Below are 144,179 nucleotides of genomic sequence, written 5' to 3'. Positions count from 1 at the left end.
TTTCTCTCACTTTGCAGCCAAGATCCCACATGCCATGGAGCAACTAAGCTCGTGTGCCACAACCACTGAGCCTGTGCTCTAGGGCCCACATGCCACAACTACTGAAGCCCATGCATCTAGAGTCTGTGTTCTGCGACAAGAGAAGCCACCACAATGAGAAGCCCACACACCCCAACAAAGAGTAGCCCTCGTTCATTGCAACTAGAGAAAGTCCGCATGCAGCAACAAAGACCCAACACAGCCAAAAATAAATAAAATAAATAAATAAGTAAAATTGCATTTAAAAAATCCTTTAAAAAAATCACAAGAATGGTGAGCAAGAGATACACATCTAGGCACTTCAAACTTAAAGTGGAAAACACTAAAGATAAAGAAAATATTTTAAAATATAAAAAAGAGTAAGAAAAAATATATTTCCACTATTTCCACAAAGGAACCAGAAACTGACAATAGAACTATCGATGGCAAGTATAGAAGACAATGGAACAAGATATACAAAATGCTAAGAAAAATAACTGTCATCCAAGAAGTGTAATCTCAGCTAAAATATCACTTACGAAGTGAAGCATAATACAGTCATTTTTCAGGCAAACAAAAAATTTACCATCATTAAAGGCAGCTCTAAAAATGTACATTGGAATGAAGAAATATCAGAGTAGCTGGGTCTGAGATACAAAAGGGAATACTGATTTTCTAACAGTAAATTTGTGGTCATATATAAATAATATGACTGTGTAATATTATAGGAATAATGTTTGAATTGTGGAGGTGTTATTTTAATGAAGAACACACTAAATTTGGCATTCTGATTCAAATAGTTCAAATGTATTTGGTTGAGGAGGAGGGAAGTTGAGTTACAGTATCGCTGTATACATTTTTATCTTAAATATGAATAAGATATTTATAAAGTAACCACTCGGTTATTAAAAATTGATCTTATAACAAATAGAGGGATAAAAGCTTAACAAGACAGTCCTAAAGAAAAAAAGAACTGAAAGAAACCAATAGGAAGAAAGAAATATGGGGCATGCGGAGGATAAGTGGGAGAAATATGTGAGAGAGAAAATGTAAAAATAGGATGAAACAAATCCAGATATATTCACCAGCATGCCTTTAATAAAATGTCTTCAATAGAGACTAAAGAAGGAGCATAAATTGAGAAATTTGCATATTGGGGGTTGACGTAATTTCTCTTAGTCAAATATCAAGCAGGACAAGTGTCAATACATCAGATTTGATATGCATAGTGTCTCTCTCCCCCTCTCTCTCTCACTCTCTCTCTCTGTCTCTCTGTCTCTGTCTCTGTCTCTGTCTCTCTCTCTCTCTCTCTCTCTCTCTCTCTCACACACACACACACACACACACACACACACAGGCCAATACACATTACTTTTGGTACCATAGTACATTTAAGAAAATTGATCACATACTAGGACACAAAGCAAGTAACAATACACTCTAAGGAACTGGTAGCAGACTTACTGTATTTACTGACCACAACACTGTTAGATATCATAAATAAGAAAAAGAGAAAAGCAGCTTGTACATTTTATATTTTCATAAAATAAAATATGCATCTAAATAATTTATGGCTCAAGTTATAATAGAAATAAAAAATACTTTTAATTGATAGATTAAAAACACTACACACCAAAATGTATGCTTTGCAGTTATAGAGATATTTATAAATGAGTATAGCCTTCATTAGGAAGGAAGAGCAATTAGAAGTGAATGAGCTAATATCCAACTTAGAATTCCCCAATTAAGGTAAGAAGTAAAGAAAGAGATAACTCACATATATGGAAGAAAGGAAATAAGAACAGAAATTAGTGAAGCAAAAATGGTATATTAAAGAAAATCAACAACATAAAAATTTGGTTCTCCGGAAAGAAAATTAACACTGAGAAAATTCTCATATAAATAATCACTTTAAAAGATACAAGGCAGGGCTTCCCTGGTGGCGCAGAGGTTGAGAATCCACCTGCTGATGCAGGGGACATGGTTTCGTGTCCCGGTCCGGGAAGATCCCACATGATGCGGAGCAGCTGGGCCTGTGAGCCATGGCCACTGAACCTGCACGTCCGGAGCCTGTGCTCCACAACGGGAGAGGCCACAACACTGAGAGGCCCATGTACTGCAAAAAAAAAAAAAAAAAGATATAAGGCAGAAGATAAATATTGTAAAAATTGTAAAAAGCTTAAAGCACACTTCTATCAAAGAAAAATGATAGAAATATTGTGAATAGTTTCATGTCAATACATTACAAAATTAGGTGAAATGAGACAGCTTTGAGAAAATGTAAATCATCAAAATATACTCAAAAAAGTATAATATCTAAATTGTTCTATTACTCTCAAAGATACAGACTCTGTAGCCTGGATGAGCTTTAATGCAAATTCTTTAAAATTTTCAAGAAGCAAGTATTTTCAGTCTTACATAAAACAAGGTAAATACTCTCCAACTTATATTCTGTTACTAACATAACCTTGGTACCTAAATCAGACAAGGACACTCATAAATATAGATGAAAATACTTAATCAAATATTAACTTGAATAATATAACCCATATGTATATAACAGTGCATAGTGATCAAGTGTTTTATTTCAGATAAGCAAGGTTTAACATTAGAAAATTTGTTCAGGCTTCCCCGGTGGCGCAGTGGTTGAGAATCTGCCTGCCGATGCAGGAAACACGGGTTCGTGCCCTGGTCCGGGAAAATCTCACATGCCGCGGAGCGGCTGGGCCTGTGAGCCATGGCTGCTGAGCCTGAGCGTCTGGAGCCTGTGCTCCACAACTGGAGAGGCCACAACAGTGAGAGGCCTGCGTACCGCAAAAAAAAAAAAAAAAAAAAAAAAAAAAAAATTCGTTCATGACAATGAAATGGAGTGACATGTTACAAATTTAAAATAGAATTAAAAAACAAATGCTAAGAGAGAAGATATTATAAAAATTAACTGAAAAAGATTTATATTCTTTATGTATTCTCATCTATGAAAAAATAGACAAACCAATAGAAAATGTCTCAAAATGCATAAAAATAATTTTCACCAAAAAGAAACAAAAATGTTCCATAAACATATATACAGTTGTTTAAATATATTATTATATAAGAAAATTCAAAATAAGGTGAAATACCATTTCATATTCACCACACTGGCAATATTAAAATAAGTGCCTTTTAAGGGAATGTGGGTGAGGAGAAAAACCAATTCTCTGTATTATCTTTGAAATTTTTCCCTAAATCTAAAATTATTCCAATATAAAAATTTATTTTTAAAATTAATATCTAAAACAATTCCTGGTACACAGAAACATTTGATAAAAGATAACCTGAGGCACATTAATATTTTTCAAGAGTTTATTTGAGCATACATCAAATGGAATCAGGCAGAATCAGACCAAAGCTGGTTAGGAGCCCTCCACCAACAGGAGCTGGGGAAGCAATTTTTATAGAGAAGACCAGAAGCAAAGTAAGGAAATTATTTGGTTGACAATAGCTTAAGCAGTTGCTTTATTTGGGAAAGCCTAGGTGTCTCTTGTGATTGGCTGCTCTTAAGTTTCCTTTTCTCAGATTCACGTGCATTGAATTTGAGTTAGGATTTGGTTGGCTTAGGTACACTATGGAGGCATTAGGGCCACCTTAGCCTCCTTGTTTAATTACTTTAACACATTCAATAAATATTATTTCAACAAGAAATGTGCTACTGAGGAGGTGGCATAACATTCACTAACATAAGTCTACATGTAGTATAAATTGATGCAATCACTCTTAAAAAATATTATCTAATACTGGCAGACCTTGTTTTATTACTCTTTGCTTTATTGCAGTTCACAGGTACTGCATTCTTTTATACAAATTGAAGGTTTGTGGCACCTCTGTGACGAGCAAGTCTATGGGCACCATTTTTCCAATAACATCTGCTCACTTGTCTCTGTGTCACATTTTGCCATTTCTTGAAACCCTTAAAACTTTTCATTATTATTTTATTTGTTATGGTGATCTGGGATTAGCGATCTTTGATGTTACTACTAAGACTTGCTGAAGGCTCAGATGATGGTAAGCATTTTTTAGCAATAAAGTATTTTTAAGGCATGTACACTGTTATTTTAGACATAATGTTATTACACACTTAATAGACTATAGCTTATACATAACTTTTATATGCACTAGAAAACTAGAAATTCATGTGACTTGCTTTATTGGGATGTTAGCTTTATCACAGTGGTCTGGAACAGAACCTGCAAAATCTCCATGGTATACCTATAAATTTAAACATGTACATACCTTAAAGAGATTACAGTTTCAACTTGTGTGTTTCTTGAAAGTGTGTGTATATGCATACCTCGTATTTTATACTTACTCATGTACCTTGAATATATAATATACATGGAATATTATATATTAAATACATCAGAATTCATAAGAATATATTATAAATCACATATTGTCTTATAAGCGGTAGAATCTACTAATAATTTTTGGTACATTCAAATCAACTATTTTATTACATTGAATAATGAACTCCAGGTGCATGTTTTTGCATGCACAAATACCCCAACATTACTCTTGTGAAAAATAAATAAAGGATATAGCCAGTATGAAACCATTATGATAATATTTTTGAAACAGGCAAACTGAACCATGCATTACATAGGGATACATAAAAAGTTGGTAAGCTTATATGAGAAAAACATGGGCATAAATATTTCAGGATATTGGTTATCTAGAGGTGGAGGGTTGGGGTTATACAATCAGCAGAGGCACAGAGTGAAATTTAAAATATCTGGTAATGTCCTATTTCTTAAGCTGTGTGATGGGCACAGAGCACAAGTATTTATTTTGATATAATATGCATATACATTCATAAGTATGTATGATATTTTGCGCAATAAAATCATCATATTTAGCAACAATGAGTAATTTTTTGGTCCCATGCCATATTTGGGATATACTTATATAAAAGATATATTCATAAGTTATCTGAAATTTGAATTTAACTGAGCATCCTGTATTATATATGGTAACCCTATTCACAATGACTATTATGTAAAAATCAACTAGCTGTGATATATTGCTCTTATATCTGGCAACCTGATAAAGTTTTGCATTATTTCTGTTTGTTCCTAAGGTGATTCATTTGACTCCCTTTTGTTTTCCATTTAGATTTATATCATGAATATCTACCTATTCTTTTCCAAAATTGTTTCTAATTTTATTGTTTTTAATACATTGATTATTTCAACAAGTACAAAATTAGTAGTAATGCTAGTTTGGATCATATTCTTTGTTCTTCACTTGAATAGAATTATTTAATTAGTTAATGTTTCACCAACAAGGTAATGTTTCCTTGGTGTATAGTGATTAAAGGAAAAGAAGCTGGAAGTAAATGAACTAGGTCAAAATCCTACATCATCGCATATTGTGATGACATAAGCACAGAAGTGGACAGCATTTTGGAAATATCCTGGAGGTTATACTGGTTAACCTTTTAGAGGTGCTGGTTTGAAACTTAGTAGACTTCAAAAGAGGAAACAGAATATGAAAAACAAAGGAAGGAACAAAAAAGGAAACATTTGTGGGTTTGATAACTATAACTTCAAACCAACAGTTTAAAAAAATTGTGGTTCAGTTGACCTGTTGTTTTTCCCAGTGACCCTGTAACAAGTGTAAATAAATGGCTCTAACTTCAGAGATTCCTTGTTTGTTTTTTCTATTTATGTCTATTATAAAGACTGGCACACATACTTTGAAAGATAAGGGAATCTCTTCTCTTGACAGCTTGTTACTTGACTTGGGATTGTTGTGATTCCAACAGCCATGGACAACTGAACCATTCTCCCTGTTACTTTTGGCCACTAAGGAGTAATGTGCAACAGTCCTGGTTATGTGTAGGAATGTGCAGTATTTGTATATAATACATTATTCTTTTAATAGGCAGCTGGCTTTAATTTACTTTATTTAGAATTTTATTTGCATTGAGGCTTATAAATGGGATTGATTTAGAGTTTCCTTTTCCTTTTCTCTTCTTGTTTAGTTTAGTATCAGAGTTTTAGAAAAATATTTTTAAAATTATATTATTTTCCCAGAAGGTACTATGCTATGCATAGTGTAAAAGTTGGAAATATTCTCTTCTTTGGGGGGATGGTTGCGGGGAAGTTCATGTATGTGTTCGTCCAATATTACAGAGCTCCAAACTATTCAATACTGTTGGGTATTTCTTATTTCAGTTATTTAAAATTGAATGAACCTACAGAAAATAGACATATACACATACCAAACTTTTTTTTCAATTATTATCTGCAAATGTCATTTTAAATTTGGCATTCTGCTACACTAGGGATATATTAGTAATTCAGAAGCTCCAAGAAAATAAATTCTGTAACTACCCTAAGAACAAACATATTTGAAGTTAGCTGTTACTTCTTAATGTTATCTTCTCTATGTGTTATACAAATCTCAGTGGACCACTAAACATTTGAGAAGTCGGGTTTTTCTGTTTATTCTATCTTACTGAAACTAAAAGAAAAAAAAGTGACTTTGTGGACTACATTGGGAACTGAAGTTTTAAAAACAAATCTTTCAAAGATTTTATTTAAACTGAATGAATTTTTCTTTTTCTCCTCCCTTCTATCTTTTTCTCTCCAAGCCCATTCCCCAGAATTCTAAAGGACTCATTTTTAAAGTTGTAATAGAATATCCCTGGGGTAGTGAAAACTTTTGAAAGCTTCTAAATAAAGAAACAAACCTTTTGGACTGCAAAAGAGAGAATGTTTAAATTCTTTCTCTCACTTATATGACCCTTGAAAGGTTCCCTTTGGAAAAAACAGCAGGATTTGCAAGCTGCAAGAAACAACATTGTGCCCTAAGGGTCAGTAACTTTATTCCATGGATAGAATGTTTCAATTTAATGGGGATTCATTGGCTAGGGGCCTTGCCCATTGATAGCCAGCTTGGTGTTCAGTGGCAGATCCTTGGAGTACAAAAAAAAAAAAAAAAAAACACTCTAAAGAATCATAAACATATGGAATCATTACATCAGGGTTCACTTAAATGTATTTATTTTTCAACTTGGCAGTGTCCGGTTACCATTGTTACAAATATCAACATTAAATAAAACATCTTTTGTTTTATTTTAAATTTTATCATGGCTTATTCCTTATTTGTATTCTTCCATTTACTTTTATTTTCCATCTACATCATGAACTGTTTCCACTTTTTAAGCCAGTTTTTTACTTTGCTTCTTTATTTTGGCTAAAATATTATTTCTTTAAGGTTTTCTGTAATTTCCTTCCTTCCCCTTCTTATGTCTTGCCATGTAAGTTTTATTTGCTCATTTTCTACAACTTAGGTATATGTTTGGAAGATTTTAATTGGCTGATTTAAATTTCATTGCAAAGCTGTATCTTCTAAACTATCAAATTTTACTTTCTAGTTCAAATTATACAAGATAATGATATACGACATAATTTTAGTAAGGACCAATCTGTTTCATGATTGGCCTAAAACCACACTTGCTTTTAATTAAAACATTGCAGAAGCTGTTGGAGAATTTATTTTAAAAAATGTTTCTTAAACACATTATTTTCACAGAATTAAAATTTATATTATTCCAATTTCTGTAACATTCAGGACTCCAGTTACAAAAACGGTAAAAGAATTCACTGGCTTATTTTTTCCCAGAATTTCTTCACAGGAAAAAAAAAGAAAACACATTATTTTTACAGAAATAAAGTTTATATTATTCCAGTTTCTGTATCATTCAGGACTCCACTTACAAAAATGGTAAAAGAATTTATTGGCTTATTTTTTCCTAGCATTTCTTCACAGGAAAAAAGAAAAAGAAAAAAAAACCTAAAAACTCACATTTCCCTTGATATTTAATTTCCCTTCATATGGATTACCAGTAAAAAAGTTCATAAAGACTTATATAAAGAATTATCAACTCATGTAACCAGCATGTTTTAGGTAGCCTAGACATTTTAGCATTTTTAAATATTAAAAGAATGATACCGGTGGGTGCTTTACAATGTAAATGTGGGTGCTTTACAATAATTTACAATGCAATTATTTGAAATTTAGACCTCAAAGAATGCCATTACAATAAGACAGAATGCAATGATTTCCAGTCATGATGTGTTTCTAAAATCTTTCCAATTTGATTTAATAAACAGTGGCTGGAATGTTTTTAAAAAGATGTTAGTTTTAAAAATCAATTATAAAAATGACCACTTAAAAATTAATCTAGAAGGTGGTAGAATAGGAGGCCCCAGATCCTCCTTTCCCTAAAGGAGACACCAACTCAACAGCAATGCATGGACCAAATCCTTTTGTGAGAAATTCAGAAACCAGGTAAGAGGCTCCTGTAGCCAAGGCAAGCATGAAACTAGTATTGCCGAAGCCAGCAGGAAAATGTGTGGCACTCATTTGCCATAGCTCCTCCTCCCAGCACAGCACAATCTAGAGGAAACTCCCAGCTCCTGGCTTCTTCCTGGGGAGGGAAAGGCAAGACTGAAACATATGCTCAATGTTCAGACGTTTCAGGCGACAGCCTGAGGGACTGATTTCTGTCTTGCCTGAATCTAAACAATGATAAGAAAGGGTGGTAGGTTAGAGGCTACTGAGAACAAAGGCAATACTTTGGACTAGCATATACTCAGTCACCAAAGTTCCTCCCCCCAGCTTAGCATATAATAAGTGGGAGAAAGTCCCCAACTCCAAGTGTCTCCCTGGGGTGGGAAAGTTTGAGCACATGTTCAAGATGCTGACCAAGAGACTGGTTTCTGCTTCACTGATTTAGAGCAATGATGTGACCCAGCATACTATGGAATCCTGGGGCCACTGAGAACAAAGAAAGCTGGGCAACTTGTTGCAACTCCAGAGAACCTGTGGTACCACAGACACTAGAGGGAACAACAGATTATGAGCTCCTAGAAAAAAAAATAAACCAGTAAATCTCTAATTGGGAATTTGCACACACAAGTGCAGAGAAGCTACTCCATTCAAAGAAAAGCTTTGAGAGGCCCTCCCCAAGGATCTCTAGCTGTGCTGATTGATGAAAGCCTTTCTTTGTATAAAGCTAGTTTGTGAAGACTGGGAGAGGTGACTTTTTTTCAAATGCACAGATCTCAACACAAAGTTACAAGGCACATGAAGAAACAGGGAAATATGGCCCAATCAAAGGAACAAAATAAATCTCCAGAAATTGACTCCAAAGAAAGGGAGGTACTGAATTACCTGATAAAGAATTAAAAATAGCTATCATCATAAAGATGCTCACTGAACTCAGGAAATCTATGATCAAAATGATAGTCACAACCAAAATACAGAAAATGTAAAAAGAACAAAATAGAAATTTTGGAGCTAAAGAATTGAAAAATCCACTAGAGGGTTTCTAGAGCAGATTTGATCAAGCAGACAAAGGAAATAGTGAAATTGAAGACACGTCATTTGAAATTATCCTGTGGAGGAACAACAACAACAAGAATGAATGAAGAAAGCCTAAAGAACTTATGGGACACTCCTTAGCTGACAAATTATGGGAGTCCCAGAGGGAGAAGAGAAAGCGTAAAGGGCTAAAAGCTTATGTGAAACAATAATGTCAGAAAACTTTCCAAATCTAGGGGAGGAATGGACATTTGGATATAAGAAGCCCAATGGAATCCAACTAAGAAGAACCCAAAGAAATCCACACCAAGACACATTATAATTAAACTGTCAAATATTAAGACAAAGAACGAATTTTGAAGGAAGCAAGAGAAAAATGACTCATCCCATACGGAATTCCCATAAGACTATAAGCGGGTTTCTCAGGAGAAAACTTGGAGGTCAAAAGGGAGTGGGATGATATATTCAAAGTGCTGAAAGATAAAAATTACCAACCAAGATACTATATCTGTCAAAATTGTTCTTCAAATATGAAGAAATGAAGACTTTCCTAGAAAAACAAAAGCTGAGGACATTCATCACCAGTAGACCAACACTATAAGAAATGCTAAAGAGAGTCCTCCAAGTTGAAACAAAAGGTGCTAGACAACAACATGAAAGCATATGAAAGTGTAAAGCTTGCTGATAAGATAAATACATAGAGAAATACAGAACACTGTGATACTGTAATGGTAGTGTGTTAACCACTTCTAATTCTGGTATAGAAGCTAAAATACAAAAGTATAACTATAACTCTAAAAAAAATTAATGGATACACAATGTAAAAAGATGAAATAAGTGACTAATAATATGGAGCACATGTGGGTTGGGGAAGAAGTAAACCAGTATATTTTTGTATGAAGTTGAAGTTAAATTGTTATAAGGTTAAAACAGATTATTATAACTATGAGATGTTTTATGTAAGCCACATGGTAGTATGTTGAAAAATATACCTATAGATGATATTTTTTAAAATAAGGAAGGAATCAAAGCATTACTACTACAAAAATATCAACAAAACACAACGCATGAGAGCAAGTAGGAAAATAGGGACAAAGAGCTATAGGACAGATAGAAAACAATTAACAAAATGGCAATAAGCTTGTCCCTCTTAGTAACAATTTTAGTGTAAATGGATTGAACTCCTCAGTCATAAGACATAGAGCCACTGACTAGATGGAAAAAAAAAAAGATTCAACTAATTGCTATATACAAAAGACTCGTTTTAAATTTAAGAACATACAGAGGCTGAAATTGAACAGATAAATATCTAAAATCAAAGTGTCAGCAGAACCATGCTCCCTTTGAAATCAGTAGGGGGAGAATCCTTCCTTACCTCTTTTTAAAATCTGGTGGTTTGTCAGCAGTTTTTGGCATTCTCTGGCTTTTAGATGCATCACTCCAGTCAAATGGCCATCTTCTCCCTCTTTGTATTCACATTGTCTTCCCTCTGTGCCTATCTCTGTGTCCAAAATTCCTTCTCTATAAGGACACTTGTCATACTTAATTAGGGCCCATAATAATGACCTCATTTTTACTTTGTAAGCAATGTTTTTAAATATGAATCTGTTCCCACTGCTACAAAGACAATGATATCAATAAAGAATTGTCAGGTTCCCTTACTAATCAGCCAAAGCCCAATCAATCATTAATATCTGAATTTCTCACAAGTATCTATATTTTTATTTTCTAATATTTCTTTAGAAAAAGTATTCTCTAAAAATATTGCTTATGAATTTAATAAGAACAAATTATGTTTTACTAATTTTGTTTTTCCTAACATTGCCTCCCTCAGTGATTATGCCCTAGGGTTATGATTCTAAAATTTATTAATCAGGCCCCTCCATATTCAATTATCCATCATTCCTGAATTAATTTGTCATATCTTTCCTCAGCCTTCATCTTCTATACTGAGGTTCTAGTATACACTTCTTCAATTTTGATTTTTAAAAGTTTAAGATTTAAAATGTGAAATCAGAGGATAACCTCCATACTGAAAGCAATTATAAAAGACATTGTTTTCCACTCTTCATAAACATGATATTGCATTTCAGAGTCTTCATCAATGACTAGATTTTGCTTTAGGAATATTTCACAAAATGTGAAATGTACAAAATCAGGCATATGTTATTTTTATCTAAATATTAATTTTTATCCTACTATTTAATTGATAGGCTTTCTTGCCTACTCTCGCATTGTACAGTATAAAAATATTCTTTATCAGTTTCCAGTAAAATGTTTTAATAACTTTACTAATTACTGCATCACTGAAATGTACATTTTGAAATATTTCTATCCTATTGTATGTTTAGTTTTGTTTCAGGTCAAAATATCTATGATTTAGAGATGGAAAGATGATTAATTAATTTTCCATTTGTTTGGGGACAGGCTACCATTTATAAAGCAAACAGACAAATCACTTCAAACAGAGAAGACACTCAAAAGCAAAGTGGTGTACTTCTTCAATTGATACCCAATGACCTTTCAAGATGAAAGGATAATAATAGTCATTCACTAAGAGAAGAAAGAGAAAAGTTCTGTGTGCTATTTACGGGGTTTAGAGGTCACTTGGTTATGCAGAAAACAAAATACAATGGAAACTGCAGAAAGCAGTAGAGAGAGGATTCATGGCTACATATTTTTCTAAGCTTCCTATTCACCACAAGTTTTCATCTTTTAATAAACCCCTCTGTTCCCCAAACTAAAGCCACATTCTGTTTATTGTGTGGCTGGGGCCCCCCTTACGTTCAGCTGTCTATCTGTGCCCTCTTTAGAGCACAAGTAATTGGCCTAAATCAAGAGCCAAATGGTATGTCTAACTCATTCAGCATTCTGGTGATCATATGACAGAGCTTAGAGAATTTGAGGGAGGTCTCAAACAACAAAGCAGGATATTATTTTCAGTGAAGTCTTGTGGCTATGTGTACCTCTCTTGCAAGAACAATTAGAGTCTTTGTTTCTCCTATGATCCTAAGAGTCAGCTTGACTGTCTCATTGAAAAAATTCAAAGACTCTGCCATAGCCTTTCCAAAGCATCATGGATTATATAGAGACCATTCTGTATTCAACCCTTCAAAACATATGTTTAGGAAAAATGAGAGATTTCTCCACTTTACTAGTCAGAATTTATTATATTCACAAATGAAGTATAACTATGATGGCAAAATCCTTGTTTAAAAGGCCTGAAATAGCTAAAATTTAACGAATGTAAGTTTTATCTTAAATCATTCAAAATGCTAACTTTGGAATTGTGAGTTAAGATTTTAATTCATGATTTTATTTGTTCTTAATATGTCCATTGTACATTTTCTCTACTAGTTTACCTGCCCACATTTTGAAAATAAATCTGATTTGTATTCAAAGACTTTTTGAAACTACTCAGAACATACTGTTGGGTTTTTCTCAGAGCTGGTGGAACCATATTGTAAAATATAACAGTAAAACTTTAAAGCTACAGTTGGTTGTGGCATATATAAAGGTATTGATTTCTTTTGTAAAAAGGTTAAATTTAACATATCATATTTAGTAAGTATCAGGGTTAGAAAGAACCTGTGATTGTCACCAAGTACTGCTAACTTATGTTACAGATAAATTTTGACAACTTGTTCAAAGTCACAATTGAGGGATCTAGAATCCAATACTTCTGATTTTTAGCTCAGTACTTTCCCTCATACTTATCCTTTCTCTTGAGCCGGAGAAACATGGTGCTAATTCAGAGTAGAAATTCTTATATTTTCCAGGATTTTATGAAGAGGTTACACATTTCTACCTCCAAGTTAGGTAATCTACCACCATATTCTTGAACCATGGGGAAAAATCACTTCAATTTGCACAAAACCATGAATCAGCAGAGATGGCAAAAGTCAAAGCTTCAGAGTCTCCAGGGCACAGCCTACATAACCACTTCAAAACTATTCATCACAGGCTTGATGATGGCATTGTAAATTCATGAGACTATTTTTTGTATCATGTCTTTAATTTTGAAACTATAACCACTTCACTTCCTCAGAAACATTGATCAAAAATTGACTACTTTAATAAAATATCCCACAGTTAGATTTTAAAACTTCATTAGTGCATACATTTAATAAACTTGGGAACAAACACTGTGTTTTGTCCTAATGTTCATGACCCCAGATCTCCAGGACAAAGAGTAGAAAAGGGAAAGCAGACTTTTTATTTTTAACTGTAGATCGACACTAACTCAGGGCTGTTCATGTATGTATTAATGAAAATTAGATGTAATATTATTGTAATTGGCTAGAGTTGTAAGAACTTTATGATTGTACATGGAAATCCCTTTTTCTTTCCTTTTTTTATTCAGTTTATAAAGAAACAAAAATAACAGTCACTGGATCCTGAAATCTTGCATAAATGATAACCTAATAAAATGTATTATTAAATGTAAAATCTAGAAAAATATAGAATAATCTTTTCAAATGCCTTGAATAAGTATATTAACAATACCTTCCCTGGGCTGAGTTCACTTTTTTATAAAATGAAAGGACTAGATTAAATCATCTCTGAGAATTAATCCATTCACCTGATCAAACATTATTATTCTATTAAAAATTTGTAAAGTCTATAAAATTACCACCATTGTGAAAACTGCTTTGGTTTGTTGTCAAAATATTTAATATAAATGTTAAAAAGTGTTACTGGTTTTTCAGCAGGGTCTGATAAAAGTTTTGAATTCTCTACATCCCAGACTCAGACTTTTCTCTGTAAACACATTTTGTGCAATAAGTATTCAAAAATTAAAGACTATACATTTCAAAATCATGTGTTTAGAGTCCATATATTTATTAGTATGAGACTTTAAAGAAATAATACTTTTTTAAGAGAACTAAAAATATTTAATATTTGAGGTAAGAGAATCAAATATTTATTCTGTATATCAGGAGTCAGCAAACCGCAGCCTGCAGGCCAAATCAAGCCTGCCATGTGTTTCTTGAAATAAAACTTTATTGGAACACAATAACACTTATGTGTTCACATATTGTCTGTGGTTACTTTTAAGCTGTAATATCAGAGTTAAATATTTGCAACAGACACTGTATAGCCGGCAAAATGTGAAATATTTACTATCTGAAATATTTACTATCTGGCCCTTTACAGAAAAAATTGCTGAACTTTACCAGATATTATAAACAAACGGGAAAAAAGACGGTGCAATTCAGGTTAGTACTGGAAAATAATGTGAAAAATTATCTATGTTTTAACATCCACTGGAAAAACCAGAACTTGTACATAAAAGAATTAATAATAGTAATTTAGCTGGAAATTAGCTTTAAGGGACTTGTTTTGAAGTTGTACTTAAACAGCCAGAACAGCCCCTTGGAATTAATGCTCAGTTTTAGGTTTACAGAATTATTGTAAAGATAGTACAGATGGTTCCTGTATACCTCATACCCAGTTTTCTCTATTATTAACATTAATATGGTACACTTGTTATTTAATGTAATACATTAATGAACCAGTATTAATAGATACTTAATATCTAAATTCCCTACTTTATTTAGATTTCTTTAGTTTTTACTCAATGTCCCTTTTCTGTTCTAGGATCCCATTTAGGAAACACATATAAGAGCCAGATCTCCCCCCTACCCCCTTGGTTATAACTGTTTCTTCCCTTAGTTTTAGACTCCCTTTAGTTGTGACTGTTTATCAAAGTTTCCTTGCTTTTGATCATCTTGACACTTTTGAGGATCAGTGTCCAGGTCTTTTGTAGAATGTCTTTATATTGGGATTTGTCTTATGTTTCTCCTATGATGAAATTAGTCAAATGTGTTTTGGGGAGGAAGATCACAAAGGTAAAAGTATCATATCAAGGATGCCTACCATCAGCAGGACATTATTATTAATGTTAACCTTGATCACCTGACTTGAAATAGTTTTTCAGGTTTCTCTACTGTAAAGTTACTCTTTTTCTCTCTTTTCTTACTGAACTTCATGGAAGAAATAATTATGCAGTGCCCATATTTAAGAAGTATGAGATTATGCTTCAGCTCTTTGGTAGTAGAATATCTATATAAATTATTTGGTATTCTTCTGCATGGGTTATTTGACTATTCTCCCTCATTTGTTTACTTATTCAATAATTGACTTATATGAGTGTAGACTCATAGTCATTTATTTTGTACTTTGGTTTATAAATCAATACTACTTTCTGGACACACTTTGACTATTTTGACATACTTTGGCACACTTGCGTTATTCTATGTATGTTTGTGTGTGTGTGTGTGTGTGTGTGTGTGTGTTGAGCACCTTCTAACTCTCTGATACTACAAGATGTTCCAGATTCATCTTGTACATTTCCTTCTCCTGTTCTATCAGGTGTTTCTCCAAATAGCTCTGGTTCCTTTTACTGGAGAGTGGTATTAGAAACAAGATATGTATGTTAGGCATACTTCTTACAACTGAAGTGTCATTGCTTCTAGGCCCTCTAAACTGACAGAGCACGGTTGATATGTGTACACTAATCTGTGTGTATATACCTATTTATAAGTACTTCTATATGTAACCATCAGTATCTTCAGTAAGCTAAACATGAGTTCATACTGATACTCTCATCCATTAACACAAGGATCCTTCTCACCTATACTCCTTACTTCTCTGTAAATTCCCTCTGCAGAAGTGAGAAACCTGACTCCCTCTATTCACCATCTATTTATTTAATTATTCAATTTGGTACACATGTATATTGGTTTCAGAAACATAAATCTCCATCCCCATTGGAAGAAACTTTACCAACTAGAGTATAGGGCTTAAGAACATTTTCTTTTGCATTTAGCCTTACAGATTCCACTTATATCCACAGTTATTTAGGACAGCACCTCAATCACCAAACACCCTTGGTAAGACTATTTCATACATTTGTAATGTATGTGGAGTGTTTTGTCACATTCTGCATTCTATCCTGGGATCCTCAGACTGCATCAATTATTTTTTTAAATTGCATACATTAAGGTTTATTTTGTATGCTATTAAGTTCTGTTGTTTAAAAAATACTTGTGACTTGTATTCACCATTATATTATCATACACAATAGTATCATCACCCTAAAACTTTCCCCTGTGCTTGACCTATTCAGCCCTCCCCTCTTTCATTCTGTTTTAATGAATAATGCAATGTGATCCAGTAGGTTTATTTTTTGTTCTCTTTCAAATGCAAGATCTTTCATCAATAGACAAATCTATCATTGTAATAAAGTTTGATACATAAAGGAAGAAAAGAAAAACAGAATTGCATTATCATTGATGCCCTAAAAACACTGACAAACTATGCCAGCCATTCCTGTTACAGTACTAAGAAGGATAGACATAGAGGGAAAACTCCCAGATAGCATAAAGATTAATCATCAGTAACTAAATTGTTATGGAAAAGCAAATATATACAGATATCAAAAAATCATGAGAATCTTGAATAGACAAAATGGACTACTGAGTATTGTTTTAGCAGAGTATTGGAATCGATATGGTATTGTCTTGGCTAATTCACTAATCTACAGGAACAGAGGTGAAATTGTAGGTTTTTGTCTGATGGAGAAGTTAGTAATTTCCATTTGGTAGAAGAGATAGACTAGTGGTTGCTGTTTATAGCCCTGCTAGCCATCATAGTTATACCTCATTTGGGATGCAACCATTTTTGCATCTTACCCAGCAATAATTATAATCCTAATATTTCTTTGTTAACTGTTCTTTGAACATATTGTAATGTCTTACGGGTTCCTTCATTAATTAATGAATAAGACAATTCTTTTATGAGTTTATTTTATATTTGTTTGAGAGTCTTGATTTTATCTTTTTTGAAAATTCTCCTTTCATGGGGTTAAACTGACTATAAATAAAATATATCATATTTTTTAATGAATAGAATTAATAATATGAAAAAGAATGTTTTTTTAAAAAAACCTGGAGGGCTTCCCTGGTGGCACAGTGGTTGAGAGTCTGCCTGCCAATGCAGGGGACATGGGTTCGAGCCCTGGTCTGGGAGGATCCCACATGCCGCGGAGCAACTGGGCCCGTGAGCCACAACTACTGAGCCTGCACATCTGGAGCCTGTGCTCCGCAACAAGAGAGCCCACGGTGTTGAGAGGCCCGCGCACTGCGATGAAGAGTGGCCCCCGCTTACTGCAACTAGGGAAAGCCCTCACACAGAAGACCCAACACAGCCAAAAGTAAATAAATAAATATTTTTTTTAAAAACCTGGAAAATTGTTTTTAAAAATAGCACAGAGCCTTCCTCTCAATTTTGATGTGAACCTAAAAATATTCTAAAAAATTAAGCTCTTTAAAAAATGGTACAAATAATATGCATTTTGAAAATTCCCTTTAATCCAATAGTATAACAACAGCTTAACAAACATAAGGAGAAAACCAAAAATCAAACCAAAACAAAAGTAAGCTAACTAATAAGTAAAGACATAGCAGAATGTGTTTGTGGATGAGAAATGAGACAGAAACACAAAACACTAATGAGGACTGAAGCTACAGACTTCCTGAGCACGGGGAGCAAGAGGATCGGCTCCTGCATGGTGAAGGGAGATTGGAGGGGGAGCCAGGTTCAAACACTGAGGCTGACGGTTTGAGTGGGGCTACTCTGCTGGTGAAAGGGGACCAAACAAAAGATGTGCAACCTACTGCCAGCTACTGTGTGTGCCATTATCAGAAACTCTGGGCCTCGCTTATTCCTACCATAGCCCTAGTAACCCAGGTGACAATAATTCCTAATCAATCTTAAATTCCTGTTTACACTTAGAAACCCAAAACAAGTAGAGAGGGAAGAGATATACCTGAGGAAACATGTAGCAGAGCAAGAACAAGAGAAAAAAGCAAGGTACAGGAAAAGGGAGACGTATCATAAAATCTTTCCATCTTTTCACCTCCAAATCAAAATTCCAAAATGCACAAAGAAATGTAAGGCTGAGAGAGTCAACAAAATAAAAATAATACATATTGTCACATCTAAGTTAAATTTCTTTTACAGAAAAAAATTGACAAAGAGTTAGTAAAAATATGAGGCCTTAGATTTATTTTAAAAATAAATAAATATGAAACAAAACATCAGAAATGAAACAAAATGGAATTTAAAAAAAAACCTTTAGAAATCTCAAAATGAAAAATGTAGTCATTGAAATGAAACATAGAATAGATGATATTGTACACAAAGGTAAATTAGTGATCTCAGAAGATTGAACTAAGAGTGGTTGAGACATGAATTAGAAGAAGAATTAAAAGTACAGAGAATGTAGATTAATAGAAAACCACATTCATTTAAGAGGTGTTCTAGAAGACATCAGAGAGAATGGGCTAGAAGTGATATTTGATTAAATAGTTGTTGAAAATTCTGCAAAGGCAAGAGATAGATCAATGTCTAGATACAGCACTTTGAATGATTATTGTGACAAATAAAAGTAAATCCACATTTAGAATGAATACAATGAAGCTATATAACATCAACAATAAAAAGATTTTCTTAAAAGATAGCACTAAAAAAATCCCACCTCCCCTTCAAAGAAGGAAAATTACCCATATCACTAGTAATATTTTCAAAATACTGAAGGAAAATAACTCTGTTGGCAATCAGCAACCAAATATTTATTCCCAGTAAAACTTTCATTCAAGAGTGAGGACAAGGTGAGTGAGGATGTTTTCAGACAAAAGCTAAGAAAGTTTATCACCCAAATATCATTAACATCACCAGAAAAGCCTGTGCACCAGTAGCAAGATACAATGATAGAAGGTATGGATTATAGGCAAAATACTGGCAATAATACTTGATGAAATGTTTTCAGAAATTAATGATAGACTGTAAATATATTTAATAATTACACATATGTATATTCGATGAAGGCTAAAGTTAAAATATAAACAACAATAGTATGATGGAGAAAGTTGTTAAGCATGCAAAATTACCTCTAAATAATTATATTAGACCTAAGTATATAATTAAGGAAATATACAAATAAATAGAAATAAAATCTTGTTCACAAAGCAGTCAAGGAAAATAAAGGGTTATAGTGTATTTAATCAATCGTATGGAACATGGGGAAAGAAAAAGAGAAGAACAAAAACAGGATAATAAATATTAAATACAAAATAATAAGGTAGACATATGTAAAAATATCAATAAAAATATTTTAAATGCATCCGTTAAAACTTTAATCATATTAGTTTTAGAAAATCAGTTCTATACTACTTCTAAGAGTCATATATAAAGTAAAAGTGAAAAAGAGTATTAAAAATAATAAGTACTGGGCTTCCCTGGTGGCACAGTGGTTGAGAGTTGGCCTGCCGATTCAGGGGACACAGGTTCGTGCACCGGTCCGGGAAGATCCCACATGCCGCGGAGCGGCTGAGCCCGTGAGCCATGGCCGCTGGGCCTGCGCGTCTGGAGCCTGTGCTCCTCAACGGAGTAGGCCACAACAGTGAGAGGCCTGCGTACCGCAAAAAAGGAAAAATAAATAAATAAATAATAGGTACCAAATAATAGATATCACATGGAGTAAGGTATCTGTTTCTCATAGAAATAGGTTAGTCAAGGAGACAAGCATATTTTGCTCCCAATAGACAATATACATTCTTTTGGGTGAATATTAAACTAAGTACTAGGTCACAAAAATTTCAAAAAATCAGTGTCATACAAAATATGTTTTATGACAACAACACAATTAAATAGGGAATGCCATACAAACATAGCCTCCCCTGCCAATCACATGTGTCTGGAAATTTTTAAATGTACACTTAAATAACTCAGTGGATAGAGATGAAATCAACATGAAGAGTTTGAAGCTTTCGTTAAGCAATTACTTTAAGATAATTGAATGTGTACTCAAAAATTTCAAAATTTCTTGCCTCAAATGCATACAAATACAAATATTCAGGCCTATTTTTCTTAAAAATTCCAACAGATATTCTAGATTTTTTTCCTATCTCATTCTGGGAAATAAACAAAGCTATCTGATCCACTTTACAAGACTAACCTTATAACTAAAACCAAAGACAGTACAGAAAAATAAAATCACAAATCAAACTAACTTACAACTCTCAGATGAAAAATCTGAGATTAAGCAGAAGTAGGTTGAATAACACATCAGGACCAATTACAGTTCATCCAGGAATGTTTGGATGTTCAACATTTTAAAAATCTATTAAAATAATATATCATATTGATACAATAAAGAACATTTTAATGATCATCTTAAAAGATACAATTTCACTTTTGATATTTTTTAAATTTTACAAAAAATAAAAAGAATTTCCTTAATCTAATAAAAGGTATCTTTTAAATTCTACAGCAAATGAAATACTAATTATGAGAGTAGAAACATTCTCACTAAAATCTGGGATAAGAGAATTATGTATATTATGCATACAACTATTCATCATTCCTGCACAAGTGAAGAAAATATATAAAGAAACACTAAAAATGAAAAGAAGAATAAAGTCAGGTTTTTTTTCACATCATAATGGTCCACTTAGAAAATGCAAGAGAATGTAAATATATACTATTAGAACTAATGAAAGAGTTTAGTGATGTACAAGAATTTTTGAAGAAAATTTAAAAAGGATACTGAAGGATAAATGAAGATCTAAATAGAGAGTTGTACTGAATTCAGACTGGAAGAATTGTTAGTGTGACACATTCTCTCTAAGGTAAACTAGAAATCCAATCCCATTTCAAAACTCATTGCGGCAAACTAAGTGCCAGTTGTGATCAAGACAGTTTTGAAGAACAAGGATGAAATGGGGCAATTGCCTGACTTACGGAAAACTATAATAATTACAGTGTTGCTACAGGTGTGGACAAAGTGACTAACAGTGTTGCATAGAGCACCTAGCATATACTAATGTGCCTTTATAAATCAGCAAAGACAGTATGTGACTATTCAGTACATGGACAATTGGCTAATCAGGAAAAACAAATAAGTTTAGATGCTTACCATACATATTTCTTCTATACTTTCTACAGTGAAATTAAAGACATAACTGTCTTTGGAATAAAATAGGAGAATTTATACATGAACCTGGAGTATGAAAATATTTCATATTTATGACAGTTTCAACTGCTGTAGATAAATATTAATAAAAGCTTCTAATTAGCAGTTTTTAATGAAAAAAATTCAGGAGGATAAAAACTGATGTGTGAAGTTGAGACATGACAATGCGAAGTATTGTCATTTATAGATTATTTGATATGATTTAAAACTGGACATCTTTGGAAGATAGTTGATTTAATATCAAGAAGAGTGTTTATGTCAGATTTATACCTGCTCACTATACGGTAACATTTCTATATAGAATTATCATTAAAATGACTCATAATTTGACCATAAAAAGTACTACGTGCAACATATTAATAAAGTGTTGAAGCTATCCCCTTTGCAACATTAATCTTGATGCTATGTATACTATTACTTCTCAAGGAGAAGACTGTAATTCATCCCTATCATTTTAAATCATATATGACGTCTTTGATAGAAAGCCTCTTAAAGTCCATGTTAGTTTAACTTCTGCATACTTCATAGTGTGGTATTCTTTTGTCAATTTTTGTCCTTAAAAAAATGTAAAAGCAGCACTGTACTCAACTACAAAAAATAAATACTACTGGTCAACATAACACTATAAATAAGTTTTATAGACAAATTACAATTGGTGGAAGATAGTGTAACTGTCAAATTATGTTTATTATGAAACATTTATGAAGAATTCCTACAGATCTATAAAAGAAGAGCTGCTACAACTCAATAATATTTCCAAAAAATCAAAAGGAGAAACAACCTAATTGAAAATATGGGAAATATATGAAAATGAGTTTTAATAAAATTGGGAATTGAAAAAATTATAGAGAAAATGTTTGATATCACTAATACTCTAGAATATGCAAATTAGAAAATTAAGATTTTATTTCACATATATCAAATTGGTAAAATTTTAAATCTTTATAATATCAAGGGTTAACATAGAGAGTAACAAGAACTGTTGTGTCCTTAGGAGTATAAATGGACAAAAACATTTTGAGCAAATAATTTCTAAAAAGAATAAAGCTGATGCATTCCTGTTAAGTAAAGATGGTTCAAAATAGAAACAAAAAAGCTAAAGCAGACTAAATTCTCATCTGCAAGAAATGGACAAGTAAATTATGCTGTAGAAATCATGATAGAAAATACTATGTAGAAGTTATGGAATCTGGAGCTACACATATAAAAAAGGATACATTTCAAAAATATTTTAAAAAGCAAGTTGCTGAATGATATGTGCAGGCATTTTTAAAGTTCAAAAATTTGCAAAATTACCATATTTTGTTTGTGAATACATACATTTACAGCAGTCCATAAAATTATACAAATACATCCCAATGATCCAAATTCTATTCATAAAAGTGGTTGCTTAAGAGGAGGGATGTATAAGACAATTAAACAAGAAATATACTTTAAAAATTTGAGTACAATTCGAAAAGAAATATAGCAAAACGTTACTATTTTGATGACAAGGAATGTGGATGTGGATGCTTATTTTTAATAACTTTCTGATTATTTGAAAGAAGAAATATTAAAGTAAATCCCATTGAAGAATACCCTTAAGTATTTATTTAACATTTATGGCAAATAATAAATGGATAACAATGCAGAAAACAATTTTGAAAATTAAAATAATGATTTGACAGTTGCCTAGAAGATGTTAATATTTAACATAAACCTACTGTAATGGAAATGATATAAATGATCTTGACCAAGGAATATACAAATAATTTAAAGGAAGGGGGGAATAATCGGAAAGAAATATAACAATATGTGGTAGTTAAGAAATGAGCAAGAGGGCATTTCATAACAATGGGTGAAAGAATAGATTATTGATTATTCTTTATATGTTTTTTAAACACTTAACTAGCTAATGGAAAGAAAAAGTAATAGAGCTATTTTGTATCATATTTAATATGCATTATATATCTTATGCATTAAATGTATATGTGTTTCATTATATATTGCCAAGAAAATATTCATAGAAAATCCTCAGATTATATTTTAAATCTATTTAACTATCTATAACTTTAAAAATAGTTATCTTAATTTTATTTTAAAACACCAAAAATACTAGAAGGAATATCTCAATCTGGAGATGGTAACACAAAGTTGTACATCTATGTGGGGCTTGTGTCTGAGATCTGTATACATTACACACCACATTATTCATTTTACACTGGAAAAACATGGTTACCTCTAAGTAGAGGGTGGCAATCAGGTAGAGAAATTACATAGAATGCTTAGATTTTGAATATACCTTGTTCTTGGTATTTGATTTTGAAAGCACATGAGTACTTTATATATGTAAATTAAAGATTAAAAAAATCAAAAACAAGATTGTAAGAAATAAAATGAAATAAATGAACTAAAAGGATTGGCCAATGAAATGTACGTGAGCTTAGCCTTTTTTTTTTTGCGGTACTCGGGCCTCTCACTGCTGTGGCCTCTCCCGTTGCGGAGCACAGGCTCCGGACGCACAGGCTCAGTGGCCATGGCTCACGGGCCCAGCAGCTCCGCGGCAAGTGGGATCTTCCCGGACGGGGGCATGAAGCCGTGTCCCCCACATCAGCAGGCGGACTCTCAACCACTGCGCCACCATGGAAGCCCGAGCTTAGCCTTTATTTACTGAAAAAAGTAAAAAACTGAAACAAAATAAAGGAGAATGCATGAATGATTTGGTACTGTGCTTCATCAGTTCAAGAATAAGAGAAAACCTGAACCCGTAAGTGAAAATATCAAAATACTTATGTAAATATTTAAAATATATATAGGATAGGAGATATAAAATCAAAGGAAAAGAATAAAAATGGGAGAAAATATTAAACATTCTGTCACATATAAAAGCCTAAAAACTCCAGTAAATATTGATAAAGTAGAGATGATTCCCATGATAAGAAATATAAATGGTCAATACGCATATCAGAAGATCTCAAATTTAAAGGAGATACTATTGTTAACACATCAGATTGATATAAGAGGGGGAAAAATATATATATATATACATATATCTCCAATGTTGCTAAATGTTTCCAGAAACTGGACATTTTACAAATTGTTCATTATTATTTAGTTAAAAAAATATTTGAGGCAACCTGGAAATTTCTATAAATGTTTTTAAAATGACTTTTGACCTCCAAATATTATACTGGGTACTTATCATGTAGAAATATACATATTTATAGTCAACTATATTCAACATATCCTGTGTCTAATATCAAATATTTAGAAATAACTAAATGTTTAGCATAATAAATGTGGCAATATATAAAATAAACTGAAGCAATTTTTTAAATTGGGGTAAAACTGTAATGTCTATTAGGAGATTATAGTTGAAATGTTACACCTTGCTGCCATACACATAGTTGAAAAAAATGTTGCAGAGCAGTCTGACGGGCATTGCTTAGCAAGAGTACTAGGAGTCTGTAACTGCAAGAGACCAAAAATAACTTTGATGAGTTATTCCAGAGACATTTTCACAGTCTTATTCCAGCCCAAAGAAATGAAAAAAGAATTGCAAATTCAAGTCTCACAAAAGGCAAAGACTCCTGGTAACAGTTACTGTGGGACCATCATGAATCTTATTTTTAATCTGGTCCCTGCTTCTCTCCAAGTATTGGGGTCATTCTCTCAAAGTTTTCACCATGTCCACCAAGAACTCCAGGGTTGTATGCTTTATACTTTGAAATTAAAGAGGATAATATTATTCTTCTACCAAATCCAGCTCAAACTTTTGGGAAACAAGCAAACAAAACAAAACAAACAAAACCCCCCAAAACTGGCCAAGTTGCTTCTATCAATGTAATCAGAGAACTGGAGTGTGCAATGCTTTCATCTCTCGGTTTAACTAATCTCAGCGGTGAAAGAGACACAACAAAAATGTAGAGGATTCTGACTCTGTGGCTAGAGTGCAGGGTTTTCTGTTTGTATAGTAAGTATAGTGAGATACTAAAAAGGTAACCCTAGTAACTTACTATTTACTCAGGGGATATAATTGGCTTACACTGCAGAGCAGTCTTGATTTAGGATGGGATTCACTGTTAATCTGATTCACTAGCTCAACAGCATTATTAAAGACCCATCTCATACCATTTCTTCCTTCTGCTGTGTCAGTTTTGCCCTAAGCTGGTTGCAGGATGACCGTCAATATTTTTGAACCTGCATTCATTCTCATCCTCATCTAGAGAGAAAGACATCTTCTGGAAGCTCTGGCCAGAGAATGAGAAAGCCTCTTTCCCAGACACCCCCATTTTGTTGCCTTTGCATCTCAGGGACAAGTTTGATCACATAACTTGGCTTGAACCAATGCATGTGACGGAGAAATGGGATTGTGTACAATATTTAGGGCCAGGGATGGTGCCATCTTCTCCTGAAAGCTTTTGTGTTACATATGGAGGGAGAGAAACCAGGTAAAAATGACTAGAGAGAGAGAGAAAAGAGAATGGGTTCTTAGAAAACAAGCCCAACAACAAATCCTTTAAACCTAATTTGACTTCAGAAAATATAAAGGGCTTTTAAATGGAAAGAACTCAGTGACTATAATGAGGAGACTTTATTTTCTTTTTAATGCCCTTAAACACATTCTGTTGGATTTCCTTTCCCCAAGTCTGGAAGATATGTGAGGCAGTTTTTAAAGTTTTTCCAGTCACTTTGTCTTTTGGAATAATATTTCAGGTATTTAAAAGCCAAATACAAGCAAACTCAAAATCAATCTCCCATTATATACAAAATTGTTCCCTTTCTTTTCCCTAATCTCCCATTCTCATCCCTGTTTCTACCACCATGATTCTAGTTTGTGGCATGTAAATTTCTTACTCTTCTTGATATATCTTCTCTCCTTTTTGCTTCTAGAAGGGGAAAAGCATTCAAGAGCAAGGAGAAAGATCTTTTTATTTACCAGATTTTGCTTTTTGGGTTTGTTGATTTTCATTGTTTGTTTGTTTTTAGCTCCCCAAATCATTGTTGTGATATGTCTGTCATCCCTGGCTCTTTATTTATCTTCTGAGGCATTTTGTTGAATTTTTGGAAAATAACCCTGCCAACATGAAGAAGGTCCCTATGCTCCTCTCTGAATAACTCTCATCATGAGCTGCTTTGGTCCAAGGAGGATGCCAGTAAAAATTTTATATACCTGTTAATCTCCATCGGTAGTGAGATGCTTACTGTCAGTTACGTATCTCAACTCTCCATACTATAATATTGTTTGTGTTGTAAGCTCCCCTCTCTTGGATTTTTTTTGGGAGAAAAAAAACCACAAATCTCATCCTTTTAGTACTTTCTTCCCCTACAATTGCTTTGAATTGTGTTAATTTTGGCATAATTCTAGTCTCACCAGCATAAATGCTGTTGGCTAAAGTTTGTGGATGAGGCTTACAGTCATTACATAAGTTAGACCTGCATGTACTCTTCTAGACTCACTGTTTAGATTGTTTGGGCTTTTTATTACTAATATCCTCAACTTTGACTCCTGTCTCCAACTCCCATGCAAAATCAGGATTCTATTTTTTGTTTAAAAAATCTATGTAGCAGGGTTTCCCTGGTGGCGCAGTGGTTGAGAGTCCGCCTGCCGATGCAGGGAACACGGGTTCGTGCCCCGGTCCGGGAGGATCCCACATGCCCCGGAGCGGCTGGGCCCGTGAGCCATGGCCGCTGAGCCTGCGCGTCCGGAGCCTATGATCCGCAACGGGAGAGGCCACAACGGTGAGAGGCCCGCATAGCACACACACACACACACAAAGAAATCTGTGTAGCACCTTGAATTAGAAGAGAGGGATCCCATGTTTTAATTAAAACTTTAAAAAATAATTGAAAAACGGTTTACTTAAAAATATGTTTAAAATAATCTTTTTATAAGTTCCATGATGAGAATGTGTTATCAAACAGAAGAAATGTAGAATGTGTGTTTTGAAATTATTCTATCTTAAATAACTATTTGTTCTCTTGGGTTTCACAGGAGAATTCACAAAGAGCATTTTTAAAGTTGCCTTTGTGCTCTGAATGATATCTATAGCCCATCAGCATGCTTTTGTGGAATATATAGATAAGGAACTGACAATACATTTCAACAAGCTTAATTTTGAATTGAGAGTTCCAAAGAAAGTGTATATTTAGGCTATTCTGTTTATTTCTGAGAAAATTCAAATTATATCTTTCTCTGAAAAGAAATTAATTTCTAAATAAAAAGTTAAAAAGAAGTAATTAAAGTTTAAACAAGTCCTTAAATACCCCAACTAGACCATCTAAACAGAGCTTTTGTTTAAGGAAATATAGATATTATAATTGCTGATTTATACCTGTGCCAAAATGATAATTATATCTGATATTGGTATTGATAGGGTTGAGAATTAACAGGCTGTACTTGTTAAATAATAGTATTTCTATAATTCAGCGGATTCTATTTCTGAATATAACCTTGAACCTATTTATTTGTCTAATCAAAAAAATCACTTTCTTTAATATGTAAGAATACAGATATTCCTATAGAAGGCATTCTTTGTATAATTTATAAAATCTAAATTATCCAATGAAATAAAAAAATAAAACTTCATATTTGCACTTGAATGATTACAAATTGGAGACTATTTTAATTGCTGTTGGACAGGCTTCAGTCTCAGGAGCTCACCTAGACTCCTCTAATGTTTTGTTTTTCTTTTTTTTTTTCCTTGTGCTGCTGTACAATTCTGGATATAGTGAACATGAAATAGCTCTCTTTATTCTTAAGCCTCACTCTATTTTCAGAAAATATTAGGGTTTCTCATAAACTCAAACTTAATTCTGTGATTATCAAAAGTCAAAACATGTATACATATGGACATATGAATTTATCTACAGACATGTATCTGTAGAGAAGCATCTTTCCTTTCAAGAAATTATTTAAAGTTTATTCTAATGATAAATCTCTATAAATCTGTATATGCTTCTTATTATCTTGATTCTAATGACACATATGTGAGAGATATATAAGTACTAATTTTAATGTATGGTGATAATTTCCTATGATTTCAGTAGTTCATGTAAATATGGACACTTTCTGTGACTAGCTTCTAATCTCTGTAATGAATGCAACAATCTAAGAAATACATGTAAAATTTCATAGCTTCTGTATGATTTATTGGATGCAAATGTATATATTTAATTGGTTTATGTTGATATACAATAATTTAAAATTAAACAAATAAAAGAATAAGGAGAGAAAGAGGCAGACACAGAGTGAGACGGGGAGGAAGGAAAAGAAAAAAAGTAAGTTTCAGGTTCCCTAAAGCCATACAATTGTGTGTTAACGATATATCAAATTCTAATTACTGAATTACGTATCCAGAAATTAGAAGCAATACAGTTTTTATCTGAATTAATAAGGGAGATTCCATATAAACCTCTTCCACTTTTTCCTCTTATATATTATTATTATGGAAAAATAAAATAAATGGTAATTTGTCCTGTATCTGTATACACGAGTGGGTGTATGTGTACATATAGTCATTGTGCAGTATAGTAATTTTCACAATGTTTTATCTAAAACCAAGAATCATAAGAGTAGCATTTATTAAGAACACATGAAGGGTTATTTTGGTCATCATGACTTGTTTGCTTTCCGCTGGTAATCAGATAAGTGCTGTCACATGGCAGGAAACATTAAACAAATGGTCTGGGTAAGGTTACATACATTTGTGCAGTAACCTTCTGTCTAAGTGAATAGTTAATTGGACACCTATGTGAAACCCTATTGAAAAGTGGCAGTTCCATTAAGCCCTAAGTCAATAAAAACAACATGAGCCTAATTTGTTTTTATTACTACACAAAAGAAAATTATAGAAACATTTAAAATCTGCAGGAATTCATTGTAGGATATAAATATGCTTACTTGTCTCTCCTTTTTATTTCTTGGGCTGTAGTCTATGCTCTTCAGAGAGGCTTTTTAATATTCAGGATTGGTATTTTTGCAAAGTGAGAGTTAAGGCAAAATATTTGGAAAGCTGAATTCCCAATCTAGTGACTGCTGGGACCAAAGAAACTGTTCTTTTCATAATTTCAGTCGTAAATCTTTCACTCACTGAATATTGCTGAGGGCATAGCACCCAGTAGAAGAACCCAGGGCAAAAGGAGTTCAAGAACCTCGAGTTTTCTGTTGCCCTTTCTCTCCTAACCTCTGCCCGCTCCATTTCCATATTTGGAATCTTTGAAAATGGAGCTAAATTGAAGCTTACTTAAAATGCTAGAATATAAATAGGATGCTGCTATTTATTCCAACTTGGACTTCTATAGCAATAGGCAAAATAATTTTATCATTTTAAGAGAAGACATGTTATGAAGAAGATCATAGCCTATTAACCTGGACACATGGATTCAAACTTGCCACCAGAGAGCTGGCTTTTTCATCTACGAAATGGGGATAATAATAATATCTACCTCATGAAGTTGTCCTGAAGATTAAATGAATTCATTTATGAAAAGTGCTTAAAAGAGTACCTGGCCATTATAAGCTCTATTTAATAGTTTGCTATTTATTATTACTTGAATTGATTAAACTCTCTGATTATAAGTTCAACCATTTATCAGTATATACAAATGTTTTTTCTAATATGAACATTTTAGTGAGGCTAAGATAAAGGACTGTAAAATTAGCTATTTAGATCAACAATATTCTTCTCAATAGAAAGATTTTAAAATTATTTTAACTTATCAAGCTATTCCAAATAAAGTAGCAACTTTGTGGTTAGAGATACTGCCTAATATATAAGTATTCTAAAATTCATGTATGAAAATAGAAAAAATATCCAAGAATGCTAAACAGTCCCATCATGTCTTCTTGTCTTATTGCAGCTAAAGCCAGTAAATACTGAGTATGTGTAGGAAAATTCATTAGAAATTGTGGGGGATTAAAAATATCAGACGTGGTCCTTGTCTTAATAGGTTCACAGAAGGATGGAGGGAGAGACTAGAGAACAAAAGAATGCAAATCTAGTTCAGAAAAGTGAGAAATGGTTTACTAGTGGCTAAAGGTTTTAATGGGTGAATAGAGGAAAGAGAAATGAATTCTGACTTACTATCTAGAGCAGAGATTTCACATTTATTGAGTATTTGGCCCTCTGCCTATTAGGACCATGATCTGTGATTCATGGCTGCTACATCGCATGGTGCTTTAAAATATCAGGAACAGCTCAACACTGTATATTTGTAAGATTCAATAAGTTAATGCATTTAGTAAGCATTTGTAGGTTAATCATAACCTATAGCCCTTCTACATAGCACAGAGAAAACGGAAAATGAATACAAAGCAAATATACAGTTTAGATGTATAATATGTATTATTTAGCACAGTTCAGACAAATAGCACATACATAAACACATGCACACTAAGAAATTATTCTCCATTTTGTTTTAAAATCTTATTTGCTGGTCAAGAACTGTTGTAAATGGAAAAAAAAGTAGACCAGCAATAGCTAGGTTAAGTAAAGTGAAAAGATGTCGAAGTCATTGCTAATAAACTACTACATAACATACATAAATTAAAATGTTTATTGCTGTGGTTTTAGTTTTAATTAAACTATTAAGGAAACCTGCACTCAGTATCTGATAGAAGGTATGTGGCTTCCTCTCCATGAAAACAGGAAGAGATTTATTTTTGGCTAGGGAAAGAATTATCAATTGTTTTATGTACATTAGCAGCATTATGGTGATTTAAATGTCCTTGTCTCTCTGCTTTTCCACAAGATAAGAGATATATTAGCAAGTAGGAGTAAATGGGAGGGAAATTCTTATAGGAAAATAGCTACTTGAAAGTGCTAAGAAAGCAATTAAACACCTGCCTGATTGAGTGGGAAGCAAATGGGTCTCTCCCACTAGGATTACAGAGGAGTGAGGAGATGCAAGAGAGACTTGGAATAAAAGTGATTATGCAGAAGACTGGAAGACACAAAATGGGAAATTCTGAAGTCCTGGGAAGTGGCATGGAAGAGAAGAATCCTCTAAGTACCATAAGGGTAGGAAGGCAGTATTCAAACACAGGGAAACAAGCTGAGCGTGACTGCCAGGGTGTAAGCAAGTGAATACAGAACTTTGAAGGACTGAGTTAATTTGAGTGACACTAATGAAGAGAAGACACCAGTGTCAGTTTTTCTACCAGGGCAGAGTCTATTTTTGCCCTTGATTTTATACTTGGTGATATTTGCAAATAGGTAAAACTTGAGAGTATGCGTTTACTTGCCGGAAAAAATAAAAGAATACTCAGAAAACACAGCATTCGCTTTCAAATTTCCTGGCAAGGAGCCACATTTTTCATCTGTTTTAAGTTAGAAAGAAGATGAACAGATAAGATTTAAAAAAAAAAATAGGTATAATTTAAGAAGCAGCTCCAGAGTAAATTGATGGAAATCTTGAAATAACAAGGGTGACTTAGGAAGATCTCTTTCACTGAAGCCTGAGCAGAAAAACTGCATGCCCTATTACTTTAAACAGTGAATAATAATAGTAATTCAAAGGAATTGGATAAAGTCATAAGCTATTGTCTTTCAGCCCAAATCTATCGTCTGGATTCTACTGTGAGATGTTGGAGAAGGGACTCTGCAAACTAGATTTCTCCTTTACCTCTTGCCTATGTGTCAATAAGAGACCAGAAGGCAAGATGAGGGGGACAGCTTTACTCTCTTCCTGTTTTGAGCTCCTGTAGGCATTGCCCTAACACAAGCACTGCCTCCTGCCGGCAGCATTCATGTCTAACATTTAGTGCTAGAAAACTTTCAGAACCTTTCTCACCATAGACCCTCTGAAGTTCCAGTGGCAGAGAGGCAGCCTCTATTCTCAGCGATCTGGACCTCAAGCCTGAAGGAACCTGTGTTCATGTTCTAGGTTCTTGAAAGAGCAACATTTTCCTTTATATTCCACTCTTAGAGGTTCACCTGCTTCCTGCAGCTATAATCTGTGTTACCTCAGGACCCTCTTCTTGATTTTTTGGTCTTCTTACACTTGTTTAACCAGTTCTTTATATTAAATTCCTTCTGTTAAATTAACTAGTGGAGGTATTTCTGCTTACTTGTGGGAAAAATTGATAAATAACATTAAATTTTTTTGGAAAACTTCAGAGTCAAGATTCTGATATAAGAAAAGTAGAAAATACCTATGAAAAGGTCAGTAAAGTGCCGTATTTTCAAACAATAAAGATTTTAGATGTAGAGTATTAGAAAAAGCTATGTATTTTTTTCATATTCCTTGTTTGTGCTTAATCAGTGGAATGGCATTTCTACACTGAGGAAAGCCAAATTTCCAAAAGCCTGTTAAAGGCTTTCAAGATTCATTTATTTTAGTTATTACACTTCCAAGCTGCAAGCTCATTTCTCAAATAAGAAGACTCAATAGATGTCATTGTTGAGGGGATTTAAAATTCATCCCAAAATTTATGACTCTCACTTCAAGGATGAAAGATGACTTCTAAAGCCAAAGTGACAGAAAAAAAAAATACTTGTTTAGGAAAGAATCAAATCAGATTGAAAAGAGAGCTTACATTCTTCATAACACTTACCTCCACAGAATACAGTATATTTATATATCACTAGGATGTTTCCAACTTGCGTTCACTGTTCTATTTGAACACTGCAAATATTTTTTCTAGTTCTAAAGGCACCTGTATTTTCATACTATCCTTCATTAAGTCTAATAAATATCATTATTAGCTTTTTTAAAGTAACTTTTCTGATAACTAAAATGTTCAACTATGTATTAATTATATCTAAAGAATACAAAGTTGTTACCATACATCCATCTTTTTTTTGTTTTTTAATACAATTTCTCTGAATCATTTAAAGAGTACAATGATTAGGGAATGTAATCAAGGTCATTCATTCTTTTTTAAAATTAATTTTTATTGGAGTATAGTTCCTTCACAATGTTGTGTTAGTTTCTACTGTACAGCAAAATGAATCAGCTATACGTATACATATATCCCCTCTTTTTTGGATTTCTATCCCATTTAGGTCACCACAGAGCACTGAGTAGAGTTCCCTGAGCTATACATTAGGTTCTCATTAGTTATCTGTTTTATACACAGTATCAATAGTGTATATGTGTCAATCCCAATCTCTCAATTTATCCCAAGGAAACCATAAACAAGATAAAAAGACAACCCTCAGAATGGGAGAAAATATTTGCAAATGAAGCAACTGACAAGGGATTAACCTCCAAAATATACAAACAGTTCATGCAGCTCAATATCAAAAAAACAAACAACCCAATCAAAAAATGGGCAGAAGACCTAAACAGACATTTCTCCAAAGAAGACATAAAAATGGCCAACAAACGCATGAAAGGATGCTCAACATCACTAATCATTAGAGAAATGCAAATCAAAACTACAATGAGGTATCAAATCAAACCTTTCAGAATGGCCATCATCAAAAAATCTACGAACAATAAATGCTGGAGAATGTGTGGGAAAAGGGAACCCTCCTGCACTCTTGGTAGGAATGTAAGTTGATACAGGCACTATGGAGACCAGTATGGAGGTTCCTTAAAAACTAAAAATAGAACTACCATATGACCCAGCAATCTCACTCCTGCGCATATACCCAGAGAAAACCCTAATTCAAAAAGACACATGCACCCCAATGTTCATTACAGCACTATTTACAATAAAGTCCATCAACAGACAAATGGATAAAGAAGATGTGGTACATATATACAGTGGAATATTACTCAGCCATAAAAAAGGAATGAAATTGGGTTACTTGTAGAGACATGGATGGACCTAGAGACTGTCATACAGAGTGAAGTACGTCAGAAAGAGAAAAACAAATATCATATATTAACACATATATGTGGAATCTAGAAAAATGGTATAGATGATCTTATTTGCAAAACAGAAATAGAGACACAGAAGTAGAGAACAAATGTATGGACACCAAGGGGAAAAGGAGGTGTGGGATTTTGAAAATGATTATACTACCCATAGCAATCTACAGATTCAATGCAATCCCTATCAAATTACCAATGGCATTTTTCACAGAACTAGAACAGAAAACTTTTATAATTTGTATAGAAACACAAAAGACCCTGAATAGCCAAAGCAATCTTGAGAAAGAAAAATGGAGCTGGAGGAATCAGGCTCCCTGACTTCAGACTATACTACAAAGCTACAGTAATCAAGTCAGTATGATACTGGCACCAAAACAGAAATATACACCAGTAGAATGTGATAGAAAGCACATAGATAAACCCACACACATATGGTCATCTAATCTATGACAAAGGAGGCAAGAATATACAATGGAGAAAAGACAGCCTATTCAATAAGGGGTGTGAGGAAAACTGGACAGCTACATGCAAAAGAATGAAGTTAGAACACTCCCTAACACCATACACAAAAATAAACTCAAAATGGATTAAAGACCTGAATATAAGGCCAGACAGTATAAAACTCTTAGAGGAAAACATAGGCAGAACACACTTCAACATAAATCGCAGAAGGATCTTTTTTGAACCACCTCCTAAAGTAATGGAAATAAAACCAAAAATCAACAAATGGGACCTAATTAAACTTAAAAGCTCATTCATTCTTAAGATAATCATAATATTAGAATTAGAATGACTGCTTTCATTTGAGGAAGTCAATATCAGCATTATCTATAGCATAATTAATAGTCATAGGCTTACTTCAAATGAATCTGTATCCCTAACTATTTAACTATTTCTCAAGCATACCTTTTAGAAACTTTTTTTGTTGTTACTGACAGTACAACATTTTGATACAAATGTCATTATTTTACCCACAGAGCACCAACACTTCTATGATGCATAGTTTTATGAACTTGAATCTATTCGCCTTTGCAGCTGAGTGGAAATAATTTTATTATATATTACAAAGTTATTCCTCAAAGCTCATACAACAAAGGACAGAAGATTTTTCTACCAATCTTTTCTATCTTTCAATTTTCTACATTTCTACTATGATTATGATGATCAAATCTTCCATAAAGAATAAAATGATTCTTAAACCTTCTAAATGAAATCTGAAAAATTAACAATGCCTTAAAAACTCTCACTTCTTGCACATAATTTGTTTTCCCCAATTCATCTTACATGCTTTTTATTGCAGCCTACTCCTGAAACATATTTTCAGTAAAATATATTTTTTGTACTATGAAATTGATTTTAAAAACTGTGCATTTAAAAGAAGACTAATTAAATACACCAAAATGTTAATGATGACTCTTCTTTCTTGTTGATATTTTTGGCCTTTTCTTATTCTTTTGTTTTCTAAGTTCTCTATATTAAATATGTATTACAGTTATTATCATGAAAATTCAATTAGTTAAAATGAATCTATCTCATCACTATAATACTTATCTTGAATAATTGAATTATCTTGAATAATTTTCTATTCCCTACTATTTTAAACATTTTTTTTCTTAAAAGGTTATATTCTACTTATCTCTTTTACTTCTTGTCCTCTGATACAGGCACTAAGAGTGGATTATTGCATACTGTAGTAAGAATTCTGCAAGAGGCATTATCATGGTCACCACATAGTTAACATATTAATAGTTTCTTTCCTTAAGTCTAAGGTCAATTTCATTAATTCAAATTTGGTTGACCCTTTTTATGGTTTTTATTATAGTTTTTTTTCTGTTGATAAAAATAACCTACATTCTCTGTCTTATTCAAATTCAACCTATCTTTATAGGCCAGTTTCAAGGTCCTAGAAGGCTTGCATTCACATGTGATTTAAGAGTTTATACTGCAACACACGTAATGCAACAGAATATTGTGTTGTTTTGTGCTATTATTAACAACAATTAAATTGGTAATAAAAATAATACTTTTACACTGTTTTGTAGTTTATTACTATTTCACATCAAAACAAAAGCCCTAAGAAACTTGAACCAAAAAGGAAACAGCTTGAATTGACCCTATGAAGGAAGTTTGAGCTCATATAGGTTAAGTTGTTTTACAAAGTCCACCAGTTACATAACATCATAATTATGTATTGTTTATTATTATAAAACTCCAGCTCAAGTGCAATTATATTGACTCTTCCTGATTGAAGGAAGGTTTGCCTTCCTTATGGAATGAAAAGGCAACAAATATCCATAATGTTGTGACAGTATCTGAAATTATTTCCCATCATTTCTGTGAACTTTCAGAAAGAAAAAGTAATACCAGCAAAAAGCTGTCATAGTTAATATTGACCTTTCACCACATACACATTACTTTTCCAAGTTCCAAACTTAAGTTAGGCCTAAAATTATAATTTCTATTTTATGTGTTTCCACTGTATCAGGTAAGATAGTATTATTCTATTCTGTAATATGGTATAGGAAAATCTAGACTGATGCCTGGAATACAGTATGTACTTAAAAGTATTTGGTAAACCAATAAATCTATGGAATGATTATGTGGACTAAAGTACAGTTTCTATAGTTTTCCATAATGTTTGATAAGTTGATTTATAGATAGCCCATTACTGCACAATATTGAATATATTTATAAAATATTTTTAAATATGAAATATACAGAAGGATTAGTTTTAATATTTTGTCATTAAATCTTCTTTTTTAAATTAATTAATTAATTTATTTTTGGCTGTGTTGGGTCTTTGTTTCTGTGTGAGGGCTTTCTCTAGTTGCGGCAAGCAGGGGCCACTCTTCATCACAGTGCGCGGGCCTCTCACTGTTGCGGCCTCTCTTGTTGGGAAGCACAGGCTCCAGATGCGCAGGCTCAGTAGCTGTGGCTCATGGGCCTAGTTGCTCTGCAGCATGTGGGATCTTCCCAGACCAGAGCTCGAACCCATGTCCCCTGCATTGGCAGGCAGATTCTCAACCACTGCACCACCAGGGAAGCCCTATCATTAAATCTTACTTGTGATTGATTTGTGGTCAGAAATCTTAGGTGACATACGTGGTATTTCTTTTTGAAAATTACACCTTCTTTGACATTAAATGATCTTTTCCTTTAGTTTATGCATGTAAGTGTACATTCCGCATAGATTATTATTTTAATGTTTCCTGATCTATAAAATTTCCATTTCAGAAACTATTTTGGTATATTTATTTAGTTTTTTAGACACTGTTTCACATTTAACTTAATCTTGAAAGTAAATAGCATCAGTGTTAACCGCAAGCCACTTTATATTATTCTGAAATACAGAATTTCAATTTGTTAAAATGTACATTTTCAAGTATAATTCATTTTTGTTATTACTATTTTCAAAAATAGGTAAGTCTAAGCCTTTACATGCCTGTTGTTGTCATAGAGGAATGACAACTTGGTGAAATATATAATTCTAGAATCACAATTTCCCTTTCAATACTTCTTAAATAATTCTTCATGTTAAGCTTTAAGATAACAGGTTTAAGACCAGACTACTTTTTATCCTCTACTGGTAACTATCCTCCTATCTCCTGTGATTATAACTTGTTTCTTAATATTAGAATTCAAAATTTTACCTTTGGTAAATAAAATGGGCGTCTTTCATTAGTTTTGCCTAAAATATGGTACTTCAAAAAGATTGACCTCTTCTAACTGAAGGAAGACTTGCCTTCCTTTTGGAACAAAAGGTAACAAGTCTGGTAACAAGTCTTTATAATATTGTGACAGTATCTGAAAATATAAAAAATAATTAGAGATGTCTCTTCTAAAGCCTAGAATATTTTATTTAATGTTTCTTTGTTTTCTTTTATGGCCTAGACAGTTTTATTTTCCTTCTCAGTAATAGAAAAATACTTTCTTTAAGTATCAGTTCTCTCTCCCTTGATATCTGTTATTTTTACTTTCATTGTTTTCACCCTAATATCCTTTTGGTCTGCATTTTGAGTGAAATTTAGTTTGATTTTCTAATATACCACTCAGCGTTTTACAACATTATTGTATATGAGGATGATTTTAATTATGTCTCATATTTTAGTGTTTTTGCTGCTTATTTTTCCACTATTTCACTTTTCATGGTAGACTCTTCTTTCTATTTTTTTAAAATTCATAATGGGACAGTATTAATTCTAAGATTGTTTGTTGTGTTTGCTTTGTTTTTCCCCTATTCACTCATTGTTGAAAAGGGAAAAGCTTTATGTGAACTTCAGATTTTCCAAACAAATATTAACTTACATTGATCCTAATCATTTGTCTTCATTGTTGCTGATATATCTCTTTCCTATCAACAACAATAATAACAACAACAAAACCCAGAATATTATAGTGAAGAGGCTACAACCCATTTTAGATCTAATAGCATCATTAAATCTCTTCATCTGTATTGTTCTGTGTTTTTGTTTTCCTATAGCTTCATTTCTACTTAACTTACTAATTTAAGGGTATGTGGAAACTGGAATCAATATCATATAGTTCACCATTCTCCCAGTCTATTTCCTTATGACTAGTTATTTTTGAAGCTTTCCCTCTTTGAATGGAGGGAGAAAGAATGAATGGATACTTACCTTTCACCACATGTGTGTAGGTGAAAAGCAGGAATGAATGGCCAGGGTTTGGTTATTAAAGACTGAAAGTCTTTCAGCCAAAGGAAAAAGCAAGGTAGAATGGATTGAATGCCTTTTGTCTTCTTTCTGTATGACAGGTCTATTTTGTTTCACATGAAAATCCATGAGTAGGTCACAGTTTGTATCGCAAAATTTAATCTCTTGGAATTTAAACCCCCCAGGACAATCCTACTCCATTCTGGTGATGGGCTGTGGCAGTCTTTGTTTGAGTTAAATATGTGGGAACCCAACTCTCTTTTTTTTTTTTTTTATAAGCATTTTGGTTAGAAATTAAGAGAAGTTTTATCAGACTGTCTGCTAGTTATCAATTTAAACTGAGCTCTGAATATTGCTTTTTAAATCTGAAGCCTAATAAAAATAGAAGTTCCATTTTCAATATTAAGGATAAGTATTTAAATGTTAATACAAAAACATTTAGTAGAATTTTCCTCACAAATTACAGGAGTATAATATAGTGAATCCATTGTATTATTTGATCTAGATATCTCTTTTACTTAGATCAGCTTTTCAGAGGTAATGAATAAGCTTATCATTGTGTCTCATCTTCCCTATAATCTTCTATGGGACTGAGTAAGAGGCTTGAGAGAAATATGCTACGGTTGAAGGAATAAATTGACTTTTTGTTGCAATAGTGTTATTAATTAATTCTACATGAAATCCTCTTTGCTTTGCTTTTTAGAATATTTAAATAATAGTACATAGCACATCCAATAGTTTTCCTTTTGTTCAACAAAATTTATAAATAATATTACAGTCTATTTGATTAAGTCCTATATTTGTGTTGTTCTGCTTAGAACTGCCAACAGCAAATGAAACTGACTTCATGCATATCAGAAGTCTCCCTCCTCCCTTTTCTAAGCCAATGACAATTACAAGCCGCTGGTCTGAGACCCTACAAATACAACCTTTTATAAATCCTTTAAGATACATAAATGATTATATGATTTAACTATAATTTTTCAGCCTTTTGGGAAATATAATTAAAACCAAGTCAAACAAAGAAATACAAAACTAAACAAAAAATACAGTTCCTAGGAAATAAAGAGCCACAACCAAGATTTATTTATATCTAACCAACAAGTTTTTATTGCACTCTTACTATTTTATGAATGATTAGAATTTTAAATACAACATAGTGTTACTTGTCCACATAAAGAGATGTGGAACACATAACTAAATTATTAAGAAGAATATTTAATACAGTTCTGAATCTAGAGAATATAACATTTTAAAAATATTTAATCTACATCTTTAGATGAAATGATAATGACAGAACTTTATGCCTGCACAAAATACAAAATAGTGACTTTTCTTCAAACCCCTGGTTAACAGAAATGGCGGTGTACAAAATGAATAGGACTGAAACAGTGATAATCTTCATTTTTGTTCTTTTGTTTTTTTAAAACTGTTGGTAACCAGTCTGGGGAGTGGGTACTTCTCAAGTGAAGAATGAAGTAGGTGACTTATGTTTAGTGTTGCTGTTTTAATTGCCTTTTCTAATTAACCCCTTTTCTACTTACATCTTGCTGTCAGGATGATTGTGTCCCATTCATTGCCATTGACTAGCTCATTACCACCTAGCCACTATTTTTGTCTATGAAGTCTTAGGATCCCTTACTTACTGAAAATTTGTTTTTATAAAAACAGGGAGATTTTGGAATGACCACAAAGGAATGATGGTAACCACCAGAGCTGTAAGGAACAAGGAACTGATTCTCCCCTAGAGCCTCTGGTAGAAGATCATTTTTGCCATTCCCTTGATTTTAGCTCAGTGACACTGATTTGCACTAATGTTACCCATGTCTCTGAAAGTAATTATTCCATATATGTTGAAGTAGGGCTTAGTGTAGAAAAGAGAGATGTGTGACCAATGAGTGGTCTAGTTGTCATTCATGTAATATAAAGGAATCATTTAAAAATCCCAATTATCTTAAAAGAAACATTATAATGATATTAACAGAAAGAGCAATGTCTTTCGAGATTAGATTTTAAATTATTTCTCAGTGAAGTAAATCTAATTTTTATGCTTCTAAGATTCATTTTGGTTGTGTAACTCACTGCAGTGTAAACACAATGAGGACAAGCACATGCTCTGTTTGGTATACTGATGTGTCTACATCAACGCTTGTCACATAGAAGCAAATTTGTAAATACTTGTTAAAGAAACAAATAAGTCATATTTACAAAATTTAATTTTATGTATTTATGACACTTTAAAATACTTTTGAAATAAAATGTTCTCTCTATATTCTAAGTAAGAGAAATCCCTCTTAGCTTTTCCTTTAGATTTTACAACACAAATAAAATTACTTATTGATGCACATACTTATAAAGCATAATTTAACTTTCTGCTAATCTGTGAAATATCAATTCATGAACTATTACCACCTATTTTAGTCCATGAGTGCTTATGTAAATTGCTTTTAAAACAAGCTAGGCTATATAAGTTTGAGTGATATCCATGGTTTTAATATGTATTAACTTTTTGTTAACTCATCACTTTTAATATATGCACACTTTGTAGTTAACTGTAAATGAAGAGGGCTGGTGTTTTTGCTTCTTAGTCTTAAAATTCTTTAATAAGGGGGAAACCTCCAAGATGATGGAGGAGTAAGACGTAGAGATCACCTTCCTCCCCACAATACATCAAAAATACATCTACATATGGAACAACTCCTACAGAACACCTATTGAACACTGGCAGAAGATCACAGACTTCCAAAAAGGCAAGAAACTCCCCACGTACCTGGGTAGGGCAAAAGAAAAAAGAAAAAAACAGAGACAAAAGAATAGGGATGGGAGGAAGCCCCTTCACTGGCGGAGATGGGGGGTGGCAGGGGGGGGAGCTTTGGAGCAAGAGGAAAGGGCAGCAACAGGGGTGCAGAGGGCAAAGCACAGATTCCCGCACAGAGAAGCAGTGCCGACCAGCACTCACCAGCCTGAGAGGCTTGTCTGCTCACCCGTCGGGATGGGTGGGGGCCGGGAGCTGAGGCTTGGGCTTCGGAGGTCAGATCCCAGGGAGAGGACTGGGGTTGTTGCATGAGCACAGCCTGAAAGGGGTTAATGCACCACAGCTAGCTGGGAGGGAGGCTGGGAAAACGTCTGGAGCTGCCGGAGAGGCAAGAGACCATTGTCTTGGGGTACATGAGGAGAGGGGATTCCTGCTGTGTACCACAGATGACAGAGCACTGCCTAAGTGAGCTCCAGAGACAGACGCGAGCCACGACTATCATCTCAGACCCCATAGGCGGGCACGGACTGCTACCACTGCCACTGCTGCCACCAGGGATCTTGTGTGCAAGCGCAGGTCACTACCCACACCCTCCCTGGAGCCTGTGCAGCAAGCCACTGCCAGGGTCCTGTGATACAGGGCCAACTCCCCCAGGAGAACACACAGCACACCTCAGGCTGTTGCAACATCATGTCAGCCTCTGCTACTGCAGGCATGCCCCGCATTCCAACTGTGGCTACCATACACTTCCCTCTCCCTGGCCTGAGTGAGCAAGGAAGCCCTAATCAGCCGCTGCTTTAACCTCCTCCTGCCTGGGCAGGGAACCGATGCCTGAGGGCAGCCTACATGCAGAGGCAGAGCCAAAAACAAAACTGAACCCCAGGAGCAGTGCAGACAAAGAGGAGAAAGGGAAATTCCTCTGTGCAGCCTCAGGAGCAGAGGACTGAATCCCTGCAATCAGCTTGATAAACCCTGCATGTGTGGAATACCTGAATAGACAAGGAGTGTTGCCAAAATTGACGTGGTGGACTTTGGGGATAACTGTGGGCTTGGGGTTTGCTTTCTGCATTTGATTTTTTTTTTTTTTGATTTATGTTTATTTCAGTTTAGATTTTATCGATTGTTTTTATTTGTGGTTTTAGTTGTTTGGTTGCTCTCTTTCTTTTTCTTTTTTCTCTTTTTGTGAGTGTGTGTCTGTGTTTCTTTGTGTGATTTTGTCTGTTTAGTTTTGCTTTTACCAATTATTTTAGGGTTCTATCTGTTCGCTTTTTTTCTTCTTCTTTTTCTTCCAAGCCATTCAGCTGGCAGGTTCTTGGTGCTCCGGCCAGCTGTCAGGCCTGAGCCTCCCAGGTGAGAGAGCTGAGTCCAGGACATTGGACCACCAGAGACTTCCTGGCCCCATGTAATATTAATCAGTGAGAGCTCTTCCAGAGATCTCCACCTCAACGCTAAGAGCCAGCTCCACCCAATGGCAACCAAGCTCCAGTGCTGGACACCCCATACCAAACAACTAGCAACACAGGAACAAAACCCCACCCATTAGCAGAGAGGCTGCCTAAAATTATAAGTTCACAGACACCTCAAAACAAATCACTGGATGCAGCCCTGCCCACCAGAGGGACAAGACCAATACATATGCTGTCTACAAGAGACCCACTTCAGAACTAGGGACACATACAGACTGGAAGTGAGGTGGAGGTGATGGAAAAAGATATACCATGCAAATGGAAATCAAAAGAAAGCTGGAGTAGAAATTCTTATATCAGACAAAATAGAGTTTAAAATAAAGACAATTGCAAGATACAAAGAAGCACACTACATAATGATCAAAGGATCAATCCAAGAAGATATAACAATTGTAAATATTTATGCATCCAACATAGGTGCACCTCAACACATAAGGCAAATGCTGACACTGATAAAAGGGGAAATCAACAGTAACACAATAATAGTAGGGGACTTAATACCCCACTTTAACCAATGGACAAATCACCCAAAATGAGAATAAATAAGGAAACACAAGCCTTAAATGACACATTAGACCAGATGAACTTAATTGATATTTATAGAACATTCCATCCAAAACCAACAGATAAACTTTCTTCTCAAGTGCTCATGGAACATTTTCCAGGGTAGACTATATCTTGGGTCACAAATCAAGCCTTGGTAAATTTAAGAAAATTGAAATTGTATCAAGTATCTTTTCCGACCACAATGCTATGAGACTACATATCAATTATATGGAAAAAACTGTAAAAAATACAAACACATGAAGGCTAAACAATACGCTACTAAATAACCCAGAAATTACTGAAGAAATCAAAGAGAAAATTTAAAAATACCTAGAAACAAATGGCAATGAAAACACAATGACACAAAACCTATGGGTTGCAACAAAAGCAGTTCTAAGAGGGAAGTTTATAGCAATACAATCCTACCTCAAGAAACAAGAAACATCTCAAATAAACAACCTAACCTTACATCTAAAGCAGTTAGAGAAAGGGGAACAAAATCCCCAAAGTTAGCAGGGGAAAGAAATCATAAAGGTCAGATCAGAAATAAATGAAAAAGAAATGAAGAGAATAATAGCAAAGATCAATAAAACTGAAAGCTGGTTCTTTGAGAAGATAAACAAAATTAATAAAACATTAGCCAGACTCATCAAGAAAAAAAGGGAGAAGACTCAAATCAACATAATTAGAAATGAAAAAGAAGTAAATGACACTGCAGAAATACAAAGGATCATGCTTGACTACTTCAAGCAACTATATGCCAATAAAATGGACAACCAGGAAGAAATGGACAAATTCTTAGAAAAGTAAAACCTTCCAACACTGAACCAGGACAAAATAGCAAATATGAACAGACCAATCACAAGCACTGAAATTCAAGCTGTGATTAAAACTCTTCCAACAAACAAAACCCCAGGACAAGATGGTTTCAAAGGTGAATTCTATCAGACATTTAGAGAAGAGCTAACATTTATCCTTCTCAAACTCTTCCAAAATATAGCAAAAGGAGGAACACTCGCAAACTCATTCTGTGAGGCCACCATCACCCTGATACCAGAAGCAGACAAAGATGTCACAAGAAAAGAAAACTACAGACCAATACCACTGATGAATATAGATGCAAAAATTCTCAACAACTACTAGCAAACAAACTCTAAAACCACATTAGAAGGATCATACACCATGATCAAGTGGGGTTTATCCCAGGAATGCAAGGATTCTTCAATATAGGCAAATCAATCACTGTGATACACCATATTAACACACTGAAGAATAAAAAACCATATGATCATCTCAATAGATGCAGAAAAAGCTTTTGACAAAATTCAACACCCATTTATGATAAAAACTCTCCAGAAAGTGGGCATAGAGGGAACCTACCTCAACATAATAAAGGCCATATATGACAAACCTACAAATAACATCATTCTTAATGGTGAAAAACTGAAACCATTTACTCTAAGATCAGGAACAAGACAAGGGTTCCCACTCTCACCACTATTATTCAACAAAGTTTTAGCCATGGCAATCAGAGAAGAAAAATAAATAAAAAGGAATCCAAATCAAAAAAGAAAAGGTAGAACTCTCACTGTTTGCAGATGACATGATAGTATATATAGAGAATCCTAAACATGCTACGTGTAAACTACTAGAGCTAATCAATGAATTTGGAAAATTAGCAGGACACAAAATTAATGCACAGAACTCTCTTGCATTCCTATACACTAACAGTGAAAAATCTGAAAGAGTAATTAAGGAAACACTCCCATTTACCACTGCAACGAAAAGAATAAAATACCTAGAAATAAACCTACCTAAGGTGACAAAAGACCTCTATGCAGAAAACTATAAGACACTAATGAAAGAAATCAAAGATGATACAAACAGATGGAGAGATATACCATGTTTCTGGATTAGAGGAATCAACATTGTGAAAATGACTATACTACCGAAAGTAATCTACAGATTCAATGCAATCCCTATAAAACTACCAAGGACATTTTTCATAGAACTAGAAAAAATAATTTACCATTTGTATGGAGACAAAAAATACCCCCAATAGCCAAAGCAATCTTGAGAAAGAAAAACGGAGCTGGAGGAATCAGCCTCCTTGACTTCAGACTATACTACAAAGTGACAGTAATCAAGACAATATGGTACCGGGACAACAACAGAAACATAGATTAATGAAACAGAATAGAAAGCCGAGAGATAAACCCAGACACATATGGTCACCTTATCTATGACAAAGGAGGCAGGAAAATACAATGGAGAAAAGACCATCTCTTCACTAAGTCATGCTGGGAAAACTGGACAGCTACATGTAAAAGAATGAAATTAGAACACTCCCTAACACCATACACAAAAATAAACTCAAAATGGATTAAAGACCTAGATGTAAGGCCAGACACTGTAAAACTCTTAGAGGAACACATAGGCAGAACACTCTGTGACATAAATCACAGCAAGATCCTTTTTGACCCATCTCCTAGAGAAATGGAAATAAAAACAAAAATAAACGAATGGGACCTATTGAAACTTAAAAGCTTTTGCACAGCAAAGGAAACCGTAAACAAGATGTAAGGAGAGCCCTCAGAATGGGAGAAAATATTTGCAAATGAAGCAACTGACAAAGGATTAATCTCCAAAATATGCACGCAACTCATGCAGCTCGGTATCAAAAAACAAACAACCCAATCCCAAAATGGGCAGAAGACCTAAATAGACATTTCTTCAAAGAAGATATACAGATTACCAACAAACACGTGAAAGAATACTCAACACCACTAATCATTAGAGAAATGCAAATCAAAACCACGGTGAGGTATCACCTCACACGGGTCAGAATGGCCATCATCAAAAAAATCTACAAACAATAAATGCTAGAGAGGGTGTGGAGAAAAGCGAACCCCATGCACTGTTGGTGAGAATGTAAATTGATATAGCCACTATGGAGAACAGTATGGAGGTTCCTTAAAAACTAAAAATAGAACTACCATATGACCCAGCAATCCCACTAGTGGGCATATACCCTGAGAAAAACCACAATTCAAAAAGAGCCATGTACCATAATGTTCATTGCAGCTCTATTTACAATAACCAGGACATGGAAGCAACCTAAGTGTCCATTGACAGATGAATGGATAAAGAACATGTGGTACATATATACAATGGAATATTACTCAGCCATAAAAAGAAAGAAAATTGAGTTATTTGTAGTAAGGTAGATGGCCATAGAATCTGTCATACAGAGTGAAGTAAGTCAGAAAGAGGAAAACAAATAGCATATGCTAACACATATATATGGAATCTAAAATAAAAATGATTCTGATGAACCTAGGGTCGGGGCAGGAATAAAGACACAGACATACAGAATGGACTTGAGGACACGAGGGTCAGAGGAGGGTAAGTTGGGACAAAATGAGAGAGTAGCATTGACATATATACACTACCAAGTATAAAATAGATAGCTAGTGGGAATCAGCCTCATAGCACAGGGAGATCAGCTGAGTGCTTTGTGACCACCTAGAGGGGTGGGATAGGGAGGGTGGGAGGGAGGCTTAAGAGGGAGGGGATATGGGGATATATGTATACATATAACTGATTCACTTTGTTATACAGCAGAAACTAATACAACATTGTAAAGCAATTATACTCCAATAAAGATGTAAAAAAATATTCATTAATACAAAATTAATTAGATTATATCAAGAAATAACATAATTATTGGGTTTCACATTTTTAAAAATCATTTGAAATTAGAATTCCATGAATGAAAAAGTATTGATGCATTTCAATATTTTTTCTAAATTGTTACATAGAAAAATCAATGAACACCACTTAAATTATATATTTTTACTGTAATAAATTTATTTCTCTGTCATTAACATCCTCTTCAGTAATGTGAATTTTAATTTGCATGATTTATCACTCTAACATCAATTTGAATAATTAATTAATGTTCTGTGATAATCATACTGATTTCTGAAAAATGTGTTGAATTTATCATGTTATATGGGCATAGAAAGGATGAGAAAGTCAGTGTATTAGTTTCCTCTAGCTGCTGCAGCAAATTTTGGTAGATTAAATGAACGAATTATTAGTAAGTTATAACTTTAGAGAAGTGAAAGTATTGTTTTAGAGGAGTGGGAAGTCTGAGTCAATGCATTGTAAAGAACAGATCTTACATAAGAAGTTATTTTTTACATTCTATCAAAGAATAATTCAAAATTGAAAAAGGAAAAAAAAACTGTTTCCAATATCATCAAGCATAAAGAATTTAGGGATAAGCTTAACTAAAAATGCACAAGTTCTGTACACTGAAAATACAAAATATTCCTGAGAGAAGATAAAGATGATCTAAATAATGGAGAAATATACTGTGTTCATGGGTTGGAATATTCAGCATTCTTGATTTCTCCACAAATTCATCTATAGGTTCAGTTGAAAGCCCAATATACCTTTTCGTGTACACTGTCAAACTACTCATAAATGAATGTGGCAATTCAGTGAGCTTATAATAGACAAAAATTTTGAAAAATAACAATAAATTTGGAGAACATAGACTATTTGATTTCAGGATTTACTAGAGAGCTCCATTAATCAAGATAGCATGCTACCGGCATAAGGATAGAGACACAGATCAATTGAAGAGAACTGAGAATCTAGAAATAAACCCAAATAGATGTGGTCAATTGATTTGGGGCTAGCATGCCAAGTTAGTTCAATAGGGAAAAGACAATCTTTTCAACAAATTGTGCTGGAGCAATGGGATTATCATATACAAAAATGTGAACAACAAACCTTACCTCATAAATACTCAAAAGTCAACTCAAAATAGATCATAGACCTAAATATAGCACAAAAATATAAATGAAAACATGCATTCACACAAAGCCTTGGATTTTAAAATTCCTAGAATTTTTTTTCAAAACAGAAAAAAAAAAAAACTGGAACAACCCAAATACTTATCAACAGGTGAATGGATTAAAAAAAAAAAAATCTGTGGTATATGTATAAAGTTGAATAATATTCAGCATAAAAAAACCTACTGAAGCATGCAACAACATGGGTGAATATCAAAAGTATTAAGTGCATTAAGTCATACACAAAAGACTATAGAGTATATATATATATATATATATATATATATATATATATATCTCCAAAATCTGCAAAGTAGACTGGGAGGTTGAAGATATCCAGGAAGGAGTTACTGCTGTAGCTTGAGTTTGAAGGCAGTCTGCTGATAGAATTCTCTCTTTCTAGGGGGAAGCCAATCTTTATCTTAAGAGAGGACAAGACAAATTTCCAGCCTAAAGACTAAAAAGAAGATAACACTTTGAGTCTAGAGACTGAAAAACAAAAATAATAGGGATATTATGAACGGCCTTTTGTAGATAAATTTGACAACTTAGATGAAATGGAAAAATTCTTGGAAGAAAATAACTTACCAAAACTGATAGGAAATTTTTCAAGTTAAAAAAGCTACATGATAAATATCCTTTAACCTAGACCCCATGATTGCTGATATTTTCCATATTTGTTTATCATATTTACCTATCCATCACCAATACACAAGATAATATTTTTGCTAGGTGAATATATGTGTGTGTGTTTGTAAAATGATGTACCAGAATAGTAACAGAGGCTACATTTGAGTGGTAGAAATACAGGTGATTATAATTTTTTTTCTTTATGATTCTTTAGGAGCTTATTAAATTTTTAAATGACCATATTTATATTATCATAAAAAATTAAAGTTATTTCTATTTTGAAAAAAAATGAGAAGGAGATGATTCTCTAAAGCACTCAAGCCCATTGTCTGGTAACACCTTCATAAACTGAGTCAGACCAGTATTCATGCTCCTGGAGAATAATGTGCCAGTACATGAAACAGTGGCTGACACTTTTTAAGTGCTCAGTAACTATTTGTGGAATGAATGAGTTGTAATTATAGTTCCTATCAAGAAAAACAATGTATCTTTTGACAGAGACTATAAGCTTCTTGTGTCCCGAGAGGAAGGAGGCTTAAGTCTTCTTTAAAGAATGGTGTGACTGCCATTGATACCCTGTGTTGGAGTGAATACCCTTGGAAGGTTTCTTGCCATGGGGGTGGGTGGGCCGTAGTTCTCCTAGGACTGAAGGCAAATTTGCTGATTGTTTCTTGTGTTCCTCACCTTTCTGGTGTTCTTCAGGCTTTTTTCCCACTTAAGGTTGTTTATTGAGGTATAATTTCAATACAATAAATTCACTCTTTTTAGGTGTGCAATTCTATGATTTTTGACTAATGTTATACATCTTATAACCGTCACCCAAATCAAGATGTGAGATATCTTCCATCACCACACAGATTCCTCCTATTCCTAATTTAGTCAGTGTCCTTCCCATTCTCAGCTCTTGACAACCACTGATTTCTGCCTCTGTAGATTTGTCTTTGACTGAATGTTATATAAATAGAATAACAGGTTTAATGTTTGGCTTTTTTTGCTTAACATAATGCTTCTGAGATTCATCCATGTTGTTGTATATATCAGTAGTTCACCCTTTTTATTGCTGAGTAGAATTCTATTACATGGATAGACTGCAATTTGCTTATCCCATTCATCTGTTGATGGCCATTTATGGTGTTTCCAGTTTGAGGCTATTATGAATAGAGCAACTATAAACATTCACATACAGTTCTTTTTATGGTCACATATTTTCCTTATCCTTGGACATATACATGAGAATGAAATTGCTTTCTTAAATATTATGTATGTGTTTAGCTTTATGCAACTGCCAAATTGTTTTCCAAGTAATTTTGGGAAACATGTAGGCTGTGATGTCCAAGGCATACATAGGAGACCCCTGGACTGATTGAAATATTCTCTTTATCCTATTGACCAGTGAAGATATCACATAGGCATGTTCTTTATATTTTTATTAAACAGTGCATTTGTTTTCTTTACCTTTTCACATGTATTTCTTAATTCAAAAAGTGAAAAAGAAAAGATGGTGGGGAGAACTTAAATCAATCAATGAAGTTATGCAGTTAAATACTAAAAGAAAAATTTTGAGTTTATCTATGTTTCCTCTGTTGAATGATTGACATTTTACAGTGAAAGTTTAGTGAATTAGTTAGATCTAAGATCCTACTCATATGGCAAACAAAATTTATTGGATGTTTATAACTATCCCACTCAGCTTTGAATAATAAAAAGATAATAGAGTAAATAATGTTGCTTGTTTTGATATCTATTTTGAGTGATTACAATGTGTGCCAAAATATATTAAACACTATATTTTGATAAATTTTTGACAGTTGCCCAAGTCTTAAATGATTGCTAACGAGTCAGACTTTCTTTTCTTTGCATCATTGACTTGTCCCCTATGTGACTTTTGCATCTTTTCAGTGAACCATAAGTATATGTTAGCCAACAGATGTTTGGATATTTACAAAAGTCCCAAGGTTGCAGTAATATTTTCTGGTTACAAATCCTCAAAATTTATGCCAAGGATTTTTAATCCCTCCCCCCACTTTATCAGGTAATAACTTTAGCAGAATCATACTTGAGCTATATAGACTTTTTAGATGGCTTTTCTACATTGCTTTAATCAGTCCTTTAACATTTTACTAATTTGTTATAAACTTCCATTAAATCCTATATTTACTGAGGTAAATATATTTACCTATCAGGTGCATAGCTCTTTGTTAGCCACTGTGAGATCATAAAGGTGTGTAGGAGTCTACAGAAAAATGCAAAGTTGTCGGAAAGATCAAATGTTTTATCCTAGTAAGGTTTAAGTCTGCTTGAATTTAGACAAGTATTTTTTAATATTCCTTTGACTAAGTCTCATCAAATATAAATATTGATAAAAGTTTGTCAGTTGATGGGTCTGCATATTCAACTGATAGATAAAAGACTCAACAAGATGAAAACAAAAGAAAATAAAATTAATTATCTCGAAGAAAAATGCCAAAAGACATTATTAACTGAAGCTAATTCATATCAAAGAGGTGAGATTTTTTTTTTTTCCTTTGGTGTTAAGGAGCTCTAATTTCATTTGGAGTCAAATTTATTTGAGATTTTTAAAGAAGTATTTTGAAATAATAACTCAAACAACAAAATAATGAAAGCTTGATAAAAATAAATTAAATGCATTGCTTACCATCTAAATCTCTCTGTGCTCTGACACCAACCTCCTTTCTGGCTGTACCGTGATTTGCTCATTCCTTTTATACATTACTTTAACTGAATTGATTTAATGCTAACTATTTAACAACTTAATAAAAGGACCATTTGCCAAACATCATATTCAGGTCTAATAAAAAGAATATTACAATTTATTGTGTTTAAAATATTAATTTGTTTCATATTTGTAATGTTTACTATTTTAACATTGTAAAATATTGTTATTCTCACTAAATATTGAAATTTCCATCCCCACAGCATCCCTAGCGCCCTAATACCTGCAGATACTATCAACACGGCTTAGCATAATGTTTAAGTTCCTCAAGTATTGGATTGCTTATCTTATATGTCTCTTATCCTTCTATTAACAAAGACAAAGGTGACTATTCCCTATTTTTATCAACTTTTACCTTAAATCAATATTAAATACACTAATCAAATTTTATAGTTGAAATAATTCGGCTCCTAGTTTTCTCCTAAGTTTCTTAATCCAGTTGTCATATGTTCCTTTTTTAAAAAAATTAGTTTGCTACCTATTCTTTGGAATACTTATTCTTCTAGGAGAAACAACAGTTCAAATTATATGGGTTCCAAATATGCCATGATTTAAATAAATATATTGATGCTATAGAAATATTAATGGCAAACATAATAAAGTAACATATAGTCAAAAGCTATAGGATGAAATTCTGACTTCATAACAGGAATAATGTAACACCTATAAGAAATTTTAATCTGATTTTGAAAATATGAATATTTCTACTTAGGAAACTTCTCCCTTCTTACTCTGTTTCAGAAAAATAATGTCTTTTGAGTCTTTTTGCCCCTCTTGAGTTGATTCCTCGGTATCTAACTGTCAGGAAAAGAATTAAATAGGAAACTAATTTTCAGTATTGAAAGGAGATGAAATCTTTTTTTTTGATTGGCTTGTGGCGTCTAAGACATAGCTTTCTACACATTATAATTATGTAATGTCATTTCCTACTTTTGGTCCCTTATTATTCTTTTAAAAACAATATCCTGATTAAAAGAGAACACATTGATCTGACAGAAGACAGAGAGTAAAGTCAATTATATGCATACCACAGAAAAAGAGACTTTTATTATAAATGGTTTAATATAAATATAGAAATCTATAAATATTCTGAGTCTATGCTACCACCCTGAAACATAAAATAGAATAGCAATATATTCAAAGCAAATAATTTTAGAATAAATTATACACCAAAACAATGTGATAAATAGTTTCCTTGGAAAAATAAATATCTCTGGGAGCCTGAGTTGTTGTGTCTGCGTGTATTTTAGAGTTGTGGAAAAAAAATGAAAAATAACTACCCGGGAATGACCATCCTCCTTGTATGTAACCTAGTATAACATGTATATTTTCAACCATCCTATTAACAGATTCAATGCATTGTTTCAAGTCTCCAGTCACTGTACTTAGTGCCCTGCCTTTCACATGTCAGTTACAGTAGGCAAAATTTTTCTCACTCTAACAGAAACAATCAGATCATTTCTCATTGGGACATAAAAGCCACATGAATCAGGTTTCTCCAGTTAACACAGGGTACAAACATTATAAATAGTCATCTTCAGCTTGAGTCACTAATTGGAAAATCTCTGATTCTTCTGGTAAACTTTTTGAATCCCGATGTGAAATAAAAGCATGTGTCCATGTGGAATGCCAGGAAAAGGATGAGGGTGGTGCCTCACGAAGAGAGGCTGGATCGGGGAGGGGCTGACACTGCTTCTCTACTCTAGGTCCTTCTTTCTCTCTCAGAAGCTTTTTCTCTATGGGTTGGGTTACGATAGTGGACGGAGTGGCAGGCGCCGCTTTGCTCTACATTCCTAACCTTTATGATTCTGCTGACTACTATGAAATAAAGAAACAGGTTCAAAATCTGAAGGTTCCTTTACAATGTACATAACTTCTAACATTCTACTTAATTTCGAAATAAGAAAAAGAAGTGTATATGCTTGCCTTATGGGAATCTTTCTCCAGTGGAAAGAGAAGTACTTCATCCTAGTAAAGACTACAAGGAATTTATTATGGTCTTCATTGAAGATTCTTTCTGGACACATACCTTGCAAATACTAATTAGAATGTTTATAGTACATATATGGATTCACACACGTGGGAACCTGAAATGAGAGAGTGAGGTAGAGAAAAAAATAAATTGCCCTTTTTTGACCATATTAGCATTTCTTCTCAGGTCCATGTCTGTTTTTAGTAACAGATTTACTGACACATAGCACACAATTCATCTATTTAAAGTATATAATTCAATCTTTATACATACATATATATATATACATATTCACTGATGTGTGCACTGGAAACTGTGCTGTCACATGCTTCGGGTCCTGGAGGGGACTGCTCTTTTAGCTGCTGGCAGGTTGATTTCAGAGGGCAGCTTCCTCTATCTGTGGATAAAACCTGCTTTGGCAGCCATTACACGTATGGATACTGTTATGGGCCTACTGCCATTTACATCCACCAGGAACCCCTCTTCGAAGCAGGTAACCCTCTTTCTTTTCTAAGTGTATCTTGCCCCCATTTGGCCCTCCTGACATCATTGACTCAGATCAAGGATCCCATTTTACTGCCCACATAAGACAGCACTGGGCTCTCCAACAGGGTATCCAATGGGACTCCCATTTTCCCTGTGGTCCGCTGGCATTATTGAACAGAACAATGGTCTTTTAAAATCCTTGCTCTTTAAGTTAGAGGGCAGTAAATGGACTCCTAAATGGCTTTTCTTGCTGCCAAGGGCATTTACCACTTTAAACTCTCAACCATGTGGCCACCGCTCTTCTCACACCAACTGGGCTCACCTGGCCATGCTGCCTATGATTGTTATCGAGGGGAATTTGATGCCTTAATCTTATGGGATAATATTATTTACATTTTTCCCAATAATTTGAGCCCCCTTACATTTTTAAACTTTGAATACTTGGAATGTTTCATAATAAAAATATGTTGGGACAAACCTAAGGGCAAAGCTGAATCAGTTTTGCCATCCAATTAGAAAAAAAAAATAGTTATCAAACTTGATTTAAATTTTTAATACATGTTGAACATAGTTGGAAGAGAATTAAGACTTTTTGGCCTAAGAAACAAAATATTTGTTATTAAATACCTAACAGAATGTGTGTCTTATCTTGATTCTAGCAACTCTCCTGCAGAGAAAAGGCTAGAACTATTCATATCCAGGGACATGACTGGTCCCTTATTTAAATATATGGTGTGATGTGACACACAGCAGCAATACATGTTAACTCTAGAATATGAATTAAGAAGATAGGAAAGGGTTTCTTGAGCATACAGTAATGGGAATGAGGTTTGAAGAACAGTAGTAGCTACTGAAATAAAGAGGAACTATGAATATTTTATGTAGAAATAGTCTCAGAATGTTTATTTTCTTTATTTTTGAAAATATTTAATTAAATTATGCCATTTCCATGATAAATCTATGTAATTGGCTAGAAATACACTTGAAATGATGGCCTGTATTTTTCTGGTGCTAATAAAAAATTACCAAGAGATGAAGACGACCATGCCTAAATGTCTTAGGGTTATTTCTGTATCTCAGTAATGGCATTTGCTCCTTAAGCAAGAGTATTACATTGTTAACTTTATTCTAGACAAAGCACAGATGATTGACACATAACCGGCACCTTAAAAATATTTGATTTTTTGATTCCTCATTTTTTGCCATTCTTGATTCATGTATTATGCTATTTTTCCTTAATTAACTCAATTTCACCCCAGGTCATATATTTTACTGGTTATCTTCATAATCACCAAGCTAGTCAAAAGAAAAGAGGAAAAATAATGTTGATCATCTTGTTTACCAATATTCATTGATGACCCCATCAGGTGGTTAGCTATGGTCCCCAGGTCATAGACTTCCCTGACCCTGCTGGACCACACCTACCTACTTGATATGCAAGTTCCACCTGAAATTCCAGTGTATAGTGGCTTTAGTGAATAGCGTATTTCTCCTAACCATAAACCTCCCCATAGGAAGTGGAAATAATCCCAGGCCTTGGTCATTACACTGCCCCAATTGCAACCCTAACTGGTTGGTAGCCTTATGTAGTTCAGACCCATCTCCGGTAATATAAGGCCAAACATTTGTTGAAAGCATGTGACTAGATTTTCCATCACCAAGACTACACATGTGCCTCCAACCTTTACTACTGTGGATTGAGAAAACTACCCAATCATTTTCATGGTGCACTTGTAGGACCCTCAAAATTTATTGAGAATTTGTGGTAGCAGTAGACATTCTCAACTGTGCAAGCAAACCTTAATCAGGGCATCGTAAATCGACACAACCCTATTTGACACGTTGGCCCCTCAGTTCCCCCTGGTGGCTCCCTGGAAGAGCCATTATGTTGGAAGCCTCTGGCATGGCTTCCTCCACCTGTGAAAATACTGGAGATGACAACTTTTCAATTCCAGAATTTCCATTTGGTTCTCTTATACATTGCCAATCTCTTTATTGGTAGTCTTTATTTGATGAGACATTGTTATCATATCAACCGTTACTTCTTTTATCATGGTTACCTTTAGTGCTTTGAATGTATTTATAATGGTTACTAAAATTTTTTCCTGTTAATTCTCACATATAGGCACTCTTGTAGGCACTCTTTGTGTTGCCTGCTTGTTTTTGTTGTTGTGGTTGTTTGTTTTCCCTAATGTATGGGGCATCCTTTCCTAGTTTTTTGCTTGTCTCATAATTTTGTGTTGGAAACTATACATTTTTGATAATATATAATAGCACCCCAAGCTTGTATTATTATTTTCTCCTTTACTTGTTTAGTGTCTGGTTGGATTATTTGAAGGGAGTTGATATCTCTCCTTCCACAGTGGTAAGTCTCTGATGTTGCTCCTCAGGGGATGCAGCTTTGGAAAAGTCCACTGTTACCTTGGGATGTCTGTGGTTTTGGCAAGGCCATCTCTTGAGTGTCTCTTTCCCTGACTTACACCCAGATATTAACCTCTATTGATTACAGGAGGGTTGCTCTATTATTTTCAACAGTGCCCTGAGACAGGTATTGAATTCACAGACTAGTCCAATCAAATTCTGGTTCCTTTGAAGGGAAAGTCCCTGAGGCCACTGTTTGTTAATTGGCTGTGACTCCAGGAGGGTTCTCCTCAGCTATTTCTTAACCCCTTTTACTTCTGGGAACCTGGTGAGCCTATAGTTTATCCAATATCTCCAGTGAATCTTTCAATCAAGTCCCAATTTTGCTTTTTCCTAAACCTCTATTCTTTTGAAGAGTGCTGTTATGCTGTTACAAATGAAGAACAGTTCCTTTGGGGGAGGATTTGGAGCTCTCTGTTTTTTGGCTTCTCCCCCTCACCACCACCACCCCTTGGAAGAATCTTTGAGTCATGACCATGGAGCTGAGATTGGGGACAATGGAGTGCTTTTCTGTGTGTGACTTTAGGAGCTGAGTGCTTGGTGGAAGGGGTGGGCAGCAGTTCCATGTCTCCTTGACTTACTCTCTTGTTGTGAAAACCCCACCCCATAAGCCAGGGCAGGCATTGCTGCACCCAAGAGCCTCTATACCATAAACTGGACCTAAGTGGAAGAAGGGATCACCTACTCCTTGCCACACCCACTTGGAACTTCACTTTATTAACAGATAGCTGGGAGCAGGATGAAAAATGCTAATAGTCTCCCTTCCCAGGAAGACAGACCTCTGACTGGAAGCTGTGTGGAGATGGAACCCTGTGTTCTTAGTTGAAACAGTGTGGAGTAGAATTTCCATCTCTTTATCTGTGGGGAAGGAAGGTAAGGGTTTGGTTCAAATATCACAGAACGTCACCGTTCTTACCAAATTTTGTACGTTTATTTAAATAAATCTATATTTACTGTATAGTTTTAGGGCCATTTTCAGAGACTTTAAGTCGTTGTCATTTTTACAGTTTTCACCAGTTTCACTGAGGAATGGTTCTGTGGGGCTCATCATGTTGTTGTGTCAGAAGTGGCTTCCCCATGTCTATTTTTTTTTCCCATTTCCTTGCATTTCTTTATTGAGGTATTGACATATGACATTATTTTAGTCTCAGGTATACAGCATAATGATTCAATATGTATCAAATATAATCTTATATGAAAAATTTCGAATGAAAAAATACATGAATTTTGTAAAACAGATATAAGAAAGTATGACATACATGTACATCTTTCTCTGAGTGGTTGAATTAAACAAAAACTTCTTATACATTCATAGGACATTCAAATTTTCTGTAGTGAGCCCATGTTTCCTTTGTACTCAGAAAAAAGCAAGGTGTTATTTGAAAAATAAACTGTGATCACATAGCATTACAAAGACTATATTTCCTCTGAACATCATATTTAGGCAAATATTTTATGTAAATATAGTAAGTATCATATACCCATCATCATGCATCTTTAATAATTTCTTGAATAAAAAAAATCTTTAGAGCTGCCAGGTTCCATACTACTGTACTTTGTAGAAAAATAACATTTATTTTATGCAACCTAAGAAATGTAACAAAATCTCTCATAAAACCTTTGCATTTTTTGTAAATATGTTAATAATTTTCCAAATTTGTCTGTTATTGATATTTTATTGATGATTGCTCAATTAGAAGTGAAAAATGATCTTTTCTGCTTCAAGCCAAAAAATAATTTTATAATATAATTTTTAATATAGTAATACATATAATATAATATGTATTTTTAGGTTATTATTACAAAATTCCTTCCATTGGAGCAATAAGAGTCAAACTCAGGTATGGGTATTATCCTTCTTATCTCTAATGTTATTTGTGTTAGATCTCTTTTCTTCTTGGCCTGCCTTAAAGAGGTCTGTTTTTATTTTTAAAAAATAACAAGCTCTTCATTTTACTTATCCATTAAGTAATTTTCCCCTTTATTTTATTTTATTTTTTATCATCTTCATTGGAGTATCTTTGCTTTACAGTGTTGTGTTAGTTTCTGCTGTATAACAAAGTGAATCAGCTATATGCATATGTATATTCCCATATGCCCTCCCTATTGCGTTTCCCTCCCATCCTCCCTATCCCACCCCTCTAGGTGGTCACAAAACACCAAGCTGATCTCCCTGCGCCATGCAGCTGCTTCCCACTAGCTATCTATTTTACATCTGGTAGTGTATATATGTCAATGCTACTCTCTTACTTTGTCCCAGCTTACCCTTTCCCCTCCCTGTGTCCTCAAGTCCTTTCTCTATATCTGCATCTTTATTCCAGTCCTGCCCCTAGCTTCATCAGGAGCTTTTTTTTTGATTCCATACATATGTGTTAGCATATGGTATTTGTTTTTTCTCTTTCTGACTTACATCACTCTGTATGACAGATTCTAGGTCCATCCACCTCACTAAAAATAACTCAATTTCATTTCTTTTTAGGGCTGAGTAATATTCCATTGTATATATGTACCACATCTTCTTTATCCATTCATCTGTTGATAGACACTTATGTTGCTTCCATGTCCTGGCTATTGTAAATAGTGCTGCAATGAACATTGTGGTACATGACTTTTTGAATTATGGTTTTCTCAAGGTATATGCCCAGTAGTGGGATTCCTGGGTAGTATGGTAGTTCTATTTTTTGAAGGAACCTCCATACTGTTCTCCATAGTGGCTGTATCAATTTACATTTCCACAAACAGTGCAAGCGGGTTCCCTTTTCTCCATATCCTCTCCAGCGCTTATTGTTTGTAGATTTTGGATGATGGCCATTCTGACTGGTGTGAGGTGATACTTCATTGTAGTACTGATTTACATTTCTCTAATAATTAGAGATGCTGAGCAGCTTTTCATATGCCTCTTGGTCATCTGTATGTCTTCTTTGAAGAGATGTCTATTTAGGTCTTCTGCCCATTTTTGGATTGGGTTGTTTGTTTTTTTAATATTGAGCTACATGAGCTGTATGTATATTTTGGAGATTAATCCTCTGTCAGTCTGTTCATTTGCAAATATTTTCTCCCATCCTGAGGGTTGTCTTTTCGTCTTATTTATGGTTTCCATTGCTGTGCAAAATCTTTTAAGTTTCATCAGGTCCTGTTTGTTTATTTCTGTTTTTATTTCCATTGCTCTAGGAGATGGGTCAAAAAAGATCTTTCTGTGATTTATGTCATAGAGTATTCTTCCTATGGTTTCCTCTAAGAGTTTTATAGTGTCCAGTCTTACATTTAGGTCTTTAATCCATTTTGGGTTTACTTTTGTGTATGGTGTTAGGAAGTGTTCTAATTTCATTCTTCTACATGTAGCTGTCCAGTTTTCCCAGCACGAATTATTGAAGAGACTGTCTTTTCTCCATTGTATATTCTTGCCTCCTTTGTCATAGATTAGTTGACCATAGGTGCATGGGTTTACCTCTGGGCTTTCTATTCTGTTCCATTGATCTATATTTCTGTTTTTGTGCCAGTACCACATTGTCTTAATTACTGTAGCTTTCTAGTGGAGTCTGAAGTCAGGGAGTCTCACTCCTCCAGCTCCATTTCTTTCCCTCAAGATTTCTTTGGCTATTTGCAGTCTTTTGTGTCTCCATACAAATTTTAAGATATTTTTGTTCTAGTTTTGTAAAAAAAAATGTCATTGGTAATTTCATAAAGATTGCATTGAATCTATAGATGGCTTTGGGTAGTATAGTCATTTTCACAATATTGTTTCTTCCAATCCAAGAACATGGTATATCTCTCCATCTGTTTGTATCATCTTTGATTTCTTTTGATGTCTTATAATCTTCGGCATACAGGTCTTTTTTCTCCTTAGGTAGTTAATTCCTAGGTATTTTATTCTCTTTGTTGCAGTGATGAATTGGAGTGGTTACTTAATTTCTCTTTCGGATCTTTCATTGTTAGTGTATAGGAATGCAAGAGATTTCTGTACATCTATTTGGTATCCTGCAACTTTATCAAATTCATTGATTAGTTCTAGTAGTTTTCTGGTGGCATCTTTAGGATTCTCTAGGTATTGTATCATGTCATCTGCAAACAGTGACAGTTTTACTTCTTCTTTCCCAATTTTTATTCCTTTTATTTCTTTTTCTTCTCTGATTGCCATGGCTAGGACTTCCAAATCTATGTTGGATAACAGTGGCAACAGTGGACATCCTTGTCTTGTTCCTGATCTTAAAGAAAATGCTTTCAGTTTTTCACCATTGAGAATGATGTTTGCTGTGGGTTTGTTGTATATGGCCTTTATTATGTTCAAGTAGGTTCCCTGTATGCCCACTTTCTGGATACTTTTTTATCATAAATAGGTGTTGAATTTTGTCAAAAGCTTTTTCTGCATCTATTGAGATGATCATATGTTTTTTCTTCTTCAGTTTGTTAATACGGTGTATCACATTGATTGATTTGTGTATATTGAAGAATGCTTGCATCCCTGGGATAAATCCCACTTGATCGTGGTGTATGATCCTTTTAATGTGTCGTTGGATTCTGTTTGCTAGTATTTTGTTGAGGATTTTTGCATCTATATTCACTAGTGATATTGGTCTGTAATTTTCTTTTTTTGTAGTATCTCTGTCTGGCTTTGGTATCAGGGTGTTGGTGTCCTTGTAGAATGAGTTTTGAAGTGTTCCTTCCTCTGCAATTTTTTGGAAGAGTTTGAGAAGAATTGGTGTTAGCTCTTCTCTAAATGTTTGATAGAATTCACCTGTGAAGCCATCTGGTCCTGGACTTTTGTTTTTTGGAAGATATTTAATTGTGGTTTCAATTTCATTACTTGTGATTGGTCTATTCATATTGTCTATTTCTTCCTTGTTCAGTCTTGGAAAGTTATACCTAAGAATTTGTCTGTTTCTTTCATGTTGTCCAGTTTATTGGCATAGAGTTGCTTGTACTAGTCTCTTATGATGCTTTGTATTTCTACAGTGTCCATTGTAACTTCTCCTTTTTCAATTCTAATTTTATTGATTTGAGTCCTCTCTCTGTTTTTCTTGATGAGTCTGGCTAAAGGTTTATCAATTTTGTTTATTTTCTCAAAGAACCAGCTTTAAGTTTTATTGATCTTTGCTATTGTTTTATCTGTTTCTATTTCATTTATTTCTGTTATGATGTTTATCATTTCTTTTCTTCTACTCACTTTGGATTTTGTTTGTTCTACTTTGTCTAGTTCCTTTTGGTGTAACATTAGACTGTTTATTAGAGATTTTTCTTGTTTCTTGAGGTAAGATTGTATTGCCATAAACTTCCCTCTTAGAACTGCTTTTGCTGAATCCCATAGGTTTTGGTTTGTCATGTTTTCATTGTCATTTGTCTTAGGCTTTTTTTGATTTCCTCTTTGACTTCTTCAGTGATCTCTTAGTTATTTAGTTATGTATTGTTTAGCTTCCGTGTATTTGTATTTTTTACATTTTTCCCTGTGTTTGATTTCTAATCTCATAGAGCTGTTGTCAGAAAAGATGCTTGATATAATTTCAATTTTCTTAAATTTACCGAGGCTTGATTTGTGACCCAAGATGTGATCTATCCTGGAGAATGTTCCGTGTGCACTTGAGAAGAAAGTGTAGTCTGCTTTTTTTCAGATGGAATGTCCTATAAATATCAGTGAACTATATCTGGTCTCTTGTGTCATTTAAAGCTTGTGTTTCCTTATTAATTTTCTGTCTGGATGATCTGTGCATTGGAGTAAGTGAGGTGTTAAAATCTCTCACTATTATTGTGTTACTAATGATTTCCTCTTTTATAGCTGTTAGCATTTTCCTTATGTATTGAGGTGCTCCTATGTTGGGTGCATATATATTTATAACTGTGATATTTTCTTCTTGGATTGATCTCTTGTTCATTACGTAGTGTCCTTCCTTGTCTCTTGTAACATTCTTTATTTTAAAGTCTGCTTTATCTGATATGAGTATTGCTACTCCAGCTTTCTTTTGATTTCCATTTGCATGGAATATCTTTTTCCATCCCCTCACTTTCAGTCTATATGTGTCCCTAGGTCTGAAGTGAGTCTCTTGTAAGGCATATATATGGGTCTTTTTTTGGTATACATTCGGCAAGCCTGTGTCTTTTGATTGGAGCATTTAATCCATTTATATTTAAGATAATTATTGATATATATGTTCCTATTACCATTTCCTTAATTTGGGGGGGTTTGTTATTGTAGGTCTTTTCCTTATTCTTTGTTTGCAGGCTAGAGAAGTTCCTTTAGCATTTTTTATAGAGCTGGTTTGGTGGTCTGAATTCTCTTAGCTTTTGCTTGTCTATAAAGCTTTTGATTTCTCTGTCAAATCTAAATGAGATCCTTGCTGGGTAGAGTAATTTTTGTTGTAGGTTCTTCCCTTTCATCATTTTAAATATATCATGCCACTCCTTCTGGCTTGTAGAGTTTCTACTGAGATATCAGCTGTTAACCTTCTGGGAGTTCCCTTGTATGTTATTTGTCTCTTTTCCCTTGTTACTTTTAATAAGTTTTCTTTGTCTTTACTTTTTGTCATTTTGATTATTATGTGTTTTGGTGTGTTTCTCCTTGGGTCTATCCTGCCTGGGACTCTGCATTTCCTGGACTTGGGTAGCTATTTCCTTTCCCATGTTAGGGAAGTTTTCTACTATGATCTCTTCAAATGTTTTCTCGGGTCCTTTCTCTTCTCTCTCTTCTCCTTCTCGGACCTCTATAATGGGAATGTTGGTGCTTTTAATGTTGTCCCAGAAGTCTCTTAGGCTGTCTTCATTTCTTTTCATTCATTTTTCTTTATTCTGTTCCACAACAGTGATTTCCACCATTCTGTCTTCCAGGTCACTTATCCGTCCTTCTGACTCAGTTATTCTGCAACTGATTCCTTCTAGTGTATTTTTCATTTTAGTTATTGTATTGCTCCTCTCTGTTTGTTTGTTCTTTAATTCTTCTAGGTCTTTGTTAAACATTTCTTGCATCTTCTCAATTTTTGCCTCCATTCTTTTTCTGAGGTCCTGGATCATCTTCACTATCATTATTCTGAATTCTTTTTCTGCAAGATTGCCTATGTCCCCTTCATTTAGTTGTTTTTCTGGGGTTTTATCTTGTTCCTTCATCTGGTATGTAGTCCTCTGCCTTTTCATTCTGTCTTTCTTTCTATGAACGTGGTTTTCATTCCCCAGGCTGCAGAATTGTAGTTCTTCTTGTTTCTGCTGTTTGCCCTCTGGTGGATGAGGCTAAGAGATTTGTGCAAGCTTCCTGATGGGAGGGACTGGTGGTGGGTAGAGCTGGGTGTTGCTCTGGTGGGCAGAGCTCAGTCATACTTTAATCTACTTGTCTGCTGATCCATGAGACTGAGTTCCCTCCCTGTTGGTTGTTTGGCCCAAGGCGACCAGCACTGGAGCCTACCAGTGCTCTTGGGTTGGGCTAATGGTGGACTCTGGGAGGGCTCATGCCAAGAAGCACTTCTCCAAACTTCTGTTGCCAGTGTCCTTGTCCCCACCGTAAGCCACAGCCACCTCCTGCCTCTGCAGGAGTCCCTCCAACACTAGCAGGTAGGTCCGGGTCAGTCTCCCATGTGGTCACTGCTCCCTCCCCTGTGTCCGGATGCTCACACTACTTTGTGTGTGCCCTCCAAGAGTGGAGTCTCCAGTTCCCCAAGTCCTCTCAAAGACCTGCAATCAAATCCCACCATCCTTCAAAGTTTGATTCTCTAGAAAGTCCTCCTGCAGCTGCCAGACCCCCAAGTGCGAAGCCTGACGTGGGGCTCCGAACCTTCACTCCAGTGGGTGGACCTCTGTGGTATAAATGTTCTCCAGTTTGTAAGTCACCAACCCAGCAGCCATGAGACTTGATTTTATTGTGATTGAGCCCCCATCTCATTGCAGCTTCTCCCCTGTCCTTGGATGTGTGGCATCTTTTTTGGTGAGTTCCAGTGTCCTCCTGTCGATGATCGTTCAGCAGTTAGTTGTGATTCCAGTGCTCTTACAAGAGGGAGTGAGCGTGTGTCGTTTTATTCTGCCATCTTCCAGGCTGCATCTTGCTCACAGTTTTAACTGCATTCTCAAGGATAATTATTCCCCCCCAAAATATCTAATCTTGTCCTTTCTTTCTCCCTTCATTCCACCAATCTAATTACATAGAGTGTTGTGTTCCAGAAAAATACTGACAGATCTTTTTCCCAGTCAAGTTCCCCAACTATTAAAATGAATCTTACCCCTCACTTTTATTTCCTCCAACTATTCACTCAAATTTGTGCTGAATTTAGCACAGCCTCTAAAATGGAAGTGTGCTAATGATTCCAGGGAGCTATAAAACATGAAAATTGCAAATATTTCAGTGCACTGCCAAGAGAACATAATGCAGTTCTCAGTGTATTGCCACTTGACAAATAGTTTTAGACTTTTAGGGTTTCTGATGAAGCTAAGATTAGTAGTTTGGAGTGCTGTAATAGAATATCATGTACCTTCCTAATTTATTTTTGAGATACACAAATCATCAGGAAGAAATCTGTTTTTAAGATGCTGATTGTGAAGTATGTTCCTGGTGTGTTTTGAGAGAGTAGAATATTTTCCCACTTGCCAGTTATCTTATCTTTGATATTATATTATTTTTTGCACAAAATGTATTTCTCCTGAGTATTGACCATCATATTATTTCTTGTTACAAGTATCCAAACAGGCACAAATTCCACTAGATGATTTCTGCCTTTTTTCCTTTAATTGACATTTTGGTAGAAATCTTTTTGGGCTGAAGTGCTGTATCCATTTTCAAAGGTTCCAGCTTATCTGTGGAACCCTGTGGAACCCCAAATAAAAAATTTTGCAACTTATGCATTAGATAAGAAGGGTTCCACAGCAATGTGATTACCCATAATATCTAACAAATAAGTCTTTAATGCAAAAATTAAATATTTTATAACTGTGCAATATATCTGTTTGATTTAAAGTGACATCCACAAAGATGAAGAGGTACTGTAGTCATACTCAGAGGTTTGAATATCAATCCCACATTTGCTGGCTATATGGATTTGAAAAAAATTCCTATAGTTGAGCATTATATTCTTCATTAAAATAGATACAATAAAAGCATTACATTCATAAGGTTACTTTAAAAATTAAATATGATAATGTCTCTAAAATGAACAATTGGTATATATTGAGTTTTAGCTGCCAAGAATGAATATGTCAGGTTCTTTACCATGTGATGTTTATCAATTTAAAAAGTTTAAATTGATTATTTCATGTTACTTTCACAATTTAAAAAGTATCAGTGAAGTTAAATAATACAGTTGTGTTATGGCCATTCGGGTAGTAATATGTGAGCTGAGGTAGGATCAGATACTGAGTTCCTAAAAAGTGCTGGAGAGGGGTATGATTTAAACACTTGCACTTAAGTACTCCTTAGGAGTTCAGCTGCTATTCTTCCCCTTTTCCAGAAAACAAAAATTATTTTCTTCCTTTTCCCTAATGGGTTAAGTTTCCTACTGAGCCGTTTTTTTCTAGTAGGCTCTGTAAGTAGCCTTCTGCCCTATAGCCTTTTCAAGAGCCTAGAAGAACATTTGTGATCTGTGAGGAAAAATAAATTTACTGACCCTAAAATACTAGAAGAAATATACCAACTCAGTATTAATAGGTGTTGAATAACCACAAATGAAAAATAATCAAATAATCTCTTTATCTTTCTCTCATATTATGTAAGAATACAGCTATATTTAATGTGAGTTTCAGGTAGACTGAGATAATGTGTTGTGGACCCTGCTAAAGGAAGATTTATTGGGGTCTGAAAAGTTATTCAAACCATCCACTCTGCCATCAAGGACTGCTTAAGGAACTAGCATGTTCATAATAGTCCTTAAATACAGCCAGTCTATTTGTATCCAAGTTCTTTGCCTTCCAGTGTTCTTCTCTGTCAGATCTCTAAATTTTAGCATGCTACTTTCTCCTCAGTACTCTCTTCTGATTTAAAAAACAAACAAAAAACCCCCAAACCCAAAACCTTCATTTAGATGTAATTGGCAAGTATTACATGGCATATATTTAAAATGTAAAGTTTGGTAGGTTTTGAAATGTAAATACACCTGTGACTTCCCCTCCCTGTCATCTGTTTGCTTTTGCTCTGAGTTTCCTTCTTAGAGTTTTTTTTTTTTCATAACTCCTTTAGAACCACAATCAACATTCTTTTATGATCTATACCATCCTATCTTAGGGTTTTAAATGGGCCTCAAAGATATCACCACTTGATGATCCAGTCATCACCAACACCACTAACTAAAGCAGAGAGTTTTAAAATTATTACAGTAACTTGCTCCTTTATCATGTGGATAAACATCTGTTAAAATTATAGAGCAAGTATGTTTTGTGTATCCTTCAGATAAAGTATCTTCTATTGCACTTTGTTTCTTCTGGAGACATAGACGCAGGGAATTTTCAAATCCCCAGTGGAGCCTGGGTGAGAAGTGATTCTTGCTGGGGACATTCAGAGCCAAGGGATGCTATTGTGAGATGGAGAAAGGATTGAAAAGGAAATGAAATGAGATACTCTTCTGTCAGGCTCGTGGATACATGTTTAGTTTCCAGTAAAGTGCTGTTACACTGAAAGGTAAAATTCTTGCAGTGATTGGTTTGGGAAGAATTGGAGGTTCAGCAACTTCCCCAAGAGACATTATCATTACCCAGGTTCAGCACTGAAGTTGATGGGGAAACATATGAACAAACTAGGAGCACTCTACAATGACTGTATTCCCTAGATCTAGAGTGTTATTTTGCATATCGTATAAGATGTTTCCTAGTGATTTTGGAAGAAAAATTATAAACTAGTATTAAAATCAATTTCCAGGGATATACGAGAGAGCCCTTCTCCCAGGTAATACTCTGAAGACTGCCTCTTTCTAACAGTAATCTCACAAGAATTGAGTTCCAATGCTGGTTTATTTCATCTTCTAACTATACTGAATAATAGTCTTCCCCAAGAGGGACTGTGCTTCCAGTAGGGAAATCAGAGCTAGCTCAACATTGTCAGAGGCCCTTAGGTCTAGACCACGAATATTGTACATCCAATGCAGTTCTTTTTCAAGCTTAGGTTTGTGTATTCTATCACATATGGTAAGCCACATTCAGCCATCACACAGATTCAAGGAGGCTCGCTCACGTTTGAAAAATTTGATTTTTTTTCCATATTTTTCTCTCAATCCTTTAGAAAACCATGGCCCCAGTGTATAGGCCTTGGATTATGTGGTATGTCCAGCAATTAACACTGAATAAGTTGTTGAGTTTTGGAGGCTGTAGTACATGGAAATTAGTAAGGAGAATCTAAATGAAAATCTTGGAATGTTAAGATACAAAAACCTGGCCTATTAGTTTCCTATTGCTATTATAACAAATTATCAAATATTTAGTACTTTAAAACTACACAAATGTATTCTCTTACAGTTCTAGAGGTCAGAGTCTAAAATTGGTAAGCAGGGTTGCATTCCTTTTGGGAGTTCTGGGAAGAATGTTTCTATGCCTTTTTCTAGTTTCTAGGGATCCCCTGCATTCCTTGGCTCGTGGCCCCATCTCTAGCTTAAAGTCAGTAGTGTAGCATCTTCCAGTCTCTCTCTTTCTTGGCTTTTTGCTTCATATTACTTTTCTTGACTCTAATCCTCCCATCTCCTTATTGTAAGGAACTTTAGGATTACATTGGGACCACACAGTCCAGGTAATCTCACCGTCAGAAGATCTTTAGTTTAATCACAAATACAAGGTCCCTTTTGCCATATAAGGTGACATATTTACAGGTTGCCAGGGACTAGGACACGAACATCTTTCAGGGCCCATTATTCTCCTTACCACATCTGGATAACATCCCAAGTAATATCAATCTAAAATCCAAGAAGAGAGCTCATTTCCCACAGCCAAAGGGAAATAAATAGAAAAATCTATATGAAAATGAGAAAGTAGAAGAAAAGCAGTACGAGACAATGTCTAGACCATGGGCCAGATACCTGTTTTTGTAAATAATGTTTTATTGGAAAATAACAATGTTCATTCATTTATATGTTGCCTATGGTTGCTTTTGTGCAATAATGACAGAGTTGGATAATTGTGACAGAAATCATATGGCCGACAGAATCAAAAATATTTCCTTTTTTTTTTTTTTTTTTTTTTTTTTGCGTTACGCGGGTCTCTCACTGTTGTGGCCTCTCCCGTTGCGGAGCACAGGCTCCGGACGCGCAGGCTCAGCGGCCATGGCTCACGGGCCCAGCCGCTCCGCGGCATGTGGGATCCTCCCGGACCGGGGCACAAACCCGTGTGCCCTGCATTGGCAGGCGGGCTCTCAACCACTGTGCCACCAGGGAAGCTCTCCTTTTTAACCCTTTATAGAAAAAAATGTCTGATTCTTTGCTAGAGAATTATCTGAGTGGAAAACTGTAACATTTCTTTATATAATGTTTTCTTATCTGGAATGGACATTGTATTAAATTCCTGGGGCTGCTTAACAAATTGCTGCAAACTGTATAAACTTATTCTCTCACAGTTTTAGAGGGTTGAAGTCCAAAATCAACAAGTCCATACATTATCTGAAGTTTCTAGGGCAGGAATATTTCTTTTAGCTTTTGCTGGTTTCAGTAATCCATGGCATTCCTTGGTTTATAGATGAATTTTCCTACCTCCATCTCCAAATAGTTTTCTTCTCTGTATGTTGCTGTCGAAATTTCTCTCTTGTTAAAAATATACCACTCATTGTTTAGGGTCTACTATTATCCAGTATTATCTCACCTTAACTTGATTATATCTGTAAAGACCTTATTTCCAAATAAGGTCACATTCAGAGATTCTCATGGATGAACTTCAACACATGTTTTTGGGAGGACACAATTCAATTCATAACAGGTATCAAAAAGAATTTAAAATGTTTTCCTAACATGGAAAACAGCAATCATCCGAACTCACATTTTGCTTCACATCAATCAGTAGTAGGGTTTCATACCACTTTATACAAATACTAGATCCCTCCGCAAAAGGAATGTGATTAAGTCCTTTCAGTGGAAGTATAATAAATTTACATTTGAAATAGGAATGCTAAAGATGTAGTAGAGTGTACCCAAAGTCACGGTGACTTCAGTGAGTGAACACTTTTGGTTCCCATGTAATCATGTAGCCTCATTTGAAGAGCTGGAAGTGTACTCTATTTTGGTTTTTGGTTTTATTTCGAATTCTCTTTGGTAGACTTACACATGCCCGTAACCTTACATGTCCCAAAACTTAGAATTTACATCATTGAGTAACGTACACACACAAAATATACAAAATATAATTATTTCTCCACAGCCAGGGTAAAATTTCGAAATGCTAGTATCTTTCTTTATATTCTCAAGATTTGGAACAAATTTTATTTGGACCTGTTTTTCATTTGTATTTCATGTGGCCAAGTATGTTTTGCTTTTCTGCTGCCTATTAAATTGGAGCTGCAGTCTCAGAGATTGTCTTACTACTTTAGTAAATATGCCCAAAGATAATTAAACAATAAGCCTTTCCAATAAATATAATTTATGAATATAAAAATGCTCATAAATGATGTTTAATTCTTAAGGGGAGCCATAGAAGCTCTGAATCAATGGGCTGTTATATCCTTTTTAAACTCTGTACTGCTTCTCTGGTAATAGCATTAAGGTTAAAAGGAATGAACACTGACTTTAGAACTGTAGTGCAGGTCATAAATTAGGAGGAACTGTCATATCGTGAGGTTGTTTTGGAAAAAAATTACATCCTTACTTGTGATCGTTATTTGCTATTGATGAGTTCGTGTTGTTAGATATTTTTTCCTCCCAAATTACAGGATGTTTCTAATATTTACATGAGAAAGAAATGTTATTGTAGTTTTAATTAATATTTTTACAGAAGAAACCTCATATTTAAATATGATCAACACACAGCCTAGTTATAATGAATCAGACTTATTCATTCATTTGTTTATGCTTTCATATTACTTTCTATAAAATTTCATAATTATCATTTATCATAGTTTATTATAGTCATTCATTTATATGACTGTCACCCCTTCTAAACTATTAAGACCTTCAAGGTAGGACAATGTTTCATTTATCTCTGTAACCACTACCTGCATACTAGCATATGGTAGTCATTTAATAAATGTTTTGGGTTTAAAAAAAATTTAAATTGAAAATAAACTGGTGTAGTTCCTAGTAATTAAGCAGTATGTACACATCCAATAAAAGCTAAATATGTAAATAAGTCATAATGAATTTTATTTAAGAAACATTAAATATATATAAATTGAAATTTTACATTGATCAAAAACATGCCATATGTTTTGGTGGTGTTCTGCTTTGTTCCCTTTAGTAGAAAAATGACAAGTAAACTTCGTATGTTCCAAGATATTGGGAATCCACGAATTTCCTGTAGGATGTTTAGAAGAAAAACATGATTATATAGGTCTTTTTTAAACTCAGTATACACCTTAATTTTATGTAAGGTATATATGTGTATATATGTTACATATAACTTTTCAGTTTATATTTAACAGTTATATTTCGGAACAGACTCAACAAACATATACCTAATTCTGATTTGATTCATATCTTTTAACTCTCTATTTTTATACATTTAATTATTATCATATTAAAAAATACTTTGTCCCTATTTTATAAATAAGAGGCTTAGATGTATTTCTAAGATTAAATAGCTGGTAAGATTTGCAACTAGAGCCTAATTATGTCTGATTCTATATCCCACAGTCTTTCTACTTCCAGAGATTTGCTAGCGTGGTGGTAAATATTTCACAGCTAGCTGTGGGTGGTAGGGTCTGATTTATTGCATATACTGATTTTCATGGCACAAATACTCTTGTATGGACTGATTTCAAGCTACCAGCACCATTTCAATGAAGATGGAGTTTAAAAGAAAATTTAAGTCTTGGGTGTAGTAACAACCACCTCCAGCACACCACTGGAAAAAAAAAAATTCTATTATGGACAGTTATAATATCAGTACAAAGTCATAGAGAAGAGCTCGATTGTTCAAGCCATTAATGCTGAGTCAAGACAGAAAGATATGGCATTAGGAGTTTAAAAACTCAAGAAACGGTGGGCAGACAAGGTGAAATCAAGAATTTCCACTGGTTGGTTAGATACCAGGAAGAGAGCAAGAGATTACAAATGACATTTACAAATGATTTGTATCTTCAGCACATGTGTTTCCATGTCTCAGTATGAGATCTTCAAATAGTATATGAATTATATCCTTCAAATAGTATCATTTTTAGTTAAAAAAATTGGAAACAACTCAAATGCCTATCAATAGTGGCATTATAAATGGTAAAATAGTCATATAATGGAATACTGTGCAGCAGTGAAAAAGAATGAACTACTTCCCAAGTTAGCATGGATGAACCTCAATAATGTTAATATGGGCTGATAACAAAATGGTCACAAAAAATACAAACAGAAAGATTCCATTTAAATATATTTTAAAAGACAGGCAAAACTAATCAATATATTATTTAGCAATGATATTACAAAAAGTCAAAGTAATGATTAACAATAAATTCTGAGTAGTGACTTTCTGTAAAGACCGAGAAGGGGGATGTGTGTTGGTTGTGGTAACATGCAGGTCTGCGTATACATTGTTGAACTCTGTTCTTAAATCTTGCTTATGTTTTAACACATGTTATAGGAATGCAAAAGTTTGCAGGAATATTTTGAAAATTTAAGAACAATTTTAGTCATAGCTCATAGAAAGTACACAAAATAATTTTAAATTATTACCTCTGCTAGTGGGGCATGCATGATGTTTTGATATGCAAACAGGAATGAAATAGAGTGCTATATAAGACTCAGGAGGACTTTGCTTTGCGTGCTTCTCTATTCTTAGTGAGTAGTCAAAGCACATGGAAAGCACTTAATAATTATCATGTCTGGTCACCTACATACTTGACTATTTGACCAACATAGTTGGTATAAAAATATATTGTTGCAACATTAAAATAAGAACAATCGAGTCTAAAACATAAATCAAATTCAAACAGAAAAACAGAAATTCAAGAAACAGAATGATCTGAGACACTTTAAAAAGGAACAATGTAAACATTCTTGAGAAAGTGAAAATATTTGGGAGATTTAGGAATTCACTTATATTAAAAACTTGTAATATAGTAGAGCTAGAAGAATATTGGAGTATATGCTGAGCTATGTTAAATTTAACAACATGTCAGTGTACTAAAAATGAAATTTCATGCCTCTAAGATAGCATTATAAAAAACATATAATTATATATAAATCTAAATTAGTGCTAAGATAAATCAGGCGGAGAAAAAACTTAACATCAACGTGCATAATTACAACCACATAAGATTTTTTAACTAACAGCTAAATGGTCTATATAGCAGTCATAATATAACAGACAATTTGAAATAACTAAAGTGGATAAAAAGTATGCATTATCGCTTCATTGGCTAATGTAGTTAATAAGCATTTATTCAATTGGTATTGTTATACATCAGATATTGGCCTTACGCAATGTAGAGAGCACTGACATTTAAGAGCTGATTTTTTTACATGAAAAAGGAATTTTAATACCAAAATCCAACTAGCTATTTTGACTGAATAGTATTAAGTAAGATTGAGGATTTGCAGGAAAGATAATATTGTTTTGTTTACTACATATATATATAGTATTTTTCGCATGGAAATTTAAGATAAATTTTTTGAAATTGTAAAGAATATGTATCACCCAGCATATTACCAGATATCACCGTTAAAATATGCATTTTCAACTTTTTTTCTGAAAACAATTTTAAATGTTGTTTTCATCATGGGATAATATATTTTGGATATATTACTTCACCTAACATTATAAATAATACATTTTCCTAAGAATATCTTTGGGCAAATCATATTTCTTTTAAAGAATGTATCCTTTGGATACGTTTTCATGTGTATAATTATTATTTCCAAGTATCTACATATCATTAGAGCCAGTTACATATTGCTGATTTAAAAGACCTTTACCAATTCTTCATGACACTGGAAATATGAGTGTGTCATTTTAAACCTTATTAAATAGAATTGTTTAACTATCTGAAGAATATTTATTTATTTGATGTGGCACTGCACTGCAGATTGATTTGCAAGCTTATTTCCAGAGACGTTAAAAATATTTTCAAAAGTGTGTTGACTGATTATACTTCCACTTTTAGGCATTATGTTTATATCCTTTTCTAATTTATTTGTGTTTTACTTATACATTTTTTAACGTTTTTATTGCAATATAATTGCTTACAGTGGTGTGTTAGTTTCTGCTTTATAACGAAGTGAATCAGTTATACATATACATATATCCCCATATCTCTTCTCTCTTGCATCTCCCTCCTTCCCACCCTCCCTATCCCGCCCTTCTACCTGGTCACAAAGCACCGAGCTGATTTCCCTGTTCTATGTGACTGCTTCCCACTAGCTAGCAACTTTACATTTGGTAGTGTATATATGTCCATATATACACTACCACTCTCTCACTTTGTCCCAGCTTACCCTTCCCCCTCCCCATGTCCTCAACTCCATTTTCTCGTAGGTCTGCGTCTTTATTCCCATCTTGTCCCTAGGCTCTTCTTCATAACCATTTTTTTTTTTTTTTTTAGATTCCATATATATGTGTTAGCATACAGTATTTGTTTTTCTCTTTCTGACTTACTTCACTTGGCATGACAGACTCTAGGTCCATCCACCTCACTACAAATAACTCAATTTTGTTCCTTTTTATGGCTGAGTAATATTCCATTGTATATATGTGCCACATTTTCTTTATCCATTTATCTGTCAGTGGACACTTAGGTTGCTTCCATGTCCTGGCTATTGTAAATAGAGCTGCAATGAACATTGTGGTACATGACTCTTTGTTTTTTGAATTATGATTTTCTCAGGGTATATGCCCAGTAGTGAGATTGTTGGGTTGTATGGTAGTTCTATTTGTATTTTTTTAAGGAACCTTCATACTGTTCTCCATAGTGGCTCTATCAATTTACATTTCCACCAACAGTGTATGAGGGTTCCTTTTTCTCCACACACTCTCCAGCATTTATTGTTTGTAGATATACATTTTTTAAACTCTGCACAATAAAGAAGCTGACTGGTTTACCTAACATGTTTGCAGAGAGAAATAGGAAGAGTAATATTGACCATTTTAACAAATGGACCAAGTATATTGGTTTCTAAATTATTATTCAATTAATGCAGTCCCATGTAATAAATAATCCATTCATGTCCATTGATTTAGGATAATAATAAAATGCCATTAAAGGTAATGCTATGAGAATAATATAAAAGTTAGGATATTAGGCCACTGTTGTATTTTTCAGATGACAAAAGATAATACTCAGGAAAGGTAGTGAAGTGGAAATGAAGATGAAGGGAGTAACTCCTTTAAAATTTACCAAAAGGTCCTATCAAGTTCTTCTAAACACCAAAGACAGGGTATGAATAGAAAGAAAAAAAGTCACTTGTGACAGTAAAATAAAGATCATTCCTAACATATGCTTCCCAATGCAATGTTACTGTCTTCAATTTATAACCATATACTCTCAAAGGAGAAGGAAAGTGACTTTTCAAAGAAAGGGTAATGTCAAGTAAAACCAAATTGTGCCTGATTGGCAAGTCAGAATTTTACAGTAATCTGATCTATAAAAATTTTGTCTTTTCTAAATCATGAAATACTTTTTAAATTATATTATGTTATATTGTATTATACCAAAAATAGACTTGAGATGTTGCTGTGAGCCTTTTCTTTTGCACTCTATTTAAGATGAACCTCTATTAGAAAATCATAGACTGGAAAACCTCAAAAATTTCTTCTACAGCTTCAAGAGGATGTGAATGAAAACCAATACTAGTTCTTATCCTTATTTGCCTACTCTTCATAAATTACCAGAAAAGAATATATAATTATAGTAAAGATCTCTGATTTTTCTTATACAGAAAAAAAATTAGGGCTTCCCTGGTGGCGCAGTGGTTGAGAATCCGCCTGCCGATGCAGGGAACACAGGTTCGTGCCCTGGTCCGGGAAGATCCCACATGCCGCGGAGCAACTAAGCCCGCGAGCCATGGCTGCTGGGCCTGCGCGTCCGGAGCCTGTGCTCCGCAACGGGAGAGGCCACAGCAGTGAGAGGCCCGCATACCGCAAAAAAAAAAAAAAAAAAAAAAAAAAAATTAATGAAAATTTTACAGTCTTGTAATTTTCACTGAGGAAAAAAAGTGGACAAACTCTGCATCCACAGATATACTCATAATGTTGTAATTTTGAATAAGATGTACCATAATTAGTAGAATATGATATTTTTCTCATGGATCATAAAACAAGATATAGATAAGAAAACGTTTTGGTAGGAAATAAGCCAGCACATCTGGTTGTTGGCTGCATTGCCCCAGTATGGAAGTCAGTTTTCTCTATATTTTTCAGAACTTGTATCAAAATCTTTCTCTTTTTTCATAGTGAAGATAGATTTCATGAATGGCTTTTCACTGAGTTTAATACATCAAAATATCTAATGTCAAAGCAACATATTGAAAATTTAAAAATCTAACTAAATGCCCAGATGTTTGGTTTACACAGTGCCAGCTTTATTTTCTAATCAATTATTTGCTGTTCCTAATGTAGAAATATTTAAATATAGAGGAAACATAAATACAAAAGTAAAAATAATCTATCATCCTACTACTGAGAGTCAGTCATTAGTAATGTATTGACATACTTCCTTTGAAACTTTACATGTGTGATTTTACACATATTTAAAAAAAGCTTTGTCTATCTAATATGTATATTTAAGTCTAAAAGTTAAATAGCCTGATATCATGATATACTTCCTACAAAACAATATACACACAATACTCTTCAATATTCTTTTATAGTGTTAGTGGTATATAATTAAGGTCAAGGAGATATCTACGTAGTCCACACCTTCAGTGAGTGGATGAAAATTTCCTTCTTATAGCAGTTTCCTTCATTAAAGTGGTAAACACATATTTGGATAGTGTTCATTTGTTTTTACAGTTCTTAAATTAGGATTGATTTTTGCTAATTCTCCAAGTGTGGGCTCTTAATCACTTCAGCTATAAGTCTAACTCTTTTTAATATTATACCATCATTTAACCTGCTAGGATTTTTGGAATCTTCTTTCTAAAATTAGGTCATGAAAATTTGTGTTCAGGTGAATAAGAAACCTAAATTATGCATTATTACCCTAAGCATCCACTGGGAATTAAATATTTTAACTCTAGATCCACAATTGTCATCTGCATTATACTTCCATGACATGATGGATTAATATTGAAAACAATTGAGCAATAACTCATGTTTTCTTGCATAGTGAAAATCACATGAGTGTCTTAAACTGAAATTACAGGGGAATTTGAAATGTGAATTATCTCAATTTCAATCTGTGTGTGTGTCTTCAAACAGTTGCCCTTGAGTCTTAAAAAAATTTTTTTTAGTACAGTATAGTTTATTTACAATGTTGTGTTAGTTTCTGCTGTACAGCAAAGTGAATAAGTTATACATATACATATATCCACTCTTTTTTAAGATTCTTTTCTCATATAGGTCATTACAGAGTACTGAGTAGAGTTCCCTGTGCCATATAGTAGGTTATCATTAGTTATCTATTTTATATATAGTAGTGTGCATGTGTCAATCCCAATCACCCAATTTATCTCTCCCCCCCCCCTTTTCCCCCTGGTAACCATAAGTTTGTTTTTTACAACAGTGGCTCTATTTCTGTTTTGTAAGCAAGTTCATTTATACCATTTTTAAAGATTCCACATATAAGTGATAATATACATCTTCATCTATTCATCTGTTGATGGACATGTATGTTTGAGTCTTTGTGAGTCATTAGATGAACCAGGGAAATTATTTTGTGGTGACCTATTAAACAGTACCCTCCTTTTTGGTATACTTTGTGGAAAAAAATAAAGAAAAATAATACTATCAATAAGGATTAAGTTACCTGGTATAACAGCCAAATTCATCTGCTAACTGAATCCCACAATTAAACAGAATTACCCACCTGTTCACTGGCAACTTTGAAACAGAGCTCCCCAACCTGAAGGATGTTCCCTGCTTATATTGATTATCTGATATAAGAATGAACTGCTTCAAGCAAAAACCTTGGACCCAAAACATAAAATTTCACAACTGAGGTGATTATAAACAATCGATTCCTTTCATATAAACCAATAATATTAAAATTCTCCATGTACCTTGAGGAGAGAATGATTAAAATGATAGACATAGGTCAGGAGTGCTTCAGCAATGAAACATTGCCCACTTGGAAAGAAACAATGTATGGGAGTAATTATCCCCTGACAAAACATAAATATATGCATAAACACCATTTAACATGAACATATTTCATTATATTAAATTTTTTTAAAATATCATTGTAAAAGCAATGTCCCATCAAAAGAATGATCCGTAATTTACTTAACCAATTCCCCCAGAATGTTGATGATTTTGTAAGATAACCAGTTTTCAACTGCATTTATTTCTCTCCTTTAGAAGATATTTTCTAGTTATATAGGAATTCTTGGCAGAGCCATTTACCTAATGAGCCTTATAGTCACTTTCTTCCCTGTCTAGGTAGATACTCTAGTGAAAAAAATTAAAATTTTTCCCCAAAATAATGAAGCAGCTTGGAATTATGCACTCTTCAATTTCATAATCCTTTAAATATAAGGCTATTATATTTTATCTTTTTTTAAAGATACTAGTTATGTATTCCTTTTTTTTTTTTTTTTTGTGGCACGCAGGCCTCTCACTGTTGTGGCCTCTCCCATTGCGGAGCACAGGCTCCGGGCACACGGGCTCAGTGGTCATGGCTCACGGGCCCAGCTGCTCCGCAGCATGTGTGATCTTCCCTTACGGGAGCACGAACCCATGTCCCCTGCATCGGCAGGTGGATTCTCAACCACTGCACCACCAGGGAAGACCTATGTATCCCTTTGAGAAAGCATCTTGATTCACAGTTCAGTTACTTATGATTTAAATTTGCATATTGTCTTTCTTCTGAAGAGCTTATGGCATTGAATAAAAACACTTTCAACTTTCATTAAACATCTGTCACAATCCAATGCTAAAAAAGCAGCAGGGAAGCTTTACAACAATAACTGAAAAAATATGATGAGGAAAAAGAAAATAATAATTAGTAATAACAAGAAATTTTTATACTCAGACCCCTCTGACCTCACTGCAAAATCATTTTTAATTTTATTTTAAATGCATCAATTATACATAATCCATTTTCTAGACAAATAGTTGACTTTTGAAGATAATATGCAACCTCTTACCTCAGCTAATTTGTTGAATCCTAGGTTTAAAATGCTTATCAGTTTGCATTCTAAGATTCTTTGGTTTAAACTTTACAATTCATCTTTCAGTACTGAGATAAAAAATTCAGCTAGCTAGGCAGGTCAGTAGAGATATAGTGTTTGAATCTCTATGAACACCTCCACTAATAGAGATTGAGCAATTTGGCTGACAAAGTGAGATACCTACGGACAAGAAACAAAAAACTGAATGAAAAGTATTCATCAAAATATAGAAGGCCTGTGTGGAAACAGTAACTATTTGTGAGGAACAGGAGAAAAGGCCAAGGGATTTCTACATTTGTGACAGCAAAAAACTCTAAAATGTAAGTTGTCGCTACCAAACTAAGGAGTCACAACTTGAACAGAAATCTCAATGGAATAATCTGGGAACACAGCCAAAACTAAGGAAGACTTTATCAATCTCCCATTCACAGGCAAATACAAAAGGACTGTGGAAAGGTCAAAAGATGCCAGAATGTTTTGTAATGAAGAAACTCTCAAAATAATCAAAGTCTCTTTTCAGAGTAAAAACGAGCACTGAGAAGAAATTGTTGGGAGAAGTTTTATTGAAAAGTACAGGGACAGTTGTCAAAGGAAAGAGAAGAGACATTTATTATAAGATACAGAGAATAATGGGCAGGATAAGAGACAACAAATGCTTAACAGAAACACATATATAGACAGCATCTATAAAATTTAAGCTAATAATTACAAATAAGATCATGTAATTTAAGAATGTAATGAGGTATAAACAGAACAATCTAAATCATAATTTGAGAAATTCAGGAATTATGTATATATATAAAGAAAAACTTTAAAAGACAGCTGATACTATGCAGGAAAGGATTAAAATTACAAAAATATTTATTGTGATATTGAAGATTAACCTAGAAAACACAAAAGGTAAGTAAATACCACAAATAGTGCCATAAAATAAGTGAAACATAGAAAGGAGAAAATAATTAAAATGAGGATATAGAGGAAAGAACTTTGATGTGTGAAAAGGTGATTGTTAAAGAAGATAGGCAACAAAGATCTAACATACAGATAACTGGAGTCTCTAGGGGAGAAAATCAAAGCACTGGACCAGAGCAAACACTAAAATTTTGTAATTAATGAATACATTCTGAAATAAAATGTGACTTGAACCTATATATGAGGATGTCACAGCACATAACTAGAAAAAATACCTTAGATCAGCCAAGACATATTCTAGTAATACTGTTAAACTTTGAAATAAAACTTCAGAAATCAAAAAAGACATACTCATTTCTAAGAGGAAGAAAATCAAATTAGCATCAGATTTTTCTACAGCAACAATTTATGCCAAGAGATAATAGAGTAATACTTTAGCCTGCACAGAGAAAGCTAGTTTAGTCATGGTTTTATATCCTGGCAAATTGGATTTCAAGTATAATGAATGGCTGTAGACAAACTGCAACACAGTGCAAGATCCTCAGGATGTTGTTCTCATGAACGCTTTTCAAAAATCAAATAATGGGTGAACTTTAGACAAGTAAAATGAATAGGTAATCATTAGCATAAGACTTGTGTTGAACAATGAATATAAATTTATTGGTGGAGCTCAGCCTAATTGATGAACCTAAGATATTACAGTATGTTATGGTGATATATTTGGACAGTATAGACAGAGGATAACATAAATTGTTGGAGAGTGCAAGAGAATATAAAAATAAAATAAACTCGATTTCCTGTGTTTACTGAAAGAAAAAATATGTTAGTTCAAATTAGATGCTGTTGGTAAAGGAGGAAACAGATATAAAAATGCTCATAATGTTTGAAGTAGGGAATCATTAGATATGCCATAAAAAGAAGAAGGAGAGGATGAAGGGGAAGAGGAAGAGAAAGGAGGATTGGGGGGAGGAGGAAGAAGAAGAAGAAGATGATGAGAATGGAAATATTTTATCCATGTGCTATACAATAATAACTTTTTAGACAAAAAGACAAGAATCCTTGTATATCAATGTCTATACGAGAGAGAGAAAGAAAGCGAAGGAGATCAGATCACATTGTAAAATTCTCTCTTCTTCTCTGTCTGCTTCTCTTTTGTCCTCTCTTTCTCTGATAGAATTTCAGTTGAATATGTTTATCTGGTCAAATTAACTCTTATAAAGGAAAAATCACTCTGTCTAACAAAAAATCCAACACTATGCTGTGAGCCAGAGAACCTCCTTAAAGATAGTCCAGAAAGATTGAGTAGAAAGAACAAATAGGTAAATCTAAATTTAAAAATGCAAGGGCCAATATCATGATATTTGACAGAATAGAACTCAAACCAAAAAAAGGTGAAGACAAGACCCCACATTATATTGTTAATATTTATAATTGTAAAATAAAATATGGTATATATTATATACATGCATTAATATTTAGACATATAGTAACACAGCAAAACATTCATGAAGCACAAATTACAGAAGCTCCAAGGAGAAATTGAAATATATTGATACTAGAAGATTTTAAAATCTCCTTAAATTTAGTACAGATCACGTGGATAAAATATAAGTGTATGGAACTTCTAGCTTTTTAAAGTCAGAGCTTATACCTTTGATTTAAAAATATTCTTCTAATATAAGCATAGAAAGATATAACATTCTCTAGACATACTGCTTGTGTTGTGTTTCACATTTGATAATATGTCTTTTTATTATTATACAGTTTAAATATGACTTTATTTAACTGTTGAGCCATGTATTTGTCACTATTTTCATTAAGTTTCAAATATTTGGAAACTTTAGACATATTTTACCAATTTCTAATTTAATTCCATGTGATAAGAGAACATATTTTGAATGAGTTCAGATTTTTAAATTGATACTTTTTTGTGTGTCCTAAGATGTGATCTAGCAGACCATCTGTGTCATATTGTATAAAATATTTTTGATAAAAATATATATGTATGTAATTGGATCTTTTTTTATACAGTCTTATAATCTCAACCTTTATTTAGAGTGTTTACTCCATTTACATTTAATGTAATCATATACTATGATTGCATTTACCTTTTAAGTCCTCCTGCTTGTATTTTTGTTCCATCTGTTCTTTGCTCTGTTACTATTTTATTGCCTTCTTTTTTTGTATTGATTGAGAATTGTTTTAGCATTTCATTTTATCTCCTCTCCTACTTATGTACTTCTCCCTCTTTATATTATCACTTCAGTTCTTTCTCTAAGAAGTAAAACAGTGATGAATGTACTATCCTATTCTACCTTGAATTAATATCATATTTATTTATAGACATTCTAAGAACCTTACACAGTATAATTCCATTAAATTCTATCCCATCCATTGGGCTACTGTTTCAATATATTTTGTCTATATCAATATATTTATCTATTATAAACATCAAAATATATTTAATTTTAATTTTAATCAGTTAAACAAAAATAATGTTTTATAATTACTTACTTATTTTTCTCTTTCCCAGTGCTTTTCGTCCCTTCTTTTGGATCAAGTTTCCACCTGGTATCAATTCTCTTTAGCCTTTAGGCTGAAGGCTGAATTTTTCTAGTTCTTCAGAACTTTCTTCATCATTTTCAAAGCTCTTGTTTGCTAATTCCAGAATGCCAGTCTGCTTTTTTTTTAAGCTATGTTTTATCATGATCACTGGTTCACATTATCTTGCTTCTGTATCTGTACATGCCTTGCCTCATGATTTTTTATATGTCTAGTCATTATTTATTAAAAGACGGCTATAACTATAATATATTGTTAAGGTCAGGATGACAAGTACATTGATTGCAATAGGCTGTTAGAGTAGTGACCCCTCACTCTAATGTAGTTAGGGAATGAAATTGACAATGGGAAAAGGATCTCTTTTCTAAGGCTCATTCTATTCCTTCTTCATTCCCAATCCTTGGGTCTCATTCCAGCACGGTCCCAACTGAAAGTCTGAGCTGTTTCCTGTAGTTCTCCCTCCATAGCTGATCCTGAATTTCTTTCTTTCTTTTTAACATCATGATACTTCCAGAAACTTTGCTCTATCTCATTGTCTTTTTATTGGGTTCTTTGCTTGTCACATCTAGTTTAACAATAATTAAAATATGTCAAAGGAACAAACACTGTGCCATCTGTGTGCCTCAAATGCTGGCTGCCATGGTAACTCTCAAGTCCAAATTTTATCTCGCTATGTTCATAAAATTTCTGAAATCTGTCCTGTCTTTCCTTCTGCATTTATTGTGGTCCCCAGTGCTAAAGATAATCAAATGCCTTGAGAGGAAAAACTTCATACAAAATATCAGCTTGAATGGATGAAACTTGTCCAAGAATACGTAAGGTTAAAAAATGAGGATTACAAAGCAGTTCTCCAGAGTAAAGATTTCCTAGATTGGTGTAAAGTGGTAATGGTGGAAATGAAGAATAAATGTTGGTCAAAGTTACAGTTGAAACTTGTTAGGAGATTTGATCACTGGTGAGGGTGAATGAAGAGAGAAGTGTAAAAGACGACTTTTATATTTTTAGCTTGCACACCTAGAAAGATGCTTTTGACCTCACTGGTAAAAGGAATACCACATGAGAGTAAGGTTTGAAAGGAAGACAATAAATTTACCTTTAAATGTCAAACTTGAGATGCCCAAGAAACACTTAAAAGAAATATTAAACTCTACATACAGGTTTTGAGTTAACTTCATATTAATAAATGTTAAGAATATTAAGAAATATTAAGTTAACTCAAAATATGTACGTAGAACTCCAAGGAAAATTTTGAACTGGAGGAATATAGGTGATGAAATGGACTAGAGAGATGTAATGATGGGAGCAAAGCAAAAAGACCTTGGGACTGGCTTGAGGAATTTAAATATTAAATGACCTGTTAGATATAATGAATCCACAAAGGAGACTGAGAGCAAAGAGGCTCTAGAAAAAAAGTGCTGTGCCATGGAAGTTGAGGCCAGCAAATATAACATTTCAAGATAAGGGTCATGAGAGCTGATATTAAATGCTGCTGAGGAATCAAGTTCATTTTTTCTTAATTGTGTATAACAGATAATCTCCCACCTATAGCAGAAGAGTTATTGGGAGAACCTGTGAGATAAGATATGTAAAATGGATTTCTAATCCATCATATGTTGTACAATAAATGTTTATTATTAATTAAAGGATTAGGTAAGGGAAGCTACATTAGATCCCTTTCATTCTAGCGTTTCATATGAAAAATGATTCAAGAATAAACTAGGTCGAGTATGGATTGAGATTAGAAAGAGTTATGAAGAGATTTGTTTGAATTGGAGGACAAAGAAATGGTGTGGAGAGATCTAGGTCAATCATCAGGTTTCTGTTGAAGGAAATATAATACAGAATGAAGGCTGGTAACAGTACAGAGATGGAAAAAAAGCAAAGAGTCTTACACGAGGCACTGTCTGTAATTCAAAAACAAAGAGGTAAACTGGTAAAGGAAATTACAGGCAATTGACCTATGAATTTCTAAACAACTAAGCCCTAACCCTGTACTCCAGAATGGTGGGCAAATGTACAAATACCTGAATGTCAAGTACAATCTAGGGGAAAGGACATCTATTAGTAGAGATTCTGTTTTATTTAGTTTCGCTAATCATGATATATGGAAAGCTTTATGATAGTGGAAGGAATAGCAAAATGTGTGTATATAACAAATCACTTTCCTATGTCATGTATATTTTTGTGCATTACAATGCCACTCCTCACCAGTTACAAATTTTGTATAGCATAGAAAAAAGAAATGAATAACATTGAATTCTATTTCTAAGCAAAAGCATTTAGAAAACATGAGCTTCAAAATAACTGTGATAGATCTTGAATATAGTTTTTTTCCTTGCAATTTGCCTATCTTGAATGAAATGTCTTTCCTATGTTTATATTAGCACACTCTTATGCCTCATGGCAAAAAAGTGCTAATAAAACAATACTACATATATTATTTACACTTATTTGAAAATACTTCTTCTGGAGGCTGTGTTGACATACTGAAATTCATTTTATTTAAAAGCCAGTATTGTGCTTTAAAAATAAATTCAAAGTTTAGATTCCTATACCAAATTATCTTTTATGTATATAGGTAATACACTTTTACTTTTTCTGTTTTGTCTTCTGTTGCTGACCAAGGCAGAAATGTAATTTTTATGTTTACAAAAATATATAAGGTAGAAAATATGACTGATACTTAATCAAATATTATTGTATGGGACATAGTTACTTATTGAATCCAGGGAGAAGATGCATTTTGTTTTCTCCTGCATATAGGTCACTTTCACCTAGTTATTGCTTTTTTTACTCATGGATTCATTTTTATGCATTTCTGTTTTCTATCATTGACTTTTCATCCTTGAGGCTTTATGCTGGTCGACACATACATGCTCAGACAAACACAAACACTCGTGCAATAGAGAATGATGTCAAACCTTTAATAAATGAATAAAAGTATTTTCAACAGAAACTATGTGAGGTTCATTTTTATTGATATTTCTGTTAAAGAAAAATAATAATAATACACTTATCAGAAAGTAGCCAAATAATTAAGCCTAAAAAAACAGAAGGCAAATTTCTTTTTGCCATTAACAACACATATTTTTAAGAAATCTAAATTCTGAACATATGTGTGCCCCAAATTCCTGTTTTTAGAAATAAATGTGGTTAAGAATGTATGGAAAACTCAACAGCCACATTACATTGGTAGTATTTCAAAGTGTCTAGTAATGAACAACATATAGGTTGATAAGAATCCTGAACACATTTCAATGGTAAAACATATTTTCCTTGTGTTTTATGACTGCAGATAGCACATACCACTTAACAATAATAAAATCTTTGAAAGGGGTCCAGCATTTCTATTAAATTCCGTCACTGTTTTTCTTTGTCAGTATTTATATTGATTTAAAATAGTTGTTTATTTCCCAGAATTACTTTAAAAATATATCTAGCATGGATTACTTCTATGTTTGTGAGACGCTGGTGGCTCTAAATTATAGTAAAAACAATTTTTTATAAATTCTTCATAAGATTAGTCATTATGTCAAACATGATTTGTACCAATTGACTTAAACCTGTGTTATGAAATGTATCTTTTAAAAACTAATTTCATACAATGTGATCTAACCCAGAAAATTAAAGAATCCTCGACTTCCATTAGTAATTTGTCTGCAAGCATTTTTAAAGAGTTATCAATATGCTGTTAATGAAAAGCGGATGTAGGAGTTTACTAAAATAATCATAAATTGTACAGTTCACACTTTAGGCACATGAGAGGAGTGCACATCCCCTTGGAGTTGGCACAATGGCTTGAATTGGCCAACAAAATACAAATGGAAGTGTCATGTGTCACTTGCAATGGAAGCATTTAATTGTCATTGTAAAAATTGACATTGTAAACAATCTTAGTGATTACCTTCCCAGTACAGATAATCATGGAACCCTGTTCTCTAAATAATCATGAAGAACAGAGACCCTTAATAATCTTCAATGGACATATAGTGAAATAAAACATTGAAGTTAAATCATTGAGATTGGATTGTATTAATTACTGCACCGTAACAGAGCTATCCTGAATGACACAAAAACCTAAAAGGAAATAGTAGTGTGCTAACTATGCTCTATCTGGTGAAACAGTTTCTGAGACGTCATACCAATTTAAAAAATCACAAAGATTTGTTACCTGTAATCAAGTGATAGAATCTTATTTCAGTTGGTTCAACATAAACATTTTTTATTATATATATTAAAAGTACATATTAGTAGAAAATGAGGAAGGCATGTTTAGAAAACTATGAAATTTCAGATGCAACACATACATATAATCCAACACATAATCTACCCAAACTAGTTATATGTCTAAAAAGCCTTGGCTAATATACTGCACCATATGTTTTATAAAATTTTCCCTATGAAAAACCATAGTTTTCCCTATTGATAGGTTTGTAATTTGCTTAATTAAGGGTACCAATAAACATACCACTTCTGAATGCTAAAGTGTTAATACTTCAAAGAGAAATTTGTTGAATTTTTCTTAAATGTAAGGTGACCATTTAATATAAATAGTGCATTGCCAGTTTATTCATGTTGCATAGGTGTAATTGGTTTTTGTTTGTTTGTTCATTTTTTAGCTGCACCTCACAGCTTTCAGGATCTTAGTTCCCTGACCAGTGATCGAACCTGGGGCCCCGGCAGTGAGAGCGCCTAGTTCTAACCACAGGATGGCTAGGTAATTCCCCCTTGAGCTTTTTGGTTTTGCTTTGCTTTGTAATCGTTAATAACATTGTTTTCATTCTCAAAAGCACCCCAGTTCCAACAATAAATTATATAGTCACTCTACTAAAATTTGTGTGCTTGTACAAAATTTTTTATAGCAAGTGAAATGAATGCTGAGATTTGCAAATATTCATTAAAATTAGATATCAGACCATATTCATACACCTACCATACTATAATCTCTATGAGAACAAGGCATTAACACCCTATCATTAGCAGCTATTAAGGTATAAGGTATCTAATAATTAATGAGCACTAAAAAAATCTGTATTGAGTGGAATCATGATGATAATACTGGGTGAGATAGCTAATGTATTAGTGGCAGATTTAGGGTTCAAAAAGTTTATAATATGTGGAATCAGTCGACTGAGACCAAAAGCATATATGAATAGAAATAATGAAATTTAAAAAAATTGTCCTTCAAAATCATGACAGATTTTTTAATGTAAAACGTATGGAAAATTTTCGGCTCTTAAAAAATATATTGATTAACTTATTAACTTCTTCCTTCCAAAAAGTAATGGTATTGAGACAATGAAAGTAAATAGGATGATTTATTTTATAGTTTGCATAATATTAAGTTGTATTAATCAGGAGGAAAAAATCTTACTCTATTTTGTACTAAATGCACATCTGCTTTATTGTTTAGCTTGGGGGTTTAATGATTTGAAGAAGAGAGCCTCTGATATCATAGAGGATACTTTTAAACCAGCTCAGCATTTGCTAAGGGAATTGGGACTATTTGATATGGAGAAGAGACCACTTAACAGGTTATAATAATTTTTTGCAAATATTTGGAATACTGTAATATATAGAAAAATGTTCAGATTTTGTTGAACTCCAGAAGACAGAAATAAGACCAAAGCAATATGTGAAAGTTTTGAGGAGGCAATTTCCAGCTCTATGTTAGAAGAATTTGCCAGAAATTAGAAGTGCTTAACAGGTAATAAGATGCTTCAGAAAGTATGCAATGCTATATGTTAGCAATGTCCATCTTTCAGGCATAGAAGCTATTTCTCCCTTGGCAGGATAGGTTAGACATTTAAGGCCCTTTACAACCTTCAAATTCCATGTATTTATTATGTCATTATATCATACTGAGTAGTATTGGTTGATTGAATTACGAATGTACTGATATGATTAAAACAAGAATTAGAATTCCTGGGCCGTTCAAACCCAAGAGAACATTTAATGCATTAAAGGAATAACTATGATTGTGACAGAATTGTCTATCCTCTAATCTCCATTAGAATAGTTGGGATGCCAGAACCTCACTATTTACCCCTCCCTTGCAGAACCATGAGGAATGGTTCACAACTTTTTTTTGAGGGACATTGAGGCCCCTATATTTGCTCATCTGTCACAATGATGTCACAATAATACTGTCACTTTTTCCAAATTAGTAGAGATCTGGGCTCTCCTTTCCATTTTTTGCCTTGTCCAGTTATTTTTTTTAGCTAGAAAATTTCCCACTATTTTATGAAAACTTTCTCACCATCATTGAGTCACCCTTACAGAAATCAAAGTTTAATGGTGACACCATTATATTTGCATGTTACACTTACTTTGAGGGGGAAGGACATTCTTCCACATTTTCCTTTTGTTTTTCTTAAATCAACTTAACAATATCCTTGACTTTGTAAGTTTCTTTTTAAAAAATTCATGTGATTTTATATTCTAGTTTTTAAGTTAACTTGTGCTTTCAGTTTAAAACATTCTTTTCTAATTCAGAAATGAACATGTTTTCCTTAACAATGGCTTGCAAGACAATGAGGATAGAACTACGTTAGGGAAAAGCATAAAAACTCCCATTTCCATTGATATTTCTCCATTTGCACACTATTCAAGAAGAAGGGAGAAAATATATGCCTTACTATTTGCTTCAACTTTTTATTCTAACTGTTCCAGTTCATCCTTTTTCATAAAGTATTTTTTATTTGTTTAGTGAAGGTTGCAGAAGATACCTATTGCCCTCTCCATGTAGCACCCCTCCATTCTCTTCACAAGAACTGCTCACATCTACTTCCACTCCCACCAAGTCACAATGGGAGTGCAGACGAGGGGGCTAGTGGAGGGCAGAATTGTAAACATGATTGTTTCAAGATGAATCAGTCTTTCCTTGGAGATGAGTTTTGTAATGAGAGAAAAGAGAATAAAGAAATGGAACAGCAGAGGCAAGAGTATGGAGGGGGTTCAAGTTCTAGTTTTAGTTGTTTCTGAGGTCCAAGGACATTCCTGCTACACAGAATCCCTAATTCAGGAGTTCTAACCTGTCTTAAAACCATGAGCCAATACATTTTCTTTTATTACTGCTAGTGTGAATAGGATCTCTGGTTGTTGAAAACCTACAGATTAGTGATTAATATTAGGATAAACGTACCTGGTTAGGCTAGTTTCTATGATCTCTTCAAGTGTTACTTAGCCTTGAGTTATAGATTTGACATAATTCTTTACTTGTATTTTGTTACATTTTGTTTTAATTTTCCTTTCCTGAAGCACATTTTTGAGCCAAATTGATGATCTCCACTTTCCTTCTAGCAGACAGGTTTAAGAACACTAGACAGGTTAAGAGGAACCCTGGAACTGAGGCTGACTCTCAGTGCCTCCCTCAGAAACTTTTACTGCTCCTAACTTTATTGACCATTTTTTTAAGCCTTAGAGCAGGTGGGATGTTGGAAAAGGGAAGTCAAAGGACCAACATGGTCTCCGTTGACTCGTGGTATTTTGATATTTGCAAAGCAAAGAAATCCATATTGGTGACACAATTTACTAAGTTTGGAATATTTTATAAGGTTCTTCTCATGTAATTCAAAAGAGGAAGCAGGCATGTAAACCACTGCATCTTGTGAGGCTCTTATTCATTGTTTTCAGTCTGTGAGCATAGTAAGCTTTGAGTGTCTGGGAATGTATATTCTCACAGGTGAAGTCCTTAACCAAAAAATACCAAATACAGAAACATAAATACTCTCATCCTTTGGTCTGATCAGGAGGGCTCTAAAGTGTGTCCTTCCTAGTCTCCAGAGCTCTTCTGTGGGTTGGAGCCAGAGCTGTCCTCTGAGACTGCCTCATATCAAGAGCCTTGCATGACTTCCCCTGGTGTCCCACTTTATTCCTTGATGGTTTTCATGGGAACATGTTCTAATAAATCACTTTCACATAACTCTTATTTGAAGAAATGCTTCTGGGGACCCTAAACTAACATATGTACTAATGACTTAGGAAGTGATAACCTAATATTTGTCCACAAAGAAGGAAACTTCATACAAAGAAGGAACCTTTGTGTGACAGACACCTGCATTCTCTGTAATACTACCATTATGTTTTATTTTGATTTAGTATCACAAATAATTTTCTCCCGGGCTCTTGGTGAGTAGCCAGATACAGTTCACATTATTATCTGACACACCATGTATCATGTGGTTCTTTGGGCACATTCATGTACATTTACAACTTTCTATTTTATATTGTATATTAACTATACATAATAATAAACAAAACTATCTGGTATTTCTCAACCAGAAATGGGGTAATGATCACTTTTTTTTATAGTAGAAAACACAGAGATCCTCTTATGAGTGAGAATATTCACTTAAACCCAGACTTACATAAAAATCATCAATTTACATACATGATACAAAACTACAAAGCTCTGAGGTCAGGGTTCAGGTTCTTCTAAAACTGTCCTTATTGCTGTTGATAGATCGAAGTAAATATTATCTCATTTATGTAAAGGACAGCAGTAGGGTTGATCTTTTAAACGTTTTTGTTATTTTTTTTTTTCCATTTTGGAAATCTTTTTGGAAAAGATTCTTCTATTAAACTAAGAATCAGTGGATCATGAAAATAAAATAATTGCTTGTGTTTTACGACTTTAATAACCATCATTATCAGAAACTAAATAGGAGATTGTACAGAAGGTGTTGGTACCCTGTTCTGTTCCCCTTGGTGGCCAGTTCAGGATCCTTCACCTGCTGTAAGTGTCATTAGCAGCTAACGCCTTAACAGCTGCTCGCCTCTCAAATTGCCCTTCACCAAACAGGAGCCTCCTGGCCCAGACAGGATTGCCAGATTTAGCAAATAAAAATGCAAGACACACAATTACATTTGAACTTCAGGTAACCAACATATACTTTTCCAATGTAAGTATGTCTCATGCAATATTTGGGACATACTTGTATTATAAAATTGTTTGTTTATCTGAAATTCAAATGTAACTGGTGTCCTGTATTTTATTTTGCAATCCTATGTCTAAATTTGTATCCCACTACCCATTTATTCTCTTCCTCTTTTCCCAGTTCACTCCTCCAACTAGACTGATGTACACCAGGGAATAAAAAGCCAGCCAATTGATATTAAGGTGGGATCATGTTAGGAGAACCATGTGAGTATGCAGAAAAGTTACTAATTGAGACCTGCTTTTTCTTAGTTTTATTTCCCTGCCTTATCCTTTTCCCTCAGTTTCTTTCCCTCAATTCTGTTATCACTTTAAATGCCTTCCAGTGCAGAGAAAAATATGTTGGCATAGCAGGTTTCAGCCAGTGGTTTCAAAGTTTCTTCCAGGGTCTTCTTGGGACTCTAAGTCCTATTAAAAGATATGACAGGTCAAACTATTTCATAATAATATTAATAATACATCATTTGCATTTTTTTACATTCATTCTCCAATGAGTGTACAATGGAGTTCTTCAGAAGTTATAGGATGAGTGATAAAGGCATTGCTCTGATGGCTAATGAAATGTATGAGGCAATGATGAGTATCTCACTCTTTTTTGTTAAACCAGACATTAAAATTATTTGAAAACAAGTAAAACAGTGCTACTTTTCTCACCAAAGAATTTTACTTTGGAAAATAGAATCATTTTCATGAAAATATTTTAATGTTAGTTTGTATTATATTTCTATTTCTAAAATGAATTAATAGTATACATAAATTTAATTTCTAAGTCTTCATTTCAATCAACTAAATCTTTTCTGGATCATCAGTAATTTTGAAGAATGTAGAATGGGCCCTGAAACCAAAAAGTTAAGAAATGCTGGTTTAAATCACTTGCCCAATTTTAAACATGTGTTAATGGTGGAAGAGAGAATAGATATTCTAATTCCTGGTACAATAATATTTTCTTACCTAAAACTCTATCCCATAATATGTATAAATATATATGTATATATATAAAAATACTTAAATCTTGAAATGTCTCAGTAGTTTTAATCTTAACACTTGAAACTAAAACCATGATGTGAAATTTTATGATTATATATTAGATATACCATCATATAGGTAGAGATATAAAATATTTTGAGAAAAATAAGTTAGTTACATATTAAAGTTACATTTTAAATTTTAAATAAATAACCTTACATTTTCTTTTGAAATATTTATGTGACATTTGAAAAATAACAGGATTAGAAATTGTTGTCCATTGTAGCTTCCAAAGAAAAAAATTATATTGCATTTGAAATTCATTGAAATTTAAAGCACATACAACATCTGTAACTTAGTTTCTTAAATAATTTTAAAACAAAATCAAAACAACTTAAACAGAAATATTTTAAACACACAAAATCATAGCTCCAATGTTGCTCATAATGTCAGTGTGAATGACTTTTTTAATGAAAAAAAGTCTATGAAGAATTAACAAGCAACAGCTAATGGCTAATTTTACTTTAAATTTGTAGTCTTCTTAATATTAACGAGGACAAAAATAATGTCCTGAATAATAGCAATGAAAACTAACCAATACAAAACCTCTCTCCCTTTCTGTGTTTTGGGTTGGTGTTGTTTTTAAGGGAAATTCTTTTCTTTAACCATAGCAACTGAGAACGTGGTAAATGAACTAATTTTTTAAAAATATTCTAACTGACATTGTCATTTAAATTGGGAGTAAACCATTGCCCAATACCTATCAGATTTTTAAAAATTAGTTTTAAAACACTTAAAGGTTAACTTTAGAAAGCGTGGATAAAATGACATGGTAATAAGAGCTACCTGTGAATGAGTTTAATGATGGTAATTGACTTAATGAGGCAGTAATGCCTGAATCCTGCCCCAAATAAGCAAGTCTGCCACCAAAACTCCTGAGGAGGATTCATGCAACCAAAATAATACTTTATTATTTTATTGGGCTTAGTCCAAAATTCTGTTTAGACCTTGAACAAATTGCGATGGATCCCACTTAAAGGACTTTAATGTCAATTCCAGGGTGTCTTCAAGAACTCCTTGAATAATGAGAGTTTTAAAGTTTGCCTTAACTATTTTCATACAACTACCAAAACCATTGTGTACCTTCGTTCTCACCAGTCTGATGAGAGGAATTATGGGCACTAGCCTGGGGTCTGGGTGGCGGCAAAGGAAGATGGAAGAGGAATGTAGGAGAGAGACTAAAAGAGGTAAAGTGGCCCAATACTTATGGTCACTTGGTTACCTTGGGCCAGTGCAGAAGCCTAGAGTCAGCTGCTCACTAGACAAGGGTGGAGGCCCCAAACAATACTATACTTCTCTAGATTTTTAGGGGGAAGAGATTTAGAAAGATATCCCCAGTTAATCTAATAAATGACTGCCTAACGTCAGATCTTAACACCTTTTACATGGTTTCCTGGATCTTCAGACCTTTTTGAAAACTACCCTTGATATAAATGGGCACAGTCAGGGTCCTGTAATATGACCTATCTAGATCAACATCTGCTGTCTTTGAACGGTACAGTGGGAAGGGAAAAAGATGGTAGAGAATTTTTTTTTTTACCTAGTCTCAGAGCTTCTTAGTGCCTTTCAACCATGCATAGTTATTGGAATGGTTTAATGAGTCAGAGCTGTAAATGCCCATTTTAGGGGGAAAATGCAGGCAATCAGAAAAGCACCACCAAATTATGATGGTGCTTCCTGGATCCTTGTTGCTGTACCTCTATGACCTCCTCATGGTAGTTCTGACATACATGGATTTGAAACCTTTTGATTTTCCCTCCATGGTATCTCTAAGCTTCTCAATTGATTCAAAACAACACAGTTTGAGCACAAGGCCACATTACACACTGTACTGCCAAGCAGCCTACATTCTACTTCCCTGCTTGAGTTCAGCTCAGCTGAGTTGCCAGGGCAAACTCACCAATCTCCTAACCCTGCCTTTGACAGGGAGAAGAGAAAGTTTTAGATGAAATCATTCCATTCTTCTAATCACATCAATTTAAATTCAAATTCCAAAATTTCCCCTCACTCACTCTCATCATACTCTGGCCCAAATCAGAGGGGTTCTGTGTAAGAATGGATGCAAGGTCCACAGCTGGTGTTGTCGCTGGAACAGTATACCCGTTCAGAGCCACTCCCCCACCCCAACCTCTCATAGGTCCTACTTATCCACAAGTTTTCAAAAATACACATGTGGATGTTATAAAACCAGCCTTTGATCCACAATTATAGAACACATACACATGTTCCCAAAATGCTACCTCTTTAAAGTTTATAATTCAAGTGTAATCCCTTAATACACTCCTGCCAGAGCAAGAAGAAACAGATTAAATATTATGTTATGTTGTTTTTATTAGCTATAAGCTATAAAAGAAACTTAGTGCCATCTGTAAGAAAGAGGTAGAAAGAGAAAATGAGCAACCATAATTCTTGGTTCACAAAGGCCCATTTTCATTGGTCCATGTATATCCATGTTATGTTCTATGAATCTTGTTATGGATTGAATTATACGCCCCCAAATTCATATGTTGAAGTCCTAACCACAATATGATGTTCTTTGAAAATGGAGTCATTGCAGATGTTATTACCTGAGATGAGGTCATACTGGAATGAGGTCAACCCGAGTCCAATATACTGATGTCCTTATAAAAGGGGCAAATTTGGAGACAGACATGTATGCAAGGAGAATGCCATCTGAAAATAAAGGCACTGATTGGGGTGATGCTTCCATATGCCAAGGAATGCCAAAGATTTGCCAGTGGCACATGATACTTTACAAAATAAAACAACAAAAATGGCTAATAAACACATAAAAAGATGCTGAAAATCATTAACAGGGAAATTTAAGCTAAAACAGAATGAGTTACCTTCACACAACCAGGCTAAACTTTGCTTTTTCAAGTGACAATCCAAGTGTTAGCAAGGATGTAGATAAATTGGAACTCTCATTTATAACTGATAGCAGTGTGTTAAAAGGTAATATATATATTTACCATACTTCCTAGCAATTCTAAATATTTACACCCCCTGTGAAAATGTATGTATACACACACATACACGGGCACACACACACCTGCACTCAAATTGCCATGGCATCTTTTTTGATAGTGGCCAACAACACTACATAACCTAAATAAACATAAGCTGGTAAATTGATAATGTTGTGGCATATGAGTATAATGGAATATGTCTCACTAATATAAAGAAATAAATCATTGATGCATATAACAATAGAGATGAATCTCAAAAAGATTATGATGAGCTAAAGTAGTCAAACACAAAAGACTATATTTTGTGTGAATCAATTCATAAGAAGTTCTAGTACATACAAAACAAATCTAAAGTGATGTAAATCAGATCAATAGTTGCCTGAGGGGATGGATATATTCTATATCTTGGTTGTACGGTGGTTATATGGGTAAATACATTTGTCAAAACTCATTGAGCAGTATGAGTTAAAGTGAATGATTTTTATTGTATGCAAAATATACTTCAATAAAGTTGATTTGAAAATGTCTTTTTTCCCTAATCACCCCATATGACCCACTAATAACCAACAAGGAATATTTATTATCCCCATCATTAATGGCAGTTATGTCTGTGTGTATTTCACTTTCCCCTTAATACATATCTATTCTGACCTCTAGAATTCAATCAGTCTTTAAAATAGGAATTTCCCTTCCTTTTCAGTTTAATTTAAACCTTATGAAGGAGTAATACAAGGAAACTTGTGGTGATGGAACATGTCTGTACTTTAACTATAATGGTATACCCATAAACATACACATGTGATAATATTGTACAGGGCTACATACACACACACACACACACACACACACACAAATAAGTAAAACTGAAGAAATCTAATAAGATCAATAAATTGTGTTAATATCGTGGTTCTGAAAATATATGATAAGTTTTCAAGATGTTACCATTGGGGGTATATGGGTAAAAGGTATATGGGATCTCTCTGTTTTATTCATTACAACTGCATGCATATCTATAATTATTTCAAAATAAAACCCTAAATCTATTCCAAAAAAAATACTTTTTATTCACTAAAAATATCCTACATTCTCTGCTCCTGCTGACTACATTTCTTATACTATACTTGTGGCAATCCGATTTAAAAGGCCAGGAACTTCTAAAGGCAAATTTTCTTTACAAAAATTTGACTTTGGAGTTTTATAAATCTCATTTAGTTTTCTTTACTATTGTTCCAAGAATCTGTATTTATTCTGATTTCCCACTGTATTCTTTTCTTTTTATGGCAGCATGCTAAAAGTTCACACTCTATGACCCTAGAATCCATAGCAATAATCTGTACTAAGCCAGTAGGTAAACAAGAACCATTTAGGGAACATGTGTAATAAAGAGCCAAGACAGTCTCCAGGTATGCTCCCTCTGTTATGTTTCTGTCCTCTACCATATATGTGGTTCACAACAAGATAAAGAATTGAAATGTTGGCTCCTGGGAGGCCAAGGATCCTCTCCAGGCCATGATCTCATTATGCCACACTCAAGATACAAGACCCCCTGTTGGGTCTAATGTTCTTAGCAGAATCACTGTTCAGGCAGACATCATAGTTATTAGGTATAAGTCTTTCTTTCTCATCCATTTTGCAAGAGTGGTAAGGATACAAAGAAATACAAAGAATGGTTTCAGATAGCTGTAATGTTTGCCTTCTTTTTAGATATGTTTTGCTCTCTCAAATATAAGCTTAATACTGGTTTATCCAAAAAGAGAGGGATATTAAGCAACTGCTGCTTAGCTTTTTAATTTATGCTGGAATTTTTTTCTTTCTAAAATGAAGTTTCAGGGGGAAAATCTGCTGGGAAATTCTGAACTCTTGACACTAAAGAAAAGTTAATAAACTTCCCAAGCCTCCAGGATAAGATTCAGGTCTTCATTTTCTTAAGGAGATTAATCACTTTTGAATAGAATGACAGATTGAAGGAGAGGTTTTGCTTTTGCTTTGTTGTTAACTGGAAATTGGAAGCAGTCACTGGTACAAGCCCTAAGAGAGCCCAGTCCAGTAACTATCAAGGTGACTGTGGCTGAAAGCTCTCTCAATTGTTACCAAAGATAGTTGCCTTTCAGCTCTTTAATATCTTTTTCCACTAACTGCTAGCCATTCATTATATTCTGTCCTCTTTGCTACTGTCTGTTATTTTTATAAAGCAAACCAAGGCTTTGTGGTGTTAATGATTTCTTCCAAGAGTTGAGTGAACCTGTTATAGATCTTCGATCACTTAGTGTTGTACTGCATCTAGCAAATTCACCTTTAAACAAATGGACCCCACCTTCATTTATATTTCTTATGCAAATAAATTAAATTGTTATAAACCACTTAGAATGACTTTTCTTTTTTTCCTTAACCCTAAATGTATCATTTTTGTGAAACACCCAGTAAGTTAGCCCTGCTTCCACCTCAATCAATATCTATAGACATGAAGTGCTTTATCCCTCAAAAACCTATTCAGTCTCACCCTGTTAATTTAATTTGTATGATATTCCTATGCTCTTTAAATAGTAAGTTTCTAAGTTGGAACAGTGATTCTAGCAGAGGTAATACTGCCTTAGGAGTTAACCACCTGGGAATCAAGGACTCTGATTTTTAATTTCCTTTCTATGAGTAACTTGCCAAAATTTGGGGATAATCACAAATTCCAGCTACATCAAATTCTGCCTTAAGTAGGGTTAATAATGTAGTAAGGATATGGTGAGGTGGAACTAATTGATTTTAATACGTTTAAATGGTAAAATATCACATGGAGATATTTGGAAATAGGCTTATCATTCTACTGACCTAAATATCTGAACAAGTAAATTCTTTATTGAAACCTGAATCCAATCTTTGTAACAGTATTTACTCTGTTTCTGAATCCTGCAGCTTTCAAATATTTTATGTTTTTATGAATAGGTTAAGAACAAGTGAAATTAAAGCAACCTTGCTTTGATTTATTGCTTTTATGTTTTCTCATACTGAAAACACCTCTGAAGACGAAATAGTAAATGAGGCCTAAAATGAACAGTCGGCTTAAGCCCAGCAGGGGAGTTCCTCAGAGGGGGACAGATTTGGAAATGAACACTTTTCCATTTACTGTATCTCTACAGAGGTATAAATTTCTAGGGAGTCACAGGGACTGCTTAAATGGGAAAACCTGCAGAGCAAAGAAAATTCTATTCTCCTGGTCATCTCAAACTCCTGTCCTTCCCATGCAGCAGACCATCTTATTTCTTATCTGTATCCTATACCCGTCAAGATTACATATCTCGTTACGGTACTAATTATAGATCCTAAATAGACCACTGCTCCATCAGCTTTTTATAAGAAAACGGATGATTTCTTATATCAGCTAAGTTTAGAAAAGTGCAAGCTACTGGAGTTCTGAGCATCTGTGGGCTAGAGGGAGCAATGTTGATCCCAACAGAACATTGAACAATGCACAGCAAAAGCCTGCACTCTGATTTTTTCCCCTCAGTTCAAAGCATATACAAGTCTCCTGGCAATTAACTACTAACCTTTTTTTCTATTAGAATTCAGCCATTATTGTTAATGATAATAATCACAATGACAGTAACACTTGCAACTTATTCAACATATACTACATGCTAGACACATGACTCTATGCTTTTTACATATAATATCTGATTTTCATTTTCACAAGTACCATGTGGGATATTTTTATTCTCATCTTATACATGAAAATGTTGAAATGTAGGGAATTGGGGTACCTGTTGAAGGTAACAGAATGAATAAGTGGTGGATCTACATAAAAGCTCAACTTTCTCTGAATCCAAAGTCCATCATGCCACCCCCTCTCCCTTGTCATTACTGTCACTCTTCATTAAAAGACGCTGCTGTAATGCATTAGTCATGCTTAAATGTGACGTGGTATTTTGAGAGGTAGGATAACACCAATTTTCTTGACATAGGGTCTAAAATTTCATAATTGAGAATTATATAAATTGTATCATTAGAAATTTCTTTGAAAATTCAAATACTAGTTATATTCCCAGGTGAGTAAAAATAAATATCAGCTCCTTTTTCTCCAATAACTGTGTATACTGGTGGGTATGAAATAAGCATTTTAATAGAGAGGGTTACATACCAAGGTGAGAGGAGACAAGTAGGTAAGCTTCTATCCAAAGTCCCTGCTTTCCTATTTCTCTGCTCTTCTTTCAGACCCCTAATTATGGTCCCAAAGATTCTTTCTTTGACTCCTGCATCTGCTCCTCACTCTATAATTCCTTCCTTCCTCCTCCCCGCTCCTTTCTTTCTTTAGCTCTGCCTTCCCACCTCTGAGTCGTAAATATTGTTGTCAAAGTCAACAGTCTATACAGTGTACCTGTTCATGTTTGCATATTTAAGTTTATTTAACTTTGAGTAGAAATTTGAAGACTTAATATCTTTGTTGACCCCTCAGGGATAGAATTAAGACATCAAGACTGGCCAGAGGATGTGTTTGTTTGTTACGTACGTTTGTTGGTTTCAGTAGCCTTCTCCAAAGCCCTTAAGTCACACTTCTTTCTCTGTAAAATCATACTGGAGAACAACAAATAAAAATACTTTTGAGATTTTAAGTGATTAGGAAGATTTGCTAAGGGTGGTTAAAGGGCAAGTTGGCACTGTGGGAAGCATGAGTGCCGATCCTAGACCTCACCATTGAGAACACTGGATTTCTAATTTTTAAATATTTGCCAATATGATAAATGGCAAATCTTGACCAGGCTCCACAGATTTCTTTTTTTTTTTTTTTTTCCTGTAAAGGCCAGAGAGTAAATCTTTCCAGCTTTGAGAGTCATAAGTTCTCCATCCTGACTTCTCAGCTCTGCCGTTGTAACAAGAAAGTACCCAAAGGCAATGCATAAATAAATGATCACAGCTCTGTTGCCATAAAATTTTATTTACAGAATGGGTGGAAAGCCAGATTTGGCCCACACGGTGCAGGCTTCTGACCTCTGTTCTAGATTCTCTTTTATCTTTCACTGCCTATATCTAACAATCACCGTATTTTAAATAATCTACCTCTAACAGATATAATCCATCATCTTCCTCCTATCCTAGGCACTAATGTGACATTTAATGAGTTAGTTAATCAATGTCTATGAACTATCTTATTTAGACTTCCTACCACCTGTAAGTTCTACCATCCTCATTATGGGGCTTAAAAAGGTTAAGTAATGCAACTGTTAAGTAGTTGGAACGTGTCTGACTGGGGAACCTGCGGTTTTAATGGTCTCTTCTCTAATCTCCTATCTGATCTCTTTGCATAGGTTCTCAGCCCTCCTTCTCATCCTGCACACTGCTGCTGGAGTGATTAACTAAGTCCCAAACATAAACAAGCTTGATTAAAAATCCTCAAGAAACTGGCCTTGTCCACTAGACTGTAACCTTGGCTAAAGGGGCCATGTGGAGGCAAATAATTTTCTTCTATAAAATTGGCAAAAAGCAGTAATAGTCCTGCAACGTACAAGGCTTGGGAATAGTCCATAGGGATGAGTGAGTTAGGAAAAGGAAGCTTCTGTGTGAATTTATGTAAGAATAGTGTTTACTAATGAACTATTCCAAACACATTAGTGGCTTGAGAGGGAGTCTTCTTCATGTCTCAGAAGTATAGTATTTGATAGCTAACACACTTCACTCATGACAGTTGTAAAATGATCCCAGCCCACAGTCTTGTCTCCTAACAAGGATAAAGGGAATTCCCCAGAGATAATCCGGAGATACATTACAGTTTCTAATTTCAGAGAAGCAAACAGGATAGAAATAAAGCTACAGGACCTGTAGGTCCTGATTTATTAAAATTAGTTGAGAGTATGGTGTGACAGCCTTCAAATTAGTAAATAATTTTATCTTTAATTTGGATAATAATGAGAACTCAGTTTCATATCTCATGTATGAGAGCATACCTCAGTTCCCTGTATGGTATGCTGTGGCTGAATCCATTGCTGTTTATCAGTGACCAATAGGTAATAAAATAGGAGAAAATGATTATATATGGATTTAATACATGACTTAATCTAAGGAAAATATGGGAAATGATCTACTAGGTTTGGTGGAAAATCAAGATCCATTAAAATTTCAGTTGACAGTGTGTACTCCTTGTTTTCATATTAAAATTTTCTGAAACACATTATAGGGACAGTTGATACTGATACAGGTCAATACATTAAGCAAAACCTAACCTCTAAACCCATGGTTCTTAACCTGTGCAAAGAAACTCAGGGGAATGTCACATGATATTTTAAATGTTCAAGGGAAACACAGATATATCATAACAAATGCTAGAACATTAGATTTTGCTATATTCATTTTGATGATGTCATATCTTTACAAAGATGGATTTAGATGGTTTGCTGTTATAGAAGGCAAGTAATGCAGGAAATGAGAATGGTGTTGTCCAAAGTTTGAGAAGTTAGCAGTACCCAATTTGTGCACACATCCCACTAGCAAATAATTGCCTTTTTGAATTGTGCCCCTGGTATCAATGTTTGTTATGCTTGAGAACAATACAAGATGCTAATTTTGTTCTCTGTTTAATTGAAGTGGATATCACTTTACTAATAAAGTGACTCAAGCAGGCAACAATAGAAACAACATTCAGATAGGATTAGTCAAAACAAATGCAATCTGTTGCAGGCAATAATGGCTTTATTATCTGGTTTATAAATTTATTTGGGACACAGAATAGCAGGAAGAATGATCTTGGTTGAATAATCCTGGCAAGAAGAAAAACTAAGAAACAACATGAGTTTCTTCTAAACACACTCTGCCTAACAGAAATTTCCCTACAGTTTCAGGAAGTATTGAACGTTTTTCTTCCCTAGGCTAGAAAAAACCCAGAATGCACTGCCTCCTGTTGAGACATTTTTGAATAAAGCAGCAGGAGATTGCCAACAGTCTCAGAGCCCGTAATCGATTTTAGGGGACAGAGATGTCCCTGTGAGAGGCGCAAGAACAACTGGCTCCAAATCATCTCTTAGAATCTAAATCCTTTTAACAATAGGAGGGAAAAAGAGGGTGTTGAGGGTTGATTAAGTAGGGTTGCCGGGAGTAGACTAGGGGAGAAGAAACAGTGAGAGGAACTAGGAGGGACTGTATTACTTATATGTATGGTAATTTGCATTGTGTGAAGTCACACCTCCCTGTTGTGTAGTGAAATGTTGACAGCAGTAACCGCGAGGAGCTTCTTTAACATACCAGCATGCCACCATGCCAGAAGCCCTTTAACAGCACTTTCCCTGCTTATCCATTGGGCTCAAAGTCAAAAAAAAAAAAACCCATGACTTGAGAGTCAGCAATAATTTGATGAGCCAACACCAGCTCTACCTGAGTGGAATGCTGTGGTCATCAGGTCTACTCTGCTGCCAGCAATTAAAAATTAACCTTGGCATTTTCAAAAAAGAAGGTACCAATTCATATGCAGCTTCTTTCCTTCTTGACAATATGTCTAAAGAGCAGCTGCTTTCTCAAGTCAAGACAGTTACACACAACGAACCTCTTTTGTGTGCCATGTGCAAAGCTAGGTCATTAACACACCTGCCAGAATAAGAGGGAAGAAAAAAAAAAAAAAACTTTTCTCTTGGTAAACTCATTCATTTAAGACATTCAGGTTCACAGTGCTGTCCTTTGAACACCCCAATTACCTCCTCTTGCCCTTACAAACAAGTGGTGTGAATTTTAATCAGCTGGAATGCAATCAAGGGCTGAAATAAATAGTGTTGTTAAATCATTTTTACGGAGAAAAGCAACTCACAGACCTAGGCTATATGTATCTCTGTTTTTCACAAGGGTGGAATGCCCTTGCTATGGACAGAAACAATGTTTTATTTTTGTTTCAACCTCTGTTGACTTTCCTCTGCATTCCTTTCCCCTCCTATTACAGAGCCTCAGTTCTGAGAATAATTAGTAACACCCACTGGTGATAACAGGGCCACAGCAACCTAACAGCGATATCTTGCCGGCACCAGCTGTGCTTCAGTATTTATTTATTAAGATCGCAATATTTACACAGTATGAACTTGTTGAGATGGTGGGGGATCGAGCAATGTTCCTGCAGCAAAATTTCATCTGTAATTTTTAATGAAGAGGAAAAATATTCTAGGGTGTGTACTGTTTATTTCTCTGGGTAGAAAATGCAAGCTTCTGATTCCAATCCAGTCCTGTTTGCCAGCAGTTTGGTGTATAGACCCTGGAGAGGCTTTGCAGGCATGCACTGCAGTGGCTGCTGCTGTGATACCTGCTTGTCTAACACAGAGGGGAAGCTTAGAGCTGCCACAGATGCATGGAATGACACAGCAAAGACATCAGGCAGCTGGTTTTCAGGGGCTGATAATTCCATTGGGCCCAGATCTGTGACTGAACAATTTAGACAGTTGCTCAAAATCCCTCTTGACTTGGATTATTATGTTTTTTCATTTGCTCTTCTGCAAGGATTTGTTAACATGGTAGTAAGCAACATGTGTTGCAATGTTCATCTGCTGAGTGAGTTGCTACATAAAGCCCTAACTCAGAGTTTTTGGTGCACAGGGAAAATTGTAGGGCTCCAGTTTGGGAAAAAATGTGAAAGGTATATTTTAGGCAAGAAAGAAATTACTATCAGGCACAAAGAGTACATGCGTTTTTTTTTCAGCATGTAGAACTTCCTGATACTTATGTCTTGAAGCTCCTCAAGGAAAAGTTGGCTCTACTTTTAAAATGCTGATATTGTTGATCAATGAACAGAAATCATGACAGGATGGGAGGCATTTGGGTTGTTCTTTTATTATAGTGAGCTCAAACAAATCACCTAACTTTTATTTTATGCATTTTCATTTTCTCACACCCTAAACCTAAAGAGAGATGTTTGCCACCAAGTTGATTCAGTATCTTTAAAATAATTGGCTTAATATTTTTAAGTATTTTGAGTATGGGGGCTTAAAGTAGCTACATAAATAGAATTCAAAAGTAATCAATGTCACATTAAATCTTAATTAATACGAGAGATAATCTGTCAATATTGCAGAAAATAGAATCTTCAAAATTTAGCTTTGTAGACAAGTAATAACAATGGTAGATTACCCTAATTATTTACAATAGTTTATATAATTATTATGTATCTAATTATAACTATATTATACATTATAAAAATGTATTATATATCTAATTATTTACAATAATGTATGTATGACTATGTAATAATTGTATGTAATAAACATTACTTTGTGATAAATCTTCCTTAACAGAGTTGCAAACGTAATTCTTTTAAGGGAGATTTATCAAACAGTAATGTTGCACAAGATCATAAATTATAAAGTTATTCTCAAGCACTGGTTATTTTCATGCCAGCCTTAGCCTTTTTAAAAATTAAAAAGAGGATAATGCAGCAGTTCAGTTGACATTTAATATTGTGTTGTCCATATCACTTTACCATTCATCAGTCTTATTGCTTTTATATTATTAAAGTATCCCAGAATGATCTAATGTGAATAACAAGTCTAATTTTCTATACTATTTTAACTTTTGTTTTAGAAAAGAGTTGCAAAACAGCATGGCTACTTTTTGGGTAAACTTAGTGAAGTGAAATATACACACCAGAAAGTGAACAGAACATAATAGCACAGATTGATGAATGTTTTCAACCTGAGTACATCTGTGTTTCCAGACACAGATCAAGAAATGCATCAGTATCTGCACACAGAAACCCCTTGGACCTCTCAGATGCACTGCTCAGCCCTCAGATAGGCACTATTCTCATTTCTAAAGGCATAGATTGTTTCGGAGGATAAGTGAATCATTCACAAAATGAATAGATCACAACATTAACTTCTGATTGGTGATATTCCAAATATTAATGCATAAAAATGTTTAAAGATAGAAAGAAAAATTGCTTTGGATCTTAAGGGGAAGCTCATACATTCATCCAAATAGCAGTTGCTGACAGGGATAACTGCTGTGTTTATATCTGGAGCACAAAACAATCCTGTTCTCTTCTTCACTTGGCTACTTGGAACTTTACTGCTGCCTCTAACAATGATGGTACATTTTATGTTGCACTCAAGTTATTTACTTCAGATGTTACCATGCAAGAAGAGTTCTTCAATTCTAGAGAGAGCAAATAGATAAGATGGGAATCTAAACACTAGCTAAAGCCAACACTGTCTCGGTTTTCTTCAGTTTCAAATGACTATTTCAAGTATATATTCAAAGATACTTAGGATTTTTTATTCTCAAAAATAGGCAGATTTCTTCCATTTTAATTAATGTTGAGCGATTAAATTCTCAAAAATAAATCATGAAACATATTTTTAAATAGTGTTCATATGATGCTGCTTTAGGATGCTAATATGTACTTGTGACTCTCTTACAAGTAACTGAGTGTATGGATCCATTTTCTACATAGAAACTACCGTTCACCTATATTGACATAGAAAAGAGAGCTTAATGACTTCATGTAATCTCATATGATTAGGGAGTGGACTTGTGTATATAAGTACATATTTGGCTATAACCATTACTACATCCATTATTGAATGCCTTTTTGCACTTGATATCCTTGAATCTCCTCACTGATGAGACAACACTCCAATATGCTTCATGGTGAAATTCTGGGCACATTGAATTATGTAAAAATCAATTTATAAGCATGAGGTGTCCAAACTGAAAGTCAAACAAGCAATCTTCCTTTTATATATTCAAAGTTCTAGATTGAAATTCTCAAAATGTATCCAGTCTTTGGCAGGATATAATTCAGTGGTCCTAAGGACCATGGAATCTGAGAGCCTTCAGGACAATTGCTAATGACTTCAATGTTTCAAATACTCATTATTTCAATAATAATTTACCTTCATTCATCAACTAGAATATTACCTAAAATGGGAAGGATATAATTATAACAGCAAGCAAAAGATAAAATTCACTAATCATTATAAATTCTTTGAACGTGTCTTTTTTCCCTACTCCAACTAAATGCAGCTCTTCCTTATCTTCATTCCTTGCATTTCATTAACTATTCATCAAAGATAAGTGATTATTCACAACCTCTGACAAAATTTTAATGCATGTGGTCAGAACAGTGGAAGGTTGAAAATAATATCCAACAGGCTAAATAGGACAAAGTAAGAGCAATGCTTTAACTGTAAAATGTCATTTATGTGATATACTTAGTCTACATTATTTCCAACTTGTGATAATTCAAAATATTAAATGTTTTTCCAAAAACTTTATATTATATGGTATATATTGAATATTTCTGTTTGTTGTATTGCCATGTAATCCAGGCCTACTAAAGTTTTCGTATATTATCTTACTTATTTTCTTAACTGATTTATATCTTGACATTTTATTTATATATATATGTACATATATAACTAAAATTAATAACTATGAAGTGTATTCAAAGTATTGAAAGCTGCATTTTTCTCAAAATCAGGAAGGCTTATCTTCTGGCTGCCATTCTACCTCAAATTTACTGTATTGCATATTGCAAGAGTTACAGTTAGTCATAGTTTTAATAAAAATGTATCTGGATTTATAAAAGAAAAATATTGAAAAACATCCTTTGGAGACAGACTATATAATACAGTTAGTTTAATCTAATCATATTATGTCACTTTCTTTATATAATGGATAATTTTACTTCCCCAAGAATGATGAATCAGATGGTCTTGTCTCTCTTCCTAATCTGGAATTTATCAATATAATAAAAATTCTAGCTGTTTCTCTTGGGCCTAGCCTCACTGACCGGTGATGTTTAATCTTGGGCCAAATTATGCCAGCATGTATGATCTCAAATGAAGTGAAATGGTCTCTTGAGGACCTCTATTTAGTCTGTTGTTGCAGTTGTTAAAAAATACTGAATCTGAGAATTTGCGGTCAAGTTCATTTTCTATCAGATTATTGTTTAGTGTCCTTAAACAAGTTTCATCTCCCTGATCCTCTCTTTCTTTTTTGATAACATGATCATAAGAAATTACTTCAGAGCAGTACTGAGCTAGACACTTTCCATTTTTTCTGTTCCATATCCTATTTTTTAGGAGCCCTACATTCCATACAATCCTTCCTCTGATGCCACAGGTGTGAATGTCTGATTCTAGATGAAAAAACCAGATTTGTTCACTCTTTTGGTGAAAGTAAATTGAGATAAAAGCTGAATTAATCAAATAATGGTTGGCTTGGAGCATCCTATGTGCACAAACAGCAAACAAAACAAATAAAACCTCTCTCCTAGTGGAACTTTTATTCTACTGGTAGACAACAAACAATTAATCAGTAGAACCTAAAGCATGTCAAAAGTATTATGGAGAAAAATAAGCAGCAAAGAGGGATAATAAATGTTCATACTATGTATTTGCAATTCAAAAATCTTTTTGTTAAAGAAAGGTAAAATGATACCTGTACAACATTGTTGGAGCTTATTTCAATTAATGCCCTAGGTATACACTTCTCCCTGTCCTAGAGATAGTCCATGCTATCAGATTCAAACAACCAAAAACCTTCAGAATCAGTATATATTTGCTTCTTATATACCATATAGGCATCGTGTTAAATTATGGTATTATGCACTAAGCATATATAATCATTTCTTAAAGGGTTGCCAGAGTCACCAAGTGCATGAGGCCAAAATCAGTCTTCACCCCAACAACTAGTTAGGTTTATAACTGTTACTTGTTTGCCAGCTAGGATAAAATATAATCAGCTTTGTTTAGAAAAGATTTTCACTATGTGAAGGACTGTTAATTAAAGAAGAGCAGGGTATCCAAAGTTAGAGGTCACTGTGACTCAAATGTAGTTAATGTTTGGTTTACTTTTAGTTCTTTAGATTCCATGCAATTTATTTGCTCTGAACTTTTATATCTACATACAGCCACGTATGTATATCATGAGCTGTGAAATCATGTTAAAAGGCAGGACTAAAGGTTAAAGAGTGGGAAACTATGATAGAGGAAACACATTAGGCACATAGGAATTCTCAGGTCTGGAGTATTGGAAAGAATAAAGAAAGTTAAATAGAGAAATGAAAATCCCTCCCTCTGAGAATCCCTCATTACAGTGGTGTATTACTCAAAGGCTTAGATTTGTCTGCATTACAATTATTATGTACTTTCTTGCTTTATTATTTTACTACTCAAAGGTAAATTGCCTAAAGGCAAATGCTATAATATTATTATTTTATTCTCCATATTTGGAGTATAATGATTTGAATGTTAATCATTGTTTCATACAAATTTATTGGATAAATAATGTTTGTGATATTCTCTTTAAGGAAAACATCTCTTTTATTACTATTTTTTAAAAAATCATCTACCATAAAATATATCAGAGAGAAATAAAAGAACTACAGGCTTGTTTTTTAAACTGGGTAATATACATGCTTTAGAATATCTGAGGAAAAAATATAAGATTAATCTCTAGTTACTCATGCCCCTAGGGTACCTGATAATAAGCCAACATAAATCTGGAAAGCCACTCTCTCATTCTCATCCAGACAGGATTCCCATGGCTAAATCCTTAAGAAATATGAAATCACATTTCAAAATTATAAAAACACATGAAGAAATGATCCATCACAAGCAAGACTCAACAGTAACCCTAAACATTAGAACCAGACACCAAAGAATCTCAATTAATAAAATCATAGGTAGAAACCATAAATAAATTAGCTTAAAATGATCATAGACGTAAAAGTGCATCAAAACACAACAATTTTACAAAGTAATGTAAAAAGCATCAATAAATTTATTTTAGAAATAAAGATTGGCATGAAAAGTTAAGAAATTTAAATGTATATAATAGAAGTTTAAAAAATGAAGGATAGAATTAGAATGTACAAAATATATCCACCAAATTTTCTAGAAATACTAATGAAAGACACTGAGGGAAAGACAATATTCAAAATAAGGCTGGAAAATCTCCAAAATTAAGTCATGAATCCTCAGATATGGGTATCATAACGGTTCTCAAACAGAAATAACGGGAAATATTTCGAGCATAGACATGGCTACAAACTACGTTTGTGGGATTGGTACCTTTATAAAAGGGGTATGGAGGGCTCCCTTACCCCGTGTTGCCATGTGACACATGTAAAATGACATATCAATGAACCGGGAAGGGGAACCTCACCAGACACCAAATTTGCAGACACCCTGACCTTGATATTCCCAGCCTCCAGAACTGTGAGAAATAAATTTCTGTTTGTTTATAAGCCACCCAGTTGATGGTACTTTTTTTTATAGCAGCCTGAACGACCAAAGACAAACATTTCTTAGTACAATTTAGAATATCAATGATAAATGTAAGAGCTAAATTTACCCTTAGCTAAGGAACAAATCGTTTACAAAGAAACAATTAGATTGACACCAGCTTCTGCAATAGGAAAGATAGTTTTCTGTGAATATGTTTTTAATAAAATATCTTCCAAATGATAAAGTGCAGGAACTAGGAAATTGAACAGAAATATTCCTGTGAATATGTGAAAAAAAAAAAAAAAACTGGTGTTAAACTGTGGATAATAGAGTTTGCTTCCATTTAGATATGGAAAGCCAAGTGAACATTGTTCCCACTATAACAAGGAGAAAAGACTGGATAATCTACAGAACCCTAACTTTTCTTGAGTCTATCAGAGAGAGCTAAGGTCACAAGATAGCCAGCTAAATTCCAAAGACGGGGCAAATAGTTTCACTATTGGTAGAGTATTAAAGGAAGAGGTGAGTGTCCAACACAAGCTGGGAGGGAGGAAACGATTAAATTTGAACAAATTCCAAAAAGCTGAATGTGGTACACTGTAAAGGTTTAGAACCTCTGTGAACACCAGACAGAAGAGTACACACTCACTCACCAGCTATTTTCCATGATCCTCTACCACAAGCTCTTGAGAAAGATCGAGGTCCGGTCAGAAAACTTTAGAGGGCTCCCCACAATGACACAAATGCAAGAAACCCTACCCACCACCTACAGCATTTTTAGATGTTATTCAAGAACTGGACGTTGTTGGGTGAGGAGTAAAAGTCCATCCTGCCCCAAAGCCCAGGTACTGCATTTGAGGATGAGGGATGGGTAAAAGAAGAGCTTTTTGCCTATGGCAGAGGGAAAGAATACCTTCCAGGGGACAGAATATTCCAACAGCAGTAGGAAAATACCTGCTACTGCTGGGGTGAGGCACACAATTCCCTCCTGCTCAAGACCTCCCAAAATACAAGGCAGAGTTCAGACACTATACAGGGTGGGCAATAATGCTGACAAAGAGCCATCTCAAAAACAGCACACAGCAATAGTATGAAGTAGGCTGGTGAAGCAGAACTGAGAAACTCTGTGTTAAGTGGGGACTGTGCCCGCCCCCCCAAAAGACATTTTTAAGTCCTAAATCCTTCCCTTCAGTGCTTTATTTGTGGGAATGTTACCTTATTTAAAAGTAGGGTCTTGGGACTTCCCTCGTGCACAGTGGTTAAGAATCCACCTTCTAATGCAGGGGAGATAGGTTCGAGCCCTGGTCCGGGAAGATCCCACATGCTGTGGAGCAACTAAGCCCCTCTGCCACAACTACTAAGCCTGTGTGCCACAACTACTGAGCCTGTGCTCTACAGCCCGCGAGCCACAGCTACTGAGCCCACACTCCACAACTACTGAAGACCATGCATCTAGAGCCCATGCTCTGCAATAAGAGAAGCCACCACAGTGAGAAGCCCGTGCACTGCAACGAAGAGTAACCCCCACTCACTGCAACTAGAGAAAGCCTGAGTGAAGCAACGAAGACACAACGCAGCCAATAAATAAATAAATAAATTTAAAGGGAAAATAAAAATAAAAATAGGGTCTTTGTGGATGTAATCAAGTTAGGGGAGATCATTAGGGTAGACCATGACTCCATATTATTGGTGTCTTTGTAAGAAGAGGACACAAACACAGACAGAGAGGATGCCATGCGGTAATGGAGGCAGAGGTTAGAGTGATGCAGCTACAAGCTGAGGGATGCCAAGAATTGCTGGCAACAGTGGAAGCTTAGAGAAAAGCATGGAACAGATTCTTCCAGAGAGACTTAGAGAAAGTATGGCTCTGCTAACACTTTGATTTCAGGCTCGGAGCCTCCAGTACTGTGAAGGAATATATATCTTTTGTTTTAAGCCGCCCAGTTTGTTGTACTTTGTTACAGCAGTCCTAGGAACTAAATGCATCTTCCCTGCATCCCCTACAAGACTCGCTGAGTAATAATCAAGAACAGTCTGGTGGAGGATGGAGCACAGACACCGAAAAAAGTCCTTAGCACTCTAGATCCCACACTAACCACCTGGTAGCAATTGCACACAGTTTGAAAAATTTGAAGCAAGTGTGTGCAAAAGATAATTACAGCAACATTGACAGTCAAACTAGCTCAACTCCTTACTAGACAAACTCAATCTCCCACAATAACAGTGTGACAGAAGATGAAGTGTGTCCATTGTGGGTGTAAATATTATTTACTTCTGTCTCAAATGTTTTTTTCACACAGTGTCTATTATTGAATCAAAAATAATGAGACACACAAAAAAACAAATGAGGAAAACACTCATTAACAAAAGGTAAAGCAGACAAGAGAACAGCCACGGAGATTATATAGTTGTTGGAAATACCTGACAGGGAGAGTGAAATGGCTCTGGTAAATATTTACATGGCTCTAGTGGAAAAGATGGACAGCATGTATAAACAGATAGGGATTTCATCATAGAGATAGAAAAGAATATATTTTAATAGGTAAAATGTACATGGTAGAAATAAAAAGACATTATTAAAGATGAAGAATTCTTTTGACAGACTAACAGATTTGATATGGCAGGGAAAAGAATCATTGAGGATAGGACACTAGAAATCATCCAAACTGAAATGCAAAGAAAAAGAGAGAAAAAACCCAAAAAACAAAACACTAAAAACAAACAAGAACAACAGAGCATGTGATAGCTGTTGAGTAATGTCAAATGGTCTGGCATATGAATAATTTAAATCCTGGAAGTGAAAAAGAAAGAGAAAAGGACTTAAAAAAATATTTGAAGAAATGTCTGAAAACTTCCCCAAATTAATAAAAGACAAGAAACTATAAATCCCAGAAGTTGAGAGTACCCACAAAAGTGTATATACAAATAAAAACACAACTGGGCATATTATAAAATGCTGCAACTGAAGATGGGGACAAATCTTGAAGACAGAGAGCCAGGTAAAAGTTCTGAATTATAGCTTTCTCATCAAATACTATGCAAGCCAGAAGAAAATAGTGACATCTTAAAAGTATAGAAAGAAGAAGAAGAAAAAAAAAGGTATCCTATAATCTATACCCAGTAGAATTATCTTACAGATTGTGGGTAAATGTAAGTGATTATTTACTAATAAAAATATAATCATGACTAATATGGAATGCATCAAATATGCAGATTTTTATTTTAATGTAACCAAAGAATAAAAATGCAGAATGTTTAACTTAGTTATTAGCTAAGCTAATCCTGGAGCATGATGAGGGAAACAGAAAAATATGTTGAAGCAAATACTAATATGCCAGTGTCCCAGTAATTTTAAACAGGCCATCTCACAATATAAAAGACAAATTGAGAGAATAATTTTTAAAAAATGTTCAACTATGTTGTTTACAAAAGGCACATGGCAAGGCACTATCTGAGAAATAAAAGTTAAAGTAGGTAACTTAAAATCCAAGATATAAAATAAATATACATAGTCCATAATGATATAAATAAATTATTGAAAAAATAAATAAATGAGGGAGAAGAGACAAATCTTCTTCAGGGAGGAATTCCAAATAATACATATAACTACTCTTCTCTCTCGTTGGAGCTTAATTCCTCCCCCTTGAGTTTGGGCTGGACTTAACTTGCTCCAAAGAATAGAGTACAGAGAGGGTGAAAAGAAAGTATCATTACCTTTGCAATGTAGAAATCTGGCAACACCTCATTCACCAAGTGACCAAGGTGATATCGTCATTGATAAATTATGTTGACATCAGGCACTCCCTGATGGGATATGATGAGAATAGCACTTAACCTTTGTGGTCTTCCTTCCCAAAACCTATACCATTTCAAGTCTAGTCATGAGAAAAACATTAGACAAACACAAATTGAGGGACATTCTACAAATATCTGAACAATACCTTTCAGCACTCACATCATTATGAACAATAAGAAAAGCCTGAGCAACAGTCACAGACCAGAGGAGATGAATGAGACATGATGACTATACATGTGTTATCCTGGAAAGGACATTAGTGAGAAACTGGCAAAATCAAAATAACATCTGGAGTTTAGTTTATATAGCAATGTACCAATGTTGTTTTGTGGGGTTTTTTTTGGTTTAGTTTTGACAAATGTACCATGGTTATGTAAGATCTAACATTAGAAGAAACCAGGTGAAGGATAAGGGAACAAACACTCTCTACTATCTTTGCAACTTTTCTGTAAATCTAATTTTAATTTTAAAAACTTTATTAAAAATAAGGAAGTCAATAGAAATTTAATATCGGACAAAACGGTTAGGAAGAAAAAATATTTTAGGTAAAGCCTCAATATCTAACAATAAAAGTAACAGTTCACTAGAAATATGTTATTATTCCAAAATATGTACACCTGATAAGATTTCAAAGTATTTAAAGGAAATATAGACATTATAAAGTGACATTTCCAATGAAACGATTAAATATCAACATAGCTTTCAACAAATAACTCAAGTAGATAAAAAGAAATGCAAGAAGTTAAAAGACTTTCAACTTTAACACTTGTCCTTACGGGTATTAATGGAACACAGTATACAATAATTAGAGAAAGTATCTTTTCTAGTACACACAGGGATCATCTACAGTAGTTGACTAGCTTACATTCAACTCACAAAGCAAGTTTAAAAAGAGTCAAAATGGAAATTAAAGTTTACTGAGAACTGAGAGATAAAGAAAATATTATATCTAATTTCTAGAATAGAGCTAAAGTCTGACTTGGATATATTACTAGTATATGCAAAAAACAAAACTACTAGTTGGATTGTGCAACACTGTTTTCAATATTTCCATGGTATAGGTAGCATAATTGATATGCATTTATTAAAAGCTCTGCATATATCTTTTAAAATAGAATTAATCCAGCATTTCTCAAACATTTTCCAAACAAAGGAAACCTCTCTTTCATAAGGCATCTAACAACCTCCCACAGAGGGAGTGTTCTATGACTCACCTGGGGAAAACCTGTCTTCAAGTATATTATTTTCTCAGTTTATAGCAGCAAATAACTAACATTGTACACTTAATAAGTATACTCTATTATACATATATATGTATGATAAATATAAATCTTATAAAGACACTCAAGCTATCTGCACCCTCAGGTATGTTCCAAATGGCAGGCTGAGGTACAATTCTGGTTCAATAAGTAGAGTAAAGCCTAAGTTAGTCATGTCAGCTGGCCATAGTGAATTAGAACAATTACTATATAATATGTCTGGGAAGTATAAAAGTGTACTTACAGTGTTCTCATTTGTACCACTGCAAAAGACTAGAATTTGCCTTTCAATAAATATTTGTATAAATGGAGCTCTTTCCATGTGGACCATTATATGCTATGCTTTACTAAAAATATTCAGAATATTTTATATAACTAAAATATAATTAGAGTAAAGTAATTAGCATATAGAAGGCTATGATATATATTTTTCATTCTAATAACCTTAAAATTGAAATGTTGGACTGATTAGAAAATGAGTTTGAGTTTCAGATGAACACAAATATAAAAGTTTTCATCAATCTACTGTGGAAACAATAGACGTTGTTTGTGTATGTTTGAATATTAACCTAAATAATTTAGTAATTTTTCATTGTGCTTCACTGATACAGTAAAACATTCTATATGATGGAATCTAAAATATTTGGCTTTGACCCCAAGAAAATTATCTATTTGAATTGAATTGTGGTTGGCTCATATGTTAAAAACATCTCTCCAGATATATCTCCAGATATAAGTGGTAAAACACTAATGTAATGTTTAAGACTTAGAATTCGCTCCTCCCTTTAAATACTAGATTCTTTGATTGAAATAGATGGTACCATGTTTAGATTGAATGAGTCAAGCATGTTAACGATCAAATCAAACTACTTGGCCAATGAAATATGAATATAGGCTAAGAATTTCTAAATAAATTTTACCCATTTTTATTTAATTTGCATAATATAAATTTAACCTATTAGTAAGAGAATTAAGGAGGAAGTTTTGCCAACGCCTCACATTATGCTCAGACTATATAATACATTAATATGCACGTTAACCTAAATAACTATTTCTCCTCTTTAAAAACTTACATTGAAATTCTGACTAGACATTGCATTCTGTAAAATATCAAACAGAAAAGATTACTGATGAGGCAATTTTACAGAAAGCTGGAAATTTACATGCAATATTAGTATTCATGTAAAAATTTTAGTAAACATATTAAAATGTCTGTTCAAACAGAAAGCCATTTTAGAGTTACAGATGAGTTGAAATCTTACAGTTCCAAGACTGTTTTCTAGTATATCTCCATAATGTCATGGCTGTTCTTAACTATAATTATTTGATCGACTCTTCATAATCATAGTTTAGAAAGCAGTTCAATTATTAAGAGTTTTATATTTGAAATATTTTATTCAAGACTTTATAAAATCTGTTTGGCTTCTGTTCTAATGGACATTATATTTGCATCCAGTGTTTTCACTTATTAAATCCTGACACCCTCTCTCATTTGAATGATGTTATTAGCTATTTTAAATGAAGTAAGTGTTCTTCAAAGCATTATAAATTACTCTTTAAGTATCTGATAATGTGTTTAAATGGGCAGCACACCAACAAAGTCTTGGGGAATCAATAATGAAGCTTAATTCAATCTACTACAGCTCTGTTAGCTAGTATAGCATTTAAAAATTTAAGAGTATTTAAACTACTGAGAAATTTTCTGGCATTTTAATGTATAATAATATATAATATATATATGTATATATACATATATACATATATATGTATATATTATATATGTATAATGTATATAATGTAGAATAATCTTTTATCCGCATGTACCAAGCAATCATGACCATTGCTAATGGAATTGATTCAAAACTCATTAGCTTTTTCTTTTTTCCCTCCCTCCCTCCCTTTCTTCCTTTGTCTTGGTTTTGTTTTATTATTTTTTTTCTTCTGTGATAGGACCTTATCCCATCATTTATTACTGACAGTCCTGGCAAAATAGAATCAGTTTCACTCATCCACATTTTAGGTAGAATAAATGTGGAACTTATAGAGTATTTAAGATCAGTCATGTGGAAGAAGGGAAAACACTGTGTTCCAGAGCTGTAAATAAATAGCTGTAAATAACATTGAATCAGGTTGGGAGAATATCAAAGAGTTATATTTATCAGTCAATGTTCTACACACTAGCTGACAAACAAAATAAAATGATTGCTGATTTAGTTTTAGCTAAATTTTTCTTCACTTTTGTCACTACATTAAATTAAGCTTAAAATAATGAATTAGAAACTTAAATTTCTATCAATTTGCTTTCATGCCAAAGAGTTAACCATAGATTAAACAAATGATAGTATATCAGCTTTTCAAATTATAAATAATAATAAAGTGCTATGAAGTGCTTTGTAGGTACTAATATTTGCAAGTATTCATACTTGTTTAAAACAAAATTTAGCAATGATTTAGGGGAAAGGGTCATGTTCATGTATGTTTACCTATTTAGTGATCTCTCTATCTACTGATATCTCTTATCATCATCATCATCTATCATTCATCTATCTTTTTATCTATCTACTCATTTAGTAAGCTTAAATTGTTCCTTAGTTATTGATAATTACTGAGAAGCTAAAATATCCTCAGTATCTCTGGATACAATTTCTTGTCTCAACTTATTTTCAGAAATTTCAACTATATGTAGGACATTTTATAGCAGTAAACTCTTTTTGTGACTTCCACAAATAGTAGAAGGAATTCACAGTTCTCCCTATACAAGGATATCTGCCAGAAAATTAATTCTGTTGTTTTTCTTGTGTACAGATGCAAAAATAGAAAATGGTTACAAAACTAATTAAAAGAAAAATATAAGTTTTCATATTGTTTAATTTAGAGTATATTTTGTATGGCAAATTAAAAAAAACACCTCACTAATTCAATGTGTTACACTATTATATTTTGGTTTCTCTTTTAATTCTTTCTCCATTATTTAACTGCATGTGCCCACACACACATTTTTAGCATTGCCTACCCAAATATTGCAAACTACAAAAAAAAAAGTACCTAGTTTTATAGGTCAAAGATGAAGACCATTACTCTATTAACAGTACTCTGATGGCATTTTGGAGAGAGCTATAATTAAAAAAAAACATTTTTAAGTGGGAGAGCAATGCTTTGCTAGGAAATCTTATCATTTGGCTTATACTAACAAAGGACCCCCAGAAAGGATTATCAAGTAGGAGGCCAGTCGATTTACTTATTTATTTTTTTAATTAGAAGAGTCTATTATTCTTGAAGTTTGCAAATTTCCTTTTGTAGGTTAAAGTGGTGCGACTAGTAAATGAACAACAGTGAATATAAGTTTTTAAGGAGCCTTTTCAAATAATTATTTCAAGAGCGGTGGCTCTCCCTATAAACTCATAAGTCGTACAACTCTAAAAGATATTTATTTGTCTACTCTTAAATGATTGAACATATTTCTTCACAACAGTGCTGATATACTCATTTAAGTTATTTCAGGCTTTCAGTTAAATTCAGCAAATACATGTTAATTGCCTATCACTTCCAAAGATCGATGGTAACTGCTTTAGGGGACCAAATAATGAATGAAAGACAGTATCTGGTCTCAAGGCATTTATATTGGGCTGGCCAAGAAGTCCTTTTGGGTTTATAATTTTTATACTATATTTATTAAATATATTAAGAAGTCTATAAAGGTTATTAGCAAGGAAAATTGAACATGAAAACAATTTTATTGTCGTCTATGTGCCAGAAACCAGTCGGGACACTCTAGAGATGCTATTTAATTGATCCCCATTCTACTGTCAGGAAACTGAGATCGGGTGAAATTAAGTGGAATGCTTTATGCCTCTAATTATTAAATAACAGAACTAAACTTCATATCCAAAACTAACTCCAAAGACATTGTTTCAAAATTGCATTAAAAAGTTAAAAATGAACAAATGCAACTTTGGCTAAACAAGATTGCTTTAAGGATATTCAGTTCTTCCACTGAGGGAAACAAGCAAATCTGGAGAATAAAAAATTAAATAAGAAGAAATATTAATAAAGACAATTTAAAATAATTAGAAAAATCTTAAAAATAAAAAATGACAAGAAAATGTAATTTGCTAATACACTTGAAAAATGAAACCTTCCATGACTTTAGTCAAGGAAGTGAAAAATTTAAAACTATGACTTTTTTCATGTTAGTAACAACTACTACACAAATCCATGTCTGTCACAAAAAATTACACATATATGGGTTTAAAAGTGCAATTTCCTCTTTATCTACCTCTGTATTTTCCTTCCTCACCCTAAATATATATAATCAATGTGTGTAATTCCAGATTCTTTCCTAGTATTATGAATGTTTCAGTAGATAAATAGATAAACAGATATATACATACTTGTATACATAGATACATAGATAATACATAGGAGAAATAGAGAGAAAGACATGTTGAGATGGACCAGATATATAGAGTAATAGGCTTTGTTTTACATAAATGAGATTATACTGTATAGTTATTTTTTCTGTTCTATTTTTTGGGGGGGGGATTTTCATCTTAACAATATATTTTGGTGATTTTTCCATATCATTATACCTACCATATTCTTTTTAATACCTGCACAGAATGCCATGATATGAATAGACTATAATTTATTAAAATATTTCTGAATATTTATTGAACATGTTTTCATTTGACCTCCAGAAAGGTGTTACAAATTTATAATACCACTAGAATTGTACAAAAGGGCATTAGTCCCCACAGCTTTCACAAGAAATATGTTCATCTTTTTAAAGTTAGGATATTTTGTTATTTTATTCGTATATTCTATATCATTTATTTATGTATTCAACATATTTTTTCAATTGAGAATCTACTATGTTTCAAAATAACACTATTCTAAGAACTGTGGACAAAGTGATAAACAATGAAAGTCAGGTTCCTGCTCTGATTTGGCATTTCCATTGTAATGAGCTGAGATAGTCAATACATATACCAGCAAATTATGAATGAGACAAACTTTTAGTAAACACTTGATAATCTTTTACTGCGAATTGTCTATTTGTATAGTATGCTCACTTAATAAGGTCTTTTCCTTAATTACTCTTCTTTCTAAATACATGTATTTTTCCAAATTTGATTTCTTTTTGAACCAAAGATTTAAAGTTTATAAAATCTTTTCCTTTATATTTGTATATCATTTCCTTTATAGATTTCTTCATACTAATATTTAAGAGAAATAAAATAATTTTCTTTTAGTATTTATATTGTTTTTATTTTACATTTGGATACTTAATTAACTACTTTTTCCAAATGAATGGTCAACTGTTATGGTGAAATGTTATGGTCAATTGTTCCAACAATATTTATTGTATAGTTTATACTTTCTCCACTAAATGTGGTTGACACCTTAAAATCACTGGCCACTCTTTTTCCCTTTATCTGTTTTTCCCTGTTTCTATACAATTCCCACAGTGTTTAATTGTTTTAGCTATATAAAATATTTTGATATCTTGAAGAATATGCCTCATCATTGCTCATCTTTTCAAAACATTTTCATATATTGTTACTTATATTTTTCTTTTATCATTGCAGTCCCATTTAAAACATTTGTCAGGTGTCAAGTTGGGGGGAAGGCGAGCTCAAAGGAGTTACTTTGAATTTGTAGTTGAAATGGGGAAAATGGACATTTTATAATACGACGTTTTCTCATCCAGGAACACGTGTTTCATTTTATGTAGTCAAACCTCCTTTGTGTGTGCATTAAAAAAAATTATCGCACTACACATTTAGTTTTATTCATTTTTGGTATTACTCTTTCTTTCCTTTTGTTTTCTAATTTTTACTGCTTTTATTCTGGAAACTTATGTTTACTTTATATGTTAATCATTTATGTGGACCACTTCCTAAATTAGCTCATCATGTAAACAATGTTCCAGGAAAATGTCTTGAATTTACTAGAAGAAAGAACTATGCAATGCAAATATTAACAATTTAAGCTCTTTTCTACCTAACTTTTAAGATTTATTTTTAAATTCTCTTATTTCACCATGTAGGGTCTCTAGATCAATGTTGAAGAATGAATTCAGTGACATAAAATATCCTTCCTTTTTCCCAAATGAAATTTTATCTTGAATTCCATTCGTTCTAAAAATAATATTCTTTATAATTCATTTTCTTGTACACATTTATTCATTATTTTGTTCAATTTATTTGTGTTACTTTGCTTTTTGGTGTGATATATTTCAGGTGGAAAGAGCTCAAGATTTTATAGACTTTTTCCTCTTGCTTCTAAACTCAAAATATTTGTTTTTATTGTTACTTTACTAAATTCACATTTATTATTTTAAAAAGTTAAAAAGTATGTTTTATTTATGTAAAATACAGTTAAGAAGATGGAAATCGTGAACTTCTGATATATCTTGCAACAGTCCAGTATTCCTTACAATAACAACCAGAAAAAAGGAAAAAAAAAATGTTAAATGCCAAAAATATATTTTTAAAGATATTAGAAAACTGCTGAAGGAAACAAGACACTAGGGGTCAAGATCTCCAAAAGAGGGAAATCTGTAGCTGATTCTATCTTGGGGCATTTGCCAATTCTTGGCACAAATCCTAGCCAACACCAAGAATGTTGTCCTCTGCTAATAAGAAAGAAGCTAGCACAGTTTTTGACAATATCACAGGGTTGGAGAAACAAATGGAGTTTAGGGATGCCAAAGCAGCCAAGAATGGGAGGGAGCCAAAATCCTGATGTGATTGGAAATACAGGGGGTTGATCCAGAAACTGTGCCAATTTTCCCTTGAAATGCATATTGAGTATTTGAATTGCAAAGGGTAGGACAATAAAAAACTAGACAGAAAGCTGCTGGAGGGCAGAGCCAACTGTTCCACAGCCTTGAAGAGCTAAAAAGAAAAAAAAGTGTCATTCAGAAATTATCAAAGAGGTGAGGTTTTTATAATCACCCCAGGATTTCAACTGAGATCTTTTAAGGAATATACCAAATGCATGGTGAACCAAAGGTACACTGGACATTATAAAGGCATCAGTCAAATGCAGGTCAGCCCAGGGCCTGATTGGATTAAGGTTATCTACCTCCAGTCTACACATCTTATAGAAGAGAGGGTGAATTCCTTAGATGATAACAATATCATCCATGGATTCTAAAGTAGATTTTATTAACATGGCCAAGAAAGCAGACTACAAGATGCTGAATTCCACCAGAAAACAAAATCTGTTAAATAAAAGAGAGATTTTAGAGAAAGAAAACGCAATATCTCTCTTAAAACAATTAATCCCGGCCTAATCATGAGAAATCCAACGGGAAAATATTGGGGTGGACAAAAGTTTCTTTGGTTGTTTTCCGTAATATGGCTCTAGTAGAATTTAGCTGTCTTTAATTTCATTCAAAACAATTTTGTTAGATTGTATGTGATAGCTGTCATATCAGCGTTCCTTTTAAAAAAAGACTTATCAAAATTGGTGAATTTTTGTGTAGCCATTTTAATATTGAAGCTGGAAGATGAAAAACATTTTCCGCATATTACGCTTTATTATTTCAAGAAAGGTAAAAACAGAACTAAAGCGCAAAAAAAGATTTGTGCAGTGTATGGAGAAAGTGCTGTGACTGATCGAGCATGTCAAAAATGGTTTGTGAAGTTTCATGCTGGAGATTTCTCACTGGATGATGCTCCACGGTCGGGTAGAACAGTTGAAGTTGATAGCAATCAAAGTGAGATATTAATTGAGAACAATCAATGTTATACCACGCAGGAAATAGCCGACATACTCAAAATATCCAAATCAAGTGTTGAAAATCATTTACACCAGCTTGGTTATGTGAATCGCTTTGGTATTTGGGTTCCACATAAATTAAGCAAAAAAAACCTGCTTGACCCTATTTCCGCATGTGATTCTCTACTGAAACATAATGAAAACGTTCCGTTTTTAAAACAAATTGTGACGGGTGATGAAAAGTGGATACTGTACAATAATGTGGAACGGAAGAGATCATGGAGCAAGCAAAATGAACCACCACCAACTATACCAAAGGCCGGTCTTCATCCAAAGAAGGTGATGTTGTGTATATGGTGGAATTGGAAGGGAGTCCTCTATTATGAAATCCTTTCAGAAAAAACAAACGATTAATTCCAACAAGTACTGCTCCTGGTTAGACCAACTGAAAGCAACACTCGACAAAAAGCATCCAGAATTAGTCAACAGAAAATGCATAATCTTCCATTAGGATAACGCAAGAACGCATGTTTCTTTGATGACCAGGCAAAAACTGTTACAGCTTGGCTGGGAAGTTCTGATTCATTCCCCATATTCACCAAACATTGTACCTTTGGATTTCCACTTATTTCGGTCTTTACAAAATTCTCTTAATGGAAAAAATTTCAATTCCCTGGAAGACTGTAAAAGGTACCTGGAACAGTTCTTTGCTCAAAAAGATAAAAATTTGGGGGAAGATGGAATTATGAAGCTGCATGATAAATGGCAGAAGGTAGTGGAACAAAAGTGTGAATATGTTGTTTAGTAAAGTTCTTATTGAAAATGAACAATGTATCTTTTATTTTTACTTAAAAACCAAAGGAACATTTTGGCTATCCCAAAATCAACCGAGGGATATTGTACAAAACACCTGACCAGGACTAGTCAAATCTGTCAAGGTCATCAAAAACAAGGAAAGTCTGAGAAACTGCCACAGTCAAGAGAAGCCTAGGGAGATAGGGTAACTAAATGTAATGGATTAGATCGTGAAACAGAAAAAGGACATTAGATAAATATGAAGGAAACGTCAATAAAATATGAGCATTAGTTAATAATCATGTATAAATATTGGTTCATTATCTGTAAGAAATATGACATACTACAATAAGATGTTAATAGAAGGGGAAAATGGGTGTGGAGTATAGAATAGCTTTCATATATGTATTTCATTGTAATGATTACTAAGAATTCCTTATCATAGAAAACTCTTTTTTTCCCCAACTCTTGAAGAATAAGATGTTTCAATCAGTCCAATGTTCTATTGATAGACAGTGATGCTGAATCCATTATCAAGGTTCATGGAAGAAAATGCAGGGTGTTTTCTTGGATCAGTCTGTAATGCTTTAGGAGAAAAGATTATAGAGAATATTCTAAGCAATTGGAAAGTCAACTTGGCACATTGATTGTGAACATTTCTTTCATGAACCTAGCCATCCTTCTTCAGAAGACAGAGAAACTTCCATCTGCTTTATGTAAGCAATCCTGAAGCGAATGAGGGGGACCACATGGAGTGGCAGGAATAATGTCAGAGAAATAATCTGGAGAGTTCAAAGCAAAGGTTAGGAAGCAAGAATCTAGATATATGGCAAGGTCAGAGGCAAAGGAAGAGTCCGATAATTACACAGATTCAGTGGAGGCTGACATGCAGGGGTGAAACTGGAATTATATTCAGTAACAGAAAATTTTCAGCTACCTTGAGGATAATTAAGAGCAGCAGAAATATGGAAGAAGAGATAGACCTCTATTGATATTGCTTATAAAATACTCAGTCAGTTTAGAATTTAAGAAGAGTTCCGGTACGTTTGTTATAAGAAATCTTCATTAAAAATCTACATGAATATACTACCACCACTATAAAATTTACTTTTGTAATGAGGGTTTATGGAGGGATTACCGATTTCAGAAGCTAGGGTCTCACAAGTAAAAAATAATCAATAAATATCTGAAATGATAAAGGTAACAAATGGGTTTAATAACAGGTAGGACTCAGCAGAAAACAGTGTTAATAAACTGAAACAGAGGTCATTATAATATATATAGACAGAAGTGTGGAGAGCAAAAAGGTTAAAAAAAAGAGAAAGAATGTATTAGATGTGGAATAGATGAAAGAGGCATAAAAACCTGTCACTGGAGTTTCAGAGAGGGAGGAGAGACAGAATGTGGGAAAATATTTGAAGAGATAATATGATATCAGCGAAATCTTCAATTCTCTACCTCCCCAAAAAAATAGCTTTCACAAGCAATGGCAAAATAAATACACTTCCATACCAACAAACACAAGAGAATTCATCTCTAGTAGACCAGAGACTGAACTACGTACAGATGAGGTCTTTAGGCAGAAAGAAAATTATACTAGATGAAAATACGAAAATGCAGAAGGAATGAAGAACAGCGGAGCGTGGTTGGGCCTGGGAACTCATAGAGGGAAGATGGAAAAGAGGAGGCAGACTTAAGGAGACACAGGTACCAAGGTGGAAGATGACTGGAGAATAATTCCAGGTAAAATGACATGATGTATTGTATTGAAGAGCAATGACGTTTATTTGTTTAATAGCAACATGTGCCTATTATGTGAAGATCACTAAATTTAGGTAGGGATCCACAGTGAACAAGATATAGCTCTGGATTGAGAATCTTAAATCTCTTATATAACTCTCATATAGCTCCTCTTTGCCACTGTCACTGAAGTGATGTCTGATATCTTTATGTTGTGTTTCTTTTTCTTTTTCTGCATGCAATTCTTCTAGTTTACAGGCTAGGTAAGTTTACCAGGTCTATAGTAAAGTTTGTCAAACACTTCAGAACATCTACCCCTACTTCCTTGGAACATGAAGATAGAAGTTTTTATCCACGTTTTGGGACAAAGTGACCAGAGAAATTATCAACAGAAATGAATTACAACTATAAATTGGTTATGGATTATCAAGGAAAAAGCATTTAGTGATAATTAGGAGCAAGAAGTGACATGAAATTTTCCTGTAGTTAGGAAAATATAAATAATTTTGAAGCTTCTTAGATATACTGGAAAGGCATCAGCTTTCTTGCAATCCCAAGAATAAGGATTTTAGTTATATTTTCTTGAATATTGACAAGAAAAGTGAACTCAGAAAGCTGAAGGACTTGGGACATTTAGGTGACAAAGTTAATACTCACCAACATCTACTCTGCCCACATTTTCTTCCTCTTGGATTTTCCTTACTTCAGATTTTCAGTAGACTATGTCAACCATTGATTGTCCTAAACTCTCATTGCATTGTCCCAGTCAGGTCTAACTTTCTCAATGTAATGGCTTTTCCCCCATTTTTGGTTTTATAAGCCATAATCCTAGTCACTTGTAATCAGCTGTCATGTAAGAAAATAATTCAATAAACTAATTACCGAAATGATGCTAAATGACTGAATATGGCTCTTCTGGGAATTCTGAAGACTGAAAGCTTTAAACCCAAATAAATTAATCTTTAATGTTGCCATTTGAGGAACCATAGCCAGCATCCGAAAAATCTTTGAAGATATGGAAATTACAGGCTCTCATTATTTACATCGCTTTGATAGTCATCTGCATGACTCTGGGAGTTCAATATTGCTCTCCTGCCTCTCGGTTTTTCCATGCCATTACTAGGCACGGTGGAGGGGGGTATTAAAAACAGTGATGGTAAACTCTTAGGAACTAGCAGTCTCATATTAGACTCAGAAATAACACTGGTTTGAGAATCATTACAAAGTAGGGGATAGTGTTGCAAATTTCTACCTGGAGAGTTATATTTCTGTAACTTGTAGAGTTGACTATGGAAGGGTGAGCTATCCAATTTTCTATTTCTACACTAGTTTTGCTCCATTCTCATTTGGTTTCTTTTTGTTGTTATTCTCATTTGTTCTGATTCAATCCAGTGTTATAATAATAACTCAATAGTAATACCCTTGCTTTCAATATTTTATGAGACACTAAGTACTTTTCATAAGTAACTGAGTGATAATTCAAAATGTTTCCACTAATCTTAAAAACAAACTGGAATCACATATGGCAAGATACAGATTATGACTAACATTGAATGTGGAAATTCTGGATGTTTAGTAGATATAAAAATCTATATACTGACATATTTTAAATAAAATTTTCTCCTTATTTACATTTACATATTTTCAAAAAATTGTACAATGACTATGCATTATAATTTTTTAACCTGAAGAAACCTGTAGGTTAAATTTTTTAACCTACACTGAGCACGTAGGCACTGTAAAAATTATAGTCATTATTTTCAGGTTAAACTGTTTAATAAGGTAAACCTTATTAACTATATGATTTTTATTCTGTTTTATGCATAATTTAATATTGATTAATTAACCTATTTGTTGTTTCATTTGTTTCATTAATTTAATTGTTTACTGAGATTTTTTTTTTTAATGCATCAGGTGTCAAGCATTATTTTAGTACTTGATCTGTGAACAACTTAAAGAGATGGGTTCAAGTTTCCTGCTACTTTTGTTTTCTTTTTAAATGCTCCTTATTTTTAAATTTGTAATTCATTGTATATTGTGCTGATACCTTATTTGGCCCTTGTTACATAGGTTTGTGATGGCTGTACTTTGATGTGATATAGAAAGATAAACCATGATATTTTGGGGCGTGTTTTGAGTAAAATATTTTAATTATTATTTGTCTTGTAGACTATAAATCTTGTAAAGCCATCTATATTTTTGAATGTACATAATATTTTAATATTCTTTTATTTTCATTATTTCTGTGGCATTTTCAAGTGTAACGCTTATAAATAGTATATGGTTGGCTTTCACACTTTTTTTAATCTTTGAAAAAATATCTTTCTTTCACTTTTAAAAATTACCCTATATCTTTACCTCGATTATTCACATCATACTATATTTAATCGGGTTTGGTGCTAAAAATAATCAACTATCATTCCATTAATTAGACCATTTTAATTCATCTTTCAAAGCTAGATATTATCTTTAAGATTTTTTGTTCAAGAGTTTACATCAGTGATACATTTTATAATCTACAATTTGATATGTGGAAGACTTGAGTTATTTTCCTCAAAACGTAGTAATATGTCCATTGTTTTTAGCATATGATACTGAAGAGAAGATGACTTATGCTAATCAACACTTTAAAAAATATTTAACTTTTGTCAGAGTAGTTTCAGGTTCACAGCAAAATTGAGAGGAAGGTACAGGTATTTCTCATTTAACTCTCGTCCCTGCAAATGCATAGCCTTCCTGTTATCAACATCACTCGTCAGAGTTGTGATTCTGTTCATTATATTTGTTGCAATTAATGACCTTACATTGATAAATCATAATCACCCAAAGTTCATAGTTTACATTAAGGTTCATTCATGGTGTTTTATATTCTGCGGGCTTAGACAAACATATAATAACATGTATCCATTATTATAATATAGTTATCATTATGTTCCCTGCCTTAAAATTGCTCTGTGCTCTGCTTCTTCTTCCACCCACCCCCAGAAACCACCTGATGTTGTTTCTCCATAAACTGATCCCCATAGTTTTGCCTCTTCCAGATTGTTATATATTTGGAATCGTGTAACATGTAGCCCTTTCAGATTGGCTATTTCCCTTACTAATATGCATTTAAGGTTCCTCCATACCTTTTCATGGCTTGATAGTTCATTTCGTTTTAGTGCTGAATAATATTTCTATAAATTGTCTAAATACACATCAGTTTAGTTATCCATCCCGTTACTAAAAGGACATCTTGGTTGCTTCCAAGTTTTGGCAATTATAAATAAAGCTGTTATAAACAAACATGTGCAGGATTTTTTGCAGACATGTTTTCAATTTGGGGGGTAAATACTAGGGAATACATTTTCTGGATTGTATGGTAAATGTATGTTTAGTTTTATGAGAAACCACCAAACTGTCTTCCAAAGTGACGGTATCGTTTTGAATTCCCACCAGCAAAGGATGAGAGTTTCAATTGCTATACATCTTTGCCAGCATTTACTGTTGTTAGAATTCCAGATTTAGGCCATTCTAATATATGTGTTGCATTATCTTGTATAATTTCCCTGATAACATGTGGTATGGAGCATCTTTTCATATGTTATTTTTCCACCTGTACATTTTTTTTGGTGAGAGATGTGTTATTGATGGATGATGCTGAATTCAACTATGACCTTACTGATGTTCTGTCTGCTGGTTGTGTCCATTTCTGAGTGAGGGATGTTGAAGTCTCTGAGTACAATAGTGGATGCATCTTTTCCTCCTTGCAGTTCTCTTAGATTTTGTCTCACATTGTTTGGGTCTCTGTTGTTAGGTGCATAGATATGAAGGATTATTATATCTTCTTGTAGAATTTACCCTTTTATTATTATGTAATGCTCTTCCTTATCACTGATAAACTTTTCTTACTTTGAGGGCTGCTCTTCCTGAAATTAATATAGTTATCACTGGTTACTTTTGATTAGTGCCAGATGGTAATTTTTTTTCCCATCAATTTACTTTTAATCTGTGTCTTTATATTTAAAGTGGGTTTCTTGTAGACAGCATATAGTTGGGGGCTGTTTCTTGATCCACTCTGTCAGTCTCGGTTGTTTAATTAGAGCACTTAGACCATTGACATTCAAAGTGATTATTAATACAGTTAGGTTAATATCTGTCATATGTGTTGCTCATGTTATTTGTTCCTATTTTTGTCTTCCCCCTTTTCCTGCCTTTTATGATTTTAATTGAGCATTTTATGATTCCATGTTTTCTCATTACTTAACATATAAGTTATACTTTTTTACTTTTTTTAGAGTTTGCAATATACATCTGCAACTAATCAAATTTCACTTTCAAATAACACTATAACACTGCACAGGTTGTTTAGTACCTTATAATAACAAAATAATACTACTTCCTCCCTCCCATCTCTTTTATCATCACTATTACTCATTTCACTTACATATAAGCATACATAAGCATACATAGCATATATATGATATATACATAAGCACATATAATTGAATACATTGTTACTATTATTATTTTGAACACACTATTCGCTGTTAGATCAGTTAAGAGTAAGAAAAAGCAAAAATAAACAATTGGGAATACATTAAACTAAAATGCTTCTGTACAGCAAAGGAAATCATCAACAGAATGAAAAGGCAACTTCCACAATGGGAGAAAATATTTGCAATTATATATCTGACAAAGAGCTAATATCCAAAACATATAATGATTTCATACAATTCAATAGCAAAAAAAGTCTGTTTACAAAAATGGGCAGAGGATCTGAACAGGTCTTTTTTTCCAAAGAATACATACAGATAGCCAAAAGGTAAATGAAAAGATATTCAACATCACTAATCATCAGAGAAGTGCAAATCAAAACCACAATGAGATATCACCTCAGACCTGTCAGAATGACTATTATCAAAAAGACAAGGTAACAAGTGTTGGCAAAGATGTGGAATAAAGGGAACGCTTATGCACTGTTGGTGGGAATGTAAATTGGTGCGGCCGCTATGGAAAACATTATGGAGATTCCTTAAAAATGTAAAAATAGAACTACCATATGATATAGCAATTCAATTTCTGGGTATTTTTCCAAAAGGGGAAAAAAACTTTTATGAAAGTATGAAAAGTATATGTACCCCATACTCATTGCAGCATTATTAATGGAAACAAGTGTCCACTGACAGGTGAATGGATAAAGAAAATGTGCTGTGTATGTATACAGACACATACACACATGCACACGGCCATTAAAAGGAAATATTGCCATATTTGACAACATGGATGGCCCTTCAGAGTATTACGTTGGGTGAAATAAGTCAGTCAAAGAAAGACAGATAACATATGATCTCACTTATATGTGGAATCTAAAACAAAACAAAACAAAGCAAACAAAAACAAGTGAGCTCATAGATACAGAGAACAGACTGGCGACTACCAAAGATAGAGAGTGGGGGTGTGGGTAAAATGGGTGAAGGGTGTCAAAAGGTACAAAATTTCAGTTATAAAATAAGTCATGGGGATGCAATGTACAGCATGGTGACTCTAGTTAGTAATACTGCATTGCATATTTGTAAGTTGCTAAGAGAGTAGATCTTAAAAGTTCTCATCACAAGAAAAAAATAATTTTTAACTATGTGTGGTGATGGTTACTAACTAGACTTATGGTGGTGATCATTTCACAATATCACAAATCTTGAATCATTACACTGTACACCTGAAACTAATATAATGTTATATGTTAACTATACCTCAAGAAAAGAAATAATAAGAAAAATAAAAGTTTTTATTTTACTTTCACTTAATCCTTCTGGTAGCATCTTTGATGCTCTTCCTTTCTTTATGTAGATCTGAGTTTCTGACATATATATCTTTTTCCTTTTCTCTAAAGAATTTCTTTTAATATGTCTTGCAAGGCAGGTCTACTAGCAACAAATTCTCTCAATTTTTGTTTGTTTGAGAAAGTCTTTATTTCTCCTTCACTTTTGCAGGAGAGTTTATCAGTGTACAAAATTATAGGTTGATGAGTGTTTTTCTCTCAGCACTTTAAATTGTCACTCCACTCTCTTCCTGCTTGCATGGTTACTGAAGAGAAGACAGATGTAATTCTTCCCCTATAGGTAAGATGTTTTTTCCCTTTTCCTCTTTCAGGATTTTTTATGTTTGGCTTTCTGTAATTTGAAAATGATATGCCTAGGTTTTTGGTATTTATCCTGCTTGGTGTTTTCTAAAATTTCTGGATCTGTGGTGCAATGTCTGACATTGATTTGGGGAAATCTCAGTCATTGTTTTAAAAGGTCTTCTGTTCTTTTTCTTTTTATTCTCCTTTTGGTATTCCAATTGTACGTGTGTTACACATTTTGTAATTGTTCCACAGTTCTTGGATATCTTGTTCTGTTTTTTAATCTCTGTTCTCTTTGCTTTCAGTTTTAGAAGCTTCTATTGAGATATTTTCAAGTTGAGAGATTATTCCTTCAGCTGTGTCAAATCTAGTACCTAGCCCATAAAAGGCACTCTGCATTTCTTTTACAGTGTTTTTTATCTCCAGCATTTCTTTTTGGCTCTATCTTAGGATTTCCATCTCTACTGACATTACCATCAGTTCTTACATGCTGTCTATTTTGTCAGTTAGAGCCCTTAGCATGTTAATTTTAGCCGTTTTTAATTCCCAGTCTGATTATTCCAACACCCCTGCAATGTCTGGTTCTGATGTTTACGCTGTCTCTTCTAATTGTTTTTTGTCTTTTGGTATGCTTCCTAATTTTTCCTTGACATGATATAATGGGTAAAAGGAACTGCCCTAAAAGGCTTTGTTATGTGAAGATGAGGTTTGGGGGAGGGGAGGTTCCACAGTCCTGTAATTAGGTCTCTGTGTTTAGTAGGTCTATGCCTCTGGACTGTTAACTTCATAACTGGTTTTGCCTGTGTGTTAGTTTTCCCCTCCATTTAGTGAAAGAGGATGGCTAGGGCTATATTTGAGTATTTCCCTTCATCCAGGTAGAAGACTAGAGCTGGCTGGAGTTGGGTATTTCCTTCCCCCAGGTGAGTTAAATTCCGATACTACGCCAGCAGATTAGGCTCTGCTTAATTAGTTTCTCCTGAAGGCAAGGCTTCTTAAGAAGGACAGACTGCTAGGGAGCATTTCAAAATGGTTCCCCTCGCCCAGCTCCAGTGGGAAGCAGGAGAGGATTTTTCTCTGATATTCACTGCTTGGACCTGGTTGAGCTCCTGAATGTAAGTCTCACAAAACTGTGGGTCCTGCCCTATGACTGGGTCCCCCTGGAATTTTATAACTCTTAGATTTATAGCCTAGCCTAGCCTCAGCAATTCATCACTTATAGTTCTTGTTTTCCTACCCGGCAGTGGTTTTCATGGAGGTTTCATGCTCCTGAATCTCTGTTCAGTTAAGTTTTTATTCTTTGTATTTGGCTGTTGGTCTCTCCATTCTTGGGAACCTCTGTTAGTTTTTATTCTTTGTATTTAGCTATTGGTCTCTCCATTCTTGGGAACCTCTGTTAGCCCTGTGACCTAACCTCTCTTAAGGCTCTCTTAAGAGTTGTTGCTTTTTTTCATCTTCTCAAGCCTTTCACTTGTTATTAGGACTGAGTGGTGGCTTCTAAGTTTCTTACATGCAGAACCAGCAGTGTCAGCAGTTTTTACCTTGATCAGCAATGAAATTCCAAATAGCATTCCAGAAAACTATGACAAAATTCACGGTGTTGGGAAAATGTAGTTGTGAGCCATGTTATAAAAAGCCTAATAAACCAAGTTCTGCTGAATTTGATAGGTAAATTGGGAGAAAAAATGTAAAATAGTATTAACACTTTGGGTTTTCGTTTTTTCCTCCTTTTTCACTGTTCTCAACCTAAAGGTTGTTCATTCTTAATGCCTCAACCCTGTCCTCCACCCCTATATTCCAAACTCAGAAGCAGAAACAAGGACTCAAAACTATCACCAACTTGTATGTGAGAGGCAGATTTATATAATACATATGATTCCCTGAGTTTTTACTCTACCATCTATTTCAAGCACAACAATCCTGAAAATCTATATTTAGTATACATGCTATAGAGATGATAAATGTTCAACTAATAAAAAATGCATTATTTCAGATAATTTTCAGGAAATGTCTGTGATGGGATATTATTATCCTGAAAAGATAAATGAAGAACCCCATACCATTTCAAGAAAGAAAAAAAAGTATAGAATAGTCCAGAGATTATTTTAATTTCAGGCTTGGATAGAAACAGGGATTTAGATAATTATATCATAACATTTTTTTTTTTTTTTCCAAATCTTGGCTCAGCTATTTTCTCTATTTTATGAGTTGGCTCCATTCTCAGAATACTTTTCACTTTGCGGCAAGGTAGCTTGGAGCCAATCAGTCTTGAATGCCCTGAGGTTAATAGGAAAGAAAGAGCATACCTCTTCCCAGTCACGGAAGCAATATTCAGATTGGTTTTTGTTGGTTTGAATCACATGTCCATCCCACATGTCCATCTCACTGAGGCTGAGGAATGGCGTGCTCAAACGAGCTACAGGGAGCTGTAGCCATAGGCTCTACCTCTGGAGCAGGTGGAGACAATTTTACCTAAACTAAACGGGCTTAATGAGGGAGAAGTATTTCTCTAAGTAAAATTCACAGGCTGAAACTAAGAAAAGTGTTAAGATTCTTTTGGGGGGGAGGGCAGTTACTGTAAGACTATTAAAGTTAAGGAAACAAATGTTTTTTCATATGTGAGTTAGCACAAATATCATGATGATGATGATATAGTGCTGTTAGAAGAATCACTAAGATTATATACTCAAAGCTCATATTTTAGTAAGAGCTTCATTCTATCCTTTTCTCTTCACAAATTAATTTCTTCACTTGGAGCTTGAGTTTTTTTCTTGGAAAAATAAAGTTCTGGCAACAAATAAATTGTGGATCATCGTTACTTGGGAATATAGTTAAAAGTGATATTTTCCAAAGTGTTCTTAGGTGGTATGATTGAGGTAAGTGAAAAAGAAAGATGCATACAAATTCAAATCTATACAATTTTAATGTTTTGGATTTTACTGAAATATTTGTCAGCTGTTGACATAAATGGTTATGACAATTTGTTCATGATCTTTGTCCAAATCACTGTTATAAGCAATTGTTGAATAACAAATATGTACTGAAAACAATAGTTTGGTTAAGGACACTCAACCAGTGAAATAAAAATAAAAACAAACAAAACTAGAAAGATGATCTAGAAAACAGGTTGAAAATAAAGTAGCTTCACAGGTTAGGTTATCTGGGAAGCAGCTTCTGAGATATTTACATGGAGGAGATGTGCATGCAGGAAGTTAATTTGGGAGTGTTCTAGCTGTCAACAACTGTCTGCAAGTGAGTTGGGAAGGGAAATGTGGGCTACCTGAGTCACTGCAAAACAGCAGCAAAACTCAGTGTCACACAGGGAGTCCTGAAGCTAAGATGGCCCTGCACAATTGGCCTGAAATGAGGCAAATAGTCTGCTCATTCAATATCATGCATATTGATCAGTCATTGGATGTGTACTGCATCGGGAAGGCGACATAACCTTGGGTGAACCAACTTCCTTCAGCTGAGGACATTCTTTATGAAGGGGGCCGAGACGTAATTTGTTATCTGACAATCTGCGCAACAGCTGGGGAAATGAATTTCAATTCGGCAATTAAGTTGGTGGTAGAAGAAACGGAGGATCTTAGCATTGCTCTCAATACCCTCTGGCACTCGAGTATTAAAGAGATAACAGCACAAAATTATTGCCGTAAAAAAAAAATCATTTGTTCAGCAGGGACAATGAAGAAACTGAAAAGATTACCTGTTTTAAATTGAGAATAAACATGTTTCAAGCATGATACTTTTGGAATCATAAACACAACAGTTTATGCCACACAGCACGCATTTGAAATGACTGAGGAAAAAAATAAATGCAATTCCTTTGTTATGCAGAAAGAGATCCAACTGAAAAAGTTTCGAGTTCCTTCTGACCCTGTTTCTCTAATTCACATAATTTAAACTGTCCTCTCTTTTTAATGTTCTGGTGTGTGCTTTTCAGGACCATGCTTTCTCAATGTATTCTGTGTCCTAATGGGCACAAAATAGAGGAAATGAGGACCTATGAAAATGTATAATACAAGTATACATTTTAGCTAAAAAGACTCAAGACTTCCAATAATCCAAAACAAATAGTACAGAACTACACTGGGGTTCACTTAAAGGTCAGTTTTCAATATCATGTGCTTTTAGGCCAAGTAAAGTAAATATCATGTTCTTGCACTTATTAAGCTAGAACAGTTTAAAAATGAGGCATGAACCAATTAGATTGGCCTGTAGTACATTATCATTAAAAACAGTAATTATCTTTACTGCCGAGTGAATTGGTAAATTGCTCCTGACCCTCTTTCCCATCTATTCATAAGACAGGCCAGATTGCTATTGTTTTCCTAAGGATTATATCCAGTATGTTGGCCTCAGTGAAATAAACCTGAACTCTGAATGAAATTATCCCAATAATTTATAAAGGCTCTGTCTTTATGGAGCCACGTCGTTGAGTAGAGAATTTCTAACCTTGAAAAATGTCTGTTACTGCACTGTTTATTTCACTATAAATCAAAAATTGTTTCTCAGCATTTTGCTTCAAAGATTATCAAACTCTTAATCACAGAAAAGATCTGAAACTTGCTCTACGTTCTTAAAAAAACCAGAATACTTTCATCAGAAAATTCATTCCAATAAAATTTCTGTTCTTTAATGCAGTTTATCATGGGCAATTCACTGCATCTATTGTTTGCATTTTGCAAATGTAGCAATGAGTTTATATTTTAATTGAAAAATTAACCTGATAACAATGCTTTTGAAATGTTATAGAGGTATGATTTCCCTTGAAATCAAGTGATGGCATCAAATCAATACCCAATATTTTAATATTGTGAACATATGTCTACTTCAAGGATATACAGAAACCATAATATGAGTAAATTTCCATGAAAAACACCTTTTATGTATACAGTTTCAGAAATGGCTTGAGAAAAGATTCATCCCAAGTCCCAAGAGACACATCTCTGGTTAGCCCTCCAGTTAGGCCTTCTCCTTCAAGAGGAGAAGGCAGATCTTGGCAAGAAGCCAGAGCACAGACATCTTGGGTCTGTGGAATAAAGTGTGAAAAGACTTCCCCCCAAAAAGTAAAGGAACCTGTATTAGCAGGTATTGAAGATTGATTGGTTCCATGGACGTTTCAGCAGACTTTTTTTGTATTTAGTTGAAGGAAGAGGTAACTTGTTTCTTTGAAGTCCTTTGGAAGACCCTTAAGTGCCCAGTAACCTAAGAGACAGCCATCCAAACTTTATTTTAAATGGGAACCCTTTCTTGACAAAAAACAAATTGCTATCATGACCTCAAATTCTTTCAAATTCACTATTAAATTCACAGAAAAGGGTTTTTTTGTTTGTTTAAATGAAACTTCTTTGTGAATATTTTCATGGTTGAAAGAAAAAGATAAAGGGATTAACAGTCAAAAGTGGTATAGATTAGTTCAGTTATTTCTTTTCAGTATCAAGAAGGATGTGAGATTTGCTAGTATGCTTGAGGAGTGGAAAGCATTCCTGGTAGAGGAATGGTGTATAATATAAAGGTTCTGAAAACAGAAATCACTTGGAGTATTTAAGGACTGAAAAAGATCAGTGGAGTTGGAGTTGAGTACTTGGTGAGCAGATGTGGTTGGAGAGGTATATGGGAGTCCCATGATGAAGGCATTTGTCTGCTCTGATTAGTTCAGACTTTATTTGATAGGATGTATATTGTGATAGTGTTTCAACTTATTAATATTTGTTTGGGGATTTTTGCTATATCCACACTGATTTACTGTACACTTGGTTCCTATCTCATCCCAGTAAGATAGGATAGTTCATGCTCACTGGCACAAAGAGTGACATACAAAACTCAGAATTAAATTGGTTTTGGCCTTTGAATTTCAAAACGAAAATAAAATCTAAAAATGGGGAGAATGCATGCTAATTCAAAGGAGATATATTGAGTGTTTTGGAATAGGACAAACTCTCTTACGTAGTGTCTGTTATAGTGGGAAGAGGAATATCAGGTATAAAATATAGATGTAACAGAGAGAGCAGGTGAACCTAAAGAAGCTCTGGCAGCAGTCATGGTGAGGAGAATGTAGCAGTGGCCTGTGTGTCTTGTGTTACTGTCTGAAGGCCGGATGAGAAGATGGATGTCTTGCCTGATGTCCACTTTGATAGAAAATGCCCTTAACTACATTGTCAGTTGACACAACTGTTACTCCCCCCATTTTGCCCTGTGTTAGTAGGACATAGCCATATAAGCTACCTGAACTGAGATGAACCCTGAAGAAGGCCCAACTTGGGATTAATTTCTCTCACTTAATAAAATTGGTCCTGTTATTTCCTACAGAACTTGGAAGGACACATTGCTCACATCCCACTGCGCTTTCAAAAGATAACTAAGCCAAGAAATAGAACTTCTTTATACCCTTCTTGATAAGGGAGAAGTATCAGGACATAGTGCCTGGAAATCACTTGTGTGTTCTATTTAATCACAGATATCTAAATATTTTTTTCTAACCTGTACTATGATCTGTGTCCTTCAGAAATCAGAATTGAAGAGGCATGTAATGGCTCATCCCTGTAGGTTCTAAATCTGGCATGTTGAAATTATTGGCAATAGCACATATTCATTATAAAATGTATCTATAGACAAGATAGGGATGAAACAAACTGTTATATAGAATAGCAGAACATACAGTATTTGCAGATAATACTTAAAGAATGTTACTCTTTAAAGTATGTGACAGAGCTATTTCCATCATACATTTTTAAATGTTAACCTTTCAAAAACTTTCCTAGAAAGAGCAAAGATTTCTCAGAACTTGCACGTGAGTATATTTTAACGTGTCTATTATTGGCAGAATGAAAATTGGCAATCTATTTTAATCCCACTGCTTTAAAATGTTATCTGTCCATATGACTAGAATTTGAAACCACTGTATTACTCTACTAGAGAGTTAAGCTCCTTTTCTTCCTGCCCCCCATTACACACAGTGAAATACGACCTTAAGTCCCAAATTCAGTGAGTGTTGATATGCATGTAACATCATGGAACCCCACACTCCAGTCATGCTAGAATATTCACATCACCCCAGACACTTTGCTTACATTTCCCTTTACTATTATTCCCTAAACTGCATTGGCAACCACTACCTGATTGGTTTTTTATCCATGGTGGATTAGTTCTGTCTGTTAACTTCATATAAATGGAATAGCATCTTATGTATACATAACTTGGGCTTGTGTCACTCTACATAAATTCTCTTTAATTTCCATGCATGTCATTACATATATCAGTAGTTTTTTCCCTTCTGTTGCTTCCTAATAGTGTACAGTAGGAATGCACTATGTTTATTCACTTTCCTGTTGCTGGACCACAGTTTTTGTTTTTATTTATCATAAATAAAGCCTTTCATTATTATAAATATCTTTCTCTGTATGTTTCTAGTTCTCTTGGTTAAATAGCTAAAAGCAGAATTGCCTCATAATGAAGTATACATTTAACTTTAATAAAAATTAAAAAGCCAAATTGTTTGCCCAGGTGGTTGCACAATTTTACATTCTCATCAGAGGTTAATGAGAGTTCAGGATGTTCCACATTCTTGCCAACACCAACATTTGGGGTTAATGTTTCTGTATCTCTCATTTTCACCTTGCTAGTGTGTAATAGGTAAATACATAATATTTATATTATAAATATAATGTCATTATAGAAAGTGTCATTTCTTATATTTTTTTGTAGAATTCAGTGGTGTAACAATGTAGTTTGAAGTTATCTTTGTGGGAAAGTTCTGCTTTTTTATTGAAATGTAGTTGATTTATAATTTGTTAGTTTCAGGTGTACAGGAAAGTGATTCAGTTATATATATATATATTTTAATATATATATATTTCAGATTGCTTTCCATTATAGGTTATTACAAGATATTGAGTATATTTCCATATGCTATACAGTAAAGCCTTATTGCTTACCTATTTTATGTATAGTAGTTTGTATCTGTTAATTCCATATTCCTAATTTATCCTTTCCTCCCTTCCTCCCTTTCCCCTCTGGTAACCATAAGTTTGTTTTATATGTCTAGGAATCTGTTTCTGTTTTGTATATAGATTCATTTTTATTTTTAAAAAAATTTTCTTATTTTTTTAAATGATCCGCAGCTCCCTCTGGGCTGCTACGGCAGCAGCAGATCCACTTCCCAAACAAACAGCCAGAACTGACAGGAATATCTCCCTCTGCTCCAAGCCCCCTTCAGCAGCCCTCATTTTTATTTTCTAGATTCTACGTAAGTGATATCATATATTTTTCTTTGTCTGACTGACTTCATTTAGTGTGATATACCCTACGTTGATCCACGTTGCTCAAATGGTTAATATTTCATTCTTTTTTATGGCTGAGTAATAGTCCATTGCATATATATACACCCCACATCTTCTTAATTAAGAATTTACTTTTAAAAATAAAGAGTTATTTGGATTTTCTACCTTTTATTCAGTCAGTTTTGGCAAGTTGTGTTTTCTAAAGACTCTGTCCATTTAATCTAAGTTATTAAATTTATGGGCATAAAGTTGTTCATAACAGTCCTTTTAATCCTTTTAAGGTCTGTAAAATTTGCATTAATATTTCCTCTTACACCTATTATTGTATTTTGGGCTTTCTCTTTTTATCTACAACAGTCTTCTAAGGATTTTTCAATTTATATAACTCTTTCATAAAAACAACTTTTAACTCTGACTTTATCCCATGTTCATTCTGTTTTGTTTTAATTGATTTTGGCTTTTATTTCCTTCCTTCTGCTTACTTTGGGCTTAATTTTCTCATTTCCTATTCTTGAGGTGGTAACATTCATTAATAAGTCTTTTGTTCCTAATATGAGAATTTAAGCTATAAATTTCCATATTTGCACCACTTTAGCAGCAACCCACAAATTGTTTTATTCATTCCCTTCAAATTATTTTCTAATTTCTCTTGTGATATTCTTTGACCCATTAGTTATGTAATAATCAGTTATTGACTTTCCAAGTATCTGGATATTCTAATTAAATTCCACATTGGTCAGAGAATGTGTAATATTTTCTTCGAAATATATTTTTATATATTTTATGGTCCAGTGTATGATCTATCTTGATCATTTTCCATGTGAACTTGAAATGAATTTGTATGCTGCTGTTTTTCAAATCTATATCCTTAATAAATTTTGTCTAGTTGTTCTATCATTTACAAAGTGAGTGTTGTTAAAATACCCAGCTACGTATATAGATTTTTCTAAGTCCCTTTCGTTTATGTCAGCTTTTGCTTCATGTGGTGACACGCTGTCATCAAGTGTGAAAATATTGTTATGTCTTACTGATGAATTGTCCCTTTCATCATTATAAAATGTCTCTGGTAATAGTCCTAGTCTCAAAGTCTATTTTGTCAGAAAATTATACAGCTACAGTGACTTCCTCGTGCTTAATGTTTACATCTTAGTGTTTACCATTTAAACTATATTTCTTGTAGGCAGCATACAGTTGTATGTTACTTTTTTATTATCCTGTCTTACCTCTTTTAATTGGCATCTTTAGTCTATTTACATTAAATGTAATTATTCATATAACTGTGTTTAATTCTATAGTCTTTCTACTTGTAATCTAGTTTTTCCATCTGTGAAAACCTCTGTTTCTGCTTATTTTGGATTTTTGAATATTTTCTAGTATTCCATCTTACCTCCTAATTTGCCATTATAGTTATACATTTTGTACATTTTTAATGTTCTTGAATATTAACTTATTTGAAACTGATTATGAGTGACAATGTACCAATTATTTTAAAATGTGAGAAACTTATAAGAGTAAAATCCCATTTGAATTCACATTGTTCTTTTGCTATTGATGATAAATGTTATGCACATTCATATGTAATAAGGTCTATTATAAAATATTTTTAAATCCACATATGTTAGTTTGCAACTTATTTCCTTTCAGCTTAAATAATTCTTTTAAATCCTAATGGAATATGTTTACTGAAGATAACTGCTTTCAACTTTTATCTAAAATGTGTCTTTGTCTTAATTTTTGTAAGGTATTTGTGATGGTTGTAGAATTTGAGGTTGTTTTTTATGAATTTTTATATTATTCAAAATTCTTTGGCTTCTAGTGTTTCAGAAAGATCAGCCATCGATCAGCCATCATTAGGATCCACATATAGGAGATCATGTGGTATCTGGCTTTCTCTAACTTATTCTGCTTAGGATAATACTCTCAAGGTTCATCCATGTTTTCCCAAATGGCAAGATTTCATTCATTATGACTAAATACTATTCCACTGTGCATATTTGTGTGTGTGTATTTTCTTAGTCCATTCATCTCTCAGTGTATAGGTAGTTCCCATATCTTGGCTACTGTAAATAATGCTGCAATAAACATAGGGGTCATGTATATTTTTGAATTAATGTTTTTGTTTTCTTCAGATAAATACCCAGAAGTAGGCTTGCTGAATCATATAGTAGTTCTATTTTTAATTTTTTGAGGAACCTCCATACTGCTTTCCATAGTGGCTGTACCAATTACATTCCCACCAACAGTGCACAAAGTGTTCCGTTTTCTTCACATCCTCATTAACACTTGTTTCTACTCTCTTGGATAATAGCCATTCCAATAGGTGTGAAGTGATTTACATTTCCCTGAAGATTAATGATGTAGAGCATCTTCTCATTTACCAGCTGGCCATCTGTATGTCTTCTTTGGAGATATGTTTATTCAGATCATCTGCCCATATTTTGGTTGGATTTTTTTTTTTTTTTTTTGGCTATTGAGTTGTATGAGTCCTTTATATATTTTGGACATTAGCCCCTTATCAGATATATGATTCACAAATGTTTTCTCTCACTCAGTAGGTTGCTTTTTTATTGATGATTTCCTTTGCCATGCAGAAGGTTTTTAGTTTGCTATAGTCCCACATACTTGTTTTTGCTTTTATTGCTATTGCTTTGGGTGTCAAATTTAACAAAAAATCACCACCTAGACCTATGTGAAGGAGCTTACTGTCTATGTTTTCTTCTAGGAGATTTGTGATTTCAGGTCTTATGTTCAAGTCTTTAATCCATTTGGATTTTTTTTTTTTTTTCTGTATGGTGTACAATAGTGATCCAGTTTCATTCTTTTCCATGTGGCTAACCAATATTCTCAACACCATTTATTGGAGAGTGTTTTTATCCCATTGAATATTCTTGGCTGCTTTGTCATAAATTGACCATATATGCATGTGTTTGGTTCTCTGTTACATTGATCTATATTAGCTTTTTTGTGTCAAAAACATACAGGGAGTGTGATGCCTCTAGCTTTGTTCTTAAGATTGCTTTGGCTATTTAGGGTCTTTTGTGTTTCCATACAAATTTTAGGAATGTTTGTTCTATTTATCTGAAAAATGCCATTGGAATTTTCATAGGGATTGCATTGAATCTACAGATTGCTTTGGGTAGTATGGGCATTGTAAAAATATTTGTCCAATTCATGAGCATGGAATATCTTTCCATTTATTTGTGTCTTCAGTTTTTTTCATCAATATCTTAGTTTTCAATTTACAAGTCTTTTAATTCCTTGGTTAAATTTATTCCTAGGTATTTTATTCTTTTTGATGTGATTGTAAATGGAATTGTTAATTTCTCTTTCTTGTAGTTCATGATTAGTGTATAGAAATACAACAGATTTTTGTTTGTTGATGTTGTATCCTTCAACTTTACTGAATTTATTAGTTCTAACTTTGTTTTTAAGGCATCTTTAAGGATTTTAATGTTTCTATATATATATATCATGTCATCCGCAAATAGTGACAGTTTTACTTCCTTTCCAACTTGGGTGCCTTTTTATTTTTCTTGCCTAATTACTTAGATAGGACTTCCAATACTATTTTGAATAAAATTGAGAATGACCATCCTTATTTTATTCCTGATATTAAAAGTAAAGCTTTCAGCTTCTCTCTGAGTATGAAGTTATCTGTGAGCTTGTTATATACAGCATTTATTATGTTGAGGTATGTTCCCTTTTTACCCACTTTGTTGAGTTTTTAATCACAAATGGATGTTGAAATCTGTATTTTTTTCTACATCTATTGAGATGATCATATGATTTTTTACCTTCATTTTGTTAATGTGGTGTATCACATTGAGTGACTTGTGGATGTTGGTCCATCCTTGCATTCCTGAAATAAATTCCCCTTGATGATAGTCTGTGATCCTTTTTATGAATTGAATTCAGTTTGCTGGGTATTTGAATTTATATTCATCAGGGATATTGGCCTATACTTTTCTTTTCTTGTGACATCCGTGTCTGATTTTGATATTGGGATAATGCTGGATTCATAAAATGGATTTAGAAGGATTTCCTCATCTTCTATTTTTTTGGAAGAGTTTGAGAAGGATTTGTATTCTTTGGATGCTTAGTAGAATTCACCAGTGAAACTGTCTGGTACTAGACTTTTGTTCAGATCTGTAATCAAAAACCTCCCAAAATTGCTTTATTAGTTATCAGTCTAGATTACTAGACTTTCTATTTCATCATGAGTCAGTCTTTGTAGGTCATGTGTTTTTAGGAATTTATTCATCTACGTTGTCCAATTTGTTAGTGTGTAATATAGTTTACAGAGAATTATATATTTTTTGCTCCCAGAAGATAGTCTTTCTATTTTCTAATTATAAAAGGTTACTGGTAATGATTTTATTACAAATGATTGGACATTATAATTCCATTTTTCGAGTATCAGTTCCCACCTAGTCACTTAATTAGGCACTTGATATCTTGTGCAAGTTTTTTAAACTTTATATCTAAATTATTTACCTATAAAACAGGACTAAAAACAATCTCTACTTTGTAGGGTTGTGAGGATTTAACATCAAAATTCATGCAAGGTCATTGGATAGTGCTTGACCCAAAAGTACACCTGAATTATACATTATTTAAAAGTGTTAATTAACACTTAGTACCCTTAATACATCTTAATATCCTTGTGAATAACTTCCTTTTTATCTCCACCATCCCCTCCTCCATAAATACCTGACTCAAATTATTTACCATATATTTCCTAGCAAATGTCTATACATTTTAAACTGTCTTTTCTAAAGT

The sequence above is a fragment of the Kogia breviceps genome, chromosome 13 (genome assembly GCF_026419965.1).
Source record: "Kogia breviceps isolate mKogBre1 chromosome 13, mKogBre1 haplotype 1, whole genome shotgun sequence".
Classification (NCBI taxonomy): Eukaryota; Metazoa; Chordata; class Mammalia; order Artiodactyla; family Physeteridae; genus Kogia; species Kogia breviceps.
The sequence above is the reverse complement of the archived record's forward strand: the minus strand, read 5'-3'. Positions refer to the sequence as shown.